Source organism: Thunnus albacares, chromosome 12 (assembly GCF_914725855.1).
Source record: "Thunnus albacares chromosome 12, fThuAlb1.1, whole genome shotgun sequence".
NCBI classification, from domain to species: domain Eukaryota; kingdom Metazoa; phylum Chordata; class Actinopteri; order Scombriformes; family Scombridae; genus Thunnus; species Thunnus albacares.
In genome coordinates, this window is record NC_058117.1 from 9,440,401 (window position 1) to 9,583,320 (window position 142,920).

The window sequence follows — 142,920 nt, forward strand, 5'->3', positions numbered from 1 at the left end:
GTCAAGATATAAAGTCACAAAAAGAAGATATTTGACTTTCTCATTGTTGTCCAGCTCTATTCTGAACATGCACAAAACCAATTCTTACAGTAAATACATGATGAGTGAGATTGTCATGAGTCACATATTCCTCATAAGTTTGATATTTTTGAGAGTAAATTAGCTGTGTCTTCCCAGAATTGCATAAAGTTACTGTTCACACTGCTGCTGCGCTCTTCCAGTGTAACACACACCACTTTTTTTCCGGACAAAGTTAAATTAAGCTTGAATTTCTCGCTGAAGTCAAATGGTCATGATGTCATGGTTTGAGGACAGAATGACTCGGTTTGTCTGTTGACTGAGAAGGCCTATTCTTGCATGTTTGGGTGGGAGCGTAGCATATAATTGCAGAGCGGGATAGCATGAGGGGATGGGGGAGGGAGCGAGTTAGCACGCAACATGAGTTTTGGCCCACAGTTGCTGGTGTAGGTGCCAAACTTGTCCAGAGGGCTGCTGTGTATATCTGTGCACGAGGCTAGTTCTGCTCTGCCTAGAGGCTTGCACTGTTCCAAGACACATCTTTCATTTGCACACGCTGAATAGCTTAGGGGAGCCCAAGGCCGTTTGGACTGGGGACGGATCTGACTTTTTGGACTTTTTAGGGGATGTTGGGAGGTTGCCTGGCTTTTGCATTGTGTGTGTGTGTGCACGTAGGAGAGTCCGGATCTTTTCTGGACATGCAAAGTTCTTCTGAGTGTCCCTTTTCAGTAAGAATCATTGCATTGTTTAGTTGTCAAGTTAGTTGTTAGGGAGCAACCAAACCGCTGTACACGTGTTGCAGCCATTTGAGGATTACACTGATCCAAAAATCTGACAGTAAAAGAAGAGAATGGAAAGCTTTGTCGGCCTTTTCATATCCTCTCAGTGGGAGGTAGAAAGGCAAGACCTCCAGACCTGGGTGAGTGGTGGTGGGTGTTAATGGGGGGGTGTGAGCTCTCAACTGCCAACCAGATGGACAACCAAGCCCTGTGTATTTAGGGAGATCATATGGGATAACCTTCCAAAGACAGATTGACATTTTGCTGACAAAACAAACCACCCCTGTCCTGCACGCAAGTAGCCCCCTGCCCACACACACACAAGCTCTCATGTACAGGCAAACAAATACTTTAAGTGGTATTTGCTTACATAGGTCTTAAGGAAGTTATTTCAGCATGTGTTAAGCACTCCGTGAGGAGCCATAACAATAAGAGGATAGGACAAAAGAATCTAGGATTACACAACTCCAGCACAAACAATAGCAACATCGGTGACCTGTGTAAATGAGACCTTGAGCCGCGAGGAGAGCGCGGAAACTCATTTTCTGCGTCATGCATTGGGATTTACCTTTGCACTATAAGGTCATAAGTTGGGATGTATGTCCTAGACGATTAAGAACATCATCATCTGTCTCACTACACTTTGTGCCCTGATTTTCTGTGGTAATAGTATCAGACTACTTCTGACAAGATCAGGTATCAGCTGCAAACTAAAGGAGTCGTTATAACTTTTTTTCTCTGTATACCATGCCAAATTCACATAAATCAAACGTTATCAGATTCCAGTATGCTACCCTTTTTTTCCTCCTCTGGTCTAGCCAAAATAGTTCACTCAGTTTAGAAAAAAAAAAGTTTCACAAGAACAAAACATTCTCTAACATGAAAGAACAGAATAAATGCAGCTGAAATTATCAAAAGTCACTCTGCTCTGTCCTCCGAAATTGCAAATCCTCTATGCAACAATCTGAATACACTAGATGATTTATGGGACATAAACTCCCCTTACACACATACACACAACTAAATTACATTATTAATACAGCTTGTACCAACACTGTGTGTTCCAAAATACTGATTACATTTGTTATCATAACATTCAACGTAAATTACTATCATCTTTTCACTTCATACCTGCACTCTGTATCCTTTCCACTGCACCATCAATCTCGGTTCAAGAGATTTTGTGCAAGAATGCGACTATACTGTAAAACTGCTGACTGTGCAGGCTGAAATTGTCATGGTGACCTGAGAAAATGATGCTCCAGGCTGTTTACCTCATCTGATCCTTGTGACTTATTGGTAATGGTTTTTTTAGTTACTTCAGGGTAGAAGAATTTTCTCCTTTTTCCTGCTGAATAATAGTCAAATATGCTGTATTGGCATGATCACAGTTAAATTCAGTATTGTCAAAGCAGGTCGTAAAAGTTCTACAATGTCATAAAATGAATGCTGTCTCAGACAAATCATTAACATAGAAGATAAAAGAATATATATGATGATATATAGTTTAACAATTGAATGTAATGGTAAAGAATGACATAAAAGAAAACATAAAATTAAAAAAGAGGGATCTTGTTTTTATTGGCATCTGGCACGGTTTAATGTAGAAAGTAATTAGAGGAAGTTGGGTAAGAAAGTCAGATTTTCTCACACTTCTAAAGCCTACTTTGTGTTTTTATGTCTCGCCACAATGGTACGTGGTACATATGTGTGACACCACAATACTGTTGTGACATCTGTGTGTGTGTCTACAGTATGTCGACTCAGTGTTGTGAACACGACATTTGATTTTTTCCCCTTTTTGGAGTGAAGGATTTATTGAGATTTTGGTTATAGTTATTAGAGGGATGCTCCAGCAATTTACTATAGGTTAGGGGGTGTCACAAGAGACAGATTAAAAAAAGAATGGGTTGAAAAAGAGGCTGAGATATCCTGACTTTTAGTCTCAAGTATTGGTCTAGCTCCAAAAATGCTGGATCTGTACATTTCTGTAATGCAACTCAATACATTGACATCATCAGGGTTATTTTTTAGCCGTGCTAGCGGCATGACTCAAGGGATGGCAATGTCGGTCGGTCATTGGGTGCAGCGCTTTGCTCCAGACTTGAAATAGCTCAACAGCTATTGGACGGATTGCCATGAAATTTTATCCAGACATTCATGGTCCCCAAAAGATGAATCCTACAGACTTTGGTGATCCCCTGACTTTTCCTCTAGTGCTACCACGAGTTAACATTCTTGGTTTTAAGTGAAATATCTCAACAACTATGGATGGATTGCCATGAAATTTGGTAAAGCCATTCATGCCTTGCTCAGGATAATTTGTTATAATTTTGGTGATCCCCCGATGTTTTATCTAGCGCTATCATCAGGTCAACGTTTTTGTTATGCCCCTTTTTAATTAGCAAAAATATGTGGTCAAGCATTACTATAACTATGTATTCATGCCAGCAACCACTGTATAAGACAAGTAGGGGCCTATGTTGATTTTAAAATATCCATTAATTAATGTGATCATTAACTTGATTAATTACATTGCTAGTATAATTGGTAAAGTTAGTTAAAAGCTGAATAATTAAAAAAAAAAAGAATTATATTAGACATCTCAAATGCACCTTGTTGCCCCACTCTTCCTGTAAAGCCCCTGCAGTCAAGACAAAAATGAGCTTAGTAAATGGATTCAATCCTGTTTGGTCATCTAACGAGGATAAGGCATGCTGCATTAAGGTCAAAGGCCTCTTAAGCTTGTGTGACCACCTCTCTTTGACAATTATGCCTGTCAGAGAGGGTTAGCTGTTATCAACACTGCAAATGTCAAAAGGTAAACAGGTCAGTGACAGCCTGTTTCTGGGTTTTAACTGCAGCAACATAGTAGTGTAATAGGATGTTCTGGGAGACGCGGAGACAGCTAGATAAACAAACAGACTGGCAGGCAGGCAGGGAGGCGAGCACACAGTTGTGACAAAGGAATCCTCAACATCACATGGTCATGAAGATAGTTTATGTCGCATGTCTAACCCCTCTCAGTTTGATTACACTCATCATGCTCAAATTTATGTTGCCCGCAAAGATTCTTGCTTGTGCTATTTTGGTAAAGGCCGTTGCTTGGGCTTGTCTCTGACGATCCAGCTCTCTCCAGCTCTGTCTTGCACTTTCTCCATCTCTCACACACACTCCAACACACACTCCAACACACACTCCAACACACACACACACACACACACACACACACACACACACACGCACACACATACACCTCTTCCCCTTTCTCTTCCTTTCCCTCCCTACCGCTCTAGCCACATTGCCACACTCAGTTTTCCATGGCCTCTCATTCCAGAGTGCTCTGCGAACTAAATAAATGAACGACACAATCCGGAAATAGTGTTCCAGCCGGAGATGGTGGGAAGGAAAATCCCTTGACTGGTGCTGGCAGTAGGGTGGGAGAGAGAAGGAAATAGTATTGCAGCCATTCACACTTCAGACAAAGCTTGTTTCTTTCACAAGACTCTCTCCTAAACTCCAACTTTTGACTCCTCGTGTAATTGAAAAAGTCTTTTAAAACACATACTCTGTTTTCTCTCAGGCTCAGATACTGCACGCTCGCTAACAAACCCATGTTACAAGAGACTGTGTTCAGGACACGGTAGTAGAGGTTAACTTATCTTTAGTGTATCTGTGAGGTCAAAGATCGGTATTAAAAAAGGGCAGATGCCTCTGAGGAAGCTGGTGTGGAGGAGTGGAGCACAAAGCGCTGGGTAAAATGTTGTCAGGATTGGCCCGGATTTTGGCGGAGGGGGGCGGGAGGGGGCAGGGTGAAGACAGGAGTTGTGCCAGCAGGTTAAAAGCGGGGTCAACTCTTTAACCAGGGTGTTATCTGGATACCTCTCCGCAGCTGCCAATCAAAGTCATACCGCAGCAAGACCGATGACCTGTCGCCAGCTTTAAACAGGGAATGGACGGTGATTCGGTCACTGCAGTCGTACACGCTCAGGAAATGTTCTGTCTCGATCGAAAACCTTGTGCAACGGACTCTTGGTCAGGGTGGTAAAATGTTCCTCTCGCATTTGTCGGAGGATGTGGTTAAGTCTCAACCGAGAAGCCCGGGGCAGCATTTGTGAAGCCACAATGTAACATTACCAGTTAGTGCAGCTGTATGATCAAGCTGCACAATGATTTTAAAAAAGTAAATGTGTCTTTTTGTAGAGTAAGCAAATAATCTCTTAAAGCCCTGTGACAGATGTTTAATTGTGTTTCACTTGGTGCCTGCTTGGTGCCTGTTAAATGGCCAACAAACGCCTAGCGGACTTTTTACAAGGGGAGGATAGCCTGCGTGAGTACGTCTCACTATAACAGACAGTAACATGAGATGGGGAACCACACAACCGCTAAATCAGTAAAATGGGAACCCAGAGTCACTGTAATTTGGGAGAGAGCTGGTTAACCACTCCTCATAATGGATGGTGTTTCTGTTTAGCCTAAGGCGTTGGAGCTGAGGTCATATGCAAACAAGGCAGATCCTGGGCCTCAGCTTTTATACAGTGCAAAATGTTTCGCTGCATGTATTTGATCAGGTTGATGAAATCGTAGAGACTTGAATTTTGAACACTTATCTTACATGTATTAAACACAGACTTCATAGTATATTTTCTTAACTGCCCACACAAGATTCTACAATTAAAATAATATTAATATATTAATAATATTTCACCTGTTTAAACTACTGTACTGCACCCCTAATCTACTTGATACTTTTTTAGTGCTTTGCATAATCTATTATAATACTTACTGTTTTGCCTAAGGTTCTCTTGTTTGACAACCAGTTTATATAAGCTGTGACACATACTAAACAACGCTACCTGTGTAACTAATGTTTATTCAAATTTGTCCACAGGTTCTGCTTAAAAGTCAAATATGTTTTGAAGTAAACTGCACCATAGAATTGAATGAAATTGTCTAAAATATAATCTTTACTCATGGACAAACTTTACTCTTTTATTTTATTGTCACTTTCAAGACTGGTGAAGTCCCTCATTAAACATTGCTTTTATATGCCAATAATGTTGCTTTAACGAAAATATTCATGCAAATTTTTTCAACCCTCACAGACCTTCCACAGTTGGCAGATTTGGTGGCATTGATCCCTAGAAATACCAGAATTTGAATGAGAAATACTTTGTAAGCTTGTAAAGTTAATCCCCACCCCCCACCTCCAACTAAATATCCAGCAATATCCAGCAGTAACTGAATTTGAGACTGGATGTCTGATTGGATGATAATTCCATGACCATCTTTATTTTTCATTATATTAAGATGTTTATCAATAGCTTAAATCCTTGTCATTTCCTGCTTGCAGCTACATTTTCCTGATATTACAGATACATACATGAGCACATGTACACAATATTATAGAGCTGAAATGATTAGCCACTGACTAATTGAGTAATAATTTTAAGTCATTTATCAAGCAAAAAATCAGAATATTTTCTATATCTAGCCTTTTAAATGTGAGGATTTGCTGCTTTTCTCCATTTCACACCATTGCAGACTGAATATTTTTGTGTTTTGAACTCTTGGTCAAACAAAACATGCAATATGAAGATGTCACCTGGGGCTGTGGGGAACTGTGATGTGCACTGGTTGCACCCCTACATATGCATTTGTATGTGTTGTGATCATCTCAGCACTACTACAGCCTTCTCTCTATTGTAGCCCTATTTTATTTTTTTGTCAATGTCCCTTTAAAGGATTACATCATCCTCTTTGCTCCTTCTTTTCCCTCACCACATTTCTCTGTGTTCAGCCTTTTCTGCCCAGAGACAATTGGTTAATTCAGCGGTGTATAACACTGCCACCTCCTGATCCACAATACCATCGCCGTCTGCGAGGCCGACACACCTTTCAGCGGCATGTTTAGCTTGTTGCGATGTTTGATGGTGTCCATCACACACCACCACCGACCAGATCACAGTTGCACACACAGACAGAATGCATCAGTCTGACTGTAAGTTTCATTATCACATGACACTCTGCCAAATTTTCTTCAGTGGTAAGAAAATGTAGAACAGATGCAAGTGCTTTATGACCATCAGGAGCCTTCTCTGAGCTGTCGGAGGATACTGTTACCCTGTGCAGTCAGTGTGTTTTGTTAGTGTTGCTGTGCCATCTAGTGGCAGAATGCAAGAAAACATGTCATATTCTTACTGTCATATTTGTTACTCCATTATCTATACATATGTGACATTCTGCTCTGCCAAAATGTCAACATCTTTACTCGACTGCAAGCTTAAGCTTGTTGCAGCATATCAATTATATCACTCGGTTATTTTTATATAAGTCACAGGGGTTCTTTGGTGTTTCAGTAGTTCTTTGTGTTGCTGGTTCAGCTGACATCCACGAGTCTGTGACTTTAAGAGACAGTCATGACATCGCCGCGTACAGATTCCTCAAACACTTAATGTCTCTTTGTTATCTGCTCCATAAAACAGGTCCTCGGGGTGGGAAAATATTTCAGCACAGACAGATTTTGTTGAGCAAAATGATTTTCTTTTATAAAGACAACGAAGGAGCTGTTTGTCTGCTTTCTTTTTTCCCTCACTTTCTTAATTTCTGCACATTTGTTTAGCAGTAGTTACTGAATATTTGGATCTCAAATTACCCTAAAATTTCATATACATCTATTTCACTTGATGTCTAGTCTCTTCAGGGCCAGTAAAGCAGTTAGATAGTAATAAGGGAAAGACCATTTTGTTGATATTCACAAGCAGACCTGGATCTGAGCAGCGGAAGGTGTTTCGCGACTCTGCAAACCACAATGTCCAATAATACTGACTTGTATTCCACTCAATATTTAATCCACAAAGTCTGTCACAGCATACAAGATATTAGTGTAATAATATCCAATTCAATTCAATTCATTGAGGCTTTATTGGCATGACCATATTGAAGTACAGTATTGCCAAAGCACATTGTCCAAAGTAGTACGAACGGGCAGAAGTACAAGTTTTAGCATACCAACAGTAAAACATTATGTTAACCTTATATTTTGAAAATATATATCCATATATCCTATATGTATAACAGTTCCTCAATAACTTCAGAGGCAGAGCAGTATTAAGACAGCTTTTGTGCAATCAGTGTTTATGTCTCATATTAAAATTAATCTCCATCAGCACTTGGTGAAAAAGGGTTTCCCCTTTGGCCACCCGAAATTACTTGGAGAAGGTCAAAGAAGCAAATGTCTTTTGTAAAATTGTCCAGCAAAAAGAAAGCAACCACTGATATTAGAGGTCAATTTATATTAATGAAAATGATAATCAGACACACTTGGTCAGAAAATATTAAACTTTTCTTTCACATTTAGTGTTATCTTATTTTCAGATTCTTGGTCATTGAAAATCAATTCACAGTTAATTAAATGTCTTTATATTGAATGATACAATTGAAAGAAAGCCTTTTACCACTCAATGAAATGTCATTCAAATGGGTTTCACTTTAGAATTGATTAATTTTCAGCTTGCATTTATCTTTTCAACATGGCCTTTTAACCTTCATGATGTAATTCACCAAGCAGCTGCTGCAGTAAATACTGACATCCTGAAACCTTACAGAAACCTCATACTCTTCCCTTTATTTGCAAAACGTTAAACATGAATACACACAACTTAGTGGCAGGATTTCCCACAGGACAGGGCATTTCTTTTACTTTTCTGTAAGATCTTAATAACATGCTGTACCATCTTGAAAGTCAGCATCTTAACCAGCCTCTTCTCAGAGTCACCAGTGTAGCTCTGGTAATTCAGACAGATGCGTCATACTCAACAAATCAAATTTCACCAGAGCTACATTTATGGCTTTCATTTCTAAATGGAACCTGTTAACTTATCACACACAATAATACAGAGTAATGTATTAGTATATTTGTCATGGTTGACCTTGCTGCTGGGTTTAAGTAGGTCAGCCAGAGTATAAGAGTATTAACGTTAGAGCTAAACGATGCTGACTTACTTTTTGCTGGTTCACCTACACAACACCACAGAAAATATTGCACCGGATAAACTGGGTTGAGTCACATAGAAGAGTAACATAGCTAACATGATGATATTGATACTATTAATGTATGTTGTCATGGAAGTAACTGATAACTCAAACAGTGAAGTACCTTCACATACACATTATTTTACAGAGAGGTTCAATAAAGGGTCTTCAAACGTTAACATTGAGATGCAAGTAGATTAAAAGAGTTGTAGTTGTAGTTGAGTAGTTCACTATCGTGCATCAAGGCTCACTGGTCCTCCGGTGGAGAAGCTCAGGGCCGGAGACGGCGGTGGCAAGGTTATACCAGCTCACCATGGCTGACAGCACTAACATGACCTACAGTGATGCTGTCACCCTGCCGACCACAGAGGAGTCATGTTGCCTTGTCACCCAGAGGATGGACAACAATGGTCTCACATGGACAACAAGGACACAAACAGTCTCTGCCACGATGATACTAAACAGGCAGAGATTATCTATGAATGTGAACTCTTGTGTAATGTTGAAGTAAGATTTAGTGTGTATGCATTTGTGGTTAACTGTAATACCTTAACACTTTGACTCCAGTATCATCCTGTGCTGTAAAAAACTTTGTGAGGCTTTGTTGATTTTCTGTAGGTTGCAAAAATGTTGTCATGCTCTGAGACACAATGAGGAATTCTGCTAACATTTAAATATTTATAGTCAAAAATAATGAACACATTTAGCCTATGACCTGCATCCTGCTCACGATTAAGTTAAAATAATCAGTGCACAGTGCAAAGTTTGAATTCTGGCTATGGCATTGAGTTTCCTCCTTAATATGATAGCGATAATGATAATGAAGACGATTACGTCAGGATAACTTTGCTAAAAAAACCTCATGTAAACCTTTAGTAACTTCATTCAGTAGGTGGCGGTATAGAGCTATACAGCTGAAGATTTACAGTGCATCATGTCATACCATAGGTTTTATCATATTGGATTTAGTCTTTAATATAGTACAATTTGGTTTATATGCTAAAGAGAATCTATATAATTTAGTTCCTGTAGATACACAAACAACAAATTAGTGCTCAGACTAATTTTGCTTCACTTACTGTTTTATTTTACTCAGAGGTATTTGTTATGTTTTCACAGTTTTCATTTCTCCCTGTGTACCTGATGTGCAGTGCCCAGTAGTAACAGTAATTTCTAAGTATCCCTCAGCTCACATCTCTATCTTTCTCCTTGTGTTTTGCTCTGTCCAGTTCTCCTTTGCTAATCCCAGCTGCCGTGACCTCTGACTCCTGGATGGCATCTTATGTAAGGATCCGGTTAAGAAAAGCACACGTTAGCAGCTCGTGGTCTGTTGCACTGAGTTAGGTAAGCTCATTAACAGTTACTCCAGGACGCTCAAGGTAGCAACAACAACTACAAATACACCTCCGTGGTGTAAGTAGTAAACCAAAGAAAGAAATCAAAAAACACCAGATAAAGATGCTGGGTTCTGTATCCAGTTAACTAAATATTCCTGTTTTTAGGGTTTGGTATATATTTAATCTGAAACTGATATTTAGTGTACATTAAACAAAGAGTATAAAGTTGTCCACAGGGTTTGTGTGTCTGCATCCGATTACACTCTCTTATGTTTCACCCACTTACTGATATACAACAGTCCCTCACATGGGAGTGTAGAAACAGCAGAGGAGAAGAGAAAACACACCATGTGGACGACTTATGGCCATATTTGAATCTGTGTATCTTTTTTGTTTTGTATGCTCCTTAATGACCTCCACAGCAGAAACTCTATCCCCAAACACACACACACACACACACACACACACACACACACACACACACACACACACACACACACACACACACACACATATCTGACCATGATCACTTTTGGGGACATAACAGACTAATAATCATTTCCCGGAGATTTACCATAACCCTAATCATCACCACTACTTGCCTGACCCTAACCCTAACCCTAACCACTGACCCAATAATCTGCCTTTTCCCAATTGGGGGCATGGCTTTTGTAACCAATTGGACAAGCTGTCCTCAATTAACTGGTCCTAAGTCTGAAATTTGTCCCCAAAAGTAGCATATGACAGACCACACACACACACACACACACACACACACACACACACACACACACACACACACACACAAACACACACACACAAGCACACACCATCCTCTAACTGCCTCTCCCCATCTGTTCTCTCCCTATCAGTGAGGATGAGTCACTCTGCTCCAATAAACGACCATTAAAGCGCCACATCTTTCACTAAAGCATCTCAGTTTTGCTGCTGAAGTGTAACACTCGCACAATAGTAGTGGGACTAGTCGTCCTTTTCTCTCTACCTACCGGGCTCAAATGTGAGAGTTGGAGGCCCTGCCTTTCTCCCTCCTCCCATTGAGCCTGTGTTATGATTATAGCTGACAGTGTGTATTCTGCGGTGGTAGACACACAGTTGTCCTCCAGTGTGACACATTTTTAACAATAGAAACAATCTTGTAACTTGCAGCTGCGTGCAGTCAATATATATATCTTCTTTTATTTCCAGCATGCTAGAGAAAGTAGTTTTTGTCCAACTGCCTCTTGAAATAAATCTGTCTTCATAGTTTTTCCACAGAAGTAAATCCATCCTCCTAAATCTGGACAAATGATCTCGTCTTGGCCTCCTCCTGCTCTGAGGTCTAACTGCAGCCTTTGACAGTGCAGACCACATTTTTCTGATTCATTAAGGGCTAAAACACGAGTGTCTCTCCGGTTCAGTTTTGGATTGAATTTCCTCATATTCATCCAATACAAACCTTCACAATTCCACCGGGAATTCGTGCTCATCCTCAGCTTCCATTTCCTGCAGGCTACCCTAGAGCTCGACTGTCAGTACAACCCTCCTCTCCATCTATGTGCCCCAAAAACACACCATCTCTTTCCATCATTACTTTGTTTACAGTCAATTTAATCTCTCTTTAAAGCATAGTTCAAATCTCAAGTATTTCTCTTTAATGTCCCTAAATAAGATGAGGTTAATACTCTAATCTCTAATCTATGTCGGTGTTGTTTCACCACATTTGATTGACAGTTTAAATGTTGCTAAACCGTGATTCGCCCATGGAGGTGCATGACATCACTTTTTTCCAGCTGAGTCCCGCCCAATTCAAACTCCTTAGAAGATCACAGACAAAAAGACAAATACAGATGTCTCTCATGTGAAATAACTAAAATGATTTCTACCTCTGATAGAAAATGTTTTGTTCATGTAGAAAACCATAATAAGAAGCTGCCTGAGATAGTAGGTTTTCAGGACTTTTTTTGAGTCCAATAACGCAAATAGATTTCAGTAACTGCCTTTAGGACTTCAAATATTGCTTAGAACCTTCTCCAGCTGAATAAAACAATCAAAAGTTATTTCCTTTTAACTAAACTCAACCTCTTTTATCACTTGAAACTTGAGCACAATGTCCTGTTATTATATGTTAAACTCTCTACCCAAAGAAAAGCATTTAAATTTGATAAACAAATAGATTCAGTTGTGAAAATGCAACTTTGTTGAGCTCCAAACCAGGAAGTGTTTGTCTCTTTTGACTCGTAGACTTTAACAAGATCAACAAAAGGAACCGTTTTACCCCCACTTTTTCTTTACTCCACTGGTCCCCTTTTTAGTTGTAGAATTGCATTTAAAATCCTAATGTTTGTATACAAAGCACTGCGTGGTCTTGCTCTACCATATATAGCAGTGACTTCAGTTCCAAGGCCTTTTTATCAGCGCTTTTATCCGTCGCCCATTCAAGGACAAAATCATATGGTTCAGTAGATGCCTGAAAATGATGGCATTCTCCTTCTCAGTCTATTAGATGTTTTTCAATCTATTCAACCAAGGACTTAAAACACGGTAACTATGCCTGACCTCTTATTTTCCTCCTATGTTTGTTCGTATGTCTGTAGGTGTGTGATGTGTGTGTCGCACACTTTAGCTCAACAGCGTTATGTTTAGAGTACCCTAGAAAATAAGTATTTTTAAAAAGTGACATTTCTGTGGTTGTACATAAATCTCTACTAACAAATACAAATTTGAGGATTTTACAACTCATTTTTTTTAAAAAGTGAAAATTTAGGTGCACTCTATTTAAATGTAAGAAAATGTTTTGCCAAATAGTGCATTATATTATGTGAGACCTTGTATAATATGTATGCAGTTGGCTGTAGGGCAAGCCGAGAGGTGCTAAGGCATCAGGGGACAGCAGCCATGTGACCATGGTTGCAGGGATTGGTTTAGTGCAGATGTGACATCAGCGAGCCTCCCACTCCCTCCCTCCTCCCCTCTCTCTCCCAGTCTTTCTCTGCCTCACTCTGCCTCTCTCTCTCTGTACCGCTCTGTTTTTTTTTCCTCCTCTGCCTTTCCTCAGCATCCCCCCTCTCAGAGATGGCGTGTGTCGGTGCCGCTTGGGCGTCTGGGGCCTAACGCGCACAGAGAGGACCCCCTTCCCCCGATTTGCTCTGCATTTCTCGGGTCTCTCTCTCTCCCCCTTGCCTGTGTCCTCCACTGCCGCTGCCTCTCAGCTCTCCCCCGACCCCACCTCCCTGTGCGGGTGTCTGGGAGTTGGGCCCTTGGGTGGAGGGAATCAACATCGTGCTTTGCTGGGGAGCTGTGCAGAATTAGCTATGCCCTGCCCAGGCATCCTTTGACCGGCAGGATTTTTTTTTTTCCATTTCTGTCCGCCTGCACACCAGGGGCAACATAGGATGAAAATCTGGAATCATGATGCAAGGTAAACCATCTGTGCTCTCCTTCTCCTCCCTTATTTCCCCTGTTTTTTCCCCCTTCGTCCTCCTCTTGCCCTCTTGTGTCCTGCTGGGCCGTTAGAGCTGGTGAATCCAGTGATGTGCTCTGTCGTGCCGTGAGGACTTCTGGGACAACTGAGCTATATCCATGACCAGCGTGATGATGTGTCGGTTGTGTGTGTGTGTGTGTATGAGACGTTGTGTATGACAGATTTATAGGAAGATGTGTGAGATGAAAGCAAAGGCGTGTGAGGTGTGGATTTGTAATGGAAGAACTGGTGTAATTCTTCACTTGCTGACGTCCTGTCGTGTGTTGTGTGTTTACACATGTGCCTGTTTGCATGTGTGTGCGTGTGTGCATGTGCAGATTATACTTCTGTCCTCAGGTTTTTATACTGGTCTGTGTCCTATAAATGTGTATTAGAGGAGGAAGCTGCACTCTCTCGTACCTCTGCTGCTGTTGTTACCAGTGCATCATATTATATCATGTCAATAGGACAAGTTATCCTTAAACCATACAGCAGCTGATGCCTCTGTTAAATAAATTGAAGCAAGGGTTCACAGTGTTGGAATGAGGTAAATAAAATACATTAAGCTATGGTAGTAGATCTAACCCAGCATGACAGATGCTGGGCCTTTACCATCCATTAATGCCAATGTGGTAATGGAAGGTGGCTATTATTAGCAAAAGGTCTGCAGTCAGCCTGCCATGATATTGTACTTAGTTCATGAGCTCGAGGAAATCCACACTCCACACAGATGTCACATGTTTATCATAGCCTTTGTTAGCCACACGTGCATTGCTAATTACACCGAATAGGCTGTCAGGTGTAGTCAGTCACATTCAGAACATGTTATTTAGACTGAAATGTGGCTACAGTGCTTGTGCTGCAATAACAAGCTTCTTGTTGATGCAGCATGTATGTCTAGCAGCTCTATGATGACAAAAATAGGATACAGGGAACAGAGATTATAATCTGTGAAATCTTTCTCAGAATGAAATGAGCATGTTAAAATTTTTTTTAAATGACATCAAACCACGGTGGTGGTTTTGTATGTTTCAACTACAAATCACATACGTTATACTTCACACTGATACTGACCATTTTCCAGAGCAGTGCATAAGATGTTAGTCTGATTTCCTTCCTTCCAGGCCGCCTCTGGCTGCAGTTCATGTCGACACTGTATGAAAAACAACTTGCAGAAACTTGAAACTTGCTTGAGAAAGGTTATCAAAAACAGGCAACATTTAAAAAGGTTTTACAATGCATGGTGTACAATGCATTATCTAAGAAGCTGGACATCACAGAAAAGGGTGAAATTACTGTACAAGCCAGAGTTATCAGTTATCAGAGAGATCAGTAGGTGGTGATAATGTGCTATTTGTTTGTTTACCAACTGTCAAAGAAGTTTAGTTAGCAGATGCTTTTGAGAAGCTACCATAGTCAAGTACTATCAAATAAAAAAATATAGTACAAAAGTCAAAAGATGAAGTTAAACAGGGAGTTGAAGTGTAGGGACTGCAGAGACTACTCAGTACTGACCTTGGTTGTACTGCTCTAATCTTTTTTTCTTTCAAACCGCCTCCCCATTAACCTTAACGCGTCAGATGGTTTGTTACACAGAACCATCTGAGAAGTTATCCTTGGAAACTGTTTGGAAAAGGACAGGCACTTTCAAAAAATAATAATAATAATAATAAAAATATTTGGCAGATGATTGGATGAACCATCTGTCTATCACCGTCTTACCTTGCGAGGCAGCTGGATTCGCAAGATCACAAAATTACGCAAGAATCCTCATAGGACGCTGATTGGTCCGAAGCACCGGTGGTTCGGACACAAGCGCATAACGTGAAGCCTGACAAGATGGATTTTTGCGCGATCGCGTGATTGTGTGATCTCGTGATCTCGCAAATCCAACTGCAAGCTAACCTCTCCATCACTGGCTAAAGAGGCATGATGTTGTTAAGTAGGCTGTGTGAAAAATGAGGAGAGTAGAATTTTCACACCTATGTACAACTGACAGTTGACAACCAACACAGACAACTGACCGATTGTCTGTTGTAGGAATTTTGCAAAAATTGTGGGACACATTCATCCAATACAGAGAGAGAAGAGAGTGTTTGAAAGCTTTTCTTGCAGGTTCAGTCAGATAATTGTGGGAAGTCAAGAGGACCAAACCTGAAAGACTAACAGTAAGAAGGTTTAGAAATTGTAAAAAAAAGTATTTTGACAAAAACATTCTCAGCTCAAGGTCCATTTCCTAGATTTCTTTCGGAGCTTTCACTCCCGTGTGGTGGCCTTCAGGAGTGGATAGTTTTGTACTGAAAAAACTCTACAACTCTTACATTACTTGCTAGATTTCCTCTGGAAAGCCCTGACAGCTTTTTGTTTTTTGTCAAAGTAAAAAAATTGGATGTCATAATAACGATGTCGCTATTTGGATTTATACTATTTGAAACATATATTCAATTACAGGTAGGTCCAGGTCAGGTGTGGATGTAACTCAATGAGGTCATTTTGATTTAGAAAGATGATGTTTGATGACTAGATCTCAGGTCTCGAATGTCTAAGATTCGAAATATTTGAACATTGATCAAAAAGTGAAAAAAATGCTAAAGAAAATGTTCACTTATTTTCTACCTTAGTCAAGTTTAGAGTCTCAAGATGATTTTCCTACCACAGTGACATGGATTGAGACTAAATGGCTACGTAGAAATTAAGGTAATACTCTCAAAATGTACACAGGAGTCAATTAAAACAACTGTAACACCAACAGCTTTGCATTTTTCTAAAATAATGAGAATGTGCACTCAACACCATATGGACCCAGTGGATTAATGATGCTAAAGTTAGGTTATGCTATGCTTTGAAAAATGGCTAGCAGTCATGGTTTAAGATTTAGAGGAAACGTTCACAAGTTTCTGTAAATTAACCAAACTCAATTATATTCACAGCTAATATCATTAATTACAAAGATCTCTATGTTTAATGAGCGTCTTAGGGCTCTCCTCAGGCAAACTTTGTAAATGGGTTACAAAAACAACAGTCCTGCTCTGATGCACAATGTGATCGTGACCAAAAAATACCCAACCGGACTGCTTGTGCTGCTTCAGTGTGTTTCATAGTTCAGCAGGTTGTTACATATCAATGTCAGGATTGATTCTTTACGTTTGCTCCTTATCACACAAGATGAATGCAGGTTAAGGGTGGACAGAAGGCTCACTGTACAGAGCTGTTGTCACTGATGAAGAACCACAATGCAGGAATAATCTTTGCTATTGAGCAACCCAGCTGGCTACTAATACATCACAGGCCCTGACATGCCCTTCAGTACCCAGGAGAGCTTTTTCCCAAGTGAATGGTACTGAGCACCCGTCCAGTGTGGTGATTCACCACGTCAAATGTCTCAGTATTTATTTTGATGTTGAGGAGAATTAGATTTTCAAGTAAGCTTTTTCAATTTTCTCCTTCTGTCAACAGATTATCAAAACACCACAACATCAGTACAGGAGTCTATATTGAAAAGAAGTCTGTCAGGAAATAAGTGAGCTATCAACAATGCTAGATGTCTGTTTAGGGCATATGTCCCAGTTTAAAACATGCCCCGAGGAACAAAAAGAGACGGCAAACAAAGAAGAACACAAACTGAGCTGCCTCTGAGTAGTACAAAATGTTCATCCACCCAACTGTCCATCACATGTGTCCTTGTTGCTTTTCTGAGGATGTAAGAACCCACTGTGCTCACTCGTCCTCTAAAACATGGTTATGCAAACATGTCAGTTGTCTGTGGGGCTGTTTTCTTTCTAATTTTCATGACATCTGCCATTTTGCTAGTTTTACTTTAGATGGAGTAAAGCGTTTGTGTTTGTCTTTTATCAGTTATTATCATATACATTATACACATTGAGTAAAATCAAAATGCTGCCACACCTCTGACCTAAGAGAATTGTCAATGTTAATTCACTCATTAGGCCTCACAAACAACAACTCACCTGTTTGAGCCTTGACTTGTCCTTGTCTGCGTTGCATTTAGTGCATGTGTGGAGCAAGACAAACCAAAACTGAGTATCCATTCAACTCTAACAACTTGTGAGAGTTTGCTGTCTGGTCAACTTTCACAAACTCACACACACACAGAAATCTATGATCATGTACCTATTTTCAGTAATCAAAATCATTTTCTGTTCATCAGTCACGTTCTGTTTTTAGAGGCTAGTGGCATGACTCTGTGGATGGCAAAGTCAGTCAGTTGATTGGTTGGTTGTTCCACCCCAACATTTTGGTCCACACTGAAATGTCTCAGCAACTGTTGGATGGATTTCTGTGAGATTTGGTTCAGACATTCATGTTCCCCTCAGGATGAACTGGAACAACTTCAGTGATACTCTGACTTTTCATCTGGTGACATCATCAAGTCAAAATTTTACACTACAGACATGTTTTAAGACATATGAAAATACTTCTGATCAATAATTTTTGTCTGATATGGTTTTTCAACATAAGACATCGACTCCTTCACCTCATTGAACAATGACACTTGTGTAAGTTGCATACTGGACTCATGATTGTCTTCCAAACTAGGTGTGATGTCACAAATCAGGCTCATACAAACACATCTTACACTTACATGAACATACCTCATCCAAGTGAAGTAACAACAAGCAAAACATATTTTTGAGTTGAAGGGGACTTTAAATACTTTGGTTTATGGCATTCCCATCAGACTCAGGTATGTTTAGTGCTAATTAGCAAAGGTTAGCATGCTAACACACCAAACTAAGATAGTTAACATAGTACACATTATACCTGCTAAACATCAATATGTTAGCATTGCCATTGTAAGCATGCTAATGTTAGCATTTATCTCAAATCATCACCGAGCCTTAGTACAGTCTCACAGAACTGCTAGTACGGCTGTTGTAAATAAACTTGAAATCATCACACTCATAAAGTCTATTGTGTGATTTAGCAAATGTTAAGTTTTCATGGCCAGGGCTGAAAGTACCAGTTATTTTCATTATTAATTAAAATATTTTCTATTTTTTTTCAAAAAAATGATTTATCATTTAGTCTAATCCATCCAAAATTTCTGGAGCCCCAAATTGTCTTCATACTGCATATTCTGTCTGATAATCAGTCCAAAACCCCTGATGATACCAGCTGTAACCAGTTTTGGGATTTTTACTTTAAAAATTACTGAAAAAATAATTATCAAAATAAACATTTATTTTCTGTGAGTCCATTAATACGTTAATCAACTGATTTCAGTAGTTTTCATGGGTGACGTGTTTTTAGTTTTTATTCATTGCACATTGTTTGTTTATTAGTCTTACAAACTGTCAGTGACACCACCATCCAGAAATAAAGTATTACATTAAAATTCCACCTATCAGTGCTCAGTTTTGTTGAAACCTTTAGGCTTTGAACACTTTGAATTGTGTCTTTTTGTTGGTTTTCCCAGTCGTCCTTATCCCAGCACTGAGTGGTGCCAACTGTCAGTGCTGCAGGGGTCTTGGCGTCCAGTTTGGCTGACAGGCTGCTGTAGTGGATCTCTCCCCCTCTCTCCCCCTGAATCTCACTAATGAAGTGAACACATTGATCAACCTTTGCTTGTGTTTCCATTTTATAAAGTCAGGGAGGGGACACTTAAGGGGATTGCGTCTGCACTGCTTCATTTTATGTGGCAGCTCCAGACAGCAGGATGTTTGTGTCCAGAATCGATACATTAATTTATATGAACTTATCATGGTTACTGTATTTCTTGTGTGTATTCACGAGGACATGTTCATCCCGAAGTTACTGCACATCAGCCTGTTACTCTTCTGTTATTTGCTTTTAAGTGCATTTTAATGACAAGACAGTTAACTTTATATTAGGCTCTATAACTTCAAATTAATTTTTCATGATCTTGTCCTCCCTCTCACTTTATCTTTCTCTCTGTGCTAGGACTGAAAAACCGAACCAGGAAAGCCCTGGGCTTACGAAAGAAAGACAAGGATACAGAAACAACGTGAGTTTGCTCAAACGCACACTTGTAACACAATAAACCTGCTTACTATACAGCTCTGACTACAGCTGAAAAATGTATCAGTTTGTGTGCTTTGAATAGTATTTTTAATACTTACTAACCAACATCTGTTGCATGTTGAATTTTTAATTGTTTTTTCTTTTTTACTTGTTTTGTGATCAGACAGTTCTTAATTTTTAACTTTAGACTTTTTTTTTAATTAGACAAAGTTGTTGTACAGCTGCTTCTGTTCAGGCATTTAACCATTAAGAATGTTGACTTTCTTTTGTTAAATAAAAAAAGGGTTTTGTAGAAAAACACTTTTTTTTTTCAAAGTAAGAATGGGTACCAAAACTCAGATATTGTATTGGCATTAAATTTCAAACGATATCCAGCCCTAGTTTTGAGAACCCAGATTGAATTAAGAAAATTATACATACGTATATAGACTAGTGTAGACATACTGGTGATATAATCTTTTCCTTGTCCCTGTCACTTCAAACACAGGAGTTCACCTGACAAAGAAGGAACTGGAAGTGGTGGAAAGAAAGGAAGTGTACGTACATTTTATGTTTCTTCTGTTCTTCTCAGCATCTAACCACCAATTACTGGCCACCAGATCACCAAAGTATTTACTGAGATATGGGAACACTGTGACATTGTCAGACAACACAAGAAACAAGCAAACAATCATACAGGTTGTAAACAAGGCGACAGTTTAGCCAGATTATCTAAACCACTTTATTTAGAGGGTAAACTGAAAGTGAGCCTATCAGAAATGTCCGTTATAATCCCTCATTGTACAGAAAACTTGTGTGCACACAACTATGGCAAGTATGGCAGGCCAACGTTGAACATGAAAGTCAGTCTGTTGCCTTCATTAACTCTTCCGCATAAGTTTGTCTAACCCAGAGGTTTGTTTAAAACCTGTTTGACTTATTTGTAGCGATTTCACCACATTCCCAGATCTAAACAATTAACCAGGCGTGTACAATGTTACTATTAGTAGACTCTCCTCTAAGAAAATTCATAATTCTTCTTCTTTTCATCATTTGCTTTTGCAAATTAAGAATTTGCTCTTGCACATTCATGATGCTATTCTTTCTTGTCTCCATTTTTTTGATAGAAAAAGGCCAATGGAGCACCCAATGGTTTCTACGGGGAGATTGACTGGGACAGATATGTAAGTATCCACTGTCTACTCCTTGCTTTGCGTGTACTCTTTCTTTCTGATCAAGCAGAGACACTGCAGCTGTGGGCATAAAAGTGTACTCAGTGTGCTTTGCATATCTGTGCCATGTAACACTTGGTTTAAAATCACTGAGTAAACGGTGCGAATAGAGTGATGGCTGCATATTCTGTGAGTCAGCAGGAGCTTCAGCCAGGAAGCTGACCGTCGCAGGCAAGACATCTGTGAAATGTGATCCACATTTATATGCAGTGTGCTGCTCACAGTGATGCTAAGAGTTTAGCGGTGCCTCTGTTACAGTGTGTGATGAACTAGAAATGACATGTCACCTTTCTTCTCTCCCTTTGCCAGGCCTCTCCTGACGTGGATGAGGAGGGTTTCAGCCTCCGGCCCGGTGACGAGGGCGATGATATCCTTTTTTTTGTGGAGCAGCAACAGCAGTCTTGGGACTCTCGCCTGCAAAACTATTGACCTGTTTGGCTGAGTGACTCATTGGATGAGTGCTTCTCAGCATTAAATAGGCCAAATCGATAGTCCCTCCCTCTCCTGCCACATCACACGTGTGTGTCCCTGCAGCAGCAAAAAAAAAAAAGAAAGGAGCAGGAAGGCGGCTAGACAGAGCCACGTTACATTCGGACTGGCTTTCTAGTTGTCACTGAGCCACAGTTCTCATTAACCACTGACACACAGTTCACTGGTATTTTAGGTTTTTTGCTCCCGTAGGTGTCAGCAGCTATTTGTTTGAATTAGATTCATAGAGAGCTGGTACTATGGAGACTACCCTTGAGCAGGAGGATTTAGCTGAGACAGATCAGGAGTGTCAGTTACAGCAGGTGTAATATTGTTAACTGGGACACAGCAGAGTCTCACTCTTCTGCTGCAGTATTGCTGTGCACGTATACTGTGTGTGCATTTGAGAGAAAATGTACTTATTTTGTAAGGACACATCTGGACCGTAGCTTTAAATACTGCAGAAGATTGAATTAGCCTCTGTGTTTTGTGTTATATATTGTACTTATTCTACTTTGTCCTTGACAAAGTGTTCACCGGCTTCCAGAGGAAAGCACTTTTTCTCCTCCAGCGATTCAGAGGATGATGAAGAGACCAAGAAAAAGTTCAAAATCAAGATCAAGCCGCTGGTGGCGGACAGCGGCAAATGTGTCCCTCCATCTATGGACGAGCTAAAAGCCTCAGTGGGAGGCCTGGCACTATCTCCGTCTCTGGTAAGCGCTGCTGATCAGCACTCTGGTTCCACTACATAACAGTGAAGAACAAACACAGAGACACTGCAGTTTTATGTATTGTAATAGCTGTTGTATTGTTTCTCACTCTCTTTGTGTTTGTTTCTTTTCTTACTTATCTGCTGTCATCTTGTAGAAGAGAAGTCCGGTAAGCCTTAAGTCATACATTTCATCACGGTGTCACCACCTACAGATATTGCATGGCATGAATTCACTTGGTAGAAATGCTTGATAAAGCATTCCTTCCTGTGACAGTTTACTTATAAATTGCCTTTATGGCTTCACTCTTTTTCTGCATGCAGTCTCTCTCTCACCTTCACTATTTGTGTCCTTCTTGGACCTTGAAAAACCTCACTTCTTTTTGTTATTTTCTGTTCAGCTACAGCTTTACTTGAACCTGTCTGGCAAAGCGTCTTTGTTACATAATGCACATAAACATAACACACATACTCTTGCTCCAAACCTATTGATTTGTGGAGCTTACATGCTGAGCAACCTGCTGCATTCAGTGCGCAGCCCTCTGTGCATGTTAGTCGTGCGTGATGCTCGTATTGTCCTCCTAATCTCAGGGGTGTTATGGCTCATGTTGCATTATTAAGGCTTTGTGGTGAAAGTAAAGAGGTGTGGTGTGTGCAGTTTTAGTTGGTGTCCATTTGACTGATTTGTCACTCACTCTCTGACCCAGGTCTGTTCTCTCTTCCTTTTTGCTGGTCTCAGAGACGCAGCCCGGTAAGTTTCTTACACCATCTGCTGGCTGTTTCAAAGCAGACAACCTGAAACACAGCATTCTAATCTCTGTTGCCTGACTTGTTTTACATTGTCTTTGGTCAGTCATTAAGCCAATCTCAAATTCTTATTTTTCTTAAAATAAGTGAAAAATGTGACAATGGGGTCACATTATTTCGAATATTTCCAATAGAAATTAATGGATAGGTTCACAATTTGTCAAGTCTGTCTTAAAACAATAGTGAGGTTTCCATAAACAGGTTTTGCTTGCTCATTCCTCCTGTTCATACTGGCCATTGAAAGATACCTTCTAAATGCACTTACATTGTAAGTGATGGGGGGACAAAATTCACATTCCTCGTTTTGTACAGAAATGTATTTAAAAGTTTATCTGAAGACAATATGAGGCTTCAGCAGACTGAGTTAGTCAAATAACGTGGATATGCCAAAGTCTTTTTAGTGAAAAATTGCTTCTTTGTTTCCTCAGACAGTGTTTTCCTGTTGAGTTGCAGTGGAAAGATAGGTACAAAAAAGATAGAATTCGGTACTAAAAAGACAGTAAGTTTGAAAGATATTGACTTGATTAATTTGGACGGTGGAAGCTTCATATAAGCTTCAGATAAACGTTTAAATACATTTTTGCAAAAAACAAGGACTGTGAATTTTGGCCCCCATCACCTACATTGTAAGTGCATTATGACGGGATCCTCTAATGGTCAGAATGAACAGTAGGAACCTGTTTCACTGTTCATTTGGCTCCTGACTGTTGTTTTAAGACCAACTTGAAAATGTGTGAACCTCTCCTTTAACTTGTTTAATAAAATATGTTGAGTAAAGTTAAATTTTCTTGATATGAATGAAATAATCTGCCTTGTTTTAGAAATTTTACATTGAAAATGAGGTGTAAACATCCACAATGTCTTAACATTGAGTAGAACAATAAATTAATTTAAGATAGACATGTCTAAGATGTATTGAAGGTCTGAGTCAAGTATACACATACTTTTATGCTGCTTATCTGTTCCCTCAATTGTTCTTTTGTTTGGGTTGTTTGTTTTTCAGGGACAGATGAAAAGGAACTTGTCCTGTAAGTATTTGGAAATTCCTTTTCATTTAACCTTAGTTTGCATTAAAGCTGTTTTTTTCTGGTATTTATCTGACATTTACTCAAATGACAGCTGACTTGTTGTTATGTTATTCCTAGATGAGGAGATCGCTCGACCCAGACGCTCCACTCCTACACCAAGTCCTGCCCCTGAGACGCCAAGGTCTGCGATTCGATTACTGGCCAATAACAAACCATATCTTCTTCATCAGTTTATATGTTGATGTCTGCAACTGTGCTACACTATGTTAGCCTTGAATAATGGTGGAGCAGGGATCAAAAATCAACCCCAACAGGCAGCACTTACTTAAAAAGTAAAAGTTTTTGATTGTTTTATGTCCCCCTCCGCAGTGACAGGCTACCACAGAGCATTCCTACCTTCTTCGGGCTGCCTTCTGAGACCAAATATGCCAGATATGATGGTACATACCTTATCAGTAGGACAGAACTTCACATAAATTTGGTAGACACAGTTTGCAGAGGTGACATTGATTGTTTCTTTGTCATTATCCAATCACAGTGGTCCCTACTGATGTGTGGGGAGAATCTAGACCAACGTCTGAATCACCTTTGAGCAGAAGTTTCCCAACAGGAGGTGAGTTGACATGAATGGACCTCACTTTATCTTTGTTGTACAAGGAATTACATTAGTGTATATATACTGACATGTAATCTGTGTTGCAGCTCCTCCTCCACTTCCTCCAAAAAACATTCCATCGAGAAGTCATCATGGCTACGCTTCGGAGTCCACTGGTAAATTTAGCTTTAATAAGTGCACTGTGTTCTATAGATAGTCAGATTCCATGAGAGATGTGATCTAAGTTCTCCATCAAATTCTTTGCAGCTGATCTACCCAATGGAAGGGCAGGTCGCAGTTCTGCCCCCATTTACCTGAACGTCCTGTCCCCCGCCTCCTACCGAGGCTCCCCGGCCCCTGACCTGGATGATGTGTTTGGCCCCATGGACAGCCCCCACGCCATTGAGGATGGAGTGTCTTCCAGATGGGTTACTTTCACAAATGACAGACCTCCACCGCCCGATGAACCTGCCCCACCGCCGCCACCGGACTCTCCTGCTCCAGACACACCTTCATCCACGCCCTCCACCCCTTGCCTCTCACCCGGACCGCCGCCAAACGAGCCCCCGCCTTCGCCTCCACCGTTTTCTCCCGGGTCTCCTCCTCCTTTCACTCCACCAGACTCGCCCCCTTCCATCCTGCTCGGACCTCCACCTCCGGATGAACCAGCCCCTCCCCTGCCCCCTGACTTCTCTCCCTGTGTTTCGCCTCCGCTCTGCCTTGACGAGGAGGCAATTGATGAGGAGGTGCTGCAGTTTGCAGAGTACGCTTCGTCCCCTGCCCCTATCAGCCCTGTACCCCCTCTACCAGCAGAGCGGAGGTCCCCTCGAACAGGAGTCATTTCTCCCCTGGTCCTGGGTGGTACGGGGGGAAAGAGGACTCCAGAGGGTGCGTACCTGAGAGATGATATCCCAGACTTCGTGGGCTCGCCCAGAGAGCTGACACCGAGCTTTAGGGGCACGCCACCTCCTCTTCCTCCAACCACCTACAGGTCTATTATGTCTTCCCCAGGGCCATATTCAGGCAGCAGTGAGTACCGTGGTCTCTCTCTAAATGTTTACAATGTCCACATTAGAGTGTCTTGCAGTGTTTTTTTTTCCAAACTCTCCGGTGTTCTTTGGTTTGGTTTGTTTGGAAAAGTGAGAATGATGCTGCCATCAGTACCACTTGAAAATCATGCAAATTCTTGAATTGTCTTCTTTGCAATCTGTTACATTGTAAGCTGCGCCAACAATAGGAAACAATGTTAGTTTTGATGTTTGCTGCTGGTCTTAACAGCAGTTGATCAGTAAATTATCTGCAAAAAAAAAAAAAATTGCATAGCAAGATAGCAAATAGCAGATAAGATAAAACAAAACAAAATATCTCTATGTGAATTAAAAGTGTTTTACATAATAGTTAAAAAATTGTGGCACTTCTTTTGAAGTAAGAATTGCTGGTTCAAGTAACCATGCAATATAATTGGTTATATAAACAAAACAAATACAGGGAAAATTTCATTATTACCATTTTAGTTACTAGAAAGCTATGACAGCTACACAGGGTGATAAAGGTGTTTCTTCTAAAATAAAATGTGACCTAGTAAAACTATTGTAGACATTGATCATAGCTGCATCTGTAATGTCAAAAAATGACAACAAAAGTCTTAATTATGAAGTTGTAAATTTATTTAGTCTAAAATACATGGAAAAATTTCTGTGGTCATCTTAGGAACAATTTAACAGTTCGCTGCCTGGACGTGTGGACAGAAACACAACCCAGGAAACCCCTACTTTAGTTTTGTATGTAGTCTCCTACACTTTAACTCACCTGATTCACAGACGCTGCGGTCTGGACAGTAACTCAAACTAACATAAATAGAAAAAAGTGGAAAGGTTGTAAATGTCTGTTAATTGTCTCATTTCTAGCCAGTTTTCAATAGATGGGGGATTTACTGACATCTAGTGGTGTGATTGTGAAGTAACAGCCTCATTATTCAAAACCCCCAGCAATATTTCCTGTGTGTGTTACATGACATTTTATTGAAGGTTTACTTTTACATTATTTTCAGTGATTTTGAGTCCTTCTTGTACTGTACAGACCCAAAACATCTGAGTGTTTATTTTCAGAATCAAATAATATTCTGTTGAAGGCAGTTAATTGCAGTGCATATGGACAAGTTTACATTTTACTAAATGGTAAAGAACAAACTGCAGCTGTAGTGAAGAAGTTTGGTTGAATCAGACCCACAACACCACCAACACCAATCCTATTCTTTTTACTTACTGAGAGGTGACATTGTCTAGTTCATTGTGAAAGTGAAATATGGGAAAATATCACAGCTTTTCCAGCAGAGCATTGCTTCACTGATTGAAGTGCATGCAGATTTAACTTTGGTCAACAGTCCAAGTGATCTTGTCATCACAGTCGCTCAGTGAAAATGACATGAGTAGAAATGTTGGAGCTAATGTTATAAAAATCTCTCTCGCTGTGATCTGAAGGCAGTGCTAACCACAGACACTGGTATGTGCCGCAGGCCCCTCGTCTCCAGCTCGTCCTGCCACGCCACAGTCTCGAGGCAGCCCGGTCCCCCCTCCTCCTCCTCCTCGACCGTCCTCGCGACCAAAGCTGCCCCCAGGGAAACCAATCACAGACCTGGTACGTGTGTAGCGTCCTTTCATCTCTCTGACTCTGTCGCTCTTTCCCTTCTCTTCTTTGATGACTTTTTATTCTGATGTTTTAATAAAATATGTGTTAATTTATAATCAATTCTGCATGAAAGCATGAGTCTCTCTTTTTAAAAAAATCTTTTTTACATTCATAACTCATTGTGTGTGTGTGTTGTCGCTATAATCAAAGTGTGTGTTTGTGTCTCTAGACTCGGCCGTTCAGTCCGCCAGTGTCTGGCAGCCCCCCGCCTTTTGCCCCACTGGCCCGGGCAGAGAGCTCTTCCTCCATCTCCTCCATTACCTCGCAGAGTGCAGCGTCCACTCCGACCTTAGGGAGGGATCTCAACTTGTCCAACACAGGTACACTATTTAGTCTCACATCTCAGTCTGTGTCCATGTTGTCTCCGGCTCATCATTGCGTGCTCACCTCACAGCCTTGTCCCTCTCCATGATTCTCTCCTCCTCATGTCTCTGCTCACTCAGAGGCCTCACAGCCTCTGGTATGGTTTGACCACGGCAGGTTTTATTTAGCTTTTGAAGGTGAGTTGAGCCTCTGTAGTGCCCACCAGTGCATGGACTAAAAGCACCTGCCCTCTTTTTACCTGCAGTCTTTTCCACGCTTTTGTTCACTGAGTGAGAATATGGCTGCCCATCCCATCCCATGTCCTACTCACTACAACCTCACCTGCAACCTGGATACTAGACTGTCGATTTTGATTTTGTCTGATTGCTTGTTTTTGTCTAAACTCCCCGGCTGAATATTTGAGCAAATAGGGAATGACCCAGGAGAACTTATTTTTTCATTTAAAGGTACCTTTTATGTGTGTGTGTTTAATTTAGGTTGCTCCAGAGGACCAAGCCCACTTACCATGGGACCCCAGGACACTCTGCCAGTGGCAGCTGCCTTCACAGAAACCATCAATGCCTATTTCAAAGGCGCTGACCCCAGCAAGTAGGCACATATTTTCTTCTCTGGACAGATGCCAACCAACCAATTTACACAATTTATAATTTTGTCATAAATAGAAAGTTGTATCCGGGAATAATGTTTACAGACAGTTACAGGAAAGATAACATTAAAAAAAAAGTTTAGGGGAGAGATCTATACAGTGAGTCTCTTTTTAAAGACTAATAAAGTGAACACATTCCTTTCAGCTTTGCAGAAACTTCGTACTACAAGTTTGGATACTAAAGAGATTCTGGGAGTGTATGTTTTTTTTTCAGCAAGATCTCTGATTTCTGCCTCTTCTCTCCCTCTGCCTCAGATGTGTTGTGAAGATCACAGGGGAGATGGTGCTGTCATTCCCTGCAGGCATAACCAGGCATTTTGCCAGCCACCCAACTCAACCCATCCTCACCTTTAGCATCAGCAACTACAACCGACTGGAGCAGGTCCTCCCCAATCCACAGCTGCTGTGCTGGTAGGAAAATACATACTGTATGTGAACATAAGTCTCTGAATATCTTCAAAAAGTGTCAGTTATAAAAGTCAGTTGATAAAGAATTGGAAGAACTACCGGTCTTTGTTTTTTAATATTTAATTGGACATAATATACAGTATGATTAGAGATTGTCTGAATGAAGTATTTACCTCTCATCACTTTAGTGATTCCACAACAGACAGTGTAGACACCAAGGAGTTCTGGGTAAATATGCCAAACCTGATGAGCCATCTAAGGAAAGTGGCTGAGCAGAAGCCTCAGGCGACGTACTACAACGTGGATATGATTAAATATCAGGTATCTGTCCTTCCATCCATCTATACATCCATCTATTCGTGCAACCAACCATCGAACTAACCTCTATTTCTTTGTGTCTCAGGTGTCAGCCGAGGGAATCCAATCCACTCCCCTGAACCTGGCAGTGAGTTGGCGAGGTGACGCCAACAACACAGACCTTCGAATAGACTACAAATACAACACAGAGGCCATGGCCGCCCCCATGCCACTACACAACATCCACTTCCTGGTCCCTGTGAATGGAGGCATGGCCAGAGTCCAGGCCATGATCCCACCTGCCACCTGGTGAGGACTCCTTACATTCAGGCCCTCTTATAGAAGCGCTAAGACCAGTGTGGCACAATCTCCTGCGTCTTCCACCAAAATAGATGTTGAAATGCTATAAATTTGAAATTAAATCAGGAAATCTAAGTGTGTGATCTCATGTTGTTGCACCATGTTGTTGTAGCAAAATATAGGCAAAATCTTGTAGAAGCAATTGTGTAAAACTATCCACTAGAAAAAGATAATAATTCATCTGCATTAGCGTGGACAGTTCCTTACCATCTTTTGCTTGACTTAATGCATGTCATGTCTTCTGTAATGTGGCATTGTTTTCTTATGAAGGAATCCAGAGCAGCAGACGATACTGTGGAAGATTTCCAGCCTCTCTCATAGGTCTGAAAACGGAGGCAAGTACTCATTCTTATCATGTTCATAATCTAACTGTCAAATTTACTATCATAGTCATTGCATTCTCCCTTTTTTCCACTTGACTTTAAAACTGAAACAGTGTGTTACAGTATGCAACTTTTTCCTTGAGGCCACAAGTGTGTTTTGTTAGTTTCTTTAAAAAAAACATTTACATCTTATTAAACTAAGTAGCATACTATAACAGACATGCAAAAAACGAAACTCTCAACTATTGGTACTGTATCTGTGTCATGCAGGAGTAGGGGCTCTCCTGGGCCGGTTCCAGATAACAGAAGGTCCCTGTAAACCTTCCCAGCTGGCAGTCCAGTTCACCAGTGAGGGGAGCACTCTGTCAGGGTGTGACATCCAGCTAGTAGGGACCGGCTACCGGCTATCGCTGGTCAAGAAGAGATTTGCTGCAGGTAAGTTTTAGTATCTGAAGTTTGTGACATCCAGGTGACTTACTTTTAAATTAAATCACTGTTTGAATTGTTCCACTAAAGTAAAACACAGCCAGACACTAACCTGTTGAAAGGCTGAATGTCTCGACTCTCTGACTCGTCCTGTTTTGCTTCACAGGGAAATATTTGGCGGATAATTAGTGGACCTGTTTGTGAACGGAACCAAGAGAATCAATGGCTTTTGACTGTGAAGACTACGGATCCATCCCATGTTTAGTGCATTTGAAACTTGAGATATAACAGAATAATATAACATAACACACACAAACAAACAGATGATATTTGACTTTATAACATCATATTCAGTAGACTGACTGCTGCTGAGTTTATGCAAGTAAATACAAATCATTAGTTTTGTGCACTTGGAACACTTATGGGCTTACATGGAGTAAAATATAGGGAAACCCTGATTCTTTGTTCTTGTTTCAACATAATTGTGGATTCATACAGTGATCCAGCCTTATTCATTTCAGTTTCTTTTGTCTAACTGGTTGTCATTGCAAATGCACTGTAAAAGATAATGTGAATAGATTATATAATATTGAAACAATCTTAAACAAGGTGGAAAAGAATGGAAAATGTAAAAAAAACAATATGTAATATAGGTTTGCTTTTCAGTTGTATTCCAATAAGTTATAGGTTACATGGTAATATCTGATTTACACTGCCACCTCAAATCAGATTTTTTTTTCAATCATGTGCGACTGATCTTTATCGTTGTCTAAGCAGAATTAATTGTTCTGTGTAGACAGCCTTGGAAATGGCAGAGCCCATTCTATCAGTCTTGTGATTAAAGGTGATTGGTCAGTTCACAGTTCAAAATGACCCGCAGCGCCGGACTAACACTCTGAATCTGAAGGTGCTTTTATGTGGGATTATATTTGTGCCTCAATCCTAAATGCATGACAGGACATTTTGAGCAGAGGAAGGGATCTTTTGCAAGAACATGAGAAATTATTATCAAAAAAAATTTCTTTTGAGCAAACAAAAATCTACTCGGTGCTCAATAAATGTATGTGCGTGTTTACAATTTTCTTCATAATATCCTCTAGACCCAGTGTTTGGTTTGTCCGTTCTGGGCTACTGTAGAAACATAGCAGGCTCGGTGGAAGAGGACCCATTCCCTATGTAGATATAAAGGGCTCATTCTAAGGTAACAAAAACACGATTCTTATTTTCAGGGCAACCACACTAATTAAAACATATTTATGAATATTATGTTCCATTTCTACCAAGTCCGTTCTGCTAGATGTCACTAAATTCTACACACTGCACCTAAATTAAAAACCTGAATTTAAATTGGAGAAAATGAGTAAACTGACTGAGAGAGGCCTGTTTGCGTTTTTCGCAGCCCCTGTAGGTTCTCTTACACGCTTGGAAGGGGAGGGATTATCGGTTGGTTGCAATCTCCAACCTCACTGTTAGATGCCATTAAATCCTACACATTGGTCCTTTAAGTTTAAAGCTTGTAGCGATGAACCCACAGAGAATTATCACCAGACTGCAGCTCCCTTCAAGTCTACAGGGCTTTATAGCGTCGTTTAGCTCATTGTTTCTGTTTTACAACCCGCAACTTCACTGTTTTGGCTAACTCTCACCACTCTCATTGCTTTGATTCCAGCTGCAGCGGGCAGATATTTTTGGCAAAAAAGCTCTGATAAACTGGTTGTACACTACCTTACCAGCAACAAACAGCATAGTTAGTTAGCAACTAGCTGGTGAACATAATGAAGCATTTTGCAGCTAAAGAGCAAGAAATTTCCCTCAGGAGTTAGCAAAGACCAGAAACAGAGCTAAAAGGAGAGTAAATATTGCACTTCCATTCATCAGGTGGACAAAGACAGGACTCCAAATGAATACTAATGTTAATAACCAATAACAATAGTTAGCTTGTGCTTATCTGGCAGAAGTTAGGTAGCTACCTAGCTAAATATAAACTAAATTACACAGAATAAAGAAAAACAATGTAATTATGTTAAAAAACTGTATTAATATATTATTTATTATGCATGTGGCTGTGTTTCTTCCAGTGCTTCCCTGTCTTTTTAGTAACTGATAGTTCTACTAACAATCAGATTGGAAACAAAACAGCGGATCAGAAATTACCCCAGTTTTCTGATTGGCTGAAATTGTAACAAAAAGAGCTTACTACTGTGCGCTTATATGGATAATAACATAACAAACATACAACTAAATTTATTACAGAATAGATTTTTGTGTGCTCAAATTAAATAATTGTCCGTGTGATAATAATTTCTCTAGAAAATATAACGTATGTGCTTGTGCTCAAAATGTTCCATCCTGCAGTCAGGATTGAAGCTCACACATAATGCCATACTTTTATACATGCAGCCTTTACCACTACTTTGATGGCATTTTGCCATTAACGGGTCATGTGAACAAAAAGCCGATACTGGCAGTAAATCAGTTACAGCAGTTTGACCTGCTGGAGAACAAAACATTACCACTGTGGACACGTGCAATTCCGAGATACATCAAATTCCCCACAACCGTGGACTTTGGTGGTATTTTTGGTGGTGTGTGATTGGTCGTAAGCTGCTACTTTCAGTTGAACAATTTATTCTGTTGTGACTGAATTTATGTCTGAAAGAGCCTTAAGATGTTCGATGCATACAGAGCCAGATGTGAGTGCCATACGGTGGTGAAAAGGAGCTTTAACTTTAAGGAGGAATATTGAGGGACCAGAGCTGACGATTGTAGGAGTTGCCTTTAATGCTGCTTGGCCAATTCCTTTGACCATGATCTTTGATAGAGGTCTTGAAAACAATTATTGGGGGACATCACAGAGTGAAAAGAAATGTCTGTTAAGAAGGCAGCACTGTTCATGTCCCTGCTGTTATACTTTCTTCCTTTTCCACCATGTTGAATAAATGTTTTATCATTTTCTAATAGCAATATTTAAGTGTAAAAAGTGTACATAAAAAGCTATGTTTCAAATATTTCTCTGGGCATATGGATGTGTCTGTGATTGTCTCTTGGTTTATTGATGTCAGCACTCATAAGGCATTAGGTTATATGTGACGACACCATTTCATCAATTGTTTTACATGTGGGTTTCTTGTACAGTACAAAAAAAAAGTGTTACTGTTGATGAATAACTCCAAACGGTGCCGCATGAAATCTGCATTTGTCCATCACCAGTCTTATCAATGCAATACCACCAACTTATCCATTCCAATAAGGTCATGACGCGTGTGTTATTGTATAATCGTGCTATGAGAGGAGACTTTTTGCCTTCACTTAAACCTCCACTCTCTGTTTTGCTATTGTTGAAACCTTCAGAAACTCATTGTCAATAAATTTGGCATGTATTCATTAATATTCCCACTCCATGAATCTGCTGTAGGTGTTTCTATCTCCTGTGTTTGACTTGCACACAAAACAAACCTTAAATTTCATTCATAAAATATTTCATGGCTTCATGTCACAACATGTAAGGTTTGATATGTGTTTGAACATCACATTTTATAGAATGTTTTGATGTGTTGACTCACAGTTTGGGTGTAATATTTCATTTAGTTCTTGTTGGGCTTTAGGAATAAGAAAAAAAACACACACACATGGGTCTCTGAGTTAATTAAGAATAATACTTCGAACTTTCTGTTAACGCTTGTGTTTTTCTTTGCCTTATTTGTGAACATACACAAGTCCTCAATATCAGAGGGTTTCTGTAAGTTTATTTTTTCTACAACTTTTTGGCTGTATTTCTTTCACTGTATTAGACACAGAATATGCAAACATTTCATGTAAATTTCCCATCCAAAGATTTTGAAAGTAAATATATTAAAAAAAAATCAATATAATGTAATACCTGTTTTACTTGGTAATAAAGAAAATGAAATATGAGAAAAGTATCTCTCTCTCATTTGTTCAAAGATATTCAAGGATTCAAAGGTTTATTTGTCACATACAGGATTGTGGAATGACATTCTGGACTGTGCAATATTAGATAATATAAGAAGAGAGAAGAAGAATTGGAAGGGAGGAGGGCGCTTAGGGGATTATAAAGAAATATAAAAAGGAAAGATTTAAAGACACATTAAGCATATGAAAAACATATAAATAAGCATTAAGATATAGAAATAATACATACACTTAATGTATGGTATAGTTAGCAGCAAGTGAGCAAGTGAATGTGCAAAAAAGACAGCAGAATGTGCAAGGGCAGAAATACCAGTATATTTGCTACATTTAGACTATATACTATATACACTATACACAACATTTTCTACATTTATAAACAGTCCATTACTGCAGTGAGAGGAGTCTTTGTATATATAAAACTATATTTCTTACAGTTTATAGTGTGTACATATAAATCAGATTGTGAAATTGCATGTTAACTATGAATGTTTTTTTTAATTATTCATCAAGATTTATTCCTAAATTACGTCACACGCACTGACGTCACCTTTGCCTTGAAAACCCCGCCCACTTACTGATCATGGTTGTCATGACAACACCAAGCTCTCCGGGGCGAGCTAAGGTAGCAGTTTGTTCTGCTCGGTTCGAGAGGTCCTGAAATCGGTAAAAACACATGTTAAATTTCACTGACCAATATTTCCGTGTGTCTCATTTTGCCACGATATGTCCTGTAAACCTTTACTCTTATCCAGTGAGCGTTAACCCAAAGAATTATCAATTTACATCGCCAATACAACGAGGTTAACCTAAAAAGCTAAGTGAGCATAGCTTGGATCACTTAAACGTTACGGTCTAACGTTAACTCTATTCGTGTATTTTCACTAAAAATGAATGTGTTCCTTTTACGAGAGTGTGTATTTGATATATCTCCAAGTGCTATTTGGAGTTAACTACCTTATGTTTTGATATGAGCTACTGACAATATATTTAATGCAGGTTTTTCATCCTGTAAACACAAGCTAAAGGAGGAGGAAGTTGTCATGTCTGATCAGGTTAAAGACAAATCCCAAAGAAGAGAGAAGAAGACAGGAAAGGCGCCCTCAGAGGGAAGCCATGGAGTCAGAGGCAAAGAAACAACTGGCAGGACCAAGGAGTGAGTTGTCCAAACATCCAGACAATATAAGCTGATATCCACCCTTTATCATTCTTTTTATTCTTTTTCAGTCATCTTTAATACCTTTAATAGCATCTTATCTTTCATTAGTTTGATACTGGAAGTCAACTCTGCAGTTATTACTTATTTGGAAATCAGACAACCTTTTCCTGTCAATTTCTTCATCCTGATCTTGTCTTTCAGTTCTATAAGCACTGTGTCGTGCATAGATGAGCTAGCACACCATGACGATAATGCACGGATGGTTGTATCCATGGAAAACACCTACCAGACGGGTGAGATAATGTTCATGAGCACAACAAACACACCACAGTATCATCAACAACTACAAAACTGTGGTTTTGATCCTTTTAGGCCAGATTCAGTTCATTAAAGTATCATGAGGGATAGAGGCTAAACAAGACTAGAAACATGTCAAAGCAGCAGATATTTTGATGCAATATTCATAGATTTTAATCCATCTCAGCTTTTCAAACAATGCACTTTGCTCTCCTAGTTCAAATTAATGCATCACAATGTTTTTACACCCCTGTTAAACACCAAAGCAGTCACGCACGAAGTCAAACTTATTCAGTCATGGTATTGTTGTTTTGTTTTTGTTTTTTTGACCACAGGACCTTACAAACGCTTCCCTGTTCCTGCTGTCACAGACATACTGAAGGATGTACTCACCAGTTACCTCCAAGAGGAGAAATATGAAGTAGAATGGTCTCGACAAATGACAAAAACAATATGTGAGGTAAATTAAAATTCTGTGAAAAGCTCGTTCAAGCAGCACCTTAGTAACACCTCGGGCTTTCTGCTGTATCAAGGCTAATTCTGTGGGTTGCCTCTCTCAGGTGATAAGAGCCCGTGTAAAGGACCTCATGATCCCACGATATAAGATCGTCACCCTGGTTCACATCGGCCAGCTCACAGGACAGAGCATGCAGATCAGCAGCCGCTGTCTTTGGGATGCATCTAACGACACCTTCGCCTCTCACTCTTTCAAGAACAGCTCTCTGTTTGGTGTAGCAACTGTCTACGCCGTTTACTTTGAGTGAAGTACAGAAACTGGTGTCAAGTACACAGGACTCATTTTAGTCATGCATTTCTCACTGTTATGAAAAGATTGCTGTTGTTGAACTTTTCTTTATCTATGTTGCACATTTTGCCACATACATAACAAGACAAGACAAAAATTTGTTACCAAAATTCAATGTTTTTTTAATTTTATTTTTCTAGCATGGAAAGTGAAATCACATCACCTTAAACATGTTCTCATGGTTATATTTCAAACTAATGAATCACTGGTGACCTCCTTGGGATGTTGCCCTTTAGCAGAGCATGGAGAGATCACTTTTTCGACAGCCTAGTGTACAGCACACTGATATTAACGCCTGGTTTTGGTCCCGCCAATGACGGTCCATCGCTGGCACATCTGTTCTCTTTATGAGCTTTGGATCCCTGATGCCTGCCAAAAGATATCAGCCTTTGTTTAACAGGAGCCAAAGCTATTATTTTGATTAAAAAAGAAAAAGGAGATATTAACATCAACAATTCAAGTGACTGTGTACTGACCGTATGGCAAAGCCTTCTCTTCTCCTGTCAGCCTTCTCCATCTGGATCCTCCACAAGTGAACACCACCGCCCGCAGGAGTGCCCGGCCACACAGCCGCATGGTGTTTGTGTTATTCTGTGTCTGAACATGTGCTACACACCACAGCAGCATCGCAAGCAGGAGTAGGGATCTCATGGTGCTGTCAGATAGGAGGCCAGATACTGCGCTGAGATACTTTACACACAAACACACTCTGTTGTCTTCGTAAAAACATCTGTCCTTATCGGCCCTTTTATGCAGAGTCTCCAGTGATGTCACACACTATCCAAAGTCTTCCTCAGGTAGGTCCCGAGGAAGCAGCGTGTCTTGCGTCATCATCATTTGCTTTTAACAACAGGTGTTAATCTGGCAATGCGGGATATGTGTGGGAATCTAGGCCATTAGAAGGATCACTGATTGACTACATTTTCGTAAATGTTAAAGAGAAGAAATTGCCCTTTTATGTCTAGTCTGAAGGGATTTTACTGCCGCAGATTTAGCAAAGTGTTGCCTAATGGATCGCTTGAGACGCTATGACAAACTGAGGTGATGGCTATCTACATAGCAACATAGTGGGGCGTGGAGCCACTATCACGGACATAAATCAGTGATTCCGAGAAGAGATAGCTGCATTTACTGATTTACCGGTACACTTGTTGTCAAATTGAACTGTGTCATGGAATAGAGCTGATCTCAAAATAGTCATTACCAGCCCATTTCTAAATATCAAAGATGGAGCCGGTAGGGCTAAACACAACCAAAATCCAAAATATAGTTCCTGTTATAAATTTCTTCGAGAGGAGTGCACGTCACTATACAGAACTGATGACAGTTATAATGTGTTATTTTGAACTTTCTTTTGGTCACAGCTGAGGCATTACAGTAAAGGGCCCTTGGGTATTGCTGCCACTGGCCAGGTCAGTAATCCACCTTTGAAGTAACTGTTTTCATGCAGCTGTTTTTTTTTTTTTTTTTTTAAATTAAAGCACAAATAGACCTTTTTTCAAATCATGATTTCGTCTTGTCATAAAAAATACAGGTGTTATTAATAACATTAATGATATGCATGACAAGTTACTGGTTGTACTTCAATGTAAGTGAGCCATCTTTAATGTCATTAGTTCCACCCGTGCTTCTCCTCTAAACACAAGTCACAATGTGTACTGTGAAAATAGTTTACCAAGGGCCCTGTTAATGTGAGACAGTTAACAGGATCTGTTTTGATCCAATACTGTAAGATATTCAGCAGTCAAAAATTTGTTAACCTACAACAGTAAGAAGGCAAAATGTTATTATTCTGAAAAAAACAAAACAAAACATGGCACTCTGGGAAAAATCTCAAACTCTCAAAATACTCAAAGTGTGTATGAAATGCTAGAATTAAGTGCAAATGTACAGAGGATTTGAGTTACTACAAAACCGGAATATATTTTCCATTTCAGGCTAAGATAAGATAAGATAAGATTTTATTGATGCCCAGACGGGAAATTGGCATGTTACAGCAGTGCAGGAAACAAGGAAACAGATAAGAACTAGGAGTAATAAACACAACAAAAAAGGTCAAGTAAATGGAATTCAATCCATATACAATACATTATAAACATTACAATACTTAGGCTAAATGCATGACCTGACTTGCTGGCTTGTAAAAATAGAAAGGTTGTGTAAAATATGTGCAGAAGTAATGGTTCTGGTAGATGTAGTTATAGTTATATTTGTATATTTTATATAGGTGAAGTACCTACATACATATACTGTATCCACAATAGCCTACCAGTCAAAAGTCTGGACACCCCCCCAATCACTTGAATGAGAAAGTGTGTCCAAACCTGTGACCAGAACCATACAGGGGTCAACCTTGTTTTGAAATACCATGTACATCATTTAAATCTACAGCATATATGTGTAAAGTTGGGTTTTTGTTATTTCTATAATATTATGGTGTATTCAACTCATAGTTACACATCTGTGTCTCGGCACTAGTATTAGGGCCATAATTGTTTTCAAGATCACGAGAATAAAGTGAGAATATTTCGAGGAAAAAGAAAAAAATCATAATTTTAGGAGAAAAAAGTGTTAATATTAGATGTAACCACTTAGTTTATTCTCATAAAATTACTTTTTTTGTCGTAAAATCACTACTTTATTCTCGTACTATTACGACTTTATTGTTGAGATATTATGACTTTATTCTTTAAATCTCATCATTTCTTCCTCTCAGTGTGGCCCTAATATTCTGCCCTAAGATCTACATGTATGTGTTAAGTAATATTTTTGTTATTATTTGTTATATTCTAGTCATTCTAGTGAGTTTCGGGGGCATTACTCTCCATCCTGCAGGTGGGCGGGGCTCTACATCCGGGAACTGCAGCTGACCCCTGACGTGACCCTGCAGGATTGCAAACATGGCGGAGGTAAGAAAGTGAAATAAATATTCGAGAGAAAAAATATAATTTTATCATGCAAGATAGTAAGTCCAGTCGAATGTACACATTGTTTGTGTATCGTAGTTTTAATATACGACGTCTAGAATGAGACGTTTGGGTTGCTAGGTAACAGCTATTTCTTGAGACGAGCATGTTTTAGTAAACTTCGGGTTTAGCTAACGTTAGCTGTGCTAGCCCCGACGGTTAGCGGTATCACTTCGCGGTTTTGTTTAGGAACACTTGATTATACATATTCACGATTTTAATCAGAGTCAAAGCGGCAGCGTCACGGGTAGAGATGTTTTATGTGTTGTTTTCCCGTCATTATTCGCAGGCTGTTGATACCAAGCTTAGTTTAGACGCGTTAGCTAAATATATATTAATTGAATTAGCTTGTAACTTGTAATGTAAGTTAGCCAGTTGAGCAAATTAACTTAGTAAGCACTCGTCTTATGTAGGTAACAGTGGTTGAATCCAGGCGGTAAACACTGCTGTACTTATGGTTTTCACAGCACTGAAATGCTACTTAAATTTTCCCGCAGGAAGTGGTGTCAGTCTTTGTTTCTTTTCTTGTTGAACTGCTCAGTAAAGCTTTCAGGGCACAGGGTCAGGCGCGCTTTTTGTCAGCTCCCGTTTCTCTCCCCCAAGGAAGAATAACTGCAACATGTCAAGTTTATACAACGCAAAACATACGAAATTGTACATGTAATGTGATGTTTGATCTGAACGCTGTTCAGTAACTTCATTTGTGTTTGTCTTTTCCGTTTTGCAGTCCTCCCTCGGGAATTCGAGCCCAGGTACATACAGTTTGAGTCTTTCTGTTGATGTTTAGGTGCATAACATGGGTTTAAAAGTTAGTAACTCTTAACACTCAATTCAGTGTGATACTTAATATGAACAAAAATTAAATTAAAAAATGTAATTATAAAGAAATGGTTGCACCTCCACCAAAATTCAAAGCGTACGATGGGGACACGCCATTATTTCCAAATTGATTGATCGGTATTTGGATAGTCTTAACAATGGACAGCAATAAAATGGTATTTTTTTTAAGTTCAATCATAAATAACAATAATATGAATAATTATTGTCCAAAAGTTATGAATAGAGGTTTGCTTACATCAGTCATGTTAACATGAGTAAAACATGTTTTCAATTATGATCACTTGAGAGACAAAAAAAAAAGCTATAAAAAAAAAATCCAGGGACTACATAGTGATTGGACTAGGGCTGCAACAAGTCAGTATTTTCATTATCACTGAATCATTTTCTCAATTAATTGTTTTGTCTTGAAGGAGTCCGAAAATGCCCACTATTATTTCTCAGAGTCAAACATGACTTCTTCAGATGTCTTGTTATGTCTGACCAACACTCCTAAACCCAAAGACATATAATTTACTACCATGTATGACAGAGAAAAGCATTAATTCAACACATTTGAGCTGAAATCTGTGAATTTCTGGGGCATTCTTTATTTAATGTAAAAAAAAAGTAAACTAAAACTCTCTAGATTTGACCTTTTGGTTTGTTTTGTTCAAAATTTCCTCCAGGAAATTTTTCATCCAGTGCTGAAATGATCTGTAGATTTGTTGAATAGTTGATGGACAGAATCAAAGTGAATGAATTAAGTCTTTTTTTTAATTAAAAATGCAAAATGTTTGTCAGTTCCAACTTCTTAAATGTGAGTTTTTCTCAGTTTTATATCACTGTAAAATGTAAATTGAATATCTTTGGGTTTTTGACTGTTGGTTGGACAAAACAAACAATTTAAAGACTTTTTAAATTGTGATTGTGATTTGTAAACCAAGCTATCACTCAAAAAATAAACCAGATACCTAAGTATACTAAAGAATAACTCGGCTATATTTTTATTCACAAAGGCACCTAAAATGCTTGTGGTTTACTTTCTTTAGGAGGTTCAGCAGGTTCCGATGACCATGATTTCGACCCATCAGCAGACATGCTTGTCCATGACTTTGACGATGAACGCACCCTGGAGGAAGAGGAAATGTTGGAGGCAGCAGATGAGACCAACGCTAACGAGATTGAAGATCTTGCACGGGTGAGTTTCACGCTTTCACCACAATTTGGTTTTGTGGTCCCTGTGTAGCATAGCTTTAATTTTACAGCATTGTCACTTTTCTTTCATCAGGAAAGAGAGATGCCCATTCATGAGCTGCTGAGTCTGTACGGTTATGGGGGTGGTTCACCAGCAGATGAGGATGAAGAAGAGGAGGAAGAACCAGAGGAAGAAGATGAGGAAGAGGACGAGGAAGAAGACCTGGACAATGATGAAAGCAGCAGAGGCACTGGCGAGCTGAAAAGAAATGAGGTATGTTGGTGTTTCGTGAGTTTCTTCGGTTTCCAAAAACATTGAAATATTTTGTCATGTTGACTGTTCCGTGTAATTTTAGCAGCTTGTTGACGTAGTGTGTGTGTTTGTATGTTTGTGTGTGTGTGTGTGTGTGTGTTTTTTCAGGGCGAGGGAGTTAAGAACGCATCAGCACAGGGGGATGAAGCCCAGGCAACATCTGAGGGCCGCACACGTTCAGTCAGGTCCCTTTGCACAGCAGAACTTATTCGTCCCCAGAAACTCAAGTACTTTGAAAGTAAGTGCCGTCATATCTCTCTGTCTTTTCTTTCTTTCTTGTTGCAACATAATTATGCGTGGTGACGTCTGCATTTCAAAACAGTGTAAATTATTTGGAATACTTGTGAGAATTAGCAGAGTAAATTGATGTTACATTGTGTCTCAGCTAATAACGATGCAGAGGAGGAGTCAGATGAAGATGAGGACTATGTTCCATCTGAAGACTGGAAAAAGGTATGTAATAGTTTTATTTGTCAGAGTGTCACACACACGTATTCAGAGTAGAGCTTGATTGATTCTACATTGCCAAAAACATTTGTCAGAACAAAAACAATATGGTTGAAAAGTAGTGAACCCGGGACAGAACCTTGTGGCACCCCATGTGGAATATCTGTTCTTTGGAGAAGCTTTAAACTGACACAAAGTTGCGATCTGATAAGTAGGACTTAAACCAACTTAGTTTTTCCAGCCTATCAGTGAGAATGAACAACAGTATTGAAGGCTGCACTGAGGCCCAGAATCACAAGAATGGAAAGTTTTTTCCTATCGCAGTTGATTCAGTTGATCATTTATAATTTTCATTAGAACAGTTTCCTTCCTCTGAAACCAGACTGGAGTTTATCAGATAAGAGTCAATTGCATGCTTGTTTTTTTTTTTTTAGGATTTTGCAAAGGAACAGCTGGTTGGAAATATTGAGTGGGTACATAATTGTAGTTTTGAAAATGTTTGGGAAGTAACCAGTCTGCAAGGAATTGTTGAAAACAGAGAGCAGCTGATAGCAGCTGAAGACATTTTTAAAGAAGCTGGTTGGAATGGGTTCACCATGATTTCAGATACTTTCTGGGCCATGACGGTGACTTTTACACTTGGCAGGCAGCACATTTTTACGTCTTTGCTCTATACATCCCTTCTAATTTCATCTCCTACAATAAGGGTTTTTGGCTCCAGAGCCTGTTGGACTCAAATAGACATATTTCTTCTATTATGATGTACTTGATTCTGAGTCAAAGTTCTTTTTGAGGAAGAAATAGTGATTATATAGAATTACCTTTGTTGCTGACCAGCACGTCAGAATTTTGTGATATCAACAGGGGCGGCAAAGAGCTGATGCTTGTTGTTTCCAGCTCTTTTTTTTTAGAGGAAATTGCAGGTGAAAGTCTTTGCTCCTCAGGTGAGCCAGTAGTACATGTATGAGTCAGTTGAAATGTCTGTGGCACCGTGTCATCCAGATCCTCAGTGTTAGGTGCTGTGTGAGGTTCAGTTGGGATGCTGTTAACAAGTAATCATGCTTTTGTCATCCTCGTGTATCTGTTACATCAGACTAAGACTCTGCCCTCAGGTTCTGCTATAGAGGTGTTAAGTGTGTTTTAAAGCTGATAATTCTGTACCAAAGGTCCGGGACAGAATATTTTTCCAGTTTTCTACAGTGAAAGAACCTCATTGAAAGATAAGTCAGCTGGTATAAATCCGCAGTTGAGCCCAGAAGCAGTCTGATTGTTGAAAGTATCCAGGGTGATACATATTAATCCATTATAAACACAGGAAACGAGGAAAAAGTTTTTAAAAATGATCAGTGTATGTTTGAGTGTAAAAGCTTAGTGTGTAGTGTACGTCTGCTCTCTGTCTGTTGATTCATATTTTTGATTTCGTTTGGAACAGTTACACCTCAGTCTTAACCGTGTGTTTATTTCCAACAGGAGATTATGGTGGGATCCATGTATCAGGCAGAAACACCTGTTGGCCTCTGTAAATATAAAGATAATGAAAAAGGTAAACCGGCCCCTGAGTATTTAGGCTATTTAATTGTATATCCTGTCTGGATCCAAATAAACCAAAGTTGACATAGTGGACAAAGGCTTATAATCTTGTTGCCCTTTTCTTTTGGATTTGCTCTGTAGTTTATGAAAACGACGACCAGCTGTTGTGGAACCCCGAGTGTCTTCCTGAAGGCAAAGTGGTGGAATTCTTGACAGAAGCATCGAGGCGAACCGGAGAGGAGAAGGGAGTAGATGCTATCCCAGAGGGATCCCATATCAAAGACAATGAACAGGTAAGAGACTGGCCATATTTTTACTTTTTCACCCATGAAACCAACTATTTATCCTACTAACAAGTACTGTCTGTGTAGCTTAAGCCTGATAAAACTTATCTCTCTGTGTCATAGATCTACATTGTTGTCTGAAAACTATTGAAAACAAATCAGTGAGCCACACTGTTGCACTGAAGTTTATGTTTTGAGTCAATCACACATAGACCATCCTGCCGCTGAAAGTACTCAACGAAGCACTAAAAATGTATTAAGCTGCAACACTTTCTATACACCACTCCCTCCTGTTTTAGAAATGTTTGCTAAAAACTGAAATACCCTTCTGTTTAGGAAATTACTTTCAAAAATGAAAGTATGTATCTGTGAACCTTTGTAGCCAAGCCAGCGGGGTTCTACAGATAGCAATATTGGTTGCCCCAGCTTTGGTCCAGACTGAAATATCTCTACAACTATTGGATGGATTGCCATAAAATTTTGTACGGACATTTAGAGCTTAAAACAATTAATCAGTTAACAGAAAATTAATAAGCAACTATTTTCATAATTGATTAACCATTTTAAGTAACTTTTTTTCTAGCAAAAAAGCCAAACATGCATGTTTCCAGCTTCTTAATTATTATTATTATTATTTGCTGCTTTTATTTGTCATATATGATAGTAAATTAAATATCTTTGGGTTTTAGACTGTTGGTCAGTGATATGACAACATCACCTTGAGCTTTTGGACATTGAGATGGGCGTTTTTCACAATGTTCTGACATAAAATAAACCAATTGATTAATTGACAAAATCATGGACAGATTAACAGTGATGGAGATGATTGTTAGTTGCAGCCCTGGTCCCCAGAGAATGAACCCTACTGATGTTTTCTCTAGCAATATCATGAGGTTGACAATTTTTGTTTTTAGTGTCTCTGTATCATTGTCATTAATTGAGTTACTAATAGATTGCCATGAAATTTGTCACACATATGAAATGTTCAGATATTCAGTGAAATATCTACTAGATGACACAAACATTCATGTTTCCCAGAGAGATTTCTTAATGACTACGGTGATACCTGACTTTTCATCTACCACCACCAGCACATTGACGTTTGTGGTTCAGACTGAAGTGTCTCCACAACTGTTGGAGGGTTTACCGTGCAATTTGAACATTGATTTGTGAACTTGTGTGATCCCCTGACTTTTCATCTAGTGCCATAGTCAGGTCAAACTTTCAATTTGTCTAACACCTTAGTTTATCCAACAGTTTAGGATCAATACAGCCTCACAGAGACCCTGGTGTGGCTGTCGACTTAATGTAGTCTTGTGAAAGATTTACATCTTCAGTAGGAGTAAATAAGCTTGGAGCTGAGTGACAGAGACAGGTCAGGGAGGTTGGAAAGTACTGAGCTTGTTTTGGTATTTTCATGGGAATCGTTGACTGTAATAAAAATATAACGCCAGCCTTATCCTTTTACATAAGCGAGACAAGATCATGTATTACATGTGTACAGCTTTTCACATGGCTAATGAAAACCTGTTTGATTTTTTTTCCCCCTGTAGGCATTGTATGAACTTGTGAAATGTGACTTTGACACAGAGGAAGCTTTAAGAAGACTTAGGTTTAATGTAAAAGCAGCCAGAGGTAAGCAGAGTCTCGCTAAAATGTTCTCCCCAGTTTTCTCAGATGCAAGATGCCTGCAATAGTCCAGTGTTCTCTGCTTGTGTCATCTGAGATTTATTTCAAAAAGATCTGAAGTGTTAATGTTGCATCTGACTTATCTTCTCTGCAGAGGAGCTTTCTGTCTGGACTGAAGAGGAATGTAGAAATTTTGAACAAGGACTAAAAGCCTATGGGAAAGATTTTCACTTAATACAGGCCAACAAGGTGAGAGAAGTGCGTGAAAGCCTCATGATTTAACATTTGTGATAAAGATGTCAACAATACATTCATTGCATTGAAATAATTTGATAAGCATGACATTAATTTGACATTCATGTTGATGTGTTTGTTATGTGGCTGTTGGATGCTCAGGGTTGAAATCTGCTCGATTTCAACCGTGTTGCATTTTGAGACAAATCAAATTTCTTAGTGTTTTAAGTGTCTGTAGACACCCAAACCATAATTTGATTTGTCTCCTTATTTGTTTTGTACTGAATCTATCTCTTCAGACAATGGTAATAATGGCTATTTCATGTCTGCTGAATTAAATCTTTCAGGTGAGAACTAGGTCTGTAGGAGAATGTGTGGCCTTTTATTACATGTGGAAGAAGTCTGAGCGTTATGATTTCTTTGCACAGCAAACCAGACTTGGGAAAAGGAAATACAACCTTCACCCTGGTGTCACGTAAGTCTTTTTGTTAATACAGTATCAGAGTACATTGCTAATGCGGACAATGTAAATGATTAAAATGAAATGCTTTGTTATCTATGTAAATTACCGTCAGTGCAGTGCTCATTAATGTTACCACTCAAATTGTTTTATTTCAGATTGATGTTGTGGTTTTTTGTTTTGATAAATTGTGATTCAATCTCTGAAACACCCAGCCATAATAATAGCAAATACTTTGTGTTAGCTTTATTATACACACGCAGATGTTGCATCCGGTCTTATTGTGTTAATAATCATTTCTGAATATGTTTAAATACACTGGAAAGCCAATACAATGTATTTTTTGAGTGCAAACACAAAAACCACAAAAGTTGGTGATCTAACCTGGTGTAGCTGCGGTTTCGTCGTTTTTTTTTAAAGAAAATGAAAACTTGAGATATCGACTCAGCAACCACAGGACCGCACTTCCACAAAAACAGTTGGGAATTGTTCGCTTGTGTGTAAACGGGCTGTGTTCTGCTGTGTTTCATCAGAGACTACATGGACAGGTTGCTGGATGAGACGGAGAGCGCGACATCTAGCAGAGCAGCGTCGCCTCCTCCCACCACCTCCAGCAGCAGCGCCAGCCACTCCGAGAGGGAAGACAGCAGTAGTCAGAACGGTGAGCCGATGAATGCAACGTTCATATACACGTATACACACACAAAGGACGTGGGCGCTGTGGTTCAGGAGGTTGAGCGGGTCGTCCACTAATAGCAGGGATGGTGGTTCCATCTCCACCTCCTCCTGTCTATATGTTGAAGTGTTCTTGAGACACCGTACCTAAAGTTGCAGCTGCGTCACCATTTGTGTGTGTGTATGTCTGAGAATAGATGGATGAGGCAAAAAAACTGTAAAATGCTTTGTCCATTAAGGTAGAAAGCACTATATAAGTGCAGTCCATTTACCATTTATGTGCTGGAAGCAGTTGCCAGGCAACCAATGGAGAAGTTACTGCTCCCAGTCAAGAATTAAGCTAACCAGCTGCTGGATGTAGCTTCTACCTGATGGACAGAAAAGAGTGGTATCGATCTTGTTGTGTAACTCGACAAGAAAGTGAATAAGTGTATTTCTCGGAATGTCAAGCTATTCGTTGAAATTCTTTGTCACAAACAACTCACTTTTTCTCTTTTCTTGTCAGGTGTCACAGGCCACAATTCCAGCCACCCAGCAGAAGGCGTTCAGTTACCTCCAGCAAACCAAGTCAAACCTGAGCCAGTTCAGTCCAACGGTCCCTCTCACCCGTCAGTGGAAGCTCCTCCTCCCATTTCAGACAACAACTCCAACGGCTGCAGCCAGCCCAGTGCGCCTAACCACGACCGAAATGGTTCTCTGGAGCCTCCTATGGACCACACAGACACAGCGGTGGCACATGACAGGCCGGCCAAGAGGTGCAGGATGGAGGCAGAGCCGGTGGCTCAAAGTGAGGTGGAACCCTCCAGAACACAGGAGAACTAAAAGCCTCCTGAGCTCAGCGAAGTTGACTAATAGACACTGATTTGGGGTAGAAAACAAAAAGTTGCTTCTTCCCCGCTTATGGGTAAGGAGAGCAGGGGATGAGGAAGATGAGCCCCTCTCAGTCCTCAAGTGTAGTATCTCCTGAGAGCAAGGACTCAATGACTCACTCTCTGATAAGGTCAAAGGTCACTGAAAATCACACCTTGAAGAACACAGCCAACCAAACTGCAGCTGATCCTCCGGGGGGGGAGGGGCAGTGGCTGCCCCACACCCCCCCCGTCCCTCCAACCCATCCATGTAGTGACTGCCTGCAAAGCTCATCCCAAAGTACCACAGCTCCATCATGTCCTACTAAACACCTTCTACCATCATCTTTATTCCCTTTTTGGAGACTGACTGACAAATTTTTTGCCAAGAATCTCTTTTTTTCTATTTGTACTCAAAGAAAATAAATTCCCTGTAATATTTTTTTACACAAGAGATATTTATATTTTTTAACAAAAAAAGAAAAGTCTATGATGGGTGTTTGCTGTTCAAGCCATTTGAACATTTGCTGAAACTGGGGACATGTTTTTAACGATTATGTGCTTAAGTTGTCAAAAAGAGGCAAAGTAGGCAAACACGAGATAAGCCGGTGCTGTCGCTGGCTCACTGTAGTTGCACTTTGATTGTATGTTTCTCATCGTTATTGATAAGGAGTGGTGATGAAACCCAGCAGAATTACATTTTCACTCCTTCACCTCTGAACCCGCTCTGGCCTCTGTCACGGCTGTCTGTTTGATTCTGATGAATAAACCAATGGGTTTCTCCCCCCGCAGGTTTGTTTGTGTAAAGCAGCTGACATCAGTGATGTCCTGTATTATAACTCATCACGTAGAAGATCGCTGTATTTTTGGATTTTCATAGTCAGTGCTTTGCTCAACGCTTTGTTTTTACTAGACAGAACGTCCGTGATTTTTAATGTAAAGTTTGTATAGATTTCTTACCTTGAACAGTTGGTACATTTTTTTATAACCGTCTGTTCATCTCTGTACTTTCTGGTCTTCCTTGTAGACTGTGCTTTTTGTTGAGAAACTTTTTTCGCCTATGTTGCTCTGACATGTATGTAAAAAGTAGCCATTCCTTTTTTTTTCTCCCTCAGTTCGGCAGCACTTCCCATTCCTAATATGATCCTGCTATTTCTGAAATGTTTGTTGCAGAGAAACATCTTTTTGTGCATCATGGTTTAGTGTGCTGCTCGCCTTTGGTTGAAAAACTCTGCTTCCTCAAAGCACTTAGTTTCAACCAATATGTACTGTCTGTTCTCTAAGTGGCTTCAGAGCAGTGGATTTCCAGCAGGTAAACAGGTCGGGTTGACATGAGCGTGTGACCTGAAGACCTAAACCATTTTGGTACAGTAGCTGTTCAGCTTAAGTGTTTTACTTTGTACTCCAGCTTTGAACTTACATTCACAAATTAAGATAAGTTTGTCTCAAAAGACGTTGATCCATTTAGTCTTTTTTTTCCCTTATTGACAATGATGTCTTGTTTTTTTTTTTCTCTGTAAATGACAACATGAATAAAAATGAAGTGTATTCCAAGACTGGCTATGGATGGAATAACATTGGCTATATTTAATAAATGTATTAATGAATATCAGTTGTCGTGTTTTGAGCTTCCAGACTGTGCAGACATGAATACAGCGAAAAACAAGGCTTTACAAAGTAATTAATTTAATAGATTTCTGTTATAAAAATGCTCATGACTTTAAATTTAGTCAGTGAAATATAATAATAAAAAATTAAGGCACTTTGTCTTGATTACAAATATAAAAGTTGACAATTGTGTCATCAGAAGAGAACTTTCTGTGATTGCACTAAAAACTATGGTATGACGACAAAACAAAAATGTAATAAATGTAAAACGTGAACTGGCTTAAACACATCCAACCATATATCCTGCATGCGTGTCCACATATAATCAATATAAAATCTATTCTGGATATATTTCTTCAGTGTTAGGGTGGGTCTCTGTGGTTTACGCCTTTTCTGTAAAATGAAAAAATGCCAGAAACTTTTAGCACGTTGGTTCATGGATACATTACAGATTATTCCACAATAATAAAGAAAATGGTGTTAAAATTAAAGTGAAGGTTAGGATTGACGTTACTTTTAATTCTCTTACTTGTTTGCTCCTGTGTGAAGGTGATATAAGAGTATACCAGACTCCCAGCGATGCTGTGGGAAACAAATATGACAAAATCTGGTCCCAAATTGGAAATCAGAGCTCATCAAATGCTCATAAAAGAGGGTCGACACAAATCGTATGTCTGTACGTCTGTAAGCTTAGCATAGTGGGAAACAGCTAGCACCTCTAAAACTCACTAACCCTAACCCTATTTTGAGTATTTAATCCGTACAAAAACCAAGTGTAAAAACAACAATTTGCGGTTTTATGTGGGGTTACATGCTGGACTATTTCTTGGCAGGAGCAGTGTCTCAGCTGGTTGTTTGGAAAATGCCCAGAACCAAGAAACAGTCCTGGACATAACCCCACGTAAAACCACAACATGCTGTTTTTACACTTTGATCTTTGTAAGAATTAAATAAAGAAGATGGAACATATTAATAATTGAGCTTTATAGATGCATTTTGTTACCTCCAGACAGAGCCGGGCTAGCTGTTTCCCCCCGTTTCCAGTCTTTATGCTAAGCTAGGCTAACCTACTTCATTTTGATCGAACAGACATGAGAATGGTATCAACCTTCTCTTTTAACTCTCAGCATGAAAGCAAATAAGCATATTTCCTAAAATGTCTGTCTTACCTTATGTTAAGACCTATAAAGTTAGTCCAGGTGAATATGTAGTCTCCACCAAACACCATCCCAATGTAGGTCACGAGAATATTCTGCAGGAATCACACGGGAGGTCACTGCACACATCTGCATTCATGAAAACAGCAAATAAAGGGCAGGATCAACTTTAAATGACCTACCTTGATGCAGCCCACGATGGAGGTGGTGAGTGCTGAGTTGTATTGCGTGCACAGCATGATGGAGTACATTAAAATGAAGCTGTGAGAAAGTTTGAGGAAGAATTAGACGAGAGCAGCAGATATTATCTATTAACAAATGATGGGAATAGCAGTTAGTTTACCCCATGACACAGGAGAGGACAAACTGCACAACAAACAGCTGATCAGACCATCCGTCATACTCCAAACCCTACACTCAAACACACACAGGCAATAGAGAGTCTCAGCACTAACTCTGACTGTCAAACACTAAATTATAAATACATATTTGTCTTAAAAAAAAAACTCCCTTACCATTTGCAAGTCTCCTGTGTAGTAAGCATACGCCACAGTAGGAAAAATCATGATCAAAGCATTGTAGTAGAGAAGCCCATATTTACCCAGATCCTATGAGAACAGCAGCACACAACGCTTTAAGACATCATATGCAAAAGAAGCATCACACTGAGGTCGTGATTTAGCAGCTCTGCTCACCTTAGAGTCCAGTTTTTGCTTCATATAGACCCCGCTGGCCGCTGTTAGGACATTGTTCAGCATTATGAATATGTATCCTTCAAGGTCGAAAGCTAAATCAGCGCTGCAAAACACAGATCATGCCAATGAGTAAAATACATGCTTACACACACTGCCTGGGAACTGTGTAATGTGTGTCCATCTCACCTTGCAGCAATAAAGGCACCAAAGATCATAGTAAACACTGTGATCTTAATTGACGTAGAGAAAGTCTTTCTGCAGAGAAGAAATTTGATGCCAGTGATTAAAATGACTCCTTTTCAGATGCGAGCACATTCTCATTAAGTAGTGCAGAGGAAATGTAAAGCTGAACTTACTTCAGCAAGAGTCCCTCAAACACCATGGTAAGAAAAATACTGAACCTCCTCAGAACTGTAAACATGGGTAAACTAGGAGAGGAGAAAGCACCGTGTAATATTCTGCTGCTTCATATTAAGGAAATTATATTTTATATGATATAACGATATAGCAGTTAATAGATAACAAGCTCTAACTTGAGTCGTTGTGTCCCAAACAGTCCTGATATCTGATTGCCAACATAGAGGAGAGGCAGTGGGAACATCTGGAAACATACGTACAAGACATGTAGTTTTGATCTTCAATATGATGTTCTCCTCTGAATATTATCATCTATATGAGTCCACTTCATAATCTATCTTTTAGCTCACCTTCCTTGGTATACTCAGATCCATATCCGGGAATGAGATAACACCCATCATCTTTCCGATCCTCAGAACGACAATGGTAGCCAACATCTGTAGAGTTATTGAAGCATGGAGACACGGTACATCATGGCCTGTTTGAGTCAACAGGAAGTTATTGATGAATAAGCTTCAGACTCTTTAGAGAAACTTACTTGGCCGATTCCAACACATGTTGATGACGGAAATCTGCAATACATGTAGACGATGTTATGAATGAGGAAAATTACGGACAAAGCAAAGACTCAACTGATATTTCATTAAAACAGTAGAATACTAATGGCCTAAAATAAATCTCTACTTCATCATCATGCAAGACAGCTGCTTCTCTACTGCAGGTCAACCTCTGGTTCACTGCCCATCCAGGGCAGCAGATACCATCAAGGACAACAGTGTCGTCTGTGATATTTCTGGGAAATATCATCACATGAGGAGAAGGAGTTTACATTCTGCAATTACATACATATTACACAGCTAATTTGTATATTTTTAGACTAAATTTGATTTAAAAAAGTTAAATATGTTTAAATAATATGGATTTGGTTTTCTCCCCAGGAATTGCAAAGCTAGGAAAAGAACATTATGTAGAGACAATGACATAAAGTCACTTAGTAAATAAATTATTGCACTTACATACAATTTTGAGGTACTTGCAATTTACTCGAGTACTTTCATAGATACATAGATACTTTCATAGAGGGTAAATCCTGTACTCTACTGCATAACATTTAAGGTTACTAGTTACAAATTATGATCCTAGGAAACCTATAGTGAACATATATTATATAATGCAGTTATAAATAAATATGCAACATTATATAAATAGTAGAATTATCTCCACTTTGACCACATATCACATTAAAATGCTGCTTACACATTGATACATCTGTAATAATAATCAAATGTATTTTTTTTTCTGACAGGGGTCTCTCTTATGTATAACAAATAAATTTTTACTTTTGAAATTTCTTAAATTTTTACATTTTGGTAATAATATGTTCTTTTGTAATTGACAAATTTTACATTCTACTATTGTGACTTTTACTTAAAGACATACTATGCAGGATTTGTCGGTTTTTGTTTGTAAACACAACATTCGAAGTTGGCCCCTCCTCCCAGGCTCACACCAGAGAGAGAGAACAGCAGTGGTTGAGCGAGCTAGAGAGTGAATGAAGAGTGAGCGGTGTTGGTGAGGACAAAGCTGTGAATCAGAGAAATAAAACATTATTTTCTGATTGTTTCACGGCGGTTATGTTCTAAAACACAAATAAACATGCGCACACCTCTGCACCACACTGCAGGAAGGTGCTGCATTGCTGGATTTTGTGGGAATGCAGAGCTTCATCCTGTCCGCTGTGGCCTCTCTGCTCTGCATGTGTGTCGCTCAGCCCCGCCCCCAGTCTAGCAGACACACAGACCTGCAGCTCTTTATACATCCATGACACAGAGACAGAGAGCAGAGTGGCGCAGAGGAGAGACAGAGACAGCGACGTAACCTTGTTGCTATGCTACGAATCTCGACCTCACACCTGCACGCAGTTATTGGCTGGAGGCTACACACCCACTGCCAAAAGGTTGACGCCTTTTGTATGAGTCAACACATTGTTTTTTAGGAAAATCCTGCATAGTACACCTTTAAAAGCTGCTATAATCAATATATTTGCATTAACAATGGATCAAATGACTGTGTGTACATGAAAGGAGTCGGTTGTAGTGATGATCCAACAGAGAATTATCCCCCGACTCTGCAGTCACCTTCGGCACTATGAAGCGTTTTAGCATCTTTTAGCTCATTGTTTTGGTTTTACAGCCCACAAGTTTTCTGTTTTGTTTTCAAAGTTGGTGAACATAGTTTAGCAGTAATTTAGCAGCTAAAGACCCAGATATTTTTGTGTCTGCTGGGTGTGTAAATAGCTAACTGCCTGTTAGCCATATCAACTCAAAAGATGATAATATGTCAATGTGTTTACAGCTACCCCAAACCCATTGAGTGGGTCACTTTTGACCCAGCTCAAGTATCCCTTTATAATTAGTCCCTGTACCAAATTTTGAACCATAAACATATTTAGCATCCCTATATATCTTATCAGTCATTAATAAATGGGTTATTAATCATTCATTAATATTTCAGAGAACAGAGAGAGTATTTTCTTTAGGTTTGACACTATTCGTTTACAGACAAAATACATTCACAATCATACTATATCATGATCCCATGTTATCTAAAACAGGAGAACATGTCAGCCAGAATTATTCTGTGATTGTGTTCTATGAATCTTTCAGAAAGTGAAGGATGCGACAACATTTTTGAATGGTAGGTTTCATTATAACCATTAAAACCATCAATCAGATTTGGGTAATAATATGAATACTTCTTCCACCACTGTGCAGAGAACTTTTCTGTCATGCAAAAAGACATGACTGTAGAGTTAAATGAATAAATGTGACATTTTGTGATTCTTAAGGTGGGTTGGGTATAAAGGGGGTCTTTGTATGTATGATGGTATATCTAAAATCCTGTATACAGCCCTGTCCTGAATGAACAAACTGCTGAAGTGTACACACTCTCTGCCTGCCCTAGACAGGCTGAGAAAAGACGATTTCCCTTTCTAAGAATGAACAGAATCTACCTAAAAGTATCAGAGTATCCTTCACACTTCATTAAACCTGTCACCACCCGTCCTTTACAGAGCAGCCTGTTAACTCCAGCTTGCACTTTGCACCTTTACCTGTAGCTGGTCAGGACGCTTTTGTTGACGACAACGATGAGAAATGAACTGACTCCATAAAAACCCGCAGCCAGCAGCTTCAGAAGCACAGTGGAGCTGTCACCGGATGTGTCTCTCTTGACTCCGGGAGATGCTCCTCCAGGCGACAAGTTTCTGTCGCTGAACTCACGTCGACGTTTATGGAGCTCTGCCATCATTTAGGCAAACACTGGCGTTCAAACGGAAGCGTACGAGAGCTTTTGCACATGCGTACAACAATTTCACTCAAGCGGTATGAGAACGTTTGCCGGCGAAAACGGAAACGGGAAGAAGGGAACTATCTTGATTCAATTATATTCTTTCAACTTTCGAGGAATAGTTTGCACTTTGTTAGCAAAAATTCTTAATTACCTTAATGTAACCTCATAAACTGTGACTGACCCCCGCTACTTTAAATTATTTGACATAAAAAGCAGTAAATACCTTTGAGATATTTTTGTTGTTTCTGAAAATGTTCCTCGGGGAAGCCGTATTCATCTCTGACCTAAAACGTCAACGGTAACCGTTACATCTTTGATAGAATGGTCGTGTCTGAATGGTAACCCTATATTTGTGAACCTCTCGCGAGATTTACACGCGTTTCAAGCGATCATAACCCAAATCCCAGCCCTTGTCTCAGTATTGTCCATACAGTTTATGATATTGTCACATAATAGAACGCATGAATGCTTTTGTAATACATCCATGACAAGACATCATTAATTTGTGACAGTGATTAAGTACCTTTCTGGAAAGCACGGCCTCGCGAGAGTTTCGCAAATCTAGGTTTACCATCTACACGACCAACAAGAGTTTGGCCTAAAATCTCACCATATAACTGACGAAATATAATTTTAAGACTTGTAAAACTCAAGAATTAAATCTGTAAACATACACACAATATACATGAATGACTGAATTAATTAAACGGTGTCAGTCAATTTATGTCTCAAGGTTGCTACTTTATTAGGTACAGCTGGCTAAAACTAACGTTTAGCTATTAATAAGTTACATCAGCCCTGCAGTAAATCTTACATTCATGAAGTTTATGCCGTTTTTGTTTAAATTGTAAGTGTTGACTCAACTTCACTGCTATTTTGGAGGCTGCAGTTTGTGGTGTTTTTGTTCTACTGTCCAATATATTTATTTAAATGAGGGGTAGACTAAATAATAGTAACAATTGTCAGTATCAAGCAGTACAATTTAGGTACATTAGTTTTAGCTAATTGTACCTAATAAACTGGCAACTGACTGTAACTTCATATAACACTCTGGGCTGTTTACATCCCACTCAAATCTATAGCGTAGCACTAAAATACACCACAACCTCCTTGACATTTCAATGAAGAGTCCACAGCACGTTTGTTTACACCTTTAAAATCACAGCATTGATTTTAAACAACCCAACAACCATTGGCAGAATACATGTAACACCTCTAAAGCAAATTTATTAGAACAGGGATGTTTGCAGAGAACGTTTTACCGTCATGTGGCTCAAACAGTCCTACAAGAAAACTGCTCCAGCCGTCTGTATCAGTGCATCACCAGCAAGTCTTTGCAGAGCACAGCATGTAAAGCTTTAAAATCACTCCATCATGTCTACAATACAACCCCCCCACCCACCCACCCGCCCCAACCCAATGTGAAATATACCCGCTTCATTAAAATAAAATGCTTACTGGAAATGCTGACACAGGTGGCTAAAAGCACCATTAGTTTACATTACATTCTGTAGCTCTTGATTGTTCCACAATGACAGCAGACATTTCTTTCAGACAAATTATGCATTGGTGCTGCTGCACTGACAAAGTAAAAATAAAAAACAGCAATTATGGTTTACAGAAGGGAAGGGGAGGGGAGGGAAGGGGAGGGGGGGTGTTCAGAGGACTGGTGCTGATAAAACCAAGTGCTTTGAGATCTGAAAGACAATACAGATACTCTAAGAGCAAGATATGTCAACGGTCTATCTATCATTCTCACCTAGATTTCAACAATCACTTCTCAAAAGACATTATGAACTACTTCAGGCGAGAACTTACAGTCTCCAATTTGAGACTGGCAAGTTCATAGCAGAGGAATACTTAAATTCTAAGTAACTAGCTGTCAAAAATCACACATTCAGCTTCACACTTTGCTGCATTCATACCCTCACGCGCACACACACACTCTCACACACACGCACTTAACAAAAAAAAAAAAAATACAATATTTGCTTAGTGGTCCTGAAGATACAAGTAGTACAGTCTGTATGACCTAAGAGGACCAGCCTAAAGTTATACATTGGGCCCTGGGACACCCTGAAAACACAGGAAGCACATCTGGATCAGGGGATACAAAGCATTACTAACCACTGGTCCACCAAAAAAAAAAAAAAGGCAAGCTATCAAAAAAGGAAAAAGAGGCATTTACTTTCACTGCACAACAAGCAGAAAAATACCAAGCTTTAGTAGGAAGTCACTTCGCCTGGTTACCCATCCTGAATTTGTGCCTCCCAAACGGGATGGGTAGTCAGGATCAGAGTAATTACACTTTAAATGCATGTTAAGCCATACTTCAGATATCTATTACAAGTTTCCTATGTAGTGTAGTGCTACCACATCAGTGTGTATTACTGGGAGGGGTGGGGGCGGGGGGGGGGGACACTCCAGTAGAAAGTCTTTTCTAAGATGATCCCATAATACTGAGCTAAAGTCATGAGGAACGAGCACAAAAGCTTCAGGGGAAGAGATACACACACTTCAACCTAATCGCAGAAATGCATAAATTCTAGCAGCACAAAACAAAAAATAAAAATAAAAAAAGTCAATGAAGTATGCATAATCTCTGAAAAAAAGAAGAAAGTATGAAAACATCCCTGCTTTCATGTTCCTAAATACAAAACTTCAGTGTAACAAGAGGTCCTTTTTTCGCCTTTTTTTTTGTCTTTTGTTCTCCTTTAAAACAGGTAAAATTTTAGTCCTCTGGTGGTGTGAGTGGTATGGGATGACAGTCTTTTTTTTGTCATTAAAATCTTTTTTTTTTTTTCTCTGTTTTCTTATATACTTGAAGATGTGGTAAGCATGCAAGCCTCGTAGAGGGGGGGGCCCCGGAAGGGCTGATGGGTGGGCTGGTGGTGGAAAAGGAGCCTTTAGGCCAGAGCTGGGAAGGCCTCAGGATCATCCACATTGGGGACTGACACTCCACTAGCCTGGTGGGGAAAAAAAAAACACACGAGAAAAAGGACATGGTTAAACAGCGCCTAGGGACACACAGACAGAAACCATTGTGGGGGTGACAAAGAAGATTTTTTGACATTGTATAAACAAAAGAATTAAGTGAGTAATTGAGAAAATAAATGTCAGGTTAACTGATAATGATTAGTTTCAGCCCCATGTGTCTAAACATGAGCAGCTGTAAAATAACTTTGTCTACATCAAATACACAATTGTCATTTAAAATCAGTAAATGTCTAAGTAAAGAATAAGTTAATTAGAGGACGATCAGTGACAGTTTGCAAGTCAGTTAATTGATCAACATAAAATCAATCAGCAAGTCATTTTTCAAGCATCAACCCTTGCTGCAAATATGATGATTTGCTGCATTTCTTGGTTTCATATCACTGTTAATTGAATAGTTTTTGGACAAAATAAGCAGTGTGAGGACATCAAGTTGGGTTTTAGGAAATTGTGACAGATTCACTTGGAATGAGTAATGAGGACTGGTCTTAAATTGGTACCGGCTCCTGACTGGTCAGAAACATAATACCTGTAAGCTGCAGCATCATTTGGTATGGCTATCAGTAGCTGAACTTCATTCATTCATTTAATGTTCTGCATTTTTACTTTGCCTGCAGGCTTGTTTTTTTTTTCTGTAACAAACCACATGCAAACTACACAGCCTGTCACTGGTTTACATCTCTCTCTCTGCATTGAGTACTGGTGCACCTATTTATAAATTTTAATCCCATTAAAATGAGAAACTATCAAATCCTAACAATACCCATTCCTGTTCTCCAATATTTCACAGATAGACTTCACAGAACTAAGCACCATCACTGCAGAAAGCCTCCCCGCTGACATGAGATCAGTCTGTTGTGTTTTGCATCGTGGAGCATGTGGTTATTAGTCTGTTGTGACAGCGTCTGTGTTCCGCAGCACGTTTTCCAAGTCAGTGCTTTTAGGCTTAGGCCTTGTTCACGGTCAGTGAACTCGATCTTTTGTGAGGACACTAAAACCTTTGTTGCTAGCAGTGACAACAGCTTTTATTGTTACCTTTTCGGAACGTCCTCCCCCGCGTGCTGTCCTGCTGCCTCCCCCGCCACGGCCTCCCCTGCCTCCGCGAGCGCCCCCACGCCCGCGGCCAGGGCGGCCAAGGTCTCCAAAGTTGATCTCCAGCTGAGATGTGATGTCGTTGGCTGGTTTGCGGAAGTGGTGGTCACTGGACTCGTCAGCGGTGGCCTGCTGAAAAGAGATGATAACAAGTAGGTTAGGATTTGACTGCACTCTGTATTCGTTTTTCAAAGAATACTGAAGTGAGTGCTCTTTTCTATTCTTTTAGTGTGTACTGCTTAGCACCAACATCAACCACCACAATTAAACATGATTATATTATTCTCCATATTTGTAGGTGCATTACACAAATCACTATACAGATTGTTAAAAGTGAAATGTTTTTATGGAGTGTGTGAATGACAGACCAAAGCGGGAACTGCAGGCACCTTGTACAGAGTTGGTGGTTCTGCTTCCGTCTCTGAGGCATCAATCAAAGCACCGACAGGCCTCTGAAACACACAGATGAGAAGGTCACAAAGACCTCCACAACAAACTACAGGCAACCAGGTGTATGCAACACCAAGTTCACACAGAAATTGCAATAAAGACACTAAAAAACACAAATGATCATTTTCTATTACACTACATTAATTAAAAAGAAAAGCAAACAGAGAGAGGTTTTTAAAATGGTTTAAAAAGGCAACAGCACAATAACCAAAAGTCTACACAGGTAAACATTTTTAAGCAAAAATGCCAAACGTTTGATGCTTCTCAAATGTGAGAATTACACATTACAGTAGGTCACACAGAAACAACAACCAGGCCATTTACATTACAGTAAATGTCATATTTTTGGGTTTTAGACTGTTAGTCGGACAAAAAAAAGACATGTCACCTCATGCTCTAGGGTAATGTGGTGGACATGTTGATGTTTTATAGAGCAAATGATTAATCGATAATGGAAATCATTGTCAGTTGCAGTCCTAGTGTCCACATTGGTTCCATTTCTGTCTCACACTGATAAAATTCAAGCTGTGTACACAGAATTCAAACACACAAAGCATCAGTTATGGTATCAGTCCATAAGTCTGCATGTTTCCTGTCTACATCCTTCATGTTATCTGGGCTTTTCACTTTGTGCTAGAAAACTAAAACTCAGAAAAGGCAACACCTTGAGAGTATATGGTTCATTATATTTGTCTGGTTAAACTGTTATTTTTTAAACTGTTGAAAATACATGTCAGTGATGTGTATGTGGACAAAGCTGGAACATGAGCCTGCACAGAGCCGGTGTTGTGTCGGTTCAAAAGGGAAAACATGTCTGTTCTGTTCAGTCGGACCACACAACAAGTCAGTCCTCCCGTACTTACATCTTCACTCTTGGACTTGTGCAGAACGTATCCTTTCTTCCACTGGCTGTCGGCTCCTTCGTTGGGCTTACGGATGTTGAACTCCACCTTGGTGCGTTCCTTGTCCTGCATGGCCTTCCACTCGTCCAGGGTCATCTCTTTGGGGCCTTCGTTTTTAACTTCTTCCACCTCATTCTCCCTGGAAAGCCAGCATACAACAATGTATGTAGGAACTTAAACCTGAAAACCGCCAATCCTCTTAGCTCTATACATGCTCTGTAATCCAGAGGCCAAGCAGGTCAGTGACAATGTTTATCCCATCCTCACTAAAGCTTTGTGACAAGGGATGAAAATTGTAAGCAATTTGTTCAAGCAATAGTCGGCTGCCTTAACAATTGATTATCAGTTAATTCAACCTGGTCATCCACTGTTTGAACTACTGATGTGACCGATGCTGGACGCCAAATCAGAGACATTGAGAGTTAAAAGAACAGATCAAGTAAATGACAAGTCACTTGAATGACAGATGTGTTGGACAAATCTAACGATTAATCAAAATTGCAGCAGCCTTAAATAGTAAATAACCCGTAACGGTATCCTATAAATATAAAACTTGTTACCCCAATCTCCCCACAACAGACTTCAGTCTGACTGCTTTTATATAAAACTACACAGACCTGATCTACATGATGGAGTGATGTGTGTTCACTGTAGCTAACGTTAGTCCAGCTGTTGGAAACAGCTGCTCAGCTGCAACAGATGTACAAATACTGTCGCTCCAACCTTATCTGTCCATTTACTGTCACTGCTAAAATGCATTTATACCCAGAGCAGGGAGTGTCACTTATACAGTTCATCACTTTTGTTTTGATTCTGTTGGAAGCATGTTGCTGTCTGACACTCAGCTCTCAGCCTGCATTAACTGAGCAGCTGTTTCTGTTCAACATGCTAGTTAAACGTTAGCATGAGCCTCAGAAAGCTAAACTGGTCATCCGCCAAAAACAATTCCGTGAATTTTCACAACTTTATGCTTTAGAGTTCATCAACATGACGTGAGCTGATCTTATTATACAACCATGCAGCAGATCGAGGCGTGCTGCAACTTTTTTCTTTCGTGGATGGCAGAGAGGTGTGTTTGTTTTACAATTAGTGCAGCCCTTAAGGGTGGTCACTGAACACACCTGTAACCCAACCTTATTAAAGTCTAAGAAGCTCCACCTGGTGGTGCAACCACATACTACAACAAATCTACAGAACAGTTACACTGCACGTCCCTCGTCTTCTGCATTATTGATCGATTAATCATTGACATCCCTATTTGTGATGGAAATGCTTGTGTGTGACACAGACCAACTTGTCATTATCCAGACATTTTGCCGGTCGTCCTTTGTGTTTCAGTGCTGCTGAGTACCAGCAAAAAGGACATGTTGGTCTCTCAGAAGTCCTGTTTCAGTGACTGCAGAGTAAATGAACATGAGTGTGAAAGACGAGAAGCAGCCTCTGGTGTCTGTATACAGACTGAATCAAGGCGGAAGAGATCCTCAAATGTCTTACACAAATATGTGCCAAATGTTTTGCATTATAACCAAAAGAAAACATCACAGTGAGCTGTAATATGTAGCTGCAAACAACAGTTTACTAGAACTCTTAAACAGGTGAAATTTCTTTATGGAGCATCCAAACATCACCTGAAACCTGAGCTTTTGACAGGAAATGAATACTCACTTGTTCTCAGAACCGGCAGGTGCATGTTCCTCTCCCTCTGGGGTCGTCTCAGGAGCTGGAGCCTGTTCAGCCTCACTGGAAACACAGACACATAGCAGCCTTGTCAACCCATTGCTTGGCTTTACACATAAACTTGAATTTTCAGACTATTTAGCATGTGAATTGTACACTTTTAATGTAAAGCTGTCATTAATCTGGTGATTTAACATAGAAAAACCAAGGAAAACTGTCACATTAAATGTAGTTTACTGGATACACATATCATGTTACCATTAGCTGTAAAATTATCTGACTACAGAGGGCAGAGCCTTTGCCAGAGTAACCAAATCTGCATTTTTCTCTTGTTGCATGTACTGTTTGAGTGTCCTGTTCCATTCAAACTGGTGCACTTGTTTTAATAAAAGAGAGTTCCTTTATATGGACCACTCACAGTAAGAAAAGTCTGTACAAAGATCAGATGTGTATTATTATCTCGCAGACAGTATCGCTCAGATAAACAGGTTGTGTGTCTACTCTTGAACACTCACCTCACTTCATCCTTCACATTGCCCCAGTTGTGTGAGCCGCTGCCGCTGCGCTTCTCCTCACTTTTCTGATTGCTGGAACAAACAGAAAGGAAAACACACACACACACACACACACACACACACACACACACACACACAGATGTAAGAAGTCTAAAAATAGTTACTGCCCACAATGAAGAGGAATTCTCTACCACCAACAACCCTTGACACCAAGTCTGTAGTCAACAGTAGATTAGTAATGTGGAGGGAAAAAACAGGGATCTGCTGATCCTAATCTGAGAATTGAAAAAGATTTTTTTCTTGTGATGCCATTTGGGCTGAACGTGTTTCTGGGAATTCAGGCTGTTGTTCAATGCAGCATGAAAAAGAAAAGTGAAATAAAGCTTGTTTATGTGAAACAAAAGGGGAAATTACTGCAAATTCAAATAAATAAGCAAAACCTGCGTCTAAGTTACTCAACATCCCCCTTTTATGCCAAACACAAGTGATGTTTACAGTCCAAACTGTTCCGGGCAATGTTGGGTAATTTACATAGTACCAGAAAATATCTTTCAATGGTAAATAACAAAGACTGAACAAGTAAGAAGTCTTTTCTATTTATGGATTCACTGGTCTATTGAGGTCCCAGTTCAGATCTGACTCACGATTTGTCATTGCCGCTGTGTCTGTCGAAGTCGCGTTTCCCACGGGAGTCAAAGCCGTCTCCTCGGCCCATACCCCGACCTCTTCCACCACGCACACCCCGGCCGCCACCACGCCCTCTTGGGGGCCTGTCTCCAGAAGGCCTGATGGACAGAAACAGATGAACTCATTTAAAAAAAAAAAAAAAAAAAAAAAAAAAAAAAAAAATCCAATCCAAACTTATGCGACACATGCATATGTAATCTTAATATCAGAGGTTATAATAAAAATGTCAAAGAGAGCAGCCCAGCTCCAAAAACTAGCAGTTTACAGATGGCTGGGCTTTGACATTGAGGTTAAGTGGGCTACGATTACATCAATAGCTGCACACACTTAATCCCTGCACACACCCCCCACACTGATCGTGTGATCGCACCAGACTGCCTTGGGCTTGTTGACTATGTTTAAATACGCTCTCCATCGTTCCTCACAGCCACTCACTTGTCTGCAGAGAACTCTCCACCTCCTTCAGGCTTGTCCTCGGTGGGCTTCTCAAAGCGGCGCTCACGAGGAGGTCTCCGATCCGGCCTCTTGTCTCCGGGTCGCCCCTCACCCTGCCCACCCTGATGCTGGGAACCAGGCTGACCCTGCTGGTCTGGCCGCCGACCCACCCGCCTGATGCCTGTCAATCAAAAGTGCATGTGTAAAATCAGTCAAAGTTTCCATAGCTCTGTTGGTGTTTGAACTATGTACTTTAATGAGTGCGTTTACATGTCAACATAACTTTTCACCACATACACGTGCAGTAAACATGTCAACAGTCATGTGAGGTGATATATTTACACTCTTGAGGGAATGTGTCACCTCTCCTGTCTGCAGCTTTAAAAGCACAAACCACTTTCCATTACTGCAATTATTAACACTGCTGGCTAACCGCGGGCCTGTCTTTTCATTAACTCAACCCTGTTGTTATTGAATTCATTAAGGACGACTTAACACGGGAAAAAAAATACAGCCTTTCACTCAGAGGAGTCATGATAAATTCAAATAATGAGCCGTCTGTCTAGTTTTACCAGTCCGCAGGTAAATATGTTGCGCATTTGCTTTGCACAGCCTGCAGCTGCTAACAGAGCTGCGCAGCCAGTGCACGAAGCATCAGCCAGTAACCAGTAACCAACACTGCGCCGTCCACACGGATGCTGCTAGGAACCATTTCTGCGACACAAGCTCGCCACACAAGCTTGCATTAAACCTGAGAGTCACAGTTATCCTCTGGAGCAGAGAGCTCTTCTCGACTGACCTCAGCCTGAGAGGAATTATGAGTCTGTCCTCTAATAATAACAACAACAGGACAGGGTCCATGTTGACCTCAGACCCAGCAGCAGCTAGCAGGAGCTGCACATGACAGCTGACACAAAAACACGAAAAAGAAAACATGCAGTGCACATGAGCTGGAGCGCAGGTGGAAATGTTTACCTTCTTTCTTCAGGGGGACTGGAGCCTGGCTCTCCTCCTTCTTGTCGAGCAGCGGGTTCTTCCTGTCCTTCTGTGACTCCTTCTTCGGCTGCTTGGCAGCTTGAGCCGCGGTCTTGGTGGCCCCAGCGGCGGCCCCCTCCTTCTTCTTGTTTTCTGCAGCTTTCAGGATCTCAAACGGGTCGGACTCATCGTCCAATAACTGGTCGAACCGGTTGGTCACGACGCAGCCGAAGCCTTCTTGCAGGTGTCCGGGCATGATGGCGCCCCTTCAGCGGGATTCACCTCCGATTCTACGAGGCTTGATGCGAACAATTCGCGGGATGCTGCCACAAGATGGCTGGGAGAGCTGCCCCTTCTCTTCCGGTGCGAGCATCATCCGGGACATCGTGTAGCGCGCACCAATGTGAACACGCGCTGCCTGCAATGTTTTTATTTACATTATGTAATGATGTGCTCTCATGTCCTCTTACAATAATCCGGGTTTTGATCTCTGAGAGGACGTCACATGCATATGGAAACGTCCAATGTCTCTCAATAGATTTATGTGGCTCCTATTGGAAAAACAGCTTTTCCTACATGATGCTGTAACAAAGTCAACTACTTCACAACAATTGACAGGGAATAATGTGCATGCATGTCATTATATAAATATCCAATGTTTTGTTTACAGGAGTTCTTGACTCATTTCTAAAATTAAACACCAATATAATAAATAAGACAGATACAATTGTTGCTAAAAATTCACTGGCACTCTGTAAATGCAGCTGCTGATGCTAAGATTAAGTGGGATTTGTCAGTTTATAAAAAGCAGCAAATGGTGTGGCTTAAGGCCAATGGGGGCATGCTGAGTAACAGCTGGTGGTAACATATCTGACAAGTCGGCCCTCTGCAGAGTCAGCTCCTCAGCACAGTGAGAAAAGCTGTCACACAAACACTTCTTCACGTAAGCTGAGTCTCGTATTGGAGTCTTGCCTTTGATTTAAAAACAAGCGCACAACTTGTCCAGAACGCATGAATGAATCATTTTCAGCTCAGTGCTTTTAGAGAAGGTCACTGCAATGCAATCACATAGTAAAGTGCAATACAAGCATCTAATAAAGTGAGCCAAGCTTGGACATTTGCCCTAATTAAGGTTTGATTACTTGGCTTTATGTTTATGCATTTTCTCTGAGCAGTAATTTAGATGCTTTGATATCTGCTGACGAGAGAAATGGTTTTCTCATTAAATATAATAGGATTTTTCACCGTTTTATAAAATATGTACAGATAAAATACAATTTCAGACTCCACTGAGCTGAATGAGCACAGTAAGACATGATTGTATGAAATCAGATTCTGGCTAAAATTAATATTTGTGTGGCACTGCACAAGCTCTCTGGTGTTTCAGATAGTGTGTGGCTGCACATATAGTTCTGATGTACCTTCATCTTTTGACTTTTGTTTTCTTCCTCTATCTTCATTTTACAGTGCATGGATTTATAGGTTATCTTGCGTGTAACTGACAAGAAGAAATATGTCTTTTCATACTGAAAGAGAAACTGAGGCAAATGTAATTTTACTAAAGGAAGAACTTTAATCAGATTAATACAGGATAAAAAGTTAATAAACAAACTTTAACAGAGACAAGACGAGCTAGATTAAAAGTTTTATATTATTACTCAAAAATCAATTAAAAGTCTATAATGATTCTTTATAGTCAGATGAATTGATTAAGTCCAGTTAAGTCAATAAGTCAAGTTTATGTGTAAAGCCAAAATCACAAATCTTCATGTGACTCAAAAATACAATTTTTTCTGAGAAGATCTTTTCAACATACAGGACCCTCTATCCTAAGACCCTCAATTTGGACAAGAAGAACCCCACAAAAAACCCTTTAACAGGAAGGGTTCCCTCTCCTAGGATGGACAGACATGTAGTAGGTGCCATATATAGCATAGAAGTTTCAGTAGTAGAAATACACTATTGAGGAGAAAGAATGAAATGAATAACACATAAAATTAAGTAAATATTAAGTGTAATACATCAAAGAGATGAAGACTGTGGATCAGATAAAGAAGAAGTTAAGTAACAAGTAAGGTGGCTCCTGCAGTGAAAAACAGCTAAATAAAAAACCATCCTCTGTACCATAGAAGAGGAAAGACTGTATACACACAAGAGGCAAAACTCAAGTCATCCAGTGCAGCACTGACACATTTTTAATAGTTTCTGCCACAACAGAGGTCTATGGCTCAGAGGAATATGATATATCAGACTTTGGATACCCACACAATACTTGTAAGGTGGATGAGTTCATTGTTGGTTTTGGCTCTGCACATGACGTTTGTAGAAAATAAGAAAAATATAGAAAATCGCAGCTATATCCTTTAAATGGAACATGCACAAGTTAATATGAGGCAGTGTGAGTTGGTCAAATCAAGTCTGACAGTCTTTTTAGTATAAAATTCCCTCTTTGCGTTTCTCTGTTGAGCCTCAGTGAAAGTATAGTAACAAAAAGAGGAACTTTTGCACTAAAAAGTCTTAGAAGAAGATATCCACTTGATTCAACTAATTTGGACTAATTAGCTGATTTCTACAACAACTCAACTCTCGTGGAAGAACGAGACTTCTCCTTGAGCGAGACTTGGTTAGACACAGTGACAAGCAGATCGGATCAAGCGAAAGGTAAAGAAATACGTTATATTTCTCTGTAGGGTCCTTTCCATGATGTTGTCAGACACTTATGATAACAATCTGAGCCTGTCAGTGGCAAAAACAAACAACGTACATTGACGGGCACTATTGCCCCGTCGGATTACAATTCAGCCTGTTTTCTGGCTGTTGGCTGAGGTGATTTCACTCAATACTGGACCAGTTTCAAAAATTGTCCACATTATTCACTTAGAAAAAAGTTAGGAAAATAGGGTCCAAGTTGAAAAATACTGAACTTTCCCTTTAATACTGAGAATACAGTAATAAACCTCAAACTGAGGTGGCAAAAAGGCAAATAACTTGCAAATCAGTGTGGCAGCTGTTGCATGTATGTCAAGTTTAGCAAGAAAAACACTGATGCTGGGCTGAAGCAGTGTTTCATAAGAGGATATCAGTAAGATAAAGCTTGTGAATAAAGGGATTGTGAAAGAAGGAGATACTATTTTGAACATCACCTATTTAAAAACAGCATACAGACCTCAGCACATGTTTCATTTATTTAAACCAGCCAGATAACTGTGCAACATAATGTATGATTTGTCGTGAAAGCAGCCACAGATGACAGCTGGCGGTCTGTTGATGGCTGCAGAACACCAGACCATAAACAAACAGCTACTTAAAACTTGTAAGGTAAGAAGCCTGCTGTAGAGGAAACATGATACAGCTATTGGGTGAAGACAAGGCCGGCAGTGGTGTCTATATCGCAACAAGAAAGCAGCAACAGAGGAGACTGCTGCTGTTACTGAGCTCACGTGCATTTGATGACTCCAACATTATGGTTTGTAAAAATGTGAAAAATGTAGTTGTGATTCAATAATAACCATAATAAAAAGCATGAGAGAAAATTTTAAGGTAGATTTGTGAATTATTACATTAAATTATTCAATTATAGTTTTTATTTATGGCTGGCCTGGGAACTCCACTTTCTCCAGGGAATGCCAGAAAGGCAGCCCTCGCTGCAGCTGTCCTGGTTTGTTCCCTGAAGGAACAGTGTCCTTCCTCCTTTACTCATTTTACCCATTTTTTTGGGTAAAACCCCCCTTTGAGGTCTAGTTCACAATAAAACAGCAAATAATGATAAAAAGCCAGAATTTGTTGCAGAAATATGTATTTTTTTAAATTTTTCTTGTATTCTATCTAGCATTGTCTCATGACCCCTCAGATATATCTTGTGACCCTTGAAGGGAAGCTAAATTGAGGAGAACAGAGTTACAGTACAAGTGAAACACGGTGCAATGCCACTCAATTCTGCCGTCTACTTCCAGACAAGAGTATTTAAACCCTTCACCAAATCCTTACTCTTACTACCTCCAAATAAGGTTATTCTTTATTCATCTAGGCCTCTATTGGGTATTGAACTATAAACAAGACACTGTGCTGATTAAAGTTAACTGAAGTCACGTAGTCTGTACACAGGTCACATGCTATCCATTCTATGAGGAAACCAGTCTGACCGTCTGTACAAAACACAACATATCTCCACCCAGCCTTGGTTGCCATAGGATACACCCAGCCTTATCAAGACAGCTGCTTATCCCAGCCCGCCTCAGTAGACACAGAGATGAACCGCTCTGAAACAGACAGGTCGTGACTTACTACTCCCAGTATAGAAAATGACCAGAGAATGACCCGGGGAACATAAATATTTCCCCTACAGAAACCATTGCTCTAAGTGCTTGTTAACATACATTTTTCCAATAACAAGAAATTTAATATTTATTTTTAAAATGCTGAAATAGAGTGAACTCGTTAATTATAATACAATCTTCATGTACTACAGATTTATACAATATGCATAGATTTTTTAGCCTAGAGACAGATGTGAAATAATATTACATAAATGTAGTAATTTGTTTCACTATCACTGAGGTTAACTAATTAATTAGGTAACCTATTTCTCATTGAGCGACCCTGCTGTTGGTGGGATCATGTCTCCCAGAATGCTGTGCAGCCAGTGTGTTGCAGAAAATGTGAGAGTGAGCCAGTGTTTACTTTCTATTTATTCCACACAAATAAATGAAATCAGAATTTTTTTGATCACCTTACTTCAATCCAAAATTTCATATTTTCATACATTTCAACAAATGTGGGAATAATGTACATATGGCCGCACTGCACAAGTATGTAACATTTCATACAATTCTACCCACAAGGGGCGCTTTAGTAATAATATAATATGATATTTCAACAATTCTGTCCTCTATTATAAAAAGTCAGCACACAATTTCTCTATGAGAACGTGCACAACATATTGAAGCATGTCACCAATAGCCCCACCATGTGGCTATTAATAAAACACCACTGTGCTACCTATTAACTGCCACAGTATCTCTTTAATGTAATATTCCATGGTAACCAAATTAAGCAAAATTGTGCAGATGGGGATGCTGACTAAGTCTGTAGCATTTGATACAGTTTCACCTGTAGGTGGCGCTAAAAGATTTAGAAATGTGCTGCTGGAGCATCAGCTTGCAGCAGCAGCACTCTACAACAACAGAGAGTTGGCACATGTCTGCCTGGACAGTGGAGTATGATGTTTCACCCATCTTCATCCAGAAAATCAATAGGTAAGTTCCTTTTTGCTTTGATTGGTAGCATAGATAAAATATTTTACATTTGCAATCCATTTGAATTGTGCTATATGTCCTTCCTTCTGTCATGATAATGATTATTCTTTGAGATCCTTTCTGACTTATTAAAGTAGAAAACAATGTCCATGAGTGATGTGAGTCGTTAGAAAAGAGGCTTTTTCTGAGATTAAAATGTTGACTTGAGATGTAGGTGGTGCGTTTAGAGCTCAAAACCAAAGCCACTGGACGTCACATTGTTCCCTTTTCAAAAAGAGGTTAAAAACATGTTTTCTGCACATTAGTGCCATGCTAGGAACAAAGAAAAGCATTTATTACAAAAGTACTTAATTACAAAAAATTGCAACAATTCAACTTACAAATTCAAATCATTATCCCTTTTTCACAGCAGACATAACAGGAAAAGCACACGTTACAGACATACATTTTATTATTTATCTGTGCTTTTCCTACTGTGACATGTAAAAAATGTCTTCCATGAAAAACAGGACCCCACTTGAAAGTACCAATTAAGTTGTACAACCAAAATAAAAGAATCAGAGAGTTGTAAGCCACATAGTGCAGAGAAGACGTTTTTATCAGCAAATTACCTAAAAACATCTGTTTGTGTTTAACAGGGGTTTGTAAGGGCCTTACAAAACAAGGAGTTTTGTAGATTTTTCTAGTAGTGTGAATATCGCAGCTCATGTATGAAGGTTGATATTCATGATACGTCTTGGATTTATTTAAGACAATTTGAGAGTAGTGTCTCGTCAATAAATGACTATGAGATTCACAAACATAAAAGTCACATAAAAAGTGCAATAGCAGCGCAATTATCATCAATTTACATATAAAAACGTCTTTGAAATTAGACATGAAAAATATAAGAAGGGAATATCATATTAACATCAGTGATCACACGTGTCAATGCTGAATCTGAGGAAAATCAAAACCTCATCCCTTTTCTATTGTCATGAAAATGTTTCATCTAGTGTTTCTCTGTAATTTGTTGCTGATTTTATTATGATTGTGGTTACCAAGTGGCTTCGTGACCAGACATGGCTGCGCAGCTCCTACAGCTAACAAGATCACTGATGACATGAAACAGATCAAAGCTGAGGTAGAAGTATGGTCGTGCAAACCCATATTTCAATAGTATAAATTGGCAAGCATGAAATAACAAAGAGCACCGTTGATGTTTCTCATTACAAATTACACATGGTCCATTTCCAAAGAGTAAACTATCTACTCTATATTTCTTTCAGTCAGTTTCCTTCTGACCTCTTTCTCAAGTTCAAGAAGTTTCTCATAAAGCACCTCTGACATGCCATCATCAATGTCCATCTGAAACAAGAATATAAACACAGAAAATAGTCTCAGATCACACATTAATAACATTTTTCCATTTCTTCCTGCTTGGCACTCTTATGTTTTAATTACTGCAATACTAACATTTGGGCTATGAGGTTCACATAAGCACACCATGAGCAGTAAAACGCCAGCGTAAGTGATGTACTCAAGTTACTCACCTGTCGAGGCTGAGTGTAGTTAGTTCCAAGTCCCGATGTTAAACTGTGATACTTTGCCCTCGGGTCCAAAGACTCTGACTTTTGAAGAAACAGCCAGTGCTGTGAAAGAAAGGCCAGAACAGGATTTCATGTTTATGATTCATTCACAGTAGAGATACAAATCCTTAAAGACTTTTTCTTTCCGTATCAGCATGGTCTGATGACATACCAGTGCCTCTGCTCCATTGTACGGTGTGAGTGTGAATGTATTGGTGAAGACTCTAATCTGTTCAGCACAAGAAAACAAACAAACAAAAACACATGAGATTGTTAATAGTTCTAGTCAAATGAAACATAGAATATGTGCATTTCACACAGATAAGTAGAACAGACACAAAGAAAAAAATCAACTCACCAGCCACATGATGGGCATGAGGAGAGTCCAGAAGAAGGAGGGGAGGATACCATAGGTCAGATTGGTCATCACCAGCCCAGGGCAGATCACAGAGGAGAAAAGCCCCTGATAAAAAGAAATGAGAAAGATGTATTCAATGAAGTCAATTTGTCAAGCGGCCAGAAACACGACTCCAGATGAATGCTAATGTTGCTCATGTCTGCTGGATGAATAAGTGGCAGTCAATGCCAACATGTTCATCTAAACCACTTTAGATGATGTTAAAATGTTAATGTTGTGTTTACAGCTTGTTTTTCATTGCCCCCAAGAAAAATGTAGAAAACATTTAAGTGCATGACTGATATCATATTTCCGACTTCCACTCCTCACTAACTGGTTTGGAATAACAATTCCATCAATTGAGTGCTTGCAGTGATAGTCATTACTGTACCAGCAGTCTGCAGAGTGTGTGACACACCAACCTGGCTGTTCTTGTGTCTGTTGAGCGCCAGGCTGAGCATGTCTGAGGCGTACTTGGAGGAGCTGTAAGGCTCCGTCCCATCTCTGTGCTGTATGTCCTCGATGCTGAAGGCAGAGCGGCGGGCGTTACTCGAGGAGGTCCACACTACCCTTGATGTGTGACTTGGTTGACACAGCAGAGGCTCCAACTCCCTAATCTAGACCAGAGAGACATGAACATCAGGCCCACAGACAGAGAACACTGTCACAGGTGAAGTTCATGAGTATCAGTGACTTGATTACAATTACGATGCAACATCAAAGCTGTGAAAAGAATATTTAATCTACACTACTGCATGTAGTTACCCAACCAGTAAAGGCATCTTACATCATAATAGCTGCCTTATTATATTCTACATACAATATACTGCTACAAGTGTTTTATAACAATTAATGGATTAAGGTTAATAATTCACTGAAAATGTACTGCATTGCAATATTTATTGCTCATGACAATAAATATACCATATACTACCACAATTTGTTGCTACAACATATCACAAAAAGGACTATATTATGTCAGATTATGGCATTTGTTATAATCTTTTAGATTTAAATTCATGTAGGTGTGCAGTCTGGTGTACCAGGAGAAAATGACCAAAGAGGTTAGTGGCAAAAACTTCCTGCAGGCCATCTGAGTTGAGGCGATCCTGTTGAGTTAAGAGACCCTCTGCTGTCGCAAACATGTTGATGACATTCCTGCAGAGGGGAAGGTACAATATTACATAACAGTATGGACAATCAGAAACAAGTTGCACTGATGACAGCCACAGCTTTATGCCAATATGAAAAAAATCAAATCAAAACAAACTAAGTGATGAGCTGGCTTTGGAGGTTTACCTGGAAAACAGGCCTTTGAATAAGGCTTTGATATCCACTTGTGGATTGGGCATAATTCCCGCATTTAGATATAGAAAGTCAATTCTGCCGTACCTGTGGAAAAACATTTTAGGTGTTGAAACCACAGAATGAAGAGAACAAGGAGCTATAGAAGCTGTGTATCTATGGTGTCTTACCTGGCCTTGACTTCCTGTGCAGCAGTGAGCACTGACTGCACAGAGCCCACATCAAGGTGCACTATGTCCACATGGGCATCTGTGTGAGAGGTCAGGAGGGCGGAGCGGGCAGCCTGAGCCCGCTGCATGTTTCTGCAGGCCAGACAAAGCCGAAGCTGGCTGTCCACAGTGAGCAGCCTGTCACACAAGGCCAGGCCGATGCCACTGCAGACAAACATGACAATGCACACATGTAAACAAACTTTCTCTGAGGAACCGGGTGATCATAACCTAGATTGAGTAAATCCACTAGTAAACATAGAGGACTCTCTTGGAGTAAAGGTATTGTAATAATAGATTGGAAACATTTGTTTGCAGTCTCAAGGTCTAACTGGGGATAATAGCTTTAAATTTGTATTATCTAAGTGGATCATGAGGATTTACGGTATATTACTCTTGTAAATCACATAATTTTGATCCACAGAGCCCAGATCAGTGCATTGAACAGAGATTAGAGGGATGCAACATGATTGCTCATGGGTAATGTCCTGTTATCAAAGACTTTCGAAAGTAGCATTTTTTTTCTATTTTAAATTATTGCTAAAATAAGAAGTCAAAGTAGGTGATAGTATTTTATGTTTATCATTTATTCATTTATCAGTTGGGCTCTAGAGTTTAGAAATGTAAGGGCAAACTGTGCATCGCTGTTATTTGTTACATATATACTGTATGTATTATTTATTTTACTTTTAATATTTCTGCATTTTTCTGTAGGCTATTTTTAAACATTACATTATTTATATAGGTATTTTTTTCTGAATATCAGAATCAGAATCATCTTTATTTGCCAGGTATGTTTACACATACAAAGAATGTGACTCCAGTTTAGTGGCTCTCTGTAATGTACTTACACATAATAACAACACAACAATCCTAAGAAATATAGACAAGAAATGACTATATACAGATGAAACTGTTTATGTGAACTGTGAACATATCTTGCTGCTCACTATTTATAATATGTATCAACATGCCACAACCTGAGGGACAGTATACTGTATATAATTAATATATATCAATCTTAATGTTGTATTAGTATTCATATTATTGTTATTTTGTATTGTCCAAATATTTGGACAAATTGTATTTTGATGCTTTGGCAACACTATTCTTTAAACTTTCATGCCAATAAAGCCCAATGAATTAAACTGAATGGAAGTGGAGAGTGCATAGAGTGCTGAGAAAAATATTAAATGTTAAAAAAGACACGTTACATTGTATATACTTTATATGTCTGACTGACGCAGATACAAAAAACATAGTGAATTGAATCAACTGGCAAACATTACTAACTTACATCGCAGGCAGTTTATCACAGATTTACAAGCAGTTAATGTGTCAAGAGGAGGTAACTTACAGCCTGCTCTCCCACAGGACACATTCAGTCACATTTCAGAGTTTCTAAGAGAGCAAGAGGCGCCACTTCGTGACAAACTGAGTATCTATTTATCTCTTCAGTAATACCTTACCTGTTGGCGCCAGTTACCAGGACAACTCTCTCCATGTCTGCCCGGAGTTCACAGCAGCTCTCTGTCAAAAGAAAGAAGTTTTAAGTGCCGACCAACCGGGCACAGACCGGGATAGACAGCCACATCGTCCGATTCCGGTAGAAAAAGCACCAGCCTATGCACAAGCAGGTACGTGGTGTGATTGGATGTCAGCAAACAGCTGGCCAATCAGCTTCTACTACGGAGAGGAAGGAGGTCCAAAAGAGCACAACGCTTGAAAATGTCGCTACAATAATTTTTTCAGCTTGTGTCTAAAAGGCAACTGGACAAAAAATCCAAACCAATACAAAACAAAACAAAAACAAATGTGAACAACAAACTCCAGTAAAAAACAACAAACAGAAGTGCTTATTCATTTTTCTTTATTTACAAGAATCTTTGGTTTGACAGCTATTAAATATCTTGGTTCTTTGCTACTCTTCAACAATATACAGTTCATTCATTTCTGCAAAAGGACATAAAATGTTTATAAAACATGTCAGTGAGCTGCTGCAGAGTAAAAACACATCATCACCCAGAAAACAGTTATTAACATGTCACAAGAAACGCTGAACAAAAAAGGTCACACAACTGTACTGACATTCTCTAATAAATGTGCAATAGAGTTAGATATATGTATGGAAAACACTTTTAAAAATATTCACAATTATGTTTCAAAACCTAGACTTACCATGGAGTAGCCTACTCTATAAATAGACATAGCATAGGAAATAAAAAGAAATTAATAAATACTCAGAGCTCATTTGCATATCTACAAAGTAAGACCATGTTCAGTTGCACACCCTCTCATCATATCTTATTATTTACAGCACCATTGTGGTAAGCAAGCATAAAACAAATGGAAAACATTTGACAGGTTGATTCAGAGTAAATCCTGACCGAAGGGACCAAAGGTGACAGTGCAAGACAGAGAGAAATGATACGTTCCATCTGCTACGCCAGGCTCTCCATCAGCCGACTGTGTATTTCCTGAAAGCTTGGCCTCTGCTTGGCGTTTCTCCTCCAGCAGCTCAGCATCAGATCATTGTACACTCTATCAGGACAACAGGGAGGCTTTGGCAGGTAGACCTGCAAGTGTAAGGCAAAATAATCTCAATGTAGGGTTAGTATTAAAAGTGCAATGAGTTGCATTTTTTTTAAATTAAAAATGAACAGATTTTTTAGACATTTCCTGTAAATCTGGCTCTGTGATAGCCAGTAATAGTTTATGTGATCACTATAAAGAGACTGTACTCATGAGGATTGGTAGTCTAAACCTGCCGGATGCTCACCTGCTTGCCCTGGTCCCTGAAGAACTCGCCTGTGTTTTCAATGACCTGCTCGTCAGAGAGCTGGGAGTAGGGCTGCTTCTTGCACAGAGTCAGAATCTCCCACAGAGTCACCCCAAATGCCCACACGTCACTGGCCATGGTGAACTTACCCTGGAAATGAGAAAGGAGACCGTAATAGGCTTTTTTCACAGGAGACATTTTGACATGTCACAGTAGGAAAAGCACAGGTGTGAATAATAAAATGAATGGAGGATGAATTCCAGTTTCAGGGTCCTGATATTGTGCATGTTGGCTCACTGTCACACTGTCTCATGACTTACTGGGACGGTAAGTCCCTCTTAAAAGCAGTATGGGGAATCTACAGCCCTTTTCTCAGTTTTCTCTGGTCATAGGGCACCAATTTCAAAAATAATTGCACATTTCTACTAAATAGGTGACCTAGTTTTAAGAAATAATCATATTCACAGTGGGGAATTTTCCCTTGAAATAGAAAAGTTAATGTTAAAATAATAAAAAAGTTTTTTATTGAACACCATGAACATACAGACTTTCAGCAGTTAAATAGAAAATATGCATTCTTGTGCAATTCAAAATGTCATTGTGCAAAACATAATTATATGTGAAGTAAATGAAAATATAAGAAAATAAATAAAATAAATAAAAATAACAAATAAATGAATATTTAACAGTGACTGTAAGATCCTTACAACATAATCAAATAATATCAAAAAATATCAAGTAAACAGTAATGACAATGAAAAACAACAGTTAATTGAGGGACATGGAAAATAATTCTTCATAAAACAACAATGTACGTACACTTTTTTTTGTTTGTCATAAGTCTTAAAGTAGCCAAAAAATCAGAAAAACATTTATGTTTAGGAAAGACTAAGAGAATCTTGCCTTGTGTATGTGGAATTTAACAATTACAAGTATAAGATTCATTATGTAACACAGACGTTTGTTATTACATTCAGATTTAGTAACACTGTCACTATAGCCACAATTGTAAGAGTGCCCAGTCAGTTATATGTTATATATGACTATAACAAGTCAAAATGTCTGATGTGAAAAAAGATAGGAGCAATAGGAGCGAGAGGGAGAATTCAATTAATCTTTATCCTTGGCTGACATTATGACTTGTCATAGCAGGAGAAGCACTGGTGAGAATGATAACATTGACGATGGCTCTCTTCTATTCAAGTGTCCAAGGAAGCCATACTGGTGAACCATAATTCATTGTACCAGGGTCATGAATTTGGAAAACCTAAATGGGATTCAGCCATCATTAATGTGATTAATTGCACCTGTGCACTTCCTGCTTTGACATGTCAAAATGTCTGCTGTGAAAAAGGTCTGTCAGGCAGAATCTGTACACTTCCCCTCAGTCCTGAGAGGAGGTCTAATTAGGTAAGATAAGTGAAAACACCTGTGGGGGTGCACCATGGGAGTGTGGGGGCTTTAATGACTGATTATTGTGCTCTTCCTGACTTATTGACCTTAACTGAATAAAGTCTAATGTGACATTTAAACAGTAAACAGCCACTTCCTCAACATGAGCATGATTGGAACATGCTTTATGTCTTAACAAAACAAAGCTAGACTAATGTGTTACTTCAGTTTTCCTCAACAGACGTCACACATGTTCCTCAGATTACTCACCAGTAGGATGCTCTCCCACGACATCCAGCGAATGGGCAGGACGGCTCGGCCCTGGATCCGGTAGTAGTCCCCGCGGTACAGGTTGCGACTCATGCCAAAATCTGCAATCTTTATGGTGTAGTTCTTACCCACCAAGCAGTTGCGGGTGGCCAGATCACGGTGGACAAAGTTGAGAGAGGACAAGTACTTCATACCAGATGCAATCTGCACGGCCATGCCTATCAATTTACTGTAGCTAAAGAACAAAAGAAACAGAATATATATTATGTATCAATATGTATTGTATGTATTATACCCCTCATAATCATTACAATTTAGCTGATCCTACCTGACCATACTCTTCTCCTGTTTCTCCTCTTGTCCCGTCTTGTCTTCATCAGCAGCCTCTTTTAGCCTGAGATTACAGAGGAACTGGTTGAGGTCTCCGTTTTCCATGTATTCAGTGATCATACACAGAGGGTCTGTGTCCACACACACTGCCAGCAAGCGGACAATGTTGGGGTCCCTCAGACGAGACATGATTCGAATCTCCTTCAGGAAGTCGTTCCTGTGGCAGAGTGGGGACGAACAATTGTAATTCACTAACTGATTGACGACTTAATGAATAATTAGAACCATGCAGCTGGAGACAAATGTGTAGATTTTCTGCCTGTTTGATGGTAAATTATCAGGAAAATATTATATTATACACACAGTAAGAGATTATAATTTGTCTGAAAAGTGACAAACAAAAAGAAGTGACCAGTTTCTTATACCTTGCATTCTTGTTGGCGTCTTCTCGCAGTGTTTTAACAGCAACCAGCAGAGGTGACTCATTATTTCCCTCTATAGACAAATCCTCATCCAAAAAGTCCTGCATGCCCTCTGCCTCACACAAGTGCACCTGTTTAAAAAACACTTTGTCAGTCCATCATCCACTTGGCACCACTTAAACCAATCTGTTTAGCTGTGTTTAATACCACTAAGTGTTGCCTCTTTGTCAGCATCTACTGTATAGTCACTGCATTTCACACTTCACCACACAGCAACATCTATCGTCCAGTTCATTTCATTTTAAAAACAAGAGCTATAAAGTTACATCAACATAATGTTGGCATAGAGTGATCAGTCAAAAGAATCTAATAATCATTTCCAAGAGTACTTCTAATATCCCAAAGCAATGCTAACAAACATCAGAGATACAAAACTGAATGTACTTCTCCAAACTGGCCCTCTCCCAGTTTCTCCTTGAAGGTGAGCTTGTGTCTGGGGAACTCTCTCATGGATGAATCGGTGCCAGCGAAGAGATTCATGTTGACAGCCGTGATGGAGTAGGTGCTGCTGTCCGAGGACTCCTGCAGGCTGATGATGTCTGCCTCCGCATAGTGGGGGGCACTGTCTGAGCCACCGGCTGCAAGGGCTCTACAGGAGGTGCTTGGTCCTGATGTGGAAGAGAGACACAAAAGCTCACATGCAGCAGCTGCAGCCGCAGCCGACCTCCACTGCTTTATTATGCTTTTGTCATCTTACCCAGGTGTTCTGTGGATTGAGCAAACTCGGGCAGTTTCCTGATAAGGCGTGAGGGCTCCTGGTAGTCGGAGCAGAGGGGGAAGATTCTCTCGTAGGTGGAGTTGGTGGTGGAGCCACTTTCGCTGGACAGAGAGGAGTGGTGGAAGGAGAAGGCCTGAGTCTGGACTGCAAGACGAGCTGTGAGTTCATCATCCAGGATGCGACGGGATGCCTAAGAAGGTGAGTAGTTAAAGTCTGCTGTTAATTATTGAATTAGATGTCAATTTTGTTGAAGGATGGTTGGATTAGAACCATAAGTCTGAATGATAACCAAAAATACTTTTCTCAGTGTTTATCAAAAATAAAGACATCAAATAATCGTACATTTTTATGAGACATCGAATACAAAAGGAAAATCTCTTCACACCTTCTCAAGCATCTTCTGCCAGACTTGCCGCCACAGGATGATGACTATGATAGCTGAGAGGATGGCAATAATAGCCACCAAGCAGCCAATCAAGATCCTGGTATTGCTGTCATCCACTTTATGAGTAGGATCATCCCCTAATTAAGATGAGATGAGAGTTGGGAGTTGAGATGGATTTAATTTAATCCATCACAACTCAAGTTCTTATCATAGCCCAAATTAATTACATTCTTATTGCCTAATCCCCTCATGTGTCATTGCAAGCACAGTAAGAGAAGCGTGACTTTTTAATGATCAGTCATTTTGAAGTGTATCAGCAGGGGGCACTGTTTAATCAGAGAACATTCGAGCTAACCCACCTTTTTGAAGTGATACTACCTGCATTTTTAGACTGAAATAAATCATCACACATACTAGATCTAAGATGTATAACACAAATTCAAGCCAGATTAAGATAAATAATAAATGAATGTTTTTAAATGTATAATTATATTTATGGTTGACTGAAGATTATATTCACCCCATGTTTTATTCAAGTGAGCGTACACTCTCCTGCCAGTCTTTTTCTGCAGTGCCTGATTTCTTTGAAATTACTGCCAATATTTAAATAAACACACACACACACATATAGTGCTCAGCTGCTGACCTGGTAGTATGTTTGTTGGGTGTCCATGTTTGCGAGGAGTCAGAGATGTATTGTACACTGCTGAGCCTGTGAGTGGGAGAAAGAAAGGAGGAAAGACAAAGATGAAAGATATACTGTACAGTCAGACAGAAGAGCAGCTATCCAGCATTTTCTGGAAAATAAAATGGAGAAACATTCGGTTTCTAACGAGGCAGCGACTGGAAGATGACACCCACACAAGGATCCCATTTTACCTGACTGGAAGGCCACCTCACTGAACAGCATCCAAAGGTCACTGAAGTGGAAACGGCACTTGATGGCGCTGGCTGTGCGGTCCCCGAGGGGCACGGTGACAAAACGGGCGCTTTGGCTCACACGATCGACAGTAGGCCTGAAGGACACAGGGTCTGCCTCCCATTCTGATCCTGACCGGAAGTAACAGGTGGCCTGTCTGAACATCCTCACCCCTCGACTAAACATGTTATTACAGTGAACCTGTGGGGGTGGATGCGGAATATGTAAATATATGCATGCATGATCAAAGAACTAAAAAGAAATCTTGCAATTAGTTAGAGGAGTCAGAATTAAGAGGGGAAGATTATGCAGAAGTTGGTCTAGTAAAGACTAATTTGTCTCGCTGTTGTAGCTTAAAAACATTATCTTCCAACTCTGGTCTCTGGCTGCAGCATTTACCTATGACAAATAGACTGATTATACAGAGAAAGTCATTTTCACACTGCAATGACACTTTGCACCATTTAAAAATGTTTATGCCTCAATAAAATTTGCAGCAGCTATAGAGGACGGCTGCTTGCCCAGCATGGCACAGTTCAGCATAGTGTTGGTTCAGCAATTTTAACGTTATTCCACTTTGTCACCATAAAGCTGTTCGCTACTACTCCCTGCGCTGACTTCTTACCTTCATGGAAGTGAAGTTTCGGACGTGGTCAAACTCAAAGGTCATCTCTACGTAACCTTTGGGGATGCTCTTGTTGCTCCAGCCCACATAGTCGTACCCTGGCCACATACTGTACATGTGGCTGTGAAGGAAATCATCCAGACCCCAGGTACCATCTGTCAGCTGGCCGAGCCCCTTTGTGAGTCTAGTAAAGGGCTGGATGGAAGAACTGAAAATAGAAAACAACAGCATGTCAAATTTAAAGTTATGACTGATATTTCAATGCGAAGAAAAAAAATCTCCCACTCCAGTCATAGGAAACAAGGAGTAAGTAGCAGTAAAATACAAACCTTTCAGCTGATGCACCATCATACACAGAGTCATTAAAGTAGACATCCAGGCCTCTGTAGATCATTTGGTGCCCATCTGGGATGCTGTAAGACACCAGGCCATCTAAAAGGGACAGGTCAAAGGTTAGACATTATTATTGATGTGCAGATTATGACTGTTAACACATTTTTTAACATGTCAAATCATACAAAATGACCAAGATAGAAAAAAACAAATACATATATTTTGGTAATTGTTTTTAAAATATGCTTCATGTTGGTAGTTTGACTAAATGAAGACATTTGTTATGGAAACGTATGACTAACCCAGCCATTCACAGCCGTAGAGCTCCACTCTCATACACACAATCATGGAGTGGTCTGTCACTGGCATAAAGCGCACAAAACGAGCTATGATGGGAGGCTCCAGATCCTTCAGCACCACATCATACGCATTCCTGTTCCCCTCGATGACCTGGCAGAGGAGATGCACATGACAAAATTCGGACTGTCTGAATGACACGTGTCAGGGATAGAAATCAAACTACATATCCTGTACATATTGATGGTGGCATAAAATTAGGGGACTGACAAGAAACTGATTAAAAAAAGAGTCATAATCAATGCAGGAGAGGCTGAGACATGCTGCCCTCTTGTCTCTTGTTTGGGTCAAGCTTAAAAAAAACTGGATCTTACGCAACACAACTGCATAAACAATCATCAACTGAACAATACTGTACCGCTGCTGAGAATCAAGGTTGCTTTGTGACAAAAATTTTTGCATTTTTAACATCAGTGTGAGTTTTTCAGGTTAACAATTTTGGTATTTCTGTATGCAAACTGGAACTCTATATATCATGCCAGTGCTAGTGTTTCTCTATTTAAAACCATTTCCTGAACTATGCTGTTATCAGTTGCAATGAAGATGTCTTTTCCATCTAAACACCTTTGACTTTGTTACACTGATTGTGACAAAATCCTGTCATAATGACTAATTGAAGTTAAAGTGGTATATCTGGCACCCTCATACCGTTGTCAGGGTTAATTAAAGAAACAAAATGAACCAATGACATACGTATGGTCCGCTTGTCTAACTGAAATACAGATTCAATATGGCAGTGTTTACTCTGCACACACCTGGTCATGATAACGTTTGGGCCTAAACAGAATCATATGCGCTCACCTGTCTTCCCTTCCTATCATGCCAGCCCACCCAGTTGTTGCCGTCACGGCTGTACTTGATCCTGTATCTCTGGGCGAACTCGTTACCCATGCCGTCGGCATGGCGACCTTGTGTGCCCACCAGCGTGATGAAGTGCAGTGACCGCAGATCCACCTGGAGATACTCTTTGAGGCCGTCGGGCTCTGACATGATGTCAGGGCACCAGGCACCATCCCCGTCTCCGTTGTCAAAGTCAAGTCTGAGGAGGAGAGAGAAGAATAAGAGATGAGACAGTGAAAGAAGGGAAAGGTGAAGAGTTCAGGAAGAGGGAAAGGGACAGAAAATCTTAGAGCAAGAATAAGAAGAATGTTGTGAGACATAAATGAAGAGGAAGGAGGTAGAGAAGACAAGAATACTGAGGGGAGAGGAAAAGTTAACTTATCTACTATGCGTTATCTTTTCTATGTTAATGAATTCATATTTGCATGGCAGCATCTTCGACTACTCTGTACTCCATCTGGAAATATTGTAAAACAATACTGTAATTATTCAACTTCTAGCCAGTTCCTGAAAATCTCAACATATTCTGCTTGCACCACTCTGTTTCCGGCATCTTTGTGTTGGAAACATCCTGTGTGCTTTCAAGAAGTAACAAGGTCAAAGCATATTTCCTGATTATTGAACTTAAGTATTGTTACAACCCTGCATGCTTTCTAAGGACATATTAGAGTATGTGGCCCAAAGTAAATGAAAAGAACTGAAATGAAAGAAAAAAAAATATTAATAATCATGCCATGACATGCCTGCCAAATTTTGCAGCAGTTGACTCAGACCACTGACTGGAAGCAGAGATGTCCTCATCCTGAATCTGCCCACCGGTCATACCGAGAGGATAGCGACACATTTCTACAAACACATGAAGCATCACTGATACACATGCTGCTCACGTTATGAATATGTCTTTTATGTGTTTGTACATGTGAGTGTGAGATCTTTCACATGCCATATGAGTTTTTATCCTTTTTATATCCCTGCAGGACGTGAGGAGCTGAGTGTTAAGTGGTCAGGGTGTGTCCCTTCCCCCCAGTCCCCTTCCAGCAGCCCTGCAAGGCCTCTAAAGCCAAACAGAGGCATCACTGTGTAGGTGCCAGTCTAAGCAAAATGAGACACGAGCGGCCTCTAAGCTGCCCGGTCTTCAGTTTTCATTCCTTTTCATAATTTCTACAGCAGCCACGTGAGAGAAACTTTTGAGTTTTGAAGGATCGGCATCTGCTGGGCATTAAGTGTTGTGTGGGTGCTAAAAAATACCTTTGACAACAACAGAAGCAAGATTATAGTATTAATATGATTCAGTGGCCATACGGCAGCTCACTGCATCTACCAGAGTGTCACTGTTTATTCGTACCACCTCTACCTGGCAATTAAGGGACATCTGTGTTTTATTCACCTTCCCACTGAAAAGCTTGACATGTGCTTGAGAGAGAAGCAGAACAAATAAGCCTTTTACTGCAAAAATATTCGAAGTGGGAAAGTCAAATGACTGTATGTGTGTGTGTATGCATGTGTGTGTATGTGTGTATTACCTACAACTACGCCTTCAAATTTTCAAACTTTTTTTTTTCCCCCAAATGCCCCCCGCTTGTGAAAGGTCTGCCTGTTCTGAGGATATTTGCCGTCTGACCATTAGGTAAACCACATAGACACACATGCATGCGCGCGCACGCACACACACACACACACACACACACACTACATTCTTGCATTTTAAGCCCACCCACCTAAAATTGCTTTCCTTCTCCATCTTGTCAACATACCTATCCCTCAGGAATATGAAAACGTTATTTTAAGCGAACATATGACAGATCCACATTGGCTGGTTCATACATTTATGCTTTAATCACACACTGTAAACTAAACTGGACTCATTCTATCATTCATTGTTCAACTGCACGTGCAGCGAGCAGGGCGGACTAGCGGTTTGAAAATGTTTGAAGTTTAATGCCCACCAAAGAGTTCAAGAAGTAAGAAACTGAACCTCTCCCTGTTCTGAGAAACAGTATCAGCTAAATGGCAGATATATAAAAGATAAATGTGTACCTGGGTTGACTTGAGATCTTACTGTAGCAGCCAGCAGGATAAAGACGAGGTGGTGTGTGATCTGCTGAACCTCCATGACCTTTGTCGCTTCTCAAGGAGCTGCACACCAATATATTTCAAGAAGGTTGTAGATCAGTGCGTGAGGTTAGTTGTAAAGCTTGTCATAATCAGCAAAGTAATCCAAAGTATGATTTTTTTTTAAGTTCCAATAATCCATGTCAACAAATTTACCACAACAATCATGGGTAAATTTAGGATGAGCATGAATATGTGGTTACATTTCAGTGATAGTAGGATGTAACAAACTGTTAAACAGAGTTAAACATCCTACAACCCTGGTGGTAAATGCACACACAGTCCTCCTTGTAATCCAGTCCTGCTCTCTCCTGCCACAGTACCTGCGGTATGAGCTCTCATTTTATTCGCCTTATAAAAAGCCTTGTGAAGGTTACAGTGACTTATACCTTAAACACACACTGGCATACACTAGATCCTCAGTGTTATTCATGTGGTGCATTCACCAAAAAACGTGGGGGGACAAAGTTGTTCTGTGGCAGTGTGACGTGTAGAATGTAGTGGTATTAATAGTGCAAAATGAGCTTCTGTCTGACATGCACATAATATGAAATAAAATATACACTGAATTTAATGATGAGAACTCACATCTTTCACTAGAATTTCCATTTCTGAAGAGCTGACATGATGGTCATTGACCCTTCTGGTATAATAACTACTTTACTGCAAATTCGCTGGTACCTGATTAAAATAATAAGAAAAAAGAAATGCAAATAAAGCTACGACTCTCTGATCTGATCTGACTCTCTTGTGTATAGGCTTATTTTTAACTTGTGTCATGTATTTCCCTGCATGATGTTGCTCTCTATACTGAAGCAAGCCCGACACACACACATTAAACGTCAACGTGGACATTGGGGTTAATAGTCTCATATGAGGAAAATATGAATTAGACTTACTTTCGCAAGTTTTTCTCTCCTTATTATGAAACCATCTGTCTCAGCGAATATTCCTCATTTAGTTTGAGTTGATGCATTCAGCACTGCAAGTCGCTGACCTCTTCCTCGGAAGAACTTTCTGGGAATGGAAAAGGGAGAGAGAGAGAGAGAGAGAGAGAGAGAGAGAGAGAGAGACAGAGAGAGGGGAAATGAAGGCTGATGTAAGAGTCTTTCTGGTCTTTCTGGCTGGAGTAAAGAAACAGAGAAAATAACACGCTTTGGGATTTTGAGGGGAGGCCAAAATCCCAGAATTCCACCTGATCCACAAATGGTTTCAATTATGGCCCACAGAGGCAGCTGAGAGCAGCAGTATCTGGCAGCTTCCACCAAGAGCTACTGACAAAAACAGAGCAGAGTTCATTTTCCTGCAGAGGACAACCTGCTAATTACTGGAGGAGATGTGATGCTTTACAGAAAAACAAAAAACTATCACAGAATGCAAACAAAATGAGTCACAGCAAGGATTAAAAGTAAAATAGCCACAGTAGCTAAAGCAGAAGGAGGCAGAAGAAGTTTTGATTATCATAAATCAATATATGAATCAGAATGGTTTAGGAGCATGGACAACCACAAAATATCCTGCAATTTATGCTTATAAGTCTTCTGACTTCTCCACTTCTTTTATCAAATGTTAAATTGAGAAAAAAACGCAATACAAAGTTTCTACTACAATACCGTTATGTATTTTTTACTAAATGAAACTGGCATGAATTCATGACATGGCACTGGTCAGAATGAAAGAAGTTTTATTCTATACTCACTGCTGCTGCAGCAACACACATATCCATGAAAAGCTTCCTTAAGGATGTTATGTGCGAAACCAAAGCCTGATGTAATTTTCTAGAGGGAAGAAAATAAAAAGAGAAAGAAAAATATGGGGAAATTCTGAGGAATGTGTCGTGTTAAAACTTCAGTTGAACTGTTTATTTTATAAGTCCATGCATTTCTTTTCAACCACATTACCTCTTATTCTTTTCTTCAGTTGCAACACTTAAAAGGGTTTTCAAGACCTCTGTTATACTTCATTACAGAGCCATTTTGGAAAATATGCTTGCTTGCCTTCTTGCCAGGAGTTGAGAAAATGAATACCACTCTCAGTTAAAATGGCACCACAGCCAGGTTGCCTACAGTTGCTTAGCATAAACGCTGGAAAGAGGGGGAAACACCTAGTCCGGCACTGTCAAAGGTCAAAAATATGCCAACCAGCATCTCTAAGGCATGTTAGTGAGATTTAGTGAGATTTCAGTGAGATTTAGGTGCTGATAACAGGATTCTGGTACATTCGGACAGAGCAGGCTAGTTTTTTCCCTTTGAATCCAATCTTTATGCTAAGCTAAGCTAACTAGCCTGCTGGCTGTAGCTTCATTTAGTGTACAAACATGAGTGTTATGAATCTTCTCATCAACTCTTGGCAGGAAAAGTAATGAGCATCTTCTTCCAAATATCAATCTATTCCTTTAAAGGGTGATTTCTAAGAAATGATCATAATGTGTGACTGTCTCTCTTTAATAAAACTGATCACGATGGGTTAGCAGAATATCAACTATTTTTCAGGAGGAGATTTAGAGAGAGATTCATGACTCATCATAAACGGTGCAGGTTCTCATGGATACATGACGTACGGACATACAGAGACAGCTAAGTGGTGGCTCACAGGCTGACAGGTCTACTCACATCTGTTGGAGTGCATGAATATCATCTGCACAAGTGGTAAATTTAACTGGAATAATGAGTAATAAAAACAGATGTAATGGATGTGTCATGCTAGCAACTGAGGCTAATGTTGACGTCAGCATGTTAATATGCTCATAATGTTGATACCTATGGCGCGTTCACACCATGGCGGATGGATGGGAAAGATGACTATGTTAAGGCCTTGCGAGCGTTCACGGCAATAGCCCACTAATTATTAAATTCTGAGTCAGATATATCAGAGCTTTCAAAAAAATCCCATTTTCTCAGTCATAATTATGACTTGGAGGTTGATGTCAACGCTGTTTACAAGTGGCAAACTGGTAATTTAGGAGGGTCATTAGTTTTGCAGGTAGCTATTTGGTCACAATTGTTGAACAAATAAAAAAAAATACTCATCAAATTTAATAGCAATCCATCCAATAGCTGTCAAGACATTTAACTCAAAACCACAAACATCAATCTTATGGTGGTGGCAGAAAAGTCAGTGAATCAGCAACATCAGGAGGATTGGGAACCATATAATAACCATAACCATACCATATAATATCTGTACAAAATGTTTTGCCAATTCATCATGCAGATGTTCAGATATTTCAATGGATAAGTAAACATTTTGACAAGCTGACTACACTTGAGGAAAAGTCAGGGGATCATTAGGATTCATCCTCTAGGCAATATGGACATCTTTACTACAGTTCTAAGGAATCCATCTAATAGTTATTGACATAGTTCACTAAAAATCAAAAACATCCAACTATGGTGCTAGAGTTAAAGTCAGGGGATCAGCAGAGTCATTAGGCTAAAAATACCAAACCAAAGGATAACACAGCATGTACACTGAAACAATGTTTTCTCAGATAATTTGACTTGATTACAATTAAAAATACTAAGATAGCTTCATGAGGGGGTGAGCAGAGTGACACTATTATAATCATGCAAAGTAAAAGCCAGCTACTGGAGGCCTCCCACTATCTGTGTCAGCAGCTGCACTAGCAGAGCTGCAGGGTGTTGTGGCTGGAGGTGGGTGAGTAATGGCTGATATTCTTCATATTTTCCAGCTTGTCTGCAGCGTTACATCAAGCGGCTGCTGTCTGCACACACAGTGAGCTTGACGGATGCTGAACATGTGCAACAACCACAGCTGGTGTATCTGTAATGATGATAGAGAGCCTCACAAAAGACCTTCTGCATGTGCATATCCCATTTTCTCAACCAGTAATAAATACTAACAAGGAAAATGCTTTGAAAGGTCAACCCAGGGAATGGTGCTGCTTATTATTAGGATATTTTTTCAGTTTGAACGGATACATCTCAGCAATTATTAACTCACACAAAATGCACTGGATATACCATGACACCAGACAGCATTTGAGAAAGGGCATTTTATTCCACGAGGAGATACATCGATGTAAGTGCACTTTCATTTTTAGTACACTTCATGTGAACAGACATAACCTTGACAGAGAAATATTGATAGATGGATACAGCAGACAGATTGTGAGTGCAAGAGAGTGAGAAAGAGGTAACGAGCTTCAGGGAACAGAGGGGAGGAAGGTGAGGGAGGGGAGAGGAAGAGGGAGAGAGGAGGGCCGGGAAGAGATTAATCGATTTTGGAAAGAGCTCAAAGACACGTCCCCAATTCAGTGATTCAAAGAGTTGGCTCGCAGTCAGCACAGTAGAACTGGTGCGACAGCTGGCCAGGAGAATATGAAGGCGTGCAGAAGTCTCAGACGCTTCCATCTATCCACGACTAGGTACTTGAGGACTTTCTTAACAGTTCCTCGTAAGGTTGGAGCAACAGTGACGCAGCAGTTTATCGCTGCTGCAGTACTGCATTAATAAATAATACTTACATTATGTGGTGGCTACATTTTTAAGCAGCACAAATAAGCTTGTAGCAGCACCTGCACACAGTGTGATGATCCCCTCTGAGACACAGCATTGCTTGACTAATCGGAAAATGTACTTCATAATAAACAGGATAAAGAACAGTATGAATAAAATCATGCCAAGTATTTTATGCCTTGCATCAAAGTTGATCAAATTATATACAATGTATTGAAAAGGGACAAAATCTATTAGGCATACATGCTCATTGTGTGTAATTACAGATCAAGTGTCAAAGCAAGCACAGCCAACGTTTTACTTTTCACACTCCAAAAAATGTGTCAGCATATCCAGACAGACTTGGCGAGGGAGTCTTTTTCTTCATATTAGAAAAGAACAAACATGACAATGTCCATGCCAGATGTGTCACAAATCCATTAACACAGACACAACCACAGCGAAACAAGCCCAGCAGGTGGCGATGGCACCAAGGCAGGGAACCAAACGTTTGTAAGGTACATCAATTTTCAACATACACATGTACGTTATTTAACACATACCAGACACAGAGAGACAGAGCCTGACAGTGTTTAAACTATCTGACAGTCTGTGACAGTCTCAATGTTTGAAAACCTTGCCAAAGTTGTATTGCGCACGTTTTTTTTTCAGCCTACATCACAAACTGGAACTGCAATAGAGCTGTGAAACAAAAATGGTGATGCTGAAGGTATGATTTCCTAGTTACAGTATAGTACATACACTGTATGTGGTGTAGAACTCATGAAACTTCACTCACAAAAAATTTGGACTGATAACTGTGCTCTTTATATAAATTTATATGATAAAGACATGAATGATTTAATAAAAATAAGCTTGAACATCTTTATGGTTATTCAGAACTCTGTAGGCTATTATTATTACTTATATTATTTGGTGTGTACATTTATCTTTGAAATTGCACATGTGTTAATCATGTGATGTCTAGTTTCAAGCTTGTTTTTATGAACATTTATCATTCATGTTTTATGATACAATTTTGTAAGTCACATCTTTTCAGTGCACAGGAAGTGAAAAATCTAAACCCAACTCAAAATCAAAACTTTCTTCAGAAATGTGTCAAGCGAGCACTCTTTCCAGCTGGACTCACTCTCAGCCACCTTAATTTATATCTGCAGGCAATGCAGTTTACTGTCACAATGCATGATTTCTGGGTCATGAAGTCCTTCAGATTCTGAATTTCACCTTTTTCTTATTGGGGTTTATGTGTTAAGTGTAAAATTGGCTACTGCAGATTTAAGAGCACCACTACACAGCCATCTCATCTCCTAAGCAGTCCGGTAGACCCTCTGCATTCAACACGTTCAATAGTCGAGCGGCACCCTCGCCCCCCGTTCCCTCCCCATGCCCCCAGCTGTCCCGGTCGTCGCTCTCATCTGTGTTCGATTCGTACTCTGATCCGATCCCTGATTCCCTGAACCGGAGCAGCTCCAGGGCTCCCAAGACCTGATCCCTCAGCAGCGAACTGTCATCTGGGGCTCCATCGCTGGGAGTCTCCCCTGTTTCCTGGCCTTGTTCCTGGTTGTCCGGCGTCCGGAACGAGAAACGGAAGCACTCAAGCCGAACTCCGCTGCCGCTGAGCCCCAGAAGACTGGTGTCAGTGCCCATGGTGCCTGGAGAGCAGGGCCCAGGGAGGGGGGAGACCCAGGCACTGTCACTAATCTGGTGCTGGGACTGAGATGCTAAGGGGCCTGTAGATGAAGAGGGGGTGAGAGGTTCACGGGGCGTGCTGGGGGGCTTGGCACGGAAAGTGATTTCCAGAAGACTGTCCTGGGAGCCCACTAAGGATAAATGAAAAAAGAGATTAGAATAAAGATCAAAGTACAGAGAGAAAAAGTAGTTATCACATGTAAACAGAGAAGCAAGACATTTCAAGAGAGGTCTGAGCAAAGCAGATGAGATTATACAGAGTGGGATGACGTCTATGCTAACAGGATTTGATAATTCATAGCTATACAGCAGAATATCCCGACTAGCTACATTCAAGGAGGCGAGAGCAGAGAGCAGCACTGAATCCACAGAGAAGGGTGCCATGGGGATAATTAATTGTCTGCCAGAAGTGGATGAGAAAAGGAGCCATGAAGACAGGAAGGAGAGGGGAGAGGCAAAAATGTGCGGAGAAAACAGGATGATTTTTGGATGGCATATAATATGGGGAGGAAATGTGATGAAAATAAAGAAACAAAATAGAAATATATACTGTATATGAAAAAGAAAGTTGAGTAGTAAGTGGAGATTAAAGCAGATTTCCACTCACTAGATGTTAAACGCCCTGCAGCTTTGAGCTCCAGTTCCTGGATCTGTTTGACCAGCAGGGAAATGTGTTGCAGCAGGTCCGTGTTCTGCTGCAGCAGCCTCTGAACTCTCGTCTGGGCTTCGGTTCGAGCACACACCTCCACCGACAACTGCTCCTGGAGCACGTGCACCTGAATACACCAACAGACAGTTAAAAAACTAACTCAGACAATATTGCACACATGACACAAAGAGAAAAGGATCAGTCTGTATAAGAGAGACATAGCCCAATTAGCTTTCATTATTATTTCCTAAGATTTTCTTTTAAAAATGCGATTTTATCCAAACTAGAAACATTCAATTATTACTGTTGTTAAGAGGCAATCTGCTAATGAAATTCCACACTTACTCTTCAGTTTGGGTTTTTGTTAGGTCTACAGATTCCCTCTTTGGCGCATTAATGACTTTGAGGGAATGCTTTGCTTTCATCAGAAACTGCATTAGAAGAGACAGACTGAAAGCAACACATCAGCCTTATGGATCAACTTGTGATTCAAAGTGATTCAAAAAGTCTACAGCTCAAAAACAGTTTGCTTCAAATCTTCAAGGGCCTTCAAAAGCATATTTAATTTGATGTTAGACTGTATAAAAGTTTAGAGGTATCAAAGAGATGAAAATGCAATAATAAAAACTCCTCACAACACCCTAAATAACACATCACTGATTGAAAAGGGAAATAGTGAATCATTATCGTCATCATTCTCCACATAAGATGAGAAAGTGTGAATCCTGGGGTTTTTCACTAACTTGCCAGATTTTCGTTTTATTAATGTGGTCACTGTTACAGAAAGTTTTGTGTTACGCCAGATTAAGTTTTACTATGATTTTAATTCAAGAATTTGAATGTACATATTACTGAGGGCAAAGCTATAATTGTGCCTTTGTTAGTCAGGAAATCATCAACAAACATGCTCTTAAAATTCAATTCATCCTCAACAAAAAAAGAGAAGTGTATATCATGGAAACTGTTCCTCTTAAAGCAAGAAAAAAAACTGTCCAGTGTTATCAGTACCTGTGCAGAAGCTGCCAGTGCCTGCTGTTCCTGCTGCTGCAGTTGTTTCTGAAGGAGGTGGACCTGGTGGTCTGCAGAGCAGGGAGCCTCTGTTGCCGACTGACCTGACACAGAGGCTCCGAGGATGGGGGAGCTCAGCAGAAGAGAGGGGTCATCAGATTCCTAAAGCAGAGATGACAGTAAATTTGGCACTGCTACTTTTAATAGCATGAAAAATGTTAAAGTAAAGTCAAAGCCTTGATATTGTGATATTAAATAGTGTGATATTTTCATTAAATGTCCAATTGATGAACGACTTCACCCGTGACAAGCTCATGAAAGACGTACATTTGATGTTCTAAACACTAGTGTCTGAAAGGAGTTCCAGGAAAATCCTCTGCAACACCGAAGATTGATTGATACCAAATACCACAAATGTGGTTGGTTTGGAATCAACAGAAGAAGGCCTGGGTAGTTACAGTGATCATAGCCTCCATGAACAAATAGAAACAGGAGCACCACCCACAGACATTCAAGTTTCAATAAAATAAATACAGGGAAAAAGCTGCTGGAGCCCTGAAGTTGATTGCTACATCATTCCTGGACAGTGCAGTGGAAAACTTTCTTAGCAGCGGGCGCTTGGCAGCAAAGATGCTGCCATAATCTTGCATATTACCACTTTAAAACAAAGTAAACAAAGAGACAATACATCACAGCAAGAGGAATATGGCTGTGGATGAGCTGTACAGTAGATATAAGTGAAAGTACTGTAATCGGTGATGTAGTATAACCAACAAACCTAAATAATGGAGTAAAAGTGGAATGAACAAACATATGAGAGCTTGTGTGTAGAAACACATCTGAAGAAGTTGTTAAAAAACTGACAGTCAGCCCGTCAGTCTGAGGCCCTCAGGGAGAGAACAGCCAAGAGACACTGCACTGGCAGCATCGAGTCTGTCTGTTTTCATCTTGAAGGAAAAATCCATGAGTGCTTAAACTACTAGATAACATCATTAGGTGATTTTCAAGGTGTTGTGATGACACGTTAAACTGAACTGTATGTATTTTGTGTACCCCCTCTGCCTGAATTTGCACCTTTCAATTCACACTTTGGTTGGTGATTTCCATCTTTTCCCAAAATGACATAACAGCACAGAAAATAGGTTTCTTTGTGTTGCATGTGTGTGCAGGTGGACTGAGTGAGGTTTAGTGAGTTTTTATAGTTGATGAATCATGAGGATAGAGAGAGAAAGATCTATACTTTATCTACCATGTCAAGTTGTTTAAACATTTCACACCAGAGGCAGATCAATCCAGAGTTTGCAGTTGCATTCTGCTCTATTGAGGCAGACGTTGATGGAGGATTTTGTATTGCGGCTTGATTCTGTGATAGATTTCTGCTTGAATTATAGGCAATGCAATGAGTGCACCGTTGAAAGAAGAATTTCTTTAAATGCTTGGTCCTGACACTAAAGCAGAAAATTTACTAAAACCTTAGAGCCTTAAATCTGTTTCTTCTGCCATTTTACAAGCTGAAGATGGAAATATCTTAAAGTTACTTCACAGCAGTCAGACACCCAAAATACTTGTTTTAACAGTTTTTTAAATTTTTAATTAAGTTAAGTTGAAACTGCTTTTTTGGCCATGTTGGGCAGTGGAAACAAGCTGTAAACACAAAAGTGACACATCACCCCCTTTTAATCATCCCTTAAATGATGTCTGTTCAGCCCAAGCCCTTTAACTCATAGTGTTGGTTCCAGTTCACACAGCCAAAGAGTCTGGGCTATGTTCTTGAGGCTCCACTCCCCCTACGAATGCCAGTATATCAGTACGAATAATAAGTAGAAATACTACCAGGTTATATTGTCAGCAGTACAGCCACACTACTGTTTCCAACACATGCAATCTGATCCGTATTTCATCCAATCACATGGAAACCATTTTGCATACCCCCCAGGTGGCACCTCTTGCAAAAAATAGTGCTTTTAAATGTCAGATCACGTTCCAACAAGTCCTTCATTTTAAATGATTTTATTTTAACCCATAAATTTGAATTTTATTTCTCACTGAAACCTGGTAAAGACATGGTGAAATCAGCTCTTTTTCTGAGTTGTGTCCTCCAAAATACAATTTTTTTAAACTCACTGTGGCTTACTGGCTGTGGTGGGGGTCTAGCTATGATTTTTAATAAACCCATGTCAACTGATGAATATACAAGTTTTGAATGACTGCTGTGTAAGATCTAACAGTCAATTCCAATACTTTGTGCATGTATATATAGATCCCCTAATTCAACAAGGTTTTTATTGATTAATTCTCTGACTTTTTGTCTTTTGTGATAACCTTTTAATTAGTGATGATTTTAACATTCCCTTTTGCTGTCCATCTAACCCACTTGTTCAGGGTTTTCTACATTTAATTGACTCTTTCAATCTTACCCAGTTAGTCATGGGTCCTACTCACGTACATGGTCATATTCTTGACTTTATCTTAATTTCTGGCATGCCAGTGCCCAATGTCCAGATAAACAAGGTCAGCTAATCTGATCATTGGCCCATTATATTTTCCACCTCACTCCTCCCCCTCCCAGACTCCTAAACACAGTATGGGAGGAAACTATTCCAGGTCTATTACCCTTCTCACCACCAGGCAGTTCTCAGATGCCTTCTCCTCTGCTCTCATTAAAGCTCCCCCTGCTGGTCTGGGCACAGAAGAACTGGTCACACTATTCAATTGCACTTGCACCAATATTCTCGACTCAACTGCACCTTATAAAGTTAGAAAAGCAAAAATCAAAGTGGTTAGGCAGGAAAGCAGAGAGAGTGGAGCGTAAATGGAAAAAAGATAAACTCCAAGTGTCTTACCAGCATCTGAGATACTGTCTTGCTAAATATCAACAGTGTATCAAAGCAGAGAGAACCAAATATTTTTCTGACATCATCTTCAAACATGTCCATAGACCCAAAGTTTTATTTAATACAATAAATAAAGTACGCAACCCTGCAGTCACAAACTGTCATGAAGCAACATCGGATACCTGTGAATATTTCCTAAGATTCTTTACTAGTAAACTTGACACTATACAATCTCAGATCTCACCAACGGCCTATGATCTGTCAGATTTAAGCTCATGCTCCTCAGTTCTCACCAACTTTGAACCATTTTCTCTCTCCTCTTTGACACATATTATCTCACATATGAAACCTTGTACATGTCCCTTAGACCTTATTCCCCCACGCCTACTTAAGGAAGTGCTGGACACTGTTGGGCTTAGCATTTTATCAATAATTAATAGCTCTCTTTGTCTATGGCTATGTCCCAGCTTGCTTTAAAGTCACCCTCTAATCAAAAAACCTAACTTAGATCGGTCTGTTCCTGATAATTATCAACCAATCTTAAAGCTCTTGTTTTTATCCAAAATTCTTAGTAGTTTTCAGTCAACTCATCTCCCTCTTGGACAAACACAGCATACTGGACAAATTTCAATCAGGTTTTAGAACGCTACATAGCACATAATCCTCTCTCCTGAGGGTGACAAATGATTTGTTCTTGTCTTTAGATTCAGGATATTACACTATTTTAATTATTTTAGATCTCTTGGCTGCCTTTGATACGGTCGATCACTCCATCCTCTTGGACTGCCTGAACCAAGTTGTTGGCATTCAGGGACAGGCCCTTCAGTGGTTTGCCTCCTTCCTCCAAGACTGATCAGCCTCTGATAGAATTGATAATGTAATAATGCACCCATCTCCTGTGGAGTACCACAAGGATCCGTAATAGGCCCCATTTTGCTTTCCCTGTATATGCTTCTTTAGGGGTGCATTTTCAGAAAATATAATATCCCCTTCCATTGTTATGCAGGCAACACCGAGCTGTACTGAAACCTAATACTGAAACCTTGTGATCCATGCAGTGTTAACTCCCTCCTAAATTGCATTAAGGATGTAAATCCTGGATGGCAAAAAGCTTCCTTCAGCTAAACCAGAATAAAACCGAGGTCTTTGGCCCTGCAGACAACTCCACAACCACATTCAATGCCCTTGGGCCTCTGCCACTGAATGTAAAGTCCCACGCAAGAAATCTTGGTGTTATTTTGATTCTGGTTTAAAATTTTGATAAACAAACCAACTCAGTCATCATCACTGGCTTCTTCCATCTTAGATCACTTGCAAAGTTAAAATCCTTCCTGTCAATTAAGATCTAGAGTCTTTAGTTCACACTTTTATTTCCTCTTGCCTCGACTACTGCAATTCTCTCTATGTAGGGATTAGTAAGTCAGCCCTATCTCGCCTGCAGCTGGTTCAAAATGCAGCAGTGAGACTCCTAACTGGTATCAAGAAGAGAGGCCATCTCTCCCCTGTACTGGCCCCTCTTCACTGGCTACCAGTGAAGTACAGAATTGATTTTCTCTGAACTGCTCATCCCCTATTCCACCTCCAGACCCCTCAGATCTGCTGACCAATCACTGCTCTCCATTCCACAGACCCACTTAAAAACCAAAGGTGATAGAGCATTCTCAGTTGTTGGCCCTAAATTGTGGAATAGTTTGCCACTAACAATTAGATCTTCCCCCTTCATTGATGGCTTTAAAACCCGCCTAAAGACCCATCTCTTCTCTTTAGCCTCTCAATTGTCATCATGAAGACATGCCTGACGACACTCTGGCTTATATTTTTTTGTATTTCATTTGTCACCTGTGCAATGCTGTTTGTGTTGTGATTTTATTTGATTTTCTGTCTTATTTATGTCTGTGTTATTATTTTGATCCTGTGTTTTTGTTTGATTGTGATCATCAAACAAATAATCCCATAATTTAATCTCTCTGTAAAGCACTTTGGTCAACTTCTGTTGTTTTTAAACGTGCCCTATGAATAAATTGACTTCACTTGACTTATGTAGCAACACTAGTATTCATTTGGAGTTCTGTGTCTGGCCCCTTGATGAATTTACAGTTAAAACCAAAACAATGGGCTAAAATATGCTAAAACGCTCTGTAATGCTGAGAGGAACTGCAGAGTCTAGTAACAATGATTTGTAGGTTCATCACTATGACTGATCCCTTTCACATTACACGTCATGTGAGCCAATGTTAATATCAAAATACTGGTTATTGCTGCTTTATATCTGCTGTAAGTGAATATAGGTATACTGTGGAGTTTCAGACCTCTAGTAGCACTATGGAGCATTTTTTCATGAGTGTGTCCCTGTTTTGTTTGTCTCATGCAGGCATGAGGATGGCACAGTCCTGCCAATGGTTTCACACTACTGCCAATGATCTACAGGTGTCTGTAATGTGCCAAGACTTGCAGCAATGTGTCAGCAAGGGCAGGGAAGTGGAAGACTGCATGCTAGTAAACATGCAGGATTTAAAATACTTACAATCGGCTTTGCAAATTTTTTATGAGAAAAAAAATGCATTCAACACTTTTGTTAGGTCTCAAGTATACACATAATGTGTTTCGGAGAGTAACGCTCAATGTAAACTTAACTTTTGTTTGTTTACAAGAAAACTCCACAGGACACCTTTAAAATTTACATTTCAAACTGGTATTTTGTAATTTAAAGAGGTGGGCACTTTATCCACAACACAAACATTATAAATGAGTCATTCTGTACATTTCATGAGCAAATGCTAGTTATAGCAAAGAGACATCTCGCCTGTATTACAAAATATAGAGTAGCATCACTCAATCTAATTGTGAAGAGAGTGTCCTAATGGGGATTTGATCAGCGGCATCTATAAATAGATCTATAGATTGACTGGACCGACTGCCATTGGATAGTTGGACTATACAGGAATTATGACACAATTATGTTAGAGTGCTGCAGTGGGAAGAGAGACCATGAAGGACACAGCCTATCTGTCCTATCTGAGACAGGAGATCAATATGGTGGACTCTCTTGTCATTAATATTGGACTGTGAAGGACACTTGACCTTCAAATTACACATTGAAGAGGGAGAAACTGCTCATGAGATCTGGACATATGAAATATTGTGGCAGAATTAAATAATGAAAATATAAAACTGATTTCCTTCTTCTCAGATGACCATGTAATTAGATCTAATATCCATTCAATTCAAACCAATTAACCAGTCGCCAGCAAAACACTAGTTTTCTCTCTCAGGTAATAAACCAACAGTTCCACAGAGACTGATATGGAAAATAAGCTGACAAATATCAGACAGCAGATATCTGCTTGTCTGACATTGCAGGATTAGTGAAGCAGTGTGAGAAAATCTTGCTGCGTTTTCATCAATAAATCATATGATCTCATCAATATTGAAGAGCCTTGTGTAGCATTTCTTCACAAACAACCCTTAGAGACACGGTTGCTCCCTATACATCCTTCAGCTGTGTTTTCTTCATACTACTCCTTATGAGACCAAACTTTCATCATACCCCTGTGTGAGCTGTGAACCTCCCAGAATGATTTATTTACAGGACATTTCTGATATTTTAAATGAAAATTTTTCAAAAATATTGGAAAAAATATGTTCTGCTAAACCACATCTTGTTTATTCTCAGATGTTTCTTGAACATGCGACTGCAAATGGGACAAAGTGAATGATCTAATAATAAAGTTTTGTGTCATGACTGGGTGGAAGAAGGAGAATAAATCAGTCCAGTTTCAGGAATTATAGGCATTAAAAGTTTTTAGGATGCTGCATTTTAGTTGAGCTGAAATAATTGGCTGAGAAATAACTAATTGCAACTATTTTGATAATTGATTAATTGTTTTAAAGGGTACTTCAGCTATTTAGTTTTACATTAACATAATGTTGACTGACTAAGAAGAAACAGATTAAAGGAAGTGGTCAAGTTCCTATATTTCCTATGATGCAACATATAGCATCTTAGCATTAGACTCTCCCTGCCTGGTAAACACCCACTTCTTTTAAACGCCACATCCCCAGTTTGTATAGCTGGCCTTCTGTTATACTGTAGAGTTATCCAAATCGAGATTTGGGCCCAAAAGAAATGCTTCTTCCAGAGCCAGAGGACATTACTGTTTTCACAAGGTGAGTAGCACTCCTCAAGATGAGTAATCTGAGGAAGTGCCCCTTTAAGTAATTTTTTTAAAACAAAAATGCTATAATGTTATTTTGGGGTTTTGGCATTTTTCACTGACACTTCAATCCAAACAATTAAACCAATGAAAAAATAATCTACAGATTCGTTGATAATGATAATATTTGTTAGCTACAGAGTGGTGCCATGAGGTGTCCATAAACTACACTCTGCAGGACACAATCTGTGCTTTAGTGTTTATATAACCTTCTATGTTTCTAAAGGAGTGAGAAAATAGTGGGACTGAAACGATCAAGGACAACTTATATCTTCTACCTTCCCGTCGTTACCGAGGGCCTCGTCCTTTTTGCTCTTCTCCAGGTCTGATGAAGAGACACACTCAATGCTCTCCTCTGTTGTGGCTTCAAGGTCGGTCTCCTCTGACAATGCAAATCTCTTCTTAGCTGTGGAGAGACCAGATAGGTATAGGAGGGGGATTTTTTAATGCTGTCTTTTTACTTTGAGCTTTATAGTGTGCAACATATCTGGAGGCAGTGACAGCAGCAGCGGGCAAAGAGCTGGCAGAGCCCCACATGAGCAAGGTCTTTGATCAATGGCCCGCACGACTCACCAAAACCAATCTGTGGCTGCAGCATGGAAAGCTGCTAAAAAACACTATTGGCAGAGGATAATGACATCTTTTCTCTGGGAGGTGTGTTTGTTTCTGCAGGCTCTCAGGTGTTTTCATTTGTGTGAGAGAGAAAGCAAGAGGGAGAGAGGAAGAGAGGTCCTGGGGAGTTTGTGTGTGTTGTTGTGTGAGGAGAAAAAAAGGAGATTGAGTTTGTTGCAGAAGGAGAACGGGGAAGGGACTGGATTTGTGGATATAATTTTGTGTGTTTGTGTGTAGGTGTGAATCACCTGGCGCTGCCTCAGACTCGTCCGCCTTCCCCTCCTCATCCTCCTGGTCGTCAGATTTCTGCTGCAGGGTCAGCTGATGACACACATCGAATGCCTGACCCACCGTCCGCACAATCCTCATGGCCTGAGACTGGGAGGGAGGACAGAGATAAAACGAGCGAGAGTGTGTATGTGTGGCAGCGTGTGTGTTGGGGTTTTGAGAGCAGGGGAGGGAGAAAGTAGCAGCAAGAGCACAGTAAGGCAGGATGCAAAAAATGAAGGAACCCAGCAGGGGAGAAAGTGAGGTGCCAGAGGAATTGTGCAGGAAGAAAGTGGATAGGTACATACATTTGTGTGCAGGTAACAAGAAAGCAGATGAAAAATACACACAGCGAATAAGGGAGAAAATGGGGAATGTTGGAGCAGAGAGGGAGATGAAAAACGAAGACAGAGGGGGGATGGAGGGAGCAAACAGGAGCAGAGATAGAGACCAAATTAAAGTTATGAACACAGAGCTTCAGCTGCTTGTCCTTGTCTATCTGCTCTGCATATATTCTGCTGTCATAGTGATGGATTGGTCCATTTCAGAGGCAAGTAGCTTTGATGGCAGAGGGAGTGAAGATAAGTTTGTTGTTATTGCAGGAGGCTCAGTAGGTGTACCTGCATCGCCAGGTCATCCATCAGAGATGGTTTCATTTGCAAAAACTGAAAAAATAGCTTCTGGATTCTAAAGTTCTGTTACAGATGATTTACAGTATATGCAGCCTGTTCACTCAGGAGTAACATTTTCAATTTTACTTTAATCCTGTTTATATCCAAGTTATTTCTATGATGAGTCACATAAAGCCCTGATACACAACATTTGTGATGAAAAATGAGAAACTGACTTATTTACATTATGTGAAAAAGACCTAAACAAAAATACTTCAGTGATAATAAAGGAATAGTTTGACATTCCTGAAATCTGCAATATAAGAAGATTAATATCACTCCTCTATGTGTCTGGTAAATGTAAGGCTACAGCCAGCAGACAGTTAGCTTAGCTTAGCATACAGACTGTAAACAGGGGGACAACATCTAGTCTGGCTCTGTGTTAAAGTCTACAAGCACCACTAGAGCTAATTCAAAAGATTTAATCTTGTTTGCTTAGTCTGAACAAAGTGAAAAAACATCAAGGATTAACCTGTTATTTGTTTCCCGCCGTTTCCAGCTTTGATGTGAAGCTAAGATAAGGCACAGATATGAGAGTGGTATTGATTGAAAAAAAACCCAAAACAAAACGGTAAGTGTTGTTCCCGAAATTTCCAAATATTCCTTTAAATGACATTAAAGCTATTTCTAAACACATTTCCAAAAAATATGTACTGTTTTTAGCTCACTTGAGTGTATTTTCATTATGATCTTAAATCAAGGTTTTGGCATTATTTAACTTGTGAATTGATTAGTTGATGGATCTGCAACTATTTTGATAATTGATTAATTGTTTAAGTCATTTTTCAAGCTTTTCTAAACATTACCTCGTTTCTGCTTTTCATTTGAGAGGATTCACAGTTTTCTTTGTCTTATATAAATACCTTTAGGTTGTGTTGACTGACCAAACAATCAATTTGAAGTGGTTTTGAGGAAGCGTGAGAGGTATTTTTCATTATTTTATAGACCAGCAGCAAGATGAATCAAGAAAATAATTTGATTAATTAAAAACAAACTGTTGGTGGTATTGTTCTATTGTCTTTAAGGGCTTTTTAAAAAATCTGTAAAATATTAATACTAAATAGATTAAATATTCACTGTTGTTCTGGCTTAAATATGGGTATTGATGTGTCTTAAGCTGCACTCACAGGAAAGAAAAGTCAACATGGCCTGTGAGACGCCCGCACTTCCCTGATCTCCTGACTGATTTCAAGGTTTCTTTTTTTCCTAAAGCCCTTATATGCAGTCCAGTGGCAGCATACTAAATCCACTGGAATTAAACTTAATCCACCATATCCTTCCTCAATCTCACTAGAGGTGAGGTTTTGTGTTCTTTTTAAATTGAACAGTGGCAAAAGCAGCATCAAAATGAATTTATTATTGTCTGCCTCTGAAGGATCATCCTGCCCTAAGGCATTCAGTCAATATCTCAACTCAAGCTTGAAAGTAGTTCAAACAAGTTCAATGTGAAATAGCATAAAGAAATAACACACAGAGTAAGAAAAAGTTATTTTGCCCCGTCAATACAAAATTTAATTTTGGTTTAAAACTGTCAAGTAAAACAGCCAGCCCTCCCAGGGCTAAACACAAAGCTCTATGCTCTATGGATGTACTGAGCTGACATGTAAGCCCTGCTGGGCCGCAGCATGCAGTGATGAAAATAAATCAAATCTCCTCTTATCAGCAGGTCCATCTCCTCCTACTCAGCCACATGCTTGGTCTGCAACACCCAGATAAAGCTCTGCAGCCCTGGGGAGGCAGTGCGGCACCGCTGGCCGTGTCCCTGACAATGAGGTGGGTGTTCGTTCAGCAGTGTTGAAAATGTCTTTAACTGAAGAATGAAAAACCCCCTCCTCTTTTCTCTTCCCACCAGGATGATTAGTATTCAGCTTCAGCTAAGTCACTGTCTGTCTGGTATCCATGGTGAAGTGATGGGAGTCAACCTCGCTGATGCTCTGTCTTTGTCATTGAGGAAAAAACTGGCTCTGCTTGATATGCAGATATGTGTATAAGAACATGCCTTTCATTTTCATGAGCATTTCACCACAACGCAGAATAACTGGCCATACATGTGAGACAACGGGCATAAAATCATCATTTGAATAATATACAGAGCTTTCAGCTGAAAACCAAAATTCAATGACAGACTGACTGCAGTTCACATTTGTTTGCAGTCCACTTCAAGAATGAAGCTGGATATATTCTATACTTTTATTATTGTCAACAAATTTAATGAAAAGACCAAAACCAACGATGTGTTAGTCCGTCTCTCAGTACTTTGCAAATCCCCATGTCTGTCCTGTTGCTCTCAGGCCCAAGCACATTCATTCCTACCAACTACATTAAAAAAGGAAAAGTTTGGCATTTTGGAAAATTTTAATTCTTGGCGAGAGTTAGATGGGAACATCGATTGATACAACTCTTGTGTCTTAATGTTAAATATAAAGCTACTGCCAGCAGCTGGTTAGCTAAGCTTAGCACAGCTAGAAGCAGGGGTAAACAGGTAGCCCATACAAAAACCAAAGTGTAACCTAATGGTGACAACCTAACCCCACATAATACAACAATAATGGTTAATTAGTGAACTTTAGAGGTGCTTGTAAGTGAATTTTGTTGTCTTTGGACAGAGCCAGGCTAGTTGTTTCCCTCTGTTTCTAGTCTTTATGCTAAGCTAAGCTAACCTGCTGCTGGATGTAGCTTCATATTTAGTGTACAGACATGAGAGTGGTATCAATCTATTCATCTATTCTCTAAAAGAAAGCTTAAAAAAAAAACGTATTTACCAAGATGTTGGACTATTCCTTTCAGATAATGTCAACAATATATACAGTACTTTTATTAAAAAAAGGCAAAATAGTTTCCAAAAACAAACACTGCTGACTCTGGAGTAGGGCTAATTTCAGCTGTAAATTTGGTTCTTTAGTGAGTATTTACAGACGCATGATGCTGCACATGAGATGACTCAAAATAAACAGTGCCACTCAGTGAAAAAATGTGGCTAATTGATTTTGAGTAGTTTTTTGACAACAATTTGGCTTTATGGCACAGAGGAATATGTCAGCTACACAGACAATGCTTGTTAATAGGATTAATTCATTGTTGGATTCAGCTTTTATTTTGATTTATTGACAATAAGAAAAATATAGAATATCACCAGACTTATCCTTTCATCATTTTCAGTTTATCAGGGAATTCAACTTACCTTCCTCTTAGATTTGAAGACATTGCAGCGGAAAATGTTGCTCTGTCCATCTCTTGCTATATAGCTGAAGATCTTTAAGTCTTGAGCATCATGTGAGACATAGAAGATCCTGTTGAGGCAAGGCATTACATGGGATCAGGTCGGTTGTTTTTTTGATTAGGTTTCTTATTGAGTTGGTTAGAGCTCCCTGGTTATCGTCTCCTTGTTTTTCATTTAATATCATCAAAAGGGCCTACCTGTAGATGGGATCCTGTGTCACCAAGATTGTATTCTCATCCCATGTCCACCCTTTTCTCTGTCACAACGTTAAAAAACACAAGAATTGACAGCAAGAAATGTGTTTTTACAAGACAACAGATACAGTTCAAGGTATGTGATTAAATAAAATGGTATTTTACAGGACTGACCTTCTTCTTTTTGCGTAAAATCACTTTGACAAAATCAGTTGATACAACAATGTTGACCTTCTTTTTCTTTATTTTCTTCAGTTTGAATTCATACTGTGGAGGAAGAACGATATTCAAATTAACATTCATGGTCGGCAAAAAAGTAAGTCAAAAGTGGCGTGGCTTGTACTAAATATTACATGGTCCCACTGACAAAAGGCTCTTTACACAAGATAAATGATACATTGGAAAAGAGAGAAGGGATCATACCAACAGAAGGATACTCTGTACGACTATCTTCTTCTCAGGGGAAATCTGAGATTGAGTAAACACTGAGACACTGTCAGTTTCTTTTTCTGAGAGCTGTTTAAGCTTTCAAAGGCCGACTTCCCACAGGGAGGTAGACATGTTTGGGACACTTTCATCCCTCTTCATGATTAATGCTCGAGTCTGTACCCTCTGCCTCCACTGAAGGCTCATACTCCAAATATCAGGGCCCGGAGATCTAAGAACAACCAGGATTTATGTGGAATAACACCCCTTGCTTTGAAAACAACATCAGATGATTAATTGATCACATGAAGTTCTGTGAAATCACCCATCCCTTCCTCAGTGAATGAACCGCCACCGCTCTCTGCATGATGACAGTCTTGGATATTCTCTGTCATCTTTTCTTTTTGTTTGTGTAAAAATAACAACCCTACGCTGACTTTCATTTTCAGCTGGATTGGACCCGTCATCCCACTCTTTTTTTTTATTCTAAGATGTCAATCTTAGAATAAAAGAAATCTCACGGATTTATATTACAGACATGGCAAGTAATATATGGGGACTTCAGCCCTAATGAATCTGGAGCACTTTGTCTATTAGCCTGTGACCTGTGCAGAAGAAAAGCCCCTCGCAGGAAGGTTCACTGAGCTCTTATTTCTTGTCATACGCTCTTATCCAGATCATCCATCTTATTGTTGTGTGGGAGTTTTTCTCCCCATGCAGCCAGGAATGTAGATGCTCAGGTGAAGGACACAACTCCCATAGTGTCTCATCTAGGCTAATGCTATCCATGCAGTCCCTACCTAAACTGGGGCAACAGTGTCATCCATCTCCACACACACATGTCGCTGTCAGAGGGCAATGAAGTGGAACACAGGAAGTGTTCACACCACATTTTCATGCACATTCACCTGAAACTAACTCAGGCTAACGCTGCCCACAAGCAAACAAATACTCTACAGGTTAGGTCAACTCACTGTTAGTTGTATCTCTAAAGCCACTCCAAGTACTTCAGGCTCTTTTAAGGGCATGTTAGCTTTTGAATATTCATTGTGTGTGTGTCTGCCCAGAAGCAGAGACTCCTAATTATTGTGCCATTACAGAGCTCACTAACAGCCATGCTTTTACTGACTGACTTTTATGTTATCAATTTAAATCTCGCCCACATTTAATATCATGCTGTTTATTGTATTTTCATTTACATACCTATTTGTTTCTTAATGTGTTTTCTTTTTTTCATGTTTATCCAATTTATTATTTTTGTGTTGCAACATTGCAGAAAAGCCCATTGCAAAGTCTGCTTCTACATACATGATACACATATTCAATTTAAAGTTTGTCTTTTTGAGAGATGAAAAATGCACAATATACACACTTTGCCAATACCGGCTTCAATCATTGTGTGGGTACATTTTTTTTCTGTTGAGCTGCTGTACAGGAGAAAATCCCTTTTATAAGAAAAATGCATTGTAAAAACAGAAAAACAAAAGGTTTATAGAGACAGATAATTGAGATTCTTGCACAATATACCAATGAGGACATTCGAACAGGCAGCATCATTAAAATCTCGGCCACTACAGGGCAAATGGCCATTATATCGCGCTGTGCAAGGGATCAGGATTAAGTCCCTCTTGGCTGTCACTGTGGATGCAGCCGACCTCCGAATGACACAATAACTTGGTTGTTAGATTAGATCTAACAGCTGACAAGCAGCTAAATCCTCTCCTCTCTGTGCTTCTGTAACACTGCAGTGATATGCAATGACAAGGCATTGCAGTGTTGTCAGTGGCCTTGTCTGGTCTGAAAGGAGGAGGCTCGAGAGATGTTGTTTTTTCCAGTATTTTAACAGTATCGCACATAAACCTGCACGCTGTATCTCTCGTCAGCTGTAACATCAGAGCTGCCCTATGAATCCTGCTGTGATTTAAAAGGCTCCTGACAGCCCACTGAATCTGCCGAGTGTGTGGTTTTACGCAGGCCGGTGATTTAAGTGTAAAGAGGATGCTGAGGAGATGTTTCTCAGCACTGTGCTCATGATGAGACACAGAACACAAGAGACAGAAAAGATTAATGTGCATGCACTCCATCAACTGTTGGGTCATGACTGCTGAAGTCACATGGGTGAAGTTCATCTGCATGGTTCAGGGAAGTTACATATTTACATGTCTTACTCTGATTCTCCTCATCGCAGCGACTATCTCCATCCGGCTGCCGGGGCGACCCACCTCCAAACTGCCAATGTACTGCAAAATGTAAGAGAAAGATTGAAAGATTTGCAATTGGAGGGATTGACTGGCACTGATTGATCGGTGAGCTCTGTGCTGGCAGATTTTTTATTTCAGTTGTACTGGTTTTGAAAGCCTCCACATCATTTTTTGGAAATATTCCCATCTGCGAGATGATAAATCACTTGGACTGTTGACTTTGCGGATATGCCAGTAGTCAAAGACTCAAACTTTCATTGACAATGTGGAAACTGTCAGAGAATTGATCTACGCTCATGACAGGGTTGTCCAAAATTTTACAAGAGAAATAAATTATGTGAGTTGTCAGTTAAAGCAACAATTCATCATGCGGATAAGATCAGAAATAAATAAATCACAAAAAAATTCGAAGTAATGCAAAGCAAATTAAAGATGAAGTATAACAAGATTAATAAAACACCAACAACAACATTGCAAAAACATTGATTTTTAGTAGCAGTTACATGAATACAGCCCTCAGGATTTGACACATTATGATCCTCATGTCTGAAATCTCTCCTGCCACCTAGAAAGTATCTGTTGCAAAGAGGGTCCTTACCTTTGCCTCGAAGCAGACCCCATGCTGAAACACCTCCTCGTTGTGCATGGGGATCCTCAAATCATGCACGTCATCCACTAAATTATACTTGGTTACCCCTGGCATCGCTTAAATGATAGCTGACTTGTACCCGACACTTGTTTTACGACAGCGCTAGAGACCTGCAGATATGCGCATCTCCTCCGGGCGCTGCTGCCTCCGCACTCTCCTCACTCTCTGGAGGTCATCCGGGTTGAGTCGCGCCGGTCGCAACGGATTGATTGGTTGATGGATTCAGTTAACGCGCTGATCGGTGATCGATGTGTGCACTCTCCGGTCTGAGGAAGCACGACGGAGTAGCGGTACGCGCCGCCGCCGGGGTCCAGATGACGCACGGATGTCAACACATGATTGCTTTTTTTCCCCTCGAAGCACCGCGGCATCAATCTAGGCACTAATTTATCAAAGTGAGTGATCAATATTCAGAAGCAGCGGGCGTTTATTAGCCATTAAACTGGTTAAGATCTAATAAATGAAGACAGACTCTCCTTGTACACTGTATTAGCAGCTACAGCTGGTGTTTGGTTGTATGACATCTAGTGGCATCGCAGGGAACAAACAAATCCCCAAATCACGGTCTCTCAGTGGATTCCAGGAGCCCCAGGGGTCCTTGTACGGCACTTGGTTTCCTCCGAGGATTAATGTAGCCTATAATCTCAGAGAAAGCATGCACATATACAGTAGAGGTAGAATATAAAAACAAAGAGAGACAATAAAAATTTCTCTGACAAAACAATTCATTAAATGAACATCAATGGTCTTGTAGCCTAATTAACTGACACCATAACATACTCTTAACTCGGTGAAGCTCCTCTACATAAAGGCCAGGAGGTGTTAGTGGATTTTTCTCACAGCGCTGACACACTGACAGATTTGACCTTTACTCTGATGCTCAGCTTCATTATAAGGGGGCGAGATGATCAAGAAGCAGAGCTGGAACAATGCAGCAGCTTATTTCATGTCAAATATGAAAACAGCCCTCAGGTAATTAGGAATATAGATAAAGTTAAGGTATAACTTGCTGAATGTGCACAGATTTTTTTTTTTTAACCTATAGTGCTCCTGTACTGTATTTTTTACTTTGCAGTTTTAGGAGCAGATATAGGTTTTGACAAAGCAATTTTGTGACTGGCATTTATCACAAGAAAAAAAAGTCCTTCCTCTATTGGAATTCTTTATGCTGGTGACAGATAAGACCGTTGTGTTTCAAATTCTAATTAATGTTTGTCCTGCAGATTTGAATTTAAACCTGCGGTAACCAATTTTTTGGCCACTTGGGGACAGCAGAAACAAGCTGTGAACACAACACTGACATGTCACAACCTTTTGAGTTGATACAAATGAATATTTACTGTTGTGTTGTATCTGATCACAGAATATTGTGGGAAAATAAAATTATAACAACAAAGAGAAGAAGTTAGCGATGGTTACTTTATTAGGAGGCAGGTAAACATATGTCTGCTACCTCAGCAGCTCCTTCTATACACTGAGCACCCCAATTCACCTTAACATCACCCTCAGGCGATAACAGATAACAGTGCATTCTTCTCATTGCTAATCGTTTTTACTTACTTTTCTTTTATACATCACACTTACATCCAGGAAGCTACATTAGCATTCAAACTAAATATTCACTCTTCTTTTCACTCTCCACCAAATCCATATCTGGCTCTTGAGCAGTTAAATGCTCCACTGTGTTCACCAGGGAGTTGCTAATTGTGTTGTCAGCTATCTGGTGCTGAGCAGGTAGTGTGCAGTGGGTTTGTCAGAGCTTTTTAGCTGAAAATTGATGAGAGTGATGACAATGCAACAAAACCGTAAAGTTGCAGGCTGGAAAACCAAAACAATGAACCGAAAGAAACTAAATCGTTCATAGAGCTGAGGGTAACTGCAGAGTCGGGTGATAATTCTTGGATGGTTCATCACTATGACAAACCCTTTCATATGCTTGTAGTGATTTGATCCAATAGTAACATGAAAATATTGATTATAGCAGCTTTAAAGGTGCAGTGTGTAGGATTTAGTGGCATCTAGTGGTGAGGTTGCAGATTGCAACCAACTGAATATCCCTCTCCTCCCCTTTTAACCGTGTAGGACAACCTACGGTGCCTATGAAAAAAATGAAAGGCCCTCTCTAGAGCCAGTGTTTGGTTTGTCCATGTCCTTATTTTCATGTGATTATACACTGATTAAAACATACTTATGAATATTAATAATATAATAATTGATATAAATATTCCATTTCTGCCAAGTCCGTTCTGCTAGATGCTACTAAATTCTACACAATGCACCTTTAAGTTCAACAAAATCTGATTTCATTTCTCATTGACCAGTATTCTCTGAAACATCACATACCAGTAAACTTGAAATGTAAATTTCATTTTAGTGTTATAGTTGAGGTACATGAAAATAGTTAATTGCTGTGCTTACTTTGGTCGCCCACCTGTCCACAGTATTCCACCCACAGACTGCAGAAAATCTGGAGTGAAAGCTGCAGCTTTGCTTTTCTCTCACCAGTCAGCAACACATTTGTTGTATTTCCTGCTCCATCTTGAATCACGTTTTCTTTCCAGCAGGTGGCAACAAAGCTCTTTGCATTTTACAGGACATAGACAAAGCAGAAGAGACAAAGTGAAACATCCACTTTATATATTAAGCAAGCTCCTTTTATTCTCCATGTCCCTCTATACTTCTACCTCTGCCTCTTGTCTTTTGCTGACCTGTGTCAAGAAGCACTCAGTGTGATTGTTGTAGTCCCTGTCTCAGTAAGGCACAGAGAGACTCCATTAAGGTCCAAATGAACAGAGTGCTGTGTCACCTCTCAAAATCACTTTTTATTTTTGGGATACAAGTGTCCAGCCACACTTTTCTAGGGACAAAGTATACCGTGAGATCACGCTTCAACAGAACAGAAATAATATCGGGTGCTTGTGGAGGCCTTCTTCTGAAGATTGCCTCGTTTCAAGTAGTTTGATGTCTTGGTCAGTGCATCCAGTTCCTGCAGCATGAATGACCATTTTCTGCATGTGCCATCTTGTCCAGCACATCATAACGGCTGGTTGTCATGTTTTTACACTTTATTTGGTTCATTTGTGATGTAGCACTTCTACAGACAAGAACCAAAGCTCATTGTGTCCAAATGAGTCTTCTTAAGAAATCTAAATTAGATGAGTAGGAATGGATGCATCTGCGTCAGATGCTGAAGTCATTTTAACACTCACCATCGGGTAAGTCACACATCTGGTGTTTAGTTGGGTGTTTAAGTGCGTAATATGGGTCAAGTGTGGCTTCAGGGCATCTTCTTATCTGTCTCTCAGCTCCCCACTCGCCACGTGAGGAAAGAGCGGTGTGGTCCTAATGTGTGATACAGTGTAGTAGTACAATAGATTTACAAGACACACACACACACACACACACACACACACACACTATTTTTCTGTCCATGTTTCATTAGTCTTTTTAAATTAACAAACTGAAGTTTAGGCTGATTTGCTTTCTGTTTCCTTTTACTTTATTCACTTGCTGCATTAACATCTGTTTACTTAATAACTTTAGTTAAAATCACATTTGTTGCCCACTTTTATTTTTCAAAATAAGCACCTCTGATGTTTTGAAGAAAAAGAAGTAAGACCAAAAGTATACAATCATGCTTTTCGCTCTGTAAGGCAAAGGCTGGTAGCTAAATGCTAACATCAGCATGCTAACATGCTCACAGTGACAGTGCTAGCATGATGATGTTTAGCAGTTTAGTTTAGAGCGTTAGCATGCCAACATTTGTTTTGCAAGTATTAAATCATAATCCAGAGTTTTGGACAAACTGAAATTTTGACCTGACGAATTGCTCGATGAAATGTCAGGGGGACATGAATGTGCATACCAGAGGGGTTCAGAACATGTACGAATTGCTTTTAGCAGTGGAGCTCCATGTAGTGGTGACTGAGTGCACCGTTGTCAGCTCAGGTGTGATACACAGTGCGTTACTTCCTTGTTAAAAGCTTATTAATAGACTGCGAAAGCCATAGAAATACCTCTTGCAAATAGTTGGTTGCTGAGCTGTTAACGTTATCATTGTTCATAAAAAAGTATAAGTATCAAGTAGTAGTATAAAATATACATACCTTCTCAGCTGAATGAAACAGCTTGAACCAGCAACAGACTGAACATACCACTGAACTGTAGACTGTCAGAATCAGTGCTGAATACTGCAATGGTACGAACAGCAACGCGATCACCTAGCTTAGTGAACAAACTACTGTACATAGCCAGCGACTATGAATCTTTGAACTGAGCTGAACTACGCGATTCGAGTGGTGTTTGCCAAATTTCATGCAATACAGCCAATATTTCATTCAAAACCACAAATGTGAACATCATGGTGGCACTAGAGAAAAGTCAAGGGATCACTAGTCATACATATTTATCCTCTGGTCACCATGAATGTCTCTAAATTTTATGGAAAATCTAGACCAACAATCCTATCCTATAACCTATCGACCAACAAACTGACATGGCAGCAAATCTACGTCATGTATCCGTGCACGCCAGAATAATGTTAGCGTTTTCTGAACAGACACCCCATATCAACAGTTGTTGGCATGACAACATAATTGGTCTGTGCTTCCAAATAAATGTTTTTTATTATGTGACACTGCAAAGGTTTAGGCACAAAAAAAACTTATTTAAGGTTAGGGAAACATCGTTTGGGTTAAAATAAGTGTTTTTTTAAGGTTAAGGGACCTCTGTATTCAGGGCTTTGTCACTTGACCGGAAAAATGGCATTTTGGGGCACTGAAAATAATAAAAAGTAATAAAAAGCACATGCTTTAGACTGGCTCCTGAATCAATATCACTTAGCTGATTGTCATAAACATACAGTATTTATTTTTCTCTGTGCTGTATCACAAAATTCGAAATTAATTCTGTTTGTATTAGCTGACATGATGGCAAATAGGAATCATGTGTTGTGTTGATATTCATGAACTAGCACGTGAGCGATTGAAATGAGATCAGCTGCTCTTCATAGGTCAATAAACTAACAGCCTGCTGTGTTTGACAGAGCGGCCGAGTACAAAGCTGACCTTACCCAAAACCCAATTACCTTGTCACTGTTGAAGCCACACAGTTATTACCACACACACTTCTCATTATTTCTCACTTAGTCATGTGGATATGGAAGACATACGTCACACTGTTTCCTGTGTCTTCTTTTTTCCAGCAGGAAAGAGGCTTGAAGCACTGCTCCATGCATTACTTAACCTCATATTTCCCAGCTGAATCCTCAAAAAGCTACAGTAAACAAGGTTTTCTTGGAATAAAGAAACTGCTGGTGGAGTCAGGGTTCCTTCACACCACTTATTCATCTTCCTAGACAGCTGTTTTGGCTCGTCACAGCTCTTTCTTCTCATTGAACTCAGACCTCAGACATTTCCTAAAAAGTATAACACCACCTATGCCTGACGGGAGAGAAGTCAGCATTTGTAAAGAAAAGGATCTGTGTCTGGGGAGTCTGATGGCAGGGGGTGGACGGGAGGTGAGATGGGAGATATTTTCCATCCTATACTGACAACTGTTGACTCCGTCTGCCGGTCATGACATCCTCAAGGCTGCTTTCCACTTTGTTAGTAGTGAAAAACATAGTTTAAATATTGAGAATGTGCGAAAAAGGGTGCAAAGAATGTGACATTGTGCACAGAATAAAAAGTGAGGGGTGAGGGGGTAAGGGGGTGAGGGGACAAGACTCTAAGATTATCAAACAAACGAGAAACAAGATGAGCATATTTAACCGAAATGTCAAACTATTTCTCTACATGTTGGCCTCAGTTTAGCATTGTTTGCACATGTTCTACTTTGTCACTGTCCTCAACTCTTCAGGACTTTGTGTTCCCACTTAAATAATCTGCTTAAGTGGGGAACTTGGTGAACTTTGATCCTATTAGCTGCACTCAAATAGTGTCAACATGATATTAAATGACTTTAAAGCTTTTAAGGATTCATCGTTTTCATAATATCGTCTCAGGTCAAAACCCATCAGGGGAATGCATCAAACTAACATAGAGTAAGTAAAGCATTAATTAACAAAGCAGACAAACACATGGTGGGAAGTGTTCTTTTGCATTAAACCGTCATGTTAATGTAAGATTTACTCAGCTACGACTGTACAAGTTTGAAGTTAATTCCTTCCCTGTCAGAATAATTGTGGGAAAGGGGTTCTCAAAACTTTCTTGCAAATGTTTCTTGAAATGTGTTGTAAGCAGAGAGGCAGATAATTGGCTGATTTCCCTGGGAGGGCGGTGCTTTAACTTAGTATGAGTTCATATTCGGGAATTCCAGCTGAATATTCTCTCGCTTTACAAATAAAGTGGAAAGACAGATCATCTGGTAGGATCACAGACAGTCACAAAGTCTCCTATGGGACAGGCTCTCAGACACTTTGATGCATATTTTGGAAACTCTTAATGTGTTTTATTTTTGAAAAAGTGTGATTTCCAATTAAAAATGTCTCACTCTGGTGTTACGTCTTTTGTATTAGCTAATGTTAAATGAATCAGTCTTTTTGTCTACATACTGAAAACCCACACTGGGTATAAGAGAGGGAAACACCCTGTACAGGCCTAAACATACACCACACACATTCATAGCTTTGGGCAATTTAGAATCTCCTCTTCATCTGATTTGCATGTCTTCAGACTGAAGGAAGAAACCATAATGTCCAAGGGAAAACTGCGTCAACACACAAACACCATATAAACTCAAAATGTCTTTTCAATCTTTACATATTTTTTTTTACTGGAAATTCACACTAATAGGACACATATGTTGCTTTACTTCACTGAGGTGAGTCATCATTATTCACTGTATATGACTTGACTCCCTGCTGTCTTCATATGGCATCATGAAATGAAGAACTGCACTACAATAATGTAGACCAGATGTTGAAATAAAAGGACCAGTGAGGTATATTCTTATATCTCACATCACACAAATTTTAATATCACCTATAATCAGACTGTTAAGTGTTTATTGTTACCGATGAGAGGCTATTTTCAACCAGTGGACAAGGATTTTATTTGTGGTAACAGCATATTTTTTCATTTTGCAAACCAAATGAAATGAAAATGAGGTTAAGCTCTTGTAGTGTAATTGAGTATTATGGGACTGCTCAGCTGTGCTGGGTTTGTTCCCTTGGTAACCTGGTATCCATGACTGCAGCTCTTTGTTTTTACAATGCTCTCCTGAGTTCAAGCACCGTTGGCGACACTATTAATCACCACTCACACTGCAAATATGTTTTAAAATGAATATGCTGACTCATTTCTACCAGTGGAGTTGGTGCCCAGATGAGACGGATCCATGGTTTAACAGAGCACCACCTCTTTTGTTCCAAATTATGTTTAAACCTTCTTGACATTTAAAGCCATTCACTTAAACTGATCCATGTGTTAGAAGCACTCCAGCAGGTTCGGCCTCTCCCCCCTTATCAGCTCATCCATGTGTCGGACACACAGAGAAAACTATGTAGAAGACAATGTGCTGGAATAAACTCTGTTTTTGCTAATCATGTAAACACATTATGTTTTATTTCTGACTAGCCAGCATGTGATAACTATTTCAAATCTGCAAATGAAGAACTTGTGATTATAGCTAAATCTGAAGACATTACAGTGAACTGAAGATCCAGTCTGGAACAGAAATTGATTTGGCTACAAAAAGTCTATTGTTTAATTTATCTTTATGCTGTCAAAAATGTGTCTGGTGAAGGTGATGAGATCTAATTTTAAAGCTGTCATTTTTTGTGCCAGGGTAAAAAGAATTATTAAGATCATTCTTTGTTTTATGAGTTGGATGGAAACTTCATTTAAAGTTAAAAAGCAACTATTTCATAGTTTCAATAAGGCCTTTTTTTTTACTGTAGTTATGGGAAGGAAGGATTTAGATTTCCTGTATTATAAAGAAAAGCATACAGGTATATTTCTGTACTCATAAACTGACATCAGTATTGAAGAAATCCTCCTCCTCCTCCTCCGTACGCGGCTTGTCAGTAGACTTCCTCATTATTTTCTTTGTGTTATTTTAAGGGGTTACCATAGGTCTACAGTTGCGTATCAGTGCTGTGGTTTGGTTTGGCTGGGGATTTTTTTTTTCTCCCTTTTTGCTCTTTTGCCAGTAGAAAGTCCAGCAGTTAAAAATAGTGAAGTTGAACTGCTCACAGAAAAAGTCCAGGATTTTATTTTTAACCTTTACATACTGATTCTTTTTGTCTTTGTTAAATTTTCTGATTTATTTTTAGTTAACAACAGAAAACACTGAAGAGAAGTTTGTTTGTGAAGTGGAGAAGTAGACACATGAAGTTACAGCACACACTTGAAATCCGTTTGGTCACACAGACCTTCCACTCTGCATACATTCACTACATCAGTCCAGCTCACTACATACTGTAGGTATAACAAATATGTCCCCTGAAAATGTCCCTTATCAGACTGTTATCAGACTGTTTTCCCAGATAGTGTTACTAGGCTTATATTTGATAACTTAAATGGTTTTGTGGATATTGTTTGGACAGATTCCAAGCTGTTAGAATAACATGAACATGAAATATGAACTGCTTTATTTCTTGTAAATGTTGCCACAAAACCCCTAAATATCGCTTGACTCTTGTATTCACTGTGTTCTGAATTACTGAAAACAATAATTGAGACTTTAGTATTCATTATTTTTTTGAGTAATGCTGTAGTAGTTTTCTAATTTAAACAACATATGGTTATCAAATAAATTAATTTGAGTCAATGTCAACTGTTAACTTCAAGACAAAAAAATAAATAGTTTGAGAAATTGTTGTTTAAGACCATGAAAATCAATTAACTACTAATTAACAACTAAACAGCTCTTACAATGTCTCATCATGTAGTCCTAATTAGGCCTATAGTTTAAGTTTTTTTTAATCATGTGATAGTTGCTTCTTTTGTTCAGCCAGCTGTATGCAGTTACACACACATCACACAAAAATGAATAGCTTGGCGTCACAACAGACTCATTTCCTTCTCTTTTAGAGTACAGGAACCTTACAGTCAGGCTTTTAGTGTGATGGAAAAATTGTTCCTTTAATCTTTAACAATTCTTGAATTGATCTTATTTTTATGTTGATCCGAATGGTTGTTTCCGCAGTGAAGCCATTAACCTCCAAGTAGCAAAAAACATTAATCTCAGTTTTGTCAGTCCATGTGATTATTTGTGTATGAATTTATCTCAGAAGTTCAAAACTTTCCTGACTTTGTTCTCATGACAACAAAATATCAAGTTACACCAAAAACAAAAACAACAAGTTCTGCCCACACACATGTAGCCGCACCTGATCAGGTCTCTACATGCCTCTTTCATTTTCCAAAGCGAACGGATATTTCACATCTAAAATTAAATATGAATCATGAACATCTGACAAAGCGGAATGCTCTACCCAAAGTGAATTTCATGTTTGTACATCACAATTAGTAACACTGTTGTGTAGCTAGGTAACATCAGCTGGTGCAGCAAAGAAGAAGTGACACTTAAAAGTCAATTCCATCTGTTCTCTGAGGTAAACACATTAGAGCCAAAAAAACAAGTCAGTGTTTCTTCACTTAATCTCATTTACTGTACATCCAGGTCTAGAACATCACTTCAATGTGTGTGAAGCACGGGGAAGAGAAGTAGCCTCTGTCATTTTCCACCAGTGTGAGAGCGGTGTTAATGACTGCGCCCTCACCAATTCAGTGGGCTGAGTGTTTGAACAGGAGTCTGCTGTTCCAGTATGAGAGTGTAGGAGGAGAGCGGTGAGGAGAGCGGTGAAGAGGTGGTGATGATGGACGGCAAAGAGAATGGAGGGAAGGCAGGGGTTAAATTAAGCCTACAGAGGGGAGGGGAGGCTGCTGTGACTCATGGGCTGTGAGTGGTTGCTTAGGTAGTATACAAACCTGTAGTAGTAGATTTGCATTTGTTAGCTTAGCTTAGCATAAAGACTGGAAGCAGGGGGAAACTGCTAGGCTGACTCCATCCAAAGGTAACAGAATACCAGCTCCTCTAAAGCTCACCATTCGACCAGGCTAGCTGTTTTCCCCTGCTTCCAGTCTTTAGACTGTCTGTCTCCAGACTGTAGCTTCATATTCATAAACTCTCTACAAAAAAGCAAATAAGTATGTTTCCCAAAATGTCCAACTATTTCTTTCAGGATTTCAGATCCAAGTTGGTTTAAAAAAATTAAAGTTGTATTTATATTGTTTCATTTTTAGAATTTAGTGGCTAGGTAAGCTCCTGAGCTACACTAATGTCCTCTTGAAATGTGTGTTAGTGTTAGTATTGTAGTTGTAGTGTGTCTTATGTTGTCTGTTGTGACCTGTCGGCCTTGTGTCTTTAAAGAAGTAGTCTTTCTATCTACATTCAAGACCTACTGTATTCCTGTAGACCTGAACACTGACCAAAATGACCCCACCCTTGATCTCTCTCCAAGGGTCAAAAATAGAGTTCTTCTATTTATAATATTCTATTTATAATATCCTATTTATTCCTCTGTTACAGGAGCACACACTTGCTTCAAATCTTCCATTGACTGCAACTCCAGAGGAAAGGAGTCATCTTGTCACCTACATGTGAACTGGAACCACTGAGGCCACAGATTGTTTGGAAACTATAAGAGTGCACATGAGCAAGTTCTTGTTCCTTTGCCTCCTACATTTTTGATGACTTCAGTAACCACTTCCATTTTCCCTACAACAGCATTTTCCATGGAATAAAACAGTAAGTCTTTTTGTCTCTGTAAATTAATCATCTTTTATTCAATGCTTTCACTTTTAACATGCATTCCTTCAGATAAAAACATAGAAAATACACATTCTTTACCAACTGGTTGTACAGCAAACATTCACATCATAAAAATTACTTTAAATAAATAGAAAATAAATAAACATTTATGCTAGGGAGATCATCTCTCCCAGTGGTAGTTTTGTTGTGTGAAAGCAACTCTTTTCTGTCTGTATATTTTATAATTCATGCCCCTTGCGGCTGCCCTTCATGCAGCTCTATGTATGTACAGTACAGGTGTCTCTTTCAGAGGCAGACTGCTTTTCAGTCTGTGTCAATCTCTTCTCACAGCTTCATATGTCCTTCAGCTCCCAGCTCAGACCCCGATCTGTGGAACCTCCGGTCTCCGGAATAACTCCACAACCCTGCCTGAAACTCCTTCACTTGAGGTATTTGTTCCACCTGGACCCTTTCCAGTCTCCGCTGTGCGTCAGTAAGCTTATGTCCCTTTGAGGAGTGATCACATCTCGTTTTTTAATAATTTTTAAGTCTTTTAGCCTGTCTTGGCCTTTCTGTTAAGCTCCAAGTATGTGGAGGACTTGAGGAAGCGAGGGTAGCAGTCCTTCTCCATCAGGTTGTAGATTTTGGCTTGGGCCAGGTTGAAACAGGACTGGCTGGGCTGCTCCAGGTTCTCCTTGGTGATTGCTTTGGTCACATGGTCAAGATTTACCTGTAGGGGAACAGAGGAGGTAAAGATGAATATCAAGCTTTTACAGAACATCGTATTCATTCATCAACACATAACTAATGTGTCCACTTTTTGGTTATTTGACAATCACCTCTCGTGGCGCATCAGAGCCGATGAACTCGTCATAGATTTTCTTGGCCTTGGTGGCCAGTTTTGAAGGTTTAGTTGTCCTGTAGTCCTCACACGCTAAGTAGAAGGCGATGTTTTCCTCACTGAACTCTGAGACGAGGAAGGCTCTGAATAAACACAGTCCATCTGGGAACAGAAAAGAGGAGAGAGTGGCGGTTAACATCTGTTATTCTTCAGCATCTGGAAAGAGCGAAACATTGGCATCAGGTGTGATCTGGAATCTACTTACTTTGGCTGGACAGCAGTTTCTCAAATGACTCCTTCCATTTCAGAGGCTCATCCACATTAAATCTGCAATAGAAAAATATAATTACTAAAAATTCTAAAAATCACCTTAATGCACTGTAAACTCAGATACTGTATGCTTCAAAAGAAAAGTTGAATGTGTGTCTTACCTCAGTTTCTCACTTTTCTTTGACTGTCCATTGATGCTGTGATCTGACTTCTGCAGTAAACTTCCAAACAAAGCTTTCAGCTCCTTTGCCCTGCAATAATAAAGAATTAAAATGTTACACAAACAATCTGGTTACACATAAAAACTGAGAGAAATTAAACCTACTTTTTTTATTTTGAAAGTTCACAACATAAATGTCAGCTTACCTCTCCAGGCAGGTGATAGGCAGTGATTCGAGTGCTCTGCACATGATGAGATGTTATCCTGCTCGTTGGTAGATATTTCCAAAGGTTTTGACAGTTGCTTGTAAGGTATGTAGTATCTTACAGAGCGTCTTGTTACAAGTGAGTTAGCTCTGAGCTGGTCTGTCGCTTGTGTGCGAGAGTGACTTTTTATAGGGTAGTGCACTCTGTGACATCACGCCTCTCAGCCAATCAAACGAGACCTGTGGGAGGATGAGGAGACTCCTGATTTTCGTCCAGACTACTTCCTCATTACTGAGGAAAATGTGTGATACTTACCGTGACTGAATTACTTCACAGCTCTTAAACATGTCTGTGCTCCCTCAGAGAGAGAGTGTATGTGTGTGTGTGTGTGTGTGTGTGTGTGTGTGTGTGTGTGTGTCTGTGTGTATGTATGGTCTTGTATTTCAATACTTGTGAAGAAGACCATACATTCTCAGAAGGACAGAAAATCCCCTAAATTGGGGACATTTTGTCAGTTCTTATCATTCACTGAAGCTAAAGTTAGTCTCACGACTATTGTCGACATGTCCTCATGTCAGAGTGACTTAATGTTTATTGCTTAACGTTTGTCAGGGATTTCCAAAATGACTGGATGGTAATCAGGCCCTTTATTTAAGTAAAAGTAGTAATAACACAATGTAAAAATACTCTTTTACTCTTAAATACTATGCAAAGGTGAAAGTAGTAAAGTATTAAAGTATTATCTACTGTATTGTATTATCTTAGTACAAGTATTATCAGCAAAATACAGTCAATATGTCAAAAGCAAAAAAGAATAGCCCATTTCAGGGTGATATATTAGTATTTATTACTGGATTATTATTATTGATGTGTTAACAAGTAACAAGTCATTTATTCCATGCATTGTATTTCAAAAGCTGATTATACTGAATGTTTTGTGTGTGAATATCTTATAATATATAATATAATATATAATGTTTCCCTCTGAAATGTAGTGGAGTAGCAGTATAAAATAGCATAAAATTAAATACTAAAGTACTAGTACACGTACCTCAAAAATATACCTAAGAACTGAACTTGAGTAAATGTATTTTATTTTCCAACACTGCACACCAACATTTATTTAAAACAACACAGAAAATTAAAACTACTTGGTTTAGTCTGTAGAAAACATGTTTTATCAGTCAGCTTTTTACTATTATGTCCCTACATGAACACAACATTTTCTGCCAGAGTTAGAACAGTTTTGTTATACCACATTATAGATTTCTGTCTGTGCTGTTTCCTCAGTGCTCTTCTCTCGTCGGAAGTGGGTGGAAAAACATAAGTTTTCATATTTCCGTGCACTAATAAGGATTTTGCAATATTTAAATCAAAGTTTGATGACAGTTGTGGGTTTGCTACATTATGGTGTCAATGAAATCTGATTTAACTGCACCCACACATTCCTGATCGGGTAGATTAGCTGAGTTTTAAACTCTTGAAAAATAATTCTACAAGCAGTTTATTTTCTGAACTTCTTGCTTATTTATTCATTAATATTATCTGTTATACAGAAAAGATTTTATTACAAGCATATGTTATCTTGCATTACAAGACATCATATAAAACAGAGTAGAAAATCACAGCACTACATTATAAAGATGAAAATACTACAAAACAAACACACAATTAAGAATGGAAAAAAGCCATAGTCAAGCACAGTCGAAGACGATTAAACAGTAATACAAAATACAAAAGAGCATAAAGAGCATAAAATGTTTATTTGTTTATTATCACTTAACTCTCCCTCTACACACACAGATACAAATGCAGGAGACGACGGACAGACTCTCACAAGCTGCGACAAAATGTAGTCTTACACCCAATACAGCAAAGACACAGATGATGAAGATCCACTCCAATACCAGCAACCCCTATCCTCATACACAGCACTGCCCTAGTGGAGGTAGAAGCATTCATATACGTAGGCAGTGTTGTCGGACAGATGCCGACACAAAAAGAGGGATCAGTATGGCTAGGGTGGTGTTTAACACATCTCAATCAATACCAAAATATGCATCTTTAACTACAATTTGAAGCAGGTGATGCTGTATGGATCAGAGACATGAAAAACAACAAAACATACAACAAACAGGCTGCAAACATTCATTAACACCTGCCTCAGGAGAATACTAAATATCTGGTGGAGAGACAAAGTAAGCAATGTCGACCTGTGGAGAAGAGCAAGTCAGGATAAAGTTGACTTTTAAATTCGAAGGAGAAACTGGAGTTAGGCACAACCTCAGTGCACCTGCCACAAAAATCACCTGACAAGCCCTGTATTGGAACCCCGAAGGAACAGCTGGAACAGCAAGAGGTGTCCAGGGAGAAATGTCTGGGAGTGGGCTCAACTGAGTGAAGTGGAGGAGCAAAGGGCTTAAGTAAGTAAGTAAGTAAGTAAGTAAATAATTAAGTAAGTAAGTAAGTAAGTAAGTAATAAAATGTTTATTAGATGTCCCCAAACAGCTCACCCAACATAATTTTACTGTTTTATAGCCAAACAATTATCCTGTGGGTCCAAAAGTCATTTCTTTATTTAGTTCTTTATTATTATTTTATCATTCAAAATATATCTATCTAATATTTTCCTCAATGGAGGAATAACTTTTGCTACAGTCAATGAAGGTCCGCAGAGTAACAATAATGTGTGTGTTCATATTGTATGTGTCATAAGGAAGAGTTACACATTCCCTGTCTGGCCAATCATTTCTGTCTGTCTTTTCTATGACCAAGAATAAATAATTGTGCCCATAAATATCCTCAAAGTCGAGAAAACTATTGTTCGTTGAATCCAAAAAAATCTATATTTAGACTTCCAGACAGCCAGCTAACACTAAAATCTGCTAATGGGTTACTTCTCAGTGAGTTTACAGGAAAATGGACGGGAAGGGAGAATTAAAGGTGCCGGATGAAAAGGAAAAGAGCTCATTGAAAGTGTCTGAGCCAGCTTCCGCCGGCAGCCCTGAACAATACTTGCCCTCTAACTGGCTGTTTTGTCTAATACGCGACTCTGGATGTCTGCACCAGGTCACTTCAGCCTAAAAATAATGAGCTGCTCTCCTGCCTCTTCTACTGAAACACTGTCTTATAGGCCTAATAGGAAGAAAGGAACTTCCCATAAGAAAATGCCCACAAATGGGGCATCCAACAGTATGACGTGGATTCTGTGAAGATGCAGGATCACTCATTTATTCAGGGAGTGGCATTTATTTGGCTTCAAGTGAAAAAGTGAAAATCAATTCAAATCTTTACATCCTTGATCTATGATGTGTGTTGATTTAAGGAAATGTAAGGAAAAGATACAACCTAAATAACGCTGTCAGTATAAAGGGGAAAGCAACTATATGGTTGCAGCTGGGGCGACTGTGGCTCAGGAGGTAGAGCGGGTCATTCACTTCGATTCCCGGCTCCTCCAGTCCACAAGTCCTTGGACAAGATACTGAACCCCAAATTGCTCCCGATGGCTGCACCAGCAGTGTGTAAGTGTGTGTGTAAATGTGCATTAAATTAGATCCTGATGAACAGGTTGGCACCTTGCATGGCAGCGCCTGCCATCAGTCTATGAATGTAAAAACAAGATTGTAGAAGAGAAACAGAATATGATGGATACAATGAGAGAGAAGACTGTAGTTACAGTATTTTACAATTTATTTTGCTCAGTTTTAACAACAGAACTCTTAGCATAAAAAGTCTTAATTTTGGCCTTAAAATCTCACATAACACACAAAATAAACACATGTGTATCAAATTAGGTATTGTACATCACTCAGCAAATATGTCAGATCAACACAACATTGTATTACAACATTAAGTTGCCCACTGAGTTTTGATCATTGCTGCATTTTAAAATAAAAAATGCAAAAATGGTCATTACCTGTCAAGTCTAATCAATATGTGGTTATTTCCTCACATATATATACAAATAGAAATGAGTATATAGAGTAAATAGAAATTGTATAGAGTTATAAAATTTATTTGGGTGGATTTCTCAGCACCCAAACAAAGCTTTTTTTTTTTTTTTTACATTGTTTTGTCCTATGGTTGAAGTACTGCAAAGTTTCTGTCAGAATGATGCAGTCCTGCACTGTTGTGTTGAAAAAATATGTTCCTGACAATGGCTTTTACCTCCAGAAATTATATTTCGCCCAGTAGAAAACTGGATAATGATTTTTAACTTTTGTTAATTTCACAAACATCGTTTTGTCTTTCTGGTAAAAACAGATTTTATGTAATAAACTAAAAGTTAAGCATATGACCTCTTTATTTTTGTATATGGCCAAATGAGTTGATCTACCCCAATGAACTGAAGATAACCTTTGGCCACCCTGTGCTTTGTCAGATGCATAACATCATGAGTCTCAACACCACAAGTAGGGTGAAGTTTAAGAGAAGAACAAACAGTCTATTTTCTCTCTTGGGTCAATGTTTTTCAGGACATTGTGGCTCAAACATGTTCCAGTCCTGAAATACTTAAGATAATTAAGGGCATAGGTTTGATTTTAACTTTGGTACAGACATTTTCTGTCAGACCACTGATATATACACTTGTTTATGTGTAATTTTTCCCTCTCTTACACACATACACACACACACACACACACACACACACACACACACACACACACAAAGCTTGACACAAAACCTTTACTTTAACAATATGCATTTTGCTATATAACTTGCCTAAAACAAGACTTATATCATGACATTTCTAATTGTTGTTATTCTCCTTTAGATATGCTTTCTATTTACGGGTGCAGTGCTTGATCATTTCTGTTATTTGGACAACATTGAGATTTAACACTTCACCCCAGTACTGTTATACATGTATTTTTCACAATGAGATATGAGGAAATTTCCATTTAATTCGCCATACTGCTGAATGAAAAATAACTGTCTCATTGTCATTGTTTGTAATTGCTGCTTTAATGTTCACATTTCATTCAGCTGCAAAGGTTTATGGCTGACATACTTTCTTGTAAAACCACCTGTGACGCCTGAAGATTACAGACTCTATTAGCACTATTTGTTACAGCCTTTATATAAAGACGCAACTTCTGCCTGTGTATGAGTTTTCTTCAGTGATATAAGTAATGATATAATTGATGTTATATCACAAGAAATGCTGTTATCTAAGAGCAGAATAGGATCCTGTTATTATCTTTGTGCCACTACTCCTACCCTATTGTGTCCAATGACACAGATAAACTGACCAACAACTTTTTACTGTGTGTATTTCGTATGTGTGTTATTGATTGGCTTGCAATCTAGGTTAGTCAACCACAACTGCTCACTCACACACACACATATTCAGATAATAAAAGAGAATATTCTTATAGGAGACAGCACAAAGAAGTCATAACAACCCACAATGAGATAATACTGTTATTAACATTACATACATTATTAACATTTAGGTCATAAACTGTCCAAAACTGGGTCAATTAAACAACATGAAGCTGGCATTAATTTTCTGGCCCTGACTTGCTTAATATTATATAACCATTCATCTTTTATATTCACTAATGTTGGCCTAGAAATGTCAATTACTTTATGAAAAAAAGAAATCACTAATACATACAGTACATTTTAGAGCTTCATGACAAAGCTCCAAGGACCTCCTGTTTGCAGCAAACAGAATAATGCAGGATATTCTAGTTAGGTCGAGATGAAGCAAATAGTCTCTCAGCAGGACATACTGTAGTTTAGAGGCAGAAAACAGAACAGGCCACAGTACTTGCTTGTTGATGTTTTCAAATGGTATTCTAAATTTATTACAGTTTACATTTCAGTTTCACAGATAAATATATTTTAATCATGCAAAATGGAGAATTATCACCTGACTCTGCAGTTACCTTCAGCTCTAAGGAGCTTTATAGTGTCTTTCAGCTCATTGTTTTGGTTTGCTAGTCCGCAACTTCAGCTCTCATCAGCGTTGTTTCCAGATGCAGCAGCGGGCAACTGGTTTTGGCAAAAATGTCCTTAAAAACCCACTGAAAAAGTTAAAAGCTAGATGGTGAACATAGTGGAGCATTTAACAGCTAAAGAGCTAGATATTTCCCTCAGGAGTTGGTGGAGACCAAAACAGAGCTAAAAGGAGAGTGAATATTGGACTTAAGTTCCTCAGGTGGACACAATATTATTAGAGGTCAATCATACTGTTGCAGGTCCAGAGATCTGTTTTGTAATGTTACTGAACTGTAGGAGACTTTCTGACCATTTGCTTTTGCAGAGATTCAGAGCAGATCTCCTCTAGTGTCCTGTTTGAGGCTTCAGCACAAAGAGAATAACATTTAAAGTAAAGACATTTTCCCCTTTACTGAACTTTGTTCAGGGAAACACCAGCTGGGAGGTTTTGGAGATTCCACCAGGCAAATTTAGCTTCATCATTAAGGAGTTTCAAATACTTATCTGCTTGACCCAGCCTAAGTACATCAAATCTGTCTTGATTCATTCAGTTTAAGAACTGGGTTCACATTTACAAAACCTTTATCAAATCAAAATGTTTACTGTGTTGATTTTCTTTTCTTGGAAGACCTACGTTGATTAATTCTTGTTAACTTTACAATTAGATCTGTGCTGTGATAGTTACCATCTAGGGACACTGGGGACTGACACCGCTTCCTGTCCTGCTCTGGCAGTGATGATTTTCATCAAAAGTCAAGCCTCGTTTCTGGAAGGGTGTTTCAAAATCCGGAAGTACGCAGCGGCATGGAATTCCCAGATAGCCAGCCCATTTCCCAGCTGATGTGACCCCAGCCTCTATCTGGAAGATGGCCAAAAACAATGCTGTTTCCTCCACTGTTCCACCACCTCCCCCCACCCTCTCTGTCTCCTCTGAGGCTCACATGTTTAGATTTTATGTTTAGCATGGAGGCAGCATAATTCAAAGTCAAAACAGAAAACAGCAAAAACATTGGCTATTTATTTATTGGATCACCTCTAGCTTTGGACAGCATCTTTTTGCACAGTGCAGCATTCAGGCTGCAGCTACATTTCGAGTGGCACCATCTGGCAGTGGACAGAGAATCCACAATCTGCATATTCAGTCAGCTATCTATCTGGCAGAGCAGGTGGAGGCTTGCCTAATGCATCCCAACTAGGAAGCCCAGCCAATGTCAATCCGTGGTCCATATGATACTATCAATGTATTATCAAATGTCAACTGGCCATCGAACATCTGGAGATACAGCAGCAAGGATGACAAATCAATGTTAACTAGCTTCAGCTGCAGTGGAATATCAATGAAAGAAGAGATCCAGTGTACGCCCATCTGTCTCAGTAACTTTCTGTACCTGCCAGCTGCCAATGCTGAATGTATTTTTAATTGTGACACTCTGGCTTTTATAAATGCGTGCACAAGTTGTTTTTTAACCCATCTGGTATCAAGCTGTAAAAGTTAGCTCTTGTAATCTGAGTGGGAAAAATCATAGCATATTGACAGATTCAAACTAAAAATCAACTAGCCTAGCTCTGCATCTTCATCCACGCTCACACGCAGTGCCTATTAGCACACCCTGGACACGTTTGGTAAGACACTTCTCGTTCTTCTTGGAATAATAGGAACCAGAAAACAGTGGTTTAATTTTTCCAAGGAATACTCTGCAGGAGGGTAATAAGTTTGCACTCACTGGCACTGAAACAAATATGCCTGCAGTAAGGCTAGCAATGCACCAGCAGGACGATGGTAGACACACGGCTAATTGGGTACATTGCCAGAAATCCAGCAGCAGGCAAGAGAAAGCTGTTTTATAGGAAATGATCAGCAACACTGTATACCACTAATGTGCCTACTCTCATTCTGAAATATGGCTGCTTGGTAGACAATAGGGTGAGTGGGAACAGAGGGTTAATGAGGTGCCAGTAAACAAGGCAGAAATGTCACATCAGTGTGATGAGGGCACCAAAGTCTTTTCCATATTTATTATATCATTTATTAAATTCAGTCACACAAACCAACAGGTTTGGCAACATGTCAACATGTTCTTTTGAGAGAACAAAGCACAGTAACAAATAAAAAATAAGCATTAAAAAACTGAGGAAATAATAATTAAATAGCAATATCATAGTTTTTATTATTAAGTAGTAAATCTAAAGTAATGACACTGGTGAAAAAATAAGCCTATTGCTGAGGAACATGGCATGAATAATGCATTAAGATGCATTACTTCAAAAGAGGATAGGTGAAATACATGTGAAACATATCAGATTATGAAAAAAACAGACCTCAATAACAACATCATCGTGTCAGTTTCAACCAACCACACACTGTACATTTTTTTTCTCTTTCCATTACACAAAGTAAGTAAATGTCCATCTGCTTTTAAGCACAGGGGCATTTTGGGGGAAAGGTGAAGCATATTCTGGGACAGGCTTGTTGAAGGTATCTAGGCAAGCACATGTGTTGAGAGCTGTGCCTGCTTGGCAACACTCAAGTAGGGAAATCTTGGATGAACTCTTCCCAGAAATGAATCATGCCTGTTGGTCATTAGAACAAGAGTCTACAGCCAAGCTACAGCTCTGTGAGGCTACACTGAGACTCAGCAGACCTTTGTGCCAAATGCCCATGTCAGCATGCTAACATGCTCATAATGACAATGCTAACACGCTTATTTAAGCGGCAAACTCATCATCACATTATATAATCATAGGAATCAGGATTATCTCTATGTTTTCCCCTCTAAGACAGTGTTCTAAGGGGTACCATATTTCCTGAAATACATCTTATTTTGCAATCTGTATGTAATTTTTTCCAACATCATAGATGATGCCATCTCTTTAATCCATTTATTGACAGTTTATTTCTACTTTTCCAGTTAAGAGCTGTGAGCCTCTTGGCTTGCAAAGCACGCGTATTAATAAGGATACAATGGCTTCATTTTATATTCAGTTCCTTAAGATTTAGACTCACCAGGCTCTTTATTAGGAACACATGTGCAATCTCAATCTGTCAGAAAGGTGATACTACTTCATGTTTATTATTGAGGTCGTGGTGGGTGATGGTGGTGTACTGGAGTGCATTATATTGAAAAGTGTTCCTAATATTTTGCTCCTCTCATGTATGTTAAGGGGATGGACAAAATATAAAGAATTTATAGAAAGGAGGACCTGTGCTGTGGATTTCATCCTTCTTGTGGTCATATTACTTCCTTTTCAGCATATCAGGTTATAACTCCAAACACCACTGGAGTCAATGTGCTGCAGTTGTTAAAGAATACAGAAAAACTGTGGATAAACATTGAATTTGCTGGTCAATCTGCATTACTCATGTACACTCACTGGTGCACTAGTATTAATATTGAAAAAAGTTAATAAACTGCAAGAGTTCTACATGCATTGGTCTATTTTAAATTCTATGTAATCACAGGGCATATGCTGATAATCCTGATGGGATCCATAACTTAGCCCCCTCTCTCCATGAGACATGCTGTGCTCTGCAAGTGATCCCTGCATGCATTGCACAGGGAGTAGCTCACTTCTCATGGAAATTGAATTGAAGCGGAATTGGCTGTTTGGCAGATTGTGTATGTTGGAGCATCTCAGTCAGAATACATCTACAGAAGTCTGCTTCTGGCCTGCAGGGAGTCCAGAAGAAGTTCAGAGAGAATTAATGTGCAGGATGATTGTTTCTTCAGCTCCATCACAAAGCTGAGCTGTGAGCGCTGCTGGCAGCACAGACAAGAGCTCAAAGGGTGCGAGGAATGTTCTCATACTTTGCAAAACAGAGTTGGGCAACAACAAACTGGTGTCTCATTAGCATTACGGCTAACCTGAAGTGACAAAAAGGATGGATATGTTTTTTTATGATCGCTGACACAGCTTAAGTTGAGATGTATTATGACTACTTTCATAAGGTGCTCTTAACATGGGTTGTAAAGTTTGAGTAAAGAGATGCACCCTGAAAATGAATCAATTAATGGTGTTGACACATCCAACTGTATGTGATCAGAGCTTAATCAGTATTTGGCTGGAGAGGAATAAAATTGGACCTTTAGATGCACATTAAAGTTGAAGTCAAAACATTTAACTGTCTGCTTGGCTGAGCTTTGGGTTTCCATGAGACTTCAGTGGCTCTGTTGAGTATAATCAGTTTTGTCAAAGCCACAGGCAAAGCAATAAAAGAAGCATGTACAAAAAAGTTAGAGTAGTAGTAATGAGCATTTTGTATGTTCACCACTGTCTTGTAATGTTAGTAAGGCAAGGCAAGGCAAGTGTATTTGTATGTAATTCTATAATATTTCTATAATATTTTTTAAAAATCCAGGCTGAAGTTTTGGAGACAGTTTGAATCTTAATGTACTAATAGTTACTTGCATTATATCTCAGTGGCTGGTAAGAATTAGCTGTACAGTAGAGCAGTGGTTCTTCTTGCTCATCGACCAGCATATATTCTCAGTAATGCTATGTTTTCATCCTGCACCACTTCTCCTTCAGAGCCAAAGTGAATGACATTACATCATATGATGTACTGTATAATGTAATACAGCTAATGCACAGTGGGGAATCAAATAAGCAATAAACAATTCAATTCACAGTGAGGATGGCTAAGCATCTAACATGGAGAGTAGAGACATTTTATTTAATTCAGAAACTAAAATAAGTTATTCCACTGGAGCAGTCTATAGTTTATATATACAGAAGGAAGTGATGTAATCTCCAATCCAACAAGAACTAAAAACTGTTGATAATAGTTAAGAAATAAAACAAGCTGACATATAAAGGCTTTTTATGAAACATCTTTGTTTTATAATAAAGCAAAGATGTTTCAGGTATTATAATTATAATATTTCTAAATCATCATTTTTAGCCATGATGATTCTAGGGATGGCAATGTTGCCGTCACACTATGATGGTCTGTCAGTCCACCACTTTGGTCCAGACTGAAATATCTTAACAAATATTGGAGAAATTGAGCTGTATTTGTGTTTACAGCTAATTAGCAAGTGTTGGCATGCTAAGTTGATGAACATGGTAATCATAATACCTGCTAAACATGTTAGCATTGTCATTGTTAGCATGTTGACAGTTGCAGTTAGCTCAAAGCACAACAGTGCCAAAATACAGCCTTAGATAGCACATAGTTTTCATTATCTAGTATTTGTGCATGTATATTATCAGACCTACAAATCCCTCTATAGAAACTCATGAGGCTAAGTAAAAATAGCTTGTATAATATGACACATCCTCCACTAATGAGCCACAATAGAATTTTGACCAATGGCATAATTTATCATTTACCTTTCAGTGACAATTAGTTACAGAGAATATCTTCAAATAAAGTATATTTATATTATATATTTATATTTATTTATTTATCACAAATAAGTGATGCTAATAGCCTGGTACTGTGTATTGTTTCACATGGACACAGTTTTGGAGGACGTGAAGTGCTCACCAACAAGAGTTTAAGTCTCTACCTGTACACATTTTCAGATGCTCCATGGTGGAGTGTCTGAAGCTATAAAACCAGTGACAAAGCAGTGATGGTATTACAGTATAATCTTTCTGGCTCTCCACTCAAGCTTTCTGTTAGATCTCCACTCTGATCAGCCGTCTTAATTGTCTTGACAGGGACAGTGTACAGTAGGGTGTAGGAGTAGAGGAGGCTGTGCCAGGGGCTTGTGAGACATTTACAAAGATTGATAAAGGTCATGGATCACTTAATGCTCCTTTAATTATCATGAATTAATTAATCACAATTAACATAGTCTAATGCAGGTAATTAAAATGATACATATTCCCTATTCTCTTCCATCTTTTTGGATAGTGTCTGAAGTACTCCCACTGGTGTTGGAAGGTTTAACCTAATGTAATCCTTTCATGGCTGCGCTCACAAAAACCTTTCCAAATCTTTGAAACAAGACAAAGTGTTATACATTAACAGTGGAGGTGGTGGAAAATGAAGCTTACTAAGTGAGCATAATGACAGTTTCACAGCATGCCATCTTTGATTTGAGCTTTAGCAAGCCACAGCACATACTGTACAACAATCATTTTGAATGCTTGAAAACCCGCTCAAGGCCATTGAATGGCAGCATGAAACATCCTCCCACATAGCAACCAATGCTCTGCCTCAGCACTGCCGACTGTCTGAAGCTGTTTCCCGGTGACTCATTACAACAGGTAGAGAGGTGAAGGTTCTGTGGATGAGAAAAAAACACCTGTCAGTGATCAAACACTGAAATAATGGAAAACAAAGACCAATTAGAGAAAACAAAAAACACAAAGAGAGCAATGAAAGAATGCCAGCTAAATGATGTTGTGGTTAAATGATGCGTTAAAATAACATTAGTAACACATACTATACCCATCAATTTGATACTAAAATATTGCAAAAATGTAGCTCTTAATTTGACCTTGAATTTCCCAAAACACTAATGATGGGATTTATTCAGTTTTTTACATTATGGCTTTTATGATAGTTATAAATTTCTTATTAAATGTATTAAAGCTTTTAGAGTCTGACAGTGCTGCTGTTTAGGTGCTGTACATCTTTTCTTTGAGAGTGAATGTGACAGCAATGATCAACAAACTTCCTATCTTGCCACATTCCCGACTTGGTGGTTTCCCTCGGTGTCTGAGTGCATGTATGGGACACAAAGTCATGCATGGGAATTTTTGCATTCCTCATGGGAGGAATATTATGTATCACTGCATGAGGCACAATATTTGTCACATGAGTGGCAATATTGTTTTCTCTAAAAGATTAAGCATTGTGGAAATCATATCCGGCTTATCAACAGTGACCTCTGACCTTTGCTTTCCCCTCTGAGGGATGAGAATTCTTGGTGAAATTCCTCTTGGAAACACTGTGGGTTTGTTTTCATCTATAAATATACATTTTGTAAGACTCTAAGCTCTGTTAGCAAATAATATACTGGAAATGAACCAGAAGTCAAAGATGCACCTGACACATCAACTTTAATGACAAAGTGAAGATGCAACAAGGACAACTGTCCTCCTCCCACCGACTACTATAAGGCAGGTTTTACCCAATGTACCTGAATGCCATTCAGACACTCCTCTGTCCTCGGCAAGTGACATATCAAAACATAAAAAGCCGATTAAAAAGTGGTTGTCCTTTCAGTATCTTTTCGTCTAAAGCATCAAAGATGGGCTGGGCTGACAAACACGAGACTGCTTCTTGCTGTTAATTCAATAATACCCTCCTAGATGATTTCTAGGTCTGTAAAGTCAAGCAGTTGTCTCTGTCCTGGTCTCACCTTGTTTTCTTTGGGATTCTTATTCCAACGTTTTGTTCATGCACTGCAAAAAGTAGTGAGAGGGGAGCATTGGATATCATATACCATGTCACTTCTCACGCTGACATGGTCCCTGGATGACATTATTGCAGCAGTGATGACAAAGGGCCAAGTAATGAAAATCCGTCTGTGGTCTCACTGCTCACTCTCGTGTTCACCCTGGAGACCGCTGACAAACCAACATGTGACTCACAGTGGCTTACATAAGAACACTTTTGCCTCATTCTAGAGGTTTTTATTCCTCCATCCAGGCCTGTATTTATCAAACTTCTAAAAATTACACTTATACTCTCTACAGAGCGACAATGTTCTCTAAAAGTAAGGAATAAGACACATTTGCCAAGTGAATTACTCCTAGTGTAAGAGTAACCTTACAGGACTAGCCAGTCAGAGACAAGGATTTACCCCACATCGACCCCACTGCTCATTCTTAAAAAAAAAAAGATAAAAAAAAAATTAAATGTGTAAACTCTGTATAATCTCCAGTAGCAATTAACATGTAACATTGACAACTATAAGTATAATTTACAATTATATAAATAGGGATGAAATAATAGGTCATTGCCTGAAATAGAAACAAAAAATAAACCAAACTGGTGAATACTGCACACAACTGACAAGTGCAGCCACTAGAGATGCATGTTTCCTCTATTTTGACCACAGAGGCTTACGCAATGCATCATTGAATCATTTGAAGAAATTTTTACTTATACACTTGAATTCCAAGCGAAAGCAACAAAAAGAAACAGATTTACTGCTGTGAGAAAAAGAACTATATATGATTTTCATTTGAGATTTTGAGTAAAAGTGAAGTCCTATAGTTCACTTTTGGCATGCCAAACCATCTGGAGCAAGTGTGTGTTTCAGTGTTCAGCCAGCAGATGACAGCAGAGTCACATCTCTGCTGTGTCAGTGCTGCAGCGCCTCTCATTAACGCACCACTCCTCATTTCCCATTTACATAACAACAATCTGAGTCTGCACTGAGTCTCTCAAGGTTTAGGGAAGGAATGAAAACTGACTGCTAAAGAAAAACAGTTGCAGCTCTAATTTTCTGTTGAGTCTAATGCCTGTCATTGATATGTGAAGACTTAATAGGCAAACAGCAGTCAATCCTAACAAAGGACTGCTTTGAACTATACTTATTAAAGAGACATTGGGCACCCAAGCACAAACGAACCATTAAATACCCAGGCCTTAGACACATTTAGCACGCTTTGTGTCATATAATAGGATTGTGTGAGTATGTATGCCTGCAAGCTACTGAATGTGTCTTAAACACTGTGAATGGAAGTTGTGCATTATTTTAATACACAAACCGTTTTCTTCAGATATGAGAAATGAATAGGAACAGGCGAGAGAATGCTGTTTTTGTTTCCCCGATCAATTTTCTTACCCTGCAGAAACCCCTGGATACTTTGTGTTGCGTTTGTCTTGCATCTCTCCCCCAAAGGGCCACATTATCTTACATATTTCCATAGCAGACAAAAGTGAAAATGTTTATAATGCTTTCATGTGTTATCCACTGGGTACACATGTGCATGTGTAAGCATATTTAACATGTATGCCTGTGTTAAGCTTGAAATAAATCCAGTCATTTCAGCCGTGTCTCTGCCGTTTCTTTTCTCTCTCAATGCACTCAAACAAAAAGCCAAGGTGGATACTGCAGTACACTACCATGTGTAATTTTCTTGTATGAATACATTGTAGTGAAGTAAGTTTAATACATACTTACTGAAGGGCTGCCTTCTTCTAGACCTATTTTGACTACTGGGATCAGTGGGTGTGATTGAAGCCTAATGGGAATGGATGATGGTTATAAGAGCACCTGTCTGAAGATGATAGCTTAAATCAGTATTCTCTCTTGCAATGAGAAGTGGAAATAGGGGCTGCAGTTAAGGCAATAGTGATGTCTATCCCCTGGTCTGTGAAATGGCTCAATCTCCCGGCCGATCCACTGTTTGATTGTTATAAATCTTTTGGAATCACATTATCTTGGCACACCCATTACCGATGATTGTGAGCCTAAGGCAGAGAGAAATATAAAGAAAGAGGGGTATATTTCAAAACTTCTGAGGTAATGAGGTACATTTACAGTTTTTCCTGTAAAAAGATCAATATGGCTTTTTTTGCAAGTCCTTTATAAACCTTTATATAGTTGGCTTAGTTCAAACTGTGAGGTATATTAGCAAGATATTAAGTCTATGGCAATGCTAGCAGCTCAGCTACAGTAACATGCTCACAATGCTGATGCTAACATGCTGATGTTTATCAGGTATATTTACCACGTTAACCATCTTAATTTAGCATGTTAGCATAGCCCAGGCTGATGAGAATGTCAGATGTTGTGCAGGTATTTGGTCATATATCAAAGACAAATTTTTGAACTGGTCACGGCGTTTGATGAAAAGTAAGATAACCAAAGTTCCACTTTAGCCTGAGGGCAATTTGAATGTGTTTACCAAATGTCATGGAAATCTGTCCAATAGTTGCAGAGACATTTCACTAAAATCCAGAAATATCAACCACATGGTGGCACTCGAGGAAAAGTCAGGGGATCACCAAAGTCAGTAGGATTTATCGTCTGGGGACCATGTATATAAAAGAATTGTGGCGATCAATTCGATGGTCAAGATTTTTCAGTCTGAACTATAGTGTTGGACTGACTGACTGACACTGGGGCTAAAAAGGTAATTCACAATGATAAACGGCAAGAAATGTCTACGCTTGTACTAATGTAGAGTAGACTACTTCTTTGTTTCATGAATGAAGTTGTACACAAGTTTAAGCAGTTCCAGTGTCTGTGTTTGACGGTCAGCCCTGCAAAAAACACAGCCAAAAAGTTCCTGAACCTTTGGAAACTCCCCTGGAGCAGGAACTTTTTTAGCACCTGGAACTATTGTACAGGAACTAAATGTAGTCCCTGGTTCCTCTGGACAAAACACAGGTTCAGTTCCTGAGTTCTTCTAAAAATTCTTGACCCACTGGGAAAGTTCCCGCAGTGGAAGATACAATATTACTAATTCAATACTGTTACAGTAATAATACTGTAATAATAATGTTTACTGACAAATTTCCTGCCCAGATGTGACAATAAATTCTATTCTATTCTATTCTAATAATGGCACTTTTTATACTGTACATAAATTGCAACCCAAAGCAGTCATTCTGCAGAGAATGACTGTTTGACCGCCAAGTCAACAATAAGGTCACAGTGCTACACGTGTATCCATTAAATGTTAACAATTTAAAACCGTTTAAGGCAGAAATCCAAATAATTTTCTGGACATGTTAAAAGAGAATTACAGTTACACAGGAAGGAAGGAAAGGGAAAAATACCTTTTTCGTAAATACAGCTTTGAACATATTCATCAGAGCACTTAAACTAAAAGGGTAATTTCATAAATGGAGATGAAATCCATTAAAGTGATTTGTCTACCTTCCAAAGAGATTTTGATAGTCTTTTCAGTAAGAGGGAGCTATTTGGAGCACTATGCTCTTATAACACCATTAGCTATAACAAAGAAATCTTTTTCAACAGGCTACACTGAGAATGTCACTAATCGTATCATATTTACATTGCAGCAATAAATTAATTTATGCTTAAAGTGTGGCACTAAGAATACAGATCACAATATTTTCATGAAAGATATAGCCTCAGTTTTTTTTTTAAAGAAATCCAACATGGCAAAAAAAGCCTTTTATCTTTCATTGCTCACATGAAAGTAATGCAAGCAAGCAGCAGTAATGTGGAAGTAGGTACAATATTCACGGCCATGCTATTGTTCTGGGAGCTCTGTATGTTGTCAGCATACATAATGGAGCATTTTAATTAGATACATTGAATATTTTAAGAAACATGGAAACAGCTTTCAATATTAAAACATTCCCACTGTCTCTGGCTGTCAGTCAGGAACACTGACAGGAATTTCAGGCCACAGTGGAACATGTGACACTAGGGCTCTTGTAGCCTACGTGATTTTGTCTTCATGATGTATTTAAAATGTTTCTGAGCTCTACAAAGACAGAGGGCTGTTAAATTATTTGTCCCCTTCCACCCATCTTGCAGGAACCCTGCCTGGAGTTTTTAGAGTTTGATCATTATAAAATATTTTATCATTGTTGAGGGTCATTAACCATCTGCCATAGCAGTAATAAAACTTACATATAGTTCACCCCCTTAAGTAATTCACCAAGATTTCAGCTGCCAAATTAGCATATGGTCCTCTTGGAGGCCCAACCCAAATATGAGCCAGTTAATTGCAACGCAGCTTAAAATGTCAGTTTCAGACTCTGAAGTGAGATGAAAACTCTGGAGAGCTTTAACAACCACATCGGTGATATAAAAATGCGTGTTCCCTCGACTCACTTGGGTGTCTCAGCCTGCTACGGACAGACTGCTGAGGACGAACAAGGGCAGCAGGAAGGAAGCAGCGCTTAAAGCTAATCGTAATCCCCCACACTGCACGTTAGCCCTCACTTTACCCAGGAGAGCTCGTATGGCTTATCAAGACAGAAATGAGGACTTAGCCTACGCTGATCATGTTTAATTAAGAATCACTAGTGAATGCCTTCTGTGGATGTAACGTCTCACTAATAGAGGATAACATGTCTTAAGAGACTGGGGTCATTTTGGAAATAACCTCTATGACCATGATACATAGATAAGGGCCATTCCCTGATATGGTGTGTAGGTGCAGGTTAATCATAATAGTCACTGCCTTTAATTAAAGTAGTATGCATTAGTGAACATTTATTTCAATTCCCTGCAGTCAGAAGTGGTCGTCCCAATTCCTATATATGAGGATAATGAACTAAAAAAGCCAGAAAAGTTGACTATCTGCTGAATTGTGATGATTTTTCCATGCCAGTGACATATTATCAGCTACTTAGGCACGGCAGTGCTTTAACTTAATCAATGTTTTTTTATAATAATGTATCAAATGACTATGTGTAATTTCAAAGGTGTTGCTCATAGTTTTGTTTTCGGCTGCTGCAGGCAGCTGTCTTAAGAGAAAAGCAAACAGACACAGTTACAGTACCTTCTGGCTGGAGAACATAGTGGAGCATTTAGCGGCTAAAGAGACAGACATTTCCCTCAGGGGTTGGTAGAGACCAAAAACAGTGTATGTTATTCTAATTTGTTCTTTCACCTGAATATTTTGTGACTTGTCTTGTGTTTATGTAAAGTACCTTGTAACCATTTTGAAAAGTGCTATAAAGTATTACAAATTATATGCTTGTATTATTTGTAATGTAATCATAATAATAACACAATCCCACTCTGAATTATAGGTTTTGCTTCTGCCAATATTATTCAAGTTTTACAAGACTGAATATTGGGCTTATATTCACCAGGTGGACAGAAATACAACTTCAAGTGAATGATAATATTGCTCTGACACTGATGTGTAAATAATCAGCTGTTTGCTAACAAATGCAACATATCAACTTAAAAGGTGATGATATGACAGTGTTGTGTTAACAGCTTATCTATACTGCCCAATGGGTGATGTTATACTTCGCTACATCCATGTTTATATGCAATCAATTATTGCACCTAGAAAGGTGATCAGGTATTTACATAACAATCGATCAACATCTAGCATTCAAACAGTGAAGACGGTGGAAATTAGTTCACTAAAAAAATATGAGCATTGTGTTCTAGACTTGCTAATCCATAAAATATCTTCACAAGTGAAAATCAGTCAGAGATAGATGAATGAATGGACAGAGGATTTTTTTCTATACATGAAAAGGAAATATTACAAAGAAGAAATTGCAAGTCAGAACACTAGTACTAAACAAAGGATTGTCTCTCTCTAAACTCACGTAGGTTGTGTCTTTGTTCAGCTCTCAGTTATGGTTTGAAGGGAAAAGACTGATAGACCCAAAGGAATAATGCTTAGCATAAGCTCAGACCATTCTCAAACTATATTCTCACTGCTGTTGATATGATTTTTTACAAATTCTTTAAGGTGACAAAACTTATTTTTCTGTAATTTTGCATATTCAATGTAAAACTGTAAAATTGCCCTAATATGTATTCGGTTATTGCTGAGTTTTTGGTGACATGAAATTCAGTCTTGGTTTTGTTAAGTGTAATGTAACAATAGTCTTTTTTTTATAATGCATATATGTGGTACAAAAACATGAGAATTGCTGCTTTTAGCATGGATTGCTGCCCCCATTTCCATTTGAAAGGAATCAAAAGGGCAATTCAGTCACCAGTAAGACTGTGGTTGAACAGCTGCAAATGCATCTAAGTATATTGTATAAATTTGAATCAGATAGTGTCTGAAAGGGAGCAAACACCTTCAAAATAAGGGAAAAATGCGAAATACAGACTAATCAATGAAAGATGTTCCCTTTTAACAGTTCTGTGGGGCTCATTCTCAACATCCACACAGTCCATCACTCCACAAAACACATTATTCCCCTGACTTTATCCATCTAATTCATAACTTAAAGTGGGATACTCAGGCCACAGAATTTAGGATATCATTCTCAAATCACTCTATCAGCTCCTGAAGGATTTATGAGGATGATGTCTCTGGCCAGACCTGTCGTAGTAACCGTGCATGTCTTTGATGCTTTACAATCTGTGAAATAGACCTGGCAGACATTGGTATTTCGAGAACTGGCGCTGCCTTCTTTCTCCTTCTTTCCTCTTCTCTTCTCCAGCTCCGACCCACCCATCAGATGCTGCTGTGGTCCTGCTTTTACCCCTTCCAAGTCCTCCTCCTCCTCTTGCTGCAGATTGCTGAAAGAGGCCGTGATCAGGAGAAGCTCTGGAGGTCTCATTCATCCGGAGACAACAGGGAACCCCTCTGCTAAGAAGGATGTCGCCCCCTCGCAGCAGCAGTCCCTGGCTACAACCATCCATCCACAGATGCTGAAGGTGCTCTGTTTGTTTGACAATCAGTGTTGCCTCCTCAACACTGATTGTCGGTGATTCCATAACTATGAATGTGTGTTTGTTTAATGCAATCACAGAGCCACTGCCTCTGACATTCTAAAAAAGCTCCTCGCTTTACCGCCATCACTCCTGTCCTCCATTAAGAGAATAATAGCCCATGTGAGAACAAATTACATAATTCTTCAACAGTCCGAGTTGACCAAATCTGACCAAACCATCTTTTTAATTTCCTAAAGTATTGTGGAAAGTCTGTTTTTATCTCAGGTTCCAATCTCACAGTAGGCCGCAGTACTGGTCGTTTTAGCAGACTCCTTTGCCTTCACAAATGGCTTCAGTGCACTTGTTGGGCTCACAATGTGGGTTTTATTGACATTTTAATCTGGTTGGGACTGATTGTCTCTCTTTAAGAGAGACAGAATTCACCCAAACTAACTGACAAATTGGGCTCACGAATGCTAGCTGCTAACATACAGCATATGGTGCAGTCCTCCTCATGTGACTAACTATTTACACTCCGATTTACACACAATTTATTCATCTCTAAAGGCTTGGATTTCCTGTTTCTGACCAAGACTTGGCAGAGGAGCATGGAATACAAGCCCCCTAATTGAACTGTAATGTTACTTCTTTTATTAGCACTCCCAGGACCTTGGGCTGGGGTGGATGACTCACCGTGGTTTTCAGGAACTGCTTTCCAAGTTGGACAGTGAGCACTGGTTCCTTGTGTCTCCTCGTTTGAACTGTATTGATGACCAAAGTTGGTCGTTCAAATACGTTTTATTGTATTTTAATTTACAGAGTCCCTGGTTATAATAGTTCTTTTATGTCTGAATTCAGTGATTTTTTCATCCTCTACCATTAGGTTGGACAGAGTTATTATGGTTATTGATTTTAATTTTCTCGTAGATGACATTCCTTGTAGGTTTGCAGCTGATTTTCTTAATGTCACTGAGTCTTTAAATTTTATTCAACACGTGTTTGGTCCGACACACATTAGGGGTCATACCCTGGACCTAGTTTTTATGCTTGGTTTAAATATTGATTCTATATGCGCTGAGGAGCTGCATGTTACTGACCATGAATGTGTTTTGTTCAACCTGTCTTTTAATTATGATTCTCTGCCCAGTAAACGTGCAAATTGCTCTTGCGTCTTAAATCACCTCTCAGCTGAGGAATTTTCTGCAGCTTTTGACCCAAGTGTAGTGTTGTCTTCTCACTCTGACGTTGCTTGCTCCTTTAATACATGTTGCTCTGCCGTTTTGGATAAATGACACTATTCGTTGTTTCCGGTGTAAATGTTGGAGGGTAGAGTGACTATGGAAATCCACCAAGCTCCATGTGCACCATCTCCATTACAAAGACCTTTTTAGTTTAACAACATGGTTAAGGATGTGAGGACTTCTTACTTTTCTAACCTAATTTCCTCCAGTAAACACAACCCTAAAGTCCTGTTTGACACCATCAACAACATTGTCACTCTTGCACCTCCTGATGTGCCTGTCTTTTCAAATAAGGATTGCAGTAACTTTCTGTCTGTCTTTGTGAATAAGATTAGAGATGTCAGGGCTAGAATCATCCCCTCTTCTACTCCCTTTTCTGCTTATGCAACTTGGCCGTCAATTTTGTACTGCCTCTCTCCTATTTCACTGCAAAACCTCATTTATCTGGTAGGCCGTATGAAACCTTCCTCAAGCCCTGTAGATATTTTACCAACTCCCATGCTTAAAATGTACTTGGGTGTAATGGTCCATGCCTGGTCTCTATTATAAATAGCTCCCTGCAATCTGGTTGTGTCCCAGCTTATTTACATGCAGTTGTTCAGCTTATTATGAAAAAACTAACCTTCCATCCCTTCCCAAAAACTACAGGCCTATATCTAAGCTGCCATTTATTTAAAAAGTCTTAGCAAAAGTTGTTGACATACAGCTCACTGCTGTCTTGACTGCTCACAACATTTTAGATAAATTCCAATCTGGTTTCCATCAGAAGCGTTCCACTGAAACAGCTCTTCTCAGAGTCTCCAATTACATAATGATGTGTTCTGATGTGGGTGAATGATCTCTTTTGGTGCTTCTGGATCTTAGTGCCGCTTTTGATACAGTAGATCACAGCATCCTGACTGAAAGGCTTAGGCAGTGGGCGGGTGTCTGTGGAAGCGCCTTGGACTGGTTCTCCTCCTATCTCTCGGATAGGAGCTGCTGTTCTTTCCTGTGGTGTGCCTCACGGTTCTGTCTTAGGTCCTATATTATTTGCTTTGTATATGCTTCCCTTAGGTCATATTATTAGCAAATTTAGAGGTATCTCATATCACTGTTATGCTAATGATATCCAGCTGTATGTCTCATTTAAGTCTGATGTGACTGATAAAATGACTGCTTTACACAATGGTCTGACTGCCATTAAGGACTGGATGGCTTACATCTTTTTACAGCTAGACGCAGATAAGACTGAGGTCCTAATCATTGCTTCAATTAGCATAGCCTCAAAGGTTGCTCTGTGTATTGGGTCCCTCTCTTCAGCTGTGCAGTCTAATCTTGGAAATCTACTGCAAATCTAGACTACTGCAATTCCCTTTTGACCTACGTCAGCAAGTCATCCCTGGTCCATCTACAAATGGTCCAGAACGCTACTTGAGGGCTGTTAACCAGGTACAGCAGGACAACTCAGTCACT

At 39.5% G+C, this 142,920-nt stretch overlaps 9 protein-coding genes across 17 annotated transcripts; 3 read left to right on the forward strand and 6 right to left on the reverse strand.

Annotated features, from left to right (window-relative positions):
• The first annotated feature begins 13,162 nt into the window (after positions 1-13,162).
• sgip1b (SH3GL interacting endocytic adaptor 1b) lies at positions 13,163-33,834 on the forward strand. Of its 2 annotated transcripts, XM_044367714.1 has the most exons (23): positions 13,163-13,586; positions 19,551-19,614; positions 20,119-20,167; positions 20,738-20,794; positions 21,152-21,209; positions 21,848-22,023; positions 22,178-22,189; positions 22,759-22,770; positions 23,830-23,854; positions 23,972-24,035; positions 24,224-24,294; positions 24,393-24,467; positions 24,557-24,625; positions 24,717-25,478; positions 26,965-27,086; positions 27,307-27,457; positions 27,938-28,049; positions 28,363-28,518; positions 28,704-28,836; positions 28,919-29,121; positions 29,443-29,507; positions 29,766-29,930; positions 30,088-33,834. In XM_044367714.1, exons 1-23 carry the CDS (start codon positions 13,577-13,579, stop codon positions 30,108-30,110), a joined length of 2,634 nt encoding a protein of 877 aa, XP_044223649.1. In that variant the 5' UTR covers positions 13,163-13,576; the 3' UTR covers positions 30,111-33,834. The 2 variants fall into 2 exon arrangements, with proteins under 2 accessions (XP_044223649.1, XP_044223650.1); XM_044367715.1 differs by lacking the exons at positions 13,163-13,586; positions 19,551-19,614; positions 20,119-20,167; positions 20,738-20,794; positions 21,152-21,209 and having other exon boundaries at positions 21,854-22,023; positions 22,727-22,770.
• Positions 33,835-34,430: 596 nt separating this feature from the next.
• dynlt5 (dynein light chain Tctex-type family member 5) lies at positions 34,431-36,564 on the forward strand. 2 transcript variants are annotated; one of them, XM_044369322.1, is made up of 5 exons: positions 34,431-34,517; positions 34,874-35,007; positions 35,212-35,303; positions 35,643-35,767; positions 35,868-36,564. In XM_044369322.1, exons 2-5 carry the CDS (start codon positions 34,895-34,897, stop codon positions 36,069-36,071), a joined length of 534 nt encoding a protein of 177 aa, XP_044225257.1. In that variant the 5' UTR covers positions 34,431-34,517; positions 34,874-34,894; the 3' UTR covers positions 36,072-36,564. The 2 variants fall into 2 exon arrangements, with proteins under 2 accessions (XP_044225257.1, XP_044225256.1); XM_044369321.1 differs by having other exon boundaries at positions 34,432-34,517; positions 34,851-35,007.
• A 2,372-nt stretch (positions 36,565-38,936) lies between these two features.
• mier1b (mesoderm induction early response 1b, transcriptional regulator) lies at positions 38,937-49,120 on the forward strand. 4 transcript variants are annotated; one of them, XM_044369310.1, is made up of 13 exons: positions 38,937-39,021; positions 39,806-39,830; positions 40,947-41,095; positions 41,186-41,365; positions 41,513-41,642; positions 41,790-41,857; positions 43,322-43,394; positions 43,523-43,674; positions 45,219-45,300; positions 45,449-45,552; positions 45,876-46,003; positions 46,522-46,649; positions 47,169-49,120. In XM_044369310.1, the coding sequence occupies exons 1-13, from the start codon at positions 39,013-39,015 to the stop codon at positions 47,483-47,485; spliced, it is 1,545 nt and encodes a 514-aa protein (XP_044225245.1). In that variant the 5' UTR covers positions 38,937-39,012; the 3' UTR covers positions 47,486-49,120. The 4 variants fall into 4 exon arrangements, with proteins under 4 accessions (XP_044225245.1, XP_044225246.1, XP_044225248.1 ...); XM_044369311.1 differs by having other exon boundaries at positions 45,449-45,543; XM_044369313.1 differs by having other exon boundaries at positions 45,449-45,543; positions 45,957-46,003.
• LOC122994574 (UDP-N-acetylglucosamine/UDP-glucose/GDP-mannose transporter-like) lies at positions 48,706-54,831 on the reverse strand. The gene is made up of 13 exons (XM_044369320.1): positions 54,441-54,831; positions 51,867-51,900; positions 51,679-51,765; positions 51,505-51,572; positions 51,328-51,399; positions 51,158-51,226; positions 50,972-51,074; positions 50,792-50,884; positions 50,620-50,687; positions 50,459-50,537; positions 50,289-50,371; positions 49,649-49,701; positions 48,706-49,512 (listed from the first exon to the last, which is right to left on the reverse strand). Exons 1-13 carry the CDS (start codon positions 54,635-54,637, stop codon positions 49,502-49,504), a joined length of 1,017 nt encoding a protein of 338 aa, XP_044225255.1. The 5' UTR covers positions 54,638-54,831; the 3' UTR covers positions 48,706-49,501.
• Positions 54,832-56,426: 1,595 nt separating this feature from the next.
• On the reverse strand, positions 56,427-65,085 carry serbp1b (SERPINE1 mRNA binding protein 1b). Of its 4 annotated transcripts, none has more exons than XM_044369314.1 (9): positions 64,407-65,085; positions 63,432-63,612; positions 62,954-63,094; positions 62,310-62,381; positions 61,783-61,857; positions 60,079-60,256; positions 59,134-59,217; positions 58,709-58,897; positions 56,427-57,645 (listed from the first exon to the last, which is right to left on the reverse strand). In XM_044369314.1, exons 1-9 carry the CDS (start codon positions 64,660-64,662, stop codon positions 57,586-57,588), a joined length of 1,236 nt encoding a protein of 411 aa, XP_044225249.1. In that variant the 5' UTR covers positions 64,663-65,085; the 3' UTR covers positions 56,427-57,585. The 4 variants fall into 4 exon arrangements, with proteins under 4 accessions (XP_044225249.1, XP_044225254.1, XP_044225252.1 ...); XM_044369319.1 differs by having other exon boundaries at positions 58,709-58,894; positions 59,155-59,217; positions 64,407-65,084; XM_044369317.1 differs by having other exon boundaries at positions 58,709-58,894; positions 64,407-65,082.
• A 3,991-nt stretch (positions 65,086-69,076) lies between these two features.
• LOC122994673 (3-keto-steroid reductase/17-beta-hydroxysteroid dehydrogenase 7-like) lies at positions 69,077-74,798 on the reverse strand. The gene is made up of 9 exons (XM_044369488.1): positions 74,610-74,798; positions 73,102-73,305; positions 72,926-73,018; positions 72,670-72,784; positions 72,049-72,243; positions 71,588-71,692; positions 71,402-71,458; positions 71,194-71,292; positions 69,077-71,008 (listed from the first exon to the last, which is right to left on the reverse strand). Exons 1-9 carry the CDS (start codon positions 74,642-74,644, stop codon positions 70,910-70,912), a joined length of 1,002 nt encoding a protein of 333 aa, XP_044225423.1. The 5' UTR covers positions 74,645-74,798; the 3' UTR covers positions 69,077-70,909.
• A 193-nt stretch (positions 74,799-74,991) lies between these two features.
• On the reverse strand, positions 74,992-84,698 carry LOC122993726 (discoidin domain-containing receptor 2-like). The gene is made up of 16 exons (XM_044368118.1): positions 84,608-84,698; positions 83,314-83,416; positions 82,532-82,769; positions 81,676-81,823; positions 81,370-81,472; positions 81,041-81,248; positions 80,376-80,616; positions 80,143-80,208; positions 79,497-79,633; positions 79,091-79,301; positions 78,778-79,001; positions 78,337-78,464; positions 77,910-78,128; positions 77,582-77,816; positions 75,920-76,069; positions 74,992-75,716 (listed from the first exon to the last, which is right to left on the reverse strand). The coding sequence occupies exons 1-16, from the start codon at positions 84,681-84,683 to the stop codon at positions 75,582-75,584; spliced, it is 2,622 nt and encodes an 873-aa protein (XP_044224053.1). The 5' UTR covers positions 84,684-84,698; the 3' UTR covers positions 74,992-75,581.
• Positions 84,699-88,697: 3,999 nt separating this feature from the next.
• LOC122994670 (carboxyl-terminal PDZ ligand of neuronal nitric oxide synthase protein-like) lies at positions 88,698-108,438 on the reverse strand. The gene is made up of 10 exons (XM_044369485.1): positions 107,744-108,438; positions 107,113-107,184; positions 104,693-104,785; positions 104,522-104,580; positions 104,286-104,394; positions 100,415-100,544; positions 99,833-99,960; positions 92,507-92,668; positions 91,457-91,625; positions 88,698-90,980 (listed from the first exon to the last, which is right to left on the reverse strand). Exons 1-10 carry the CDS (start codon positions 107,846-107,848, stop codon positions 90,448-90,450), a joined length of 1,560 nt encoding a protein of 519 aa, XP_044225420.1. The 5' UTR covers positions 107,849-108,438; the 3' UTR covers positions 88,698-90,447.
• A 10,118-nt stretch (positions 108,439-118,556) lies between these two features.
• On the reverse strand, positions 118,557-120,175 carry rgs5b (regulator of G protein signaling 5b). Its single transcript, XM_044368197.1, has 5 exons — positions 120,030-120,175; positions 119,825-119,914; positions 119,659-119,720; positions 119,392-119,555; positions 118,557-119,282 (listed from the first exon to the last, which is right to left on the reverse strand). Exons 1-5 carry the CDS (start codon positions 120,071-120,073, stop codon positions 119,106-119,108), a joined length of 537 nt encoding a protein of 178 aa, XP_044224132.1. The 5' UTR covers positions 120,074-120,175; the 3' UTR covers positions 118,557-119,105.
• Positions 120,176-142,920: the final 22,745 nt, after the last annotated feature.

Excerpts from the sequence above, each read along its gene's own strand:
- sgip1b (XM_044367714.1), top strand. Across the intron at positions 28,519-28,703 it reads AATCCACAGCTGCTGTGCTG|TGATTCCACAACAGACAGTG; the intron begins GTAGGAAAATAC and ends TCATCACTTTAG. Across the intron at positions 29,122-29,442 it reads ATGATCCCACCTGCCACCTG|GAATCCAGAGCAGCAGACGA; the intron begins GTGAGGACTCCT and ends TTTCTTATGAAG.
- dynlt5 (XM_044369322.1), top strand. The coding sequence starts at position 34,895 with ATGTCTGATCAGGTTAAAGACAAATCCCAAAGAAGAGAGAAGAAGACA. Across the intron at positions 35,008-35,211 it reads ACAACTGGCAGGACCAAGGA|TTCTATAAGCACTGTGTCGT; the intron begins GTGAGTTGTCCA and ends CTTGTCTTTCAG. Across the intron at positions 35,304-35,642 it reads GGAAAACACCTACCAGACGG|GACCTTACAAACGCTTCCCT; the intron begins GTGAGATAATGT and ends TTTTGACCACAG.
- mier1b (XM_044369310.1), top strand. Across the intron at positions 43,395-43,522 it reads ATATAAAGATAATGAAAAAG|TTTATGAAAACGACGACCAG; the intron begins GTAAACCGGCCC and ends TTTGCTCTGTAG. Across the intron at positions 46,004-46,521 it reads AACCTTCACCCTGGTGTCAC|AGACTACATGGACAGGTTGC; the intron begins GTAAGTCTTTTT and ends GTGTTTCATCAG.
- LOC122994574 (XM_044369320.1), bottom strand. The coding sequence starts at position 54,637 with ATGATGGCAGAGCTCCATAAACGTCGACGTGAGTTCAGCGACAGAAAC. Across the intron at positions 50,372-50,458 it reads CCATCGTGGGCTGCATCAAG|AATATTCTCGTGACCTACAT; the intron begins GTAGGTCATTTA and ends TGATTCCTGCAG. Across the intron at positions 49,702-50,288 it reads TTTATAGGTCTTAACATAAG|CATCGCTGGGAGTCTGGTAT; the intron begins GTAAGACAGACA and ends TGTTTCCCACAG.
- serbp1b (XM_044369314.1), bottom strand. The coding sequence starts at position 64,662 with ATGCCCGGACACCTGCAAGAAGGCTTCGGCTGCGTCGTGACCAACCGG. Across the intron at positions 62,382-62,953 it reads CACAGCGGCAATGACAAATC|CAATCAGAAAAGTGAGGAGA; the intron begins GTGAGTCAGATC and ends TGTTTGTTCCAG. Across the intron at positions 59,218-60,078 it reads ACAAGTCCAAGAGTGAAGAT|AGGCCTGTCGGTGCTTTGAT; the intron begins GTAAGTACGGGA and ends TGTGTGTTTCAG.
- LOC122994673 (XM_044369488.1), bottom strand. The coding sequence starts at position 74,644 with ATGGAGAGAGTTGTCCTGGTAACTGGCGCCAACAG. Across the intron at positions 73,306-74,609 it reads CTGGTAACTGGCGCCAACAG|TGGCATCGGCCTGGCCTTGT; the intron begins GTAAGGTATTAC and ends GTTTGTCTGCAG. Across the intron at positions 71,009-71,193 it reads ACTACACTCAGCCTCGACAG|ATGGACATTGATGATGGCAT; the intron begins GTGAGTAACTTG and ends TTCTTGTTTCAG.
- LOC122993726 (XM_044368118.1), bottom strand. The coding sequence starts at position 84,683 with ATGGAGGTTCAGCAGATCACACACCACCTCGTCTTTATCCTGCTGGCT. Across the intron at positions 81,249-81,369 it reads GATGGTGCATCAGCTGAAAG|TTCTTCCATCCAGCCCTTTA; the intron begins GTTTGTATTTTA and ends TTCTATTTTCAG. Across the intron at positions 78,465-78,777 it reads GAGAGGGCCAGTTTGGAGAA|GTGCACTTGTGTGAGGCAGA; the intron begins GTACATTCAGTT and ends TTTTTTAAACAG.
- LOC122994670 (XM_044369485.1), bottom strand. The coding sequence starts at position 107,848 with ATGCCAGGGGTAACCAAGTATAATTTAGTGGATGACGTGCATGATTTG. Across the intron at positions 104,786-107,112 it reads CTGCGATGAGGAGAATCAGA|TATGAATTCAAACTGAAGAA; the intron begins GTAAGACATGTA and ends CTTCCTCCACAG. Across the intron at positions 104,395-104,521 it reads ACACAGGATCCCATCTACAG|GATCTTCTATGTCTCACATG; the intron begins GTAGGCCCTTTT and ends TTGCCTCAACAG.
- rgs5b (XM_044368197.1), bottom strand. The coding sequence starts at position 120,073 with ATGTGCAGAGCACTCGAATCACTGCCTATCACCTGCCTGGAGAG. Across the intron at positions 119,721-119,824 it reads AAGAAAAGTGAGAAACTGAG|ATTTAATGTGGATGAGCCTC; the intron begins GTAAGACACACA and ends TTTCTATTGCAG. Across the intron at positions 119,283-119,391 it reads GCTCTGATGCGCCACGAGAG|GTAAATCTTGACCATGTGAC; the intron begins GTGATTGTCAAA and ends GTTCCCCTACAG.